The 144,179-nt window shown below is 40.4% G+C and overlaps 1 protein-coding gene and 1 pseudogene across 2 annotated transcripts; both read right to left on the bottom strand.

Moving 5' to 3' along the window:
- Positions 1 to 51,962: 51,962 nt before the first annotated feature.
- Positions 51,963 to 55,271, bottom strand: LOC308240184 (protein S100-A10-like; annotated as a pseudogene). The gene is made up of 2 exons: positions 55,217 to 55,271; positions 51,963 to 52,399 (listed from the first exon to the last, which is right to left on the bottom strand). The product of its transcript is annotated as a protein S100-A10-like (transcript).
- Positions 55,272 to 72,191: 16,920 nt separating this feature from the next.
- On the bottom strand, positions 72,192 to 128,549 carry FAM199X (family with sequence similarity 199, X-linked). The gene is made up of 6 exons (XM_080652800.1): positions 128,045 to 128,549; positions 116,523 to 116,742; positions 78,805 to 78,954; positions 78,300 to 78,461; positions 76,386 to 76,646; positions 72,192 to 74,964 (listed from the first exon to the last, which is right to left on the bottom strand). Exons 1-6 carry the CDS (start codon positions 128,239 to 128,241, stop codon positions 74,794 to 74,796), a joined length of 1,161 nt encoding a protein of 386 aa, XP_080508926.1. The 5' UTR covers positions 128,242 to 128,549; the 3' UTR covers positions 72,192 to 74,793.
- Positions 128,550 to 144,179: the final 15,630 nt, after the last annotated feature.

The raw sequence follows: 144,179 nt of genomic DNA, 5'->3' as shown, positions 1-144,179 counted from the left end.
AGAAAAATATATTCATATTTATAATGAGAGAGAGAATAATAAAGTATAATGAGATAAAATGCTAAGTTTGGAGAATCTGGATGATGAGTATATGAAAATTGTAATATCTTTGCAATTTTTCTGTAAACCTGAAATTATTCCAAAATAAAAAAGTTGAAAATATCTGTAGTCATCCATCTTTGTCGCTCTAGTCTGTTTTAGATGGAAAATCCACACACAAATCATCTTATTTTCCTGGCAGAGGTATCTTCAATTAATTCGTGGAGCATATGATCATATTTAAATCTAAGAAATAATTTAAATCCACTTTAATTTCAAAAGTAGATCTGTGAGGACTAGGTGATGCAGGGACTCCAAAATAAATCTGGCAGGATTATTCCAGTAATGCTACACCATTCAACTTGAGAATTGGTACCCTAAAGGGAAGGTTGCCATCTCTGCCGGGTGCCTACCAACTTGCCAAGCACCAGTGCCTATTCAGAGATGTTTGTCCACAGCGCCAACTTCCATTAAAAGCCATTGACGCAGTATTCCGTTTGACCACCTGAGGGCGTGCTAAAATTACTTTCGCTAACTCGGGGATTTCGAGGCACTGGGAAGGGAAGTGTGTGGGAGGTATGAGTCCCAGCTGTCTTCAGGTGCCTGTACAGACTCCTGGTGAGCGGAAAAGGGAGGGAGTTGTAATTTCAACCTTAGGAAAACTGTGTTCTCTTCAGAGTTCGACTTCATTGTCTTCTGCCTGCATTCCCGTTTCTCTTCTCTAGATATCCGGAGCCCTCTTGGTCTCTTTAATCCTCCAACAGTTTTGCCCCAAACTCATCTACACTCGGGTGTAAGACTAATAATAATGACAATCATTATAGCAGAGGTCTCAACTGATAATGATAATCATGTTAGTAGAATGTGGCCCCTCTCAAGAGAGATTTAGAAGTTGACAGGAATCCATGCGTTAAACTATAGGATTAGGCTCAGATTAGAAATTCAGGCCTCAAAACTAGTGAAGGAGAATGTGGGAGCACATAGGAGCCTTTATTACTCTCCTAAAATCATACTTTGATGCTTAAAGGGAGCCTGGTTGTGATCCAGCTAGGCAAGGAAACAGGGTGCTTAGGATTTGTGGGGGGTTGGAGGGGGACGTTTGCTTTTCAGGGCTGAAAATTGGACTGTAGAGGGGTGCTGGCTGGAAGGCAGAAAGGTAGATAAAGTGAAGAACTGTCACCACTAGGGAATCTTTGCTTTACAGTTGTATTATTCAACCTTTAAGAAAAGGTTGAGTAATACAACTGTAAAGCAAAGATTGCAGATCCTTTTGTAGTTGCCCCTTTTCTACCCCAAAAAAGCAGAACTCTCCTTTATTTTGAAGCAGAGAAGAAAGTTGGGTGTGATACAGCAATGTACATGGTTAAGACTTCTGGGGGAATTGATGGTGTCATGAGACTAAATCTATTAAAGGGACCATTTCCTAGCACAATGTTGCCCACCATATATCTTAAGAGAAATTTATCAATACAAATCTGTAATCACCAATTAAAAACTTATAAACATTCATTTATTCATTCAGTAATTATAGACCTGGACTTTAGATGCCTTTTAAGAAGTTTGATTTTAATCCAGTCTGTTTTACCCCAATTATCTCTCAATAAACTTCTGGAAATATCCATCAAATTTTGAGCCCCAGGCTGATCTGCCTCTGCCACAACTTCCCTGCCCAGACTGAGTTGCCACCCTACCTCAATCTGTTAAGATTGGCCTCCAGTAAAGCAAACAAATGTCTATGTTCACCCAAAATTGTGAACCTATATGGTGAGATGTTCTGGACCACCAATTCCTGAAAAGCAGTAGGTGTGCCTCTTTCATTAAAGAGCCTGTACCTTGTTATCATTGGTCTCCCTGTGCTCCACATGTCTGACACTGTGTATTTTGAATAAGTAAATATTTAATACATTTTTGTGAGTTTGTGGTGTTTTTAAAGGATTTATGAAGTAAAACACCACCCAAAGCTGGCAAATGTCTATCAGATACTCAACTCTGTAATTTCAAATTATTCTTTAAGTTCCAGTTAAAATCACTTTCCAAAAAATACAGGGAGGCAAATAGCTAAAATACTGCCAAAGTCAACCTTTGGGAATGTACTTGCTTCTGTACTATAATTTTCTATATTATATAACTGACACCTTCCAATATATATATATATAAAAGGCTAATATGCAAAGTGTCCACTCAGGAGTTTGACCCAGAGACTGGGAGTGAAATCGTTCACTATGACATGCGCTGACCAGGGGCCAATGCAGAATGAAGAAAGGCCCCGGCTGGCAGCCGGCAGCTGGGGAAGGAAGGCCCTGGTCAGCAGCCAGAAGGCCCTGATCAGCCATGATTGCTGGCCAGGCCTAGGAACCCTACCCATGCACAAATTTCATGCACTGGGCCTCTAGTTAATTTATAATTAATAACATCAAGTATGCCCTTAAAATATATAGTATGAATATTCTTTTATGTCTAAAAGCAGTGGAATGTTAAAAAGGAAAACACTTACAACTTGCCTCAGGAGACCTGGATGTAGATTATCACAGTGTTTATGGTGATGCCAAGTGATGAGATCCCTGTGCTTTTTCTCACCCTTTCCCTCCAATCTGCCAGGAGGACACCGCTTACTCTGTAAAGCTTTTCCTTTTTACAGACCTTTCCCTGGTGTTAATATGTTTTTCCAGTATTTTCCTATGCCAGTCTCCCTGCTGTACCACTACAGACTTCAGAAAAGACCTTACATCACCTTCCCCCCCCACCCCCGCCCCCAACACACATACCAGTCACATTTGTCTGTTTACACATCTGTCTCCTCTGCCAAAGATCAGACAGTACTGGGTTTTGTAGCTGCTCTTCCTAGCTCAGCACCTGGTACCCCATAAGCCTTTGGTATAGGTCCATATATTTGTATGTCTTCATAATTGTGCATTTTATTCTGCCACTTGTCTGCTCCTTTCATTCCAGCCTTGTGATTGATTGATTCGGCAGCTGTAGCTAAAGCAGGCCAATTTTAGGACAGAAGCGGGATTGTCCAGCAGAGGGAGCCCTAAAGCCCTGGTCTGTGCTTGGGTGTCAAGGAATTCAACTCTCAAACTGCAGTTTGGGCTTCACCTTTCCCAATGCCAGCTTCCCTCTACTCAGGAAAACACATCTACTATCAAGCCCTGCACAACTCAATGTCTGGACATAAATGGACAAGGGCAAGCCACAGGGATCCTTCCAGAAAGAGATATGTTCTGTTTGTAATCTAAGATAACTGAAACAGCAAGTGGGTATCAGCACCAGAAATGAGCACTAAACAAAGCACCAAAACCCCAAGAAGAATAAAAATTCTTGTTTTTGTTGTTCTTATAGATAACATGATATGAGCACTGACTAGGTGTCAGGCTCTATGCTAAATGCTTGACCTATGATTTAATCATCAAAACAACCCTCTGAGGTAGAGGCCATTATCATCCCCATTTTGCTAATAAGAAACCGGAAGCTCTAAGAGTTTAATGGAACTTGCATGTTCATTTCGATATTAAGTAATGAAGCCAGGATTCAAAATCTGTTTTGTATAATGTGAGCCCCAACATGTATATAATGTATCATAATTCAAGGGAGAAATTGAGATGAGGAAATGTGGTTAAATGGGAAACAAGAACATGAGTTGGTAACTGAACAGTTGATTTTTAGAAAGTTATACAATAAACATCTCAAAATCATCTCTCATACCACTCTTTGGGAAACACTGGGTTTTTTTTAAAAAAAAAAAAAGGCATTGTCTCCAGAAGGCCACTGGTTGAACTGAAAATATATAAACTTAACATCCTTAATAATGTAGTGCTGTATGTTTACTGCACTAATGGGTTTTCATGAATAGAGTTTTGAGAGGACAGTACACAGGACAGGTATCAAAGACCAAGGGGAGCCTTTAATATGTCATAGGGGGAAAGTGCCCTGTGTGAAGTATTTGTAACAAAATCATTGCTAAGTGGCTAAATCCAGGCTCCTATCTCCTGATACCTGATTCTGTTCACAGGTCCCAAGCTCAGCTGGCCCACAGGGAAAGGTGTCACTCTTGGGTGTAACTCTTAGTACATGAATGCTGGTATTTCACTATTGCTTTATGATACTGTTTCATCTTTAAGGGTATCCATATTGCTGTATGTCTCACTCCAAGAAGGTCTGATTCCCATTCACAATCAACTTCTTGTAGAGGAAAAAGCAAACAAGGAGGACCCCGTATGTGCCCAAGAATAGTTCTCATGGAGAGGATGTGCAAGATTTGCACACCCACTCCTGAAGACATGGAAACCAAGCAAAGTGGAAAGTTGCCAGTCAAAACCTTTGCCAGCCCAAGTGAAGTCACAAATGTTTATGCAGATGGTATAACTTTCTGTCTCAAAGTGACTTGATATGTGTCATAGGGGCATAAATTTCTCCCAAATGTACTCTTCCTGAGAGAACCTGAAAAAAAAGCTTCACAGCAAACTGTGCCTAGGAATGCATATTATTGGGGGCCCTGTGCCTGTCATAGGGAAAAAGAATGTAACTTCAACCTTAGACTCTCAGGCCAACCTCACTGCTGCTGCTTGGAAAGCCAGCCTTGGTGTAAGTATAATTAGTACATCAAACGCATGATCACATGGATATTAGTGAGTACACGGCTACATTTAAAAGGTGATTCCATTTGTATGCACCAATAATGAACTCTCAGAAAGAGAAATTGAGAAAACAATCCCATTTACAATTGCATCAAAAAATAAAATACCTATGAATAAATTTAACCAAGGAGTTAAAAGATCCCAACTCAGAAAATTATAAGACATTGAATAAAATAATTGAAGAAGATACAAATTTTTTAAAAAGCATATTCCATACAACCTTCCAAAGCTCAACCAGGAGGAATCAAAAAATCTGAATAAGCCGATAACAATGGAAGAAATTGAAGCAGTAATCAAAAAACTTGCAACAAACAGCAGGAGAAACCAAGATGACAGCATAGGTAAACACCTAAACTGCTGCCTAGCACAATTTCAAAACTACAACTAAAAGACAAAACGGACATCATCCAGAACCACAGGAAGGCTGGCTGAGTGGAAATTCTACAACTAGAAGGAAAGAGAAAAGCACACTGAGACTCAGAGGAGCTGCAGGAGGCAGAGGTACTGAGACACGCACGGAGAGGACTGACAACTGAGTGCACAGCTGGCTTTCTCAAGCAGGAGGGAGACACAAGCTCCCAACTGCACTGAACTCCAGTTCCGGGCGACACACTGGGGACCCAGACCCATTCGGGGAGAAACTGGACTGTCTGGCAGCGGGCGGAACTCGAGGGCAGCTTTCTCTCAGAGGTGCTTGCAGTGATTACCACGGGACACTAAGACACAGGGGCCTATTAGGGCATGGCTGTTGGGAAACCAATGCTGTCTGCTCCGCCCTGAGACTCCGCCCCATCCAAGCTGAGTACAGAGGCTTTTGCAAGTCTTGTCTCATAAGGGTGTCTCCAGCACAGAAGTTCTCCCAGCACAGACACAGCTGATCATCACAGACAATTGGCCTGGAGGTCAATTCCTTCCAGTGATACCAACAACAATCAAGGCTTAACTACAGCAGGACTGTGCACACAGCCCACAAAGGGGTGCACCAAGAGTGTCCACCTCAGGTAACTGGGGAGGCTGAGCCACTGGGCCCTATAAGACACCTAGCACACAAAGCCACTCTATCAACTCAGGGAAGCAGCCAAAATGTGGGACAAAGAAACAGATCACAAATGAAAGAAATGAAGGAAAGCAAATGACTGGATATAGAGTTCAAAACCACAGTTATAAGGTTTTTCAAGAATTTTCTAGAAAAGGCTGATAAATTTAGTGAGACCCTCGAGGATATGAAAAAGGACCAACTAGAAATTAAGCATACACTGACTGAAATAAAAAATATTATACAGAGATCTAACAGCAGACTAGAGGATCGCAAGAATCAAGTCAAAGATTTGAAATACAAAGAAGCAAAAAACACTCATCCAGAGAAGCAAAAAGAAAAAATAATCCAAAAATATGAAGATAGTGTAAAGAGCCTCTGGGACAACTTCAAGCATACCAACATCAGAATTATGGGGGTGCCAGAAGAAGAGAGAGAGCAAGAGACTGAAAACCTATTTGAAGAAATAATGACCGAAAACTTCCCCCACCTGGTGAAAGAAATAGACTTACAAGTCCAGGAAGCGCACAGAACCCCAAACAAAAGGAATCCAAAGAGGACCACACCAAGACACATCATAATTAAAATGCCAAGAGCAAAAGACAGAGAGAGAATATTAAAAGTAACAAGAGAAAAACAGTTAGTTACCTACAAGGGAGCACCCATATGACTGTCAGCTGATTTCTCAACAGAAACTATGCAGGCCAGATGGGAGTGGCAAGAAATATTCAAAGTGATGAATAGCAAGAACCTACAACCAAGATTACTCTACCCAGCAAAGCTATCATTCAGAATTGAAGGGCAGATAAAGAGCTTCACAGATAAGAAAAAGTTAAAGGAGTTCATCACCACCAAACCAGTATTATATGAAATGCTGTAAGGTATTCTTTAAGAAGAGGAAGAAGAAGGTAAAGATAGAAATTATGAACAACAAATACATATCTATCAACAAGTGAATCTGAAAATCAAGTGAATAAAAAAATCTGATGAACAGAATAAACTGGTGAATATAATAGAATCAGGGGCATAAAAAGGGAGTGGACTGACAATTCTCGGGGGGAAAGGGGTATGAGGGGTGCGGGAAGAGACTAGACAAAAATCATACTCCTATGGATGAGGACAGTGGGGGGGAGGGGAGGGGCAGAGGGTGGGGTGGGAACCGGGTGGAGGTGAGCTAGGGGGGGAAAAAGAGGAACAATTGTAATAATCTGAACAATAAAGATTTATTAAATTAAAAAAAAAAACTTCCAACAAACAAAAGCCCTGGACCAGATGGCTTCACGGGGGAGTTTTATCAAACATTCAAAGAAGAACTAAAACCTATCTTCCTCTGACTATTCCAAAAAATTCAAGTGGAAGAAGCATTTCCAGGCTCTTTCTACAAAGCCAGCATTACCCTAATCCCAAAACCAGATAAAGACAATACAAAGAAAGAGAATTACAGGCCAATATCCCTCATGAACATAGACACCAAAATCCTCAACAAAATTCTAGCAAATCAAATCCAGCATTACATTAGAAAGATCATACACCATGACCAAGTGGGGTTTATTCTGAGGATGCAAGGATGGTACAATATCCGCAAATCAATAAATGTGATACACCACATAAACTGAGAGATGAAAACCATATAATCATATCTACTGATGCAGAAAAAACATTTGACAAAATCCAACACCCTTCCTTGATAGAAACTCTCAGCAAAGTGGGAATAGAAGGATCATACCTCAACATAATAAAAGCCATATATGACAAATCCACAAGCCAACATCACATTCAATGGGCAAAAACTAAAACCATTTCCCCTAAGAACAGGAACAAGACAGGGATGCCTACTCTCACCACTCCTCTTCAACATAGTACTGGAAGTGCTAGCCATTGTGATCAGACAAGAAGAAGAAATAAAAGGCATTCAAATTGGAAAATAAGAAGTAAAACTGTCCTTATTCACAGATGACATTATACTGTACATAGAAAGCCCCTAAGACTCCATAAAAAAAACTACTAGACCTAATAAATGAATTCAGCAATGTAGCAGGATACAAAATTAACACCCAGAAGTCTATGGATTTTCTATAAATCAATAATGAACTCACAGAAAGAGAAATTAAAAAACCAATCCCATTTACCAGTGCAACAATAATATTAAGATACCTAGGAATAAACTTAACCAAGGAGACAAAGGACTTGTACTCAGAAAATTTCAGGACACTAAAAAAAAAGAGGTAGAGGAAGACAAGAACAAATGGAAGAATATACTGTGTTCATGGATTGGTAGAATCAACATCGTTAAAATGTCTATACTACCCAAAGAAATCTATAAATTCAATGCAATCTCCATTAAAATACCAACTGCATACTTCAAAGACCTATAACAAATTCTCCAAAAATTCATCTGGAATTAAAAAAAGACCCCAAATAGCTGCAGCAATCTTGAGAAAGAAGAACAATGTTGGAGAGATCACAATACCAGATATCAAGCTATACTACAAAGCCACTGTTCTCAAAACTGCCTGGTACTGGCAGAAGAATAGATATACAGACCAGTGGAACAGAACAGAGAACCCAGAAATTGACACAAGCCAGTATGCTCAATTAATATTTAAAACAAAGGAGGCAAGAGAATATAATGGAGACAAGACAGTCTCTTCAATAAATGGTGTTGGGAAAACTGGACAGATACTTGCAAAAAAATGAAACTAGACCACCAACTTACACCATACACAAAAATAAACTCAAAATGGATAAAGGACTTAAACATAAGATGGGAAACCATAAAAATCTTAGAAGAAGCCATAGGCAGCAAAATAGCAGACATTTGTCATAGCAATATCTCTACAGATACAGCTCCTAGGGGTATGGAAACTAAGGAGAAAATAAACAAATGGGACTACATGAAAATAAAAAGCTTCTGCACAGCAAAAGAAACCATCAACAAAACAACAAGAAAGCCCACTGCATGGGAGAACATATTTGCCAATGTTATCTCCGATAAGCGTTTAATCTCCAACATTCACAGGGAACTCATACAATTTAACAAAAGGAAGATAAACAATCCAATAAAAAAAATGGGCAACAGACCTAAATAGACACTTTTCGAAAGAGGACATTCAGAAAGCCAAGAGACATATGAAAACATGCTCAAAGTCACTAGTCATCTGAGAGATGCAAATCAAAACAACAATAAGGTACCATCTCACACCTGGCAGAATGGCTATCATCAAATAATCAACAAATGACAAGTGCTGGAGAGGATGCGGGGAAAAAAGAACCCTCCTTCACTGCTGGTGGGAATGCAGACTGGTGGGAATGCATACTGAGAAAACAGTATGGCATTTCCTCAAAAAATTAAAAATGGAACTGCCATTTGACCCAGTAATACCACTTCTAGGAATATTTCCCAAGAAAACAGCAACACCAATCAGAAAGGATATATGCAGCCTTATGTTCATAGCAGCACAATTTACAATAGCTAAGATTTGGAAACAGCCTAAGTGCCCATCAGCAGATGAGTGGATTAGAAAACTGTGGTACATCACACAATGGAATACTATGCTGCTGTAAAAAGGAAGGAACTCCTACCATTTGCAACAGCATGGATGGAGCTGGAGAGCATTATGGTAAGTGAAATAAGTCAGTCATAGAAAGATAAATATCACATGATCTCACTCATTTGTGGGTTATAATGAACAACATAAACTGATGAACAAAAACAGATCCAGAGACAAAGAAACATCAATCAGATGCTCAAACCTCAGAGGGAAGGTAGGGGAGGGTGGGGATAAGGTGGAGAGATCAACCAAAAGACTTATATGCATGCATATAAGCATAAGCAATGTAAAGAGAAACCAGGGGAGTGAGGGCATGTACAGGAGTGGGGTGGGGGGCAATAGGGGGATAAGGACACATATGTAATACCTTAATAAATAAAAAAAGAAAGAAAAATAAAGAAGGAATTTTTATCATTTGCAACAGCATGGATGGAACTGGAGAGCATTATGCTAAGTGAAATAAGCCAGTCAGTGAATGATAAATACCACATGATCTCACTCATTTGTGGAATATAAAGAACATTATAAATTGTTGAACAAAAATAGATAGAGGCAAAGAAGCATCAAACAGACTGTCAAAGTACAGCGGGAAGGCAGGGGGGGGGGGTTGTGGGGCGTAAGAGATCTACCGAAGGACTTGTATGCATGCATATAAGCACAACCAATAGACACAAGACACTGGGGGTGGGGGGTGAGCGCAATGCCGTGTGGTAGGGGAGGCCGGGAGGAGGTCAATGGGGGGGGGAAAAGGAGACATATACTACTATTTGTAATACCTTAAACAATAAAATAAATTTTAAAAAAGCATATTCCAAGTTCATGAATAGGAAGAATTAGCATCATTAAAATGTTCATACTATCCAAATCAATCTATAAAGTCAATGCAATCCCTATCAAAATACCAATAGTGTTTTTCACAGAACTAGAACAAATAATCCAAAAATATTTAAGGAACCACAAAGGCCCCAAATAGCCACAATAATCTTGAGATAAAGGAACAAAGTTGGATGTATCATGCCACCTGATATCAAATTACACTATAAGGCTATAGTAACCAAATCAGCATAGTACTGGCACAAAACCAGACACATAGATCAATGCAAAAGAATAGAGAGCCCAGAAATAAACCTAAACCTATATAATCAGTCAATCTACAACAAACAAGGTAAGAACAAACAAGGTAATGACAGTCTATTCAATAAATGATGTTTGAAAAATTGGACTGATACAGGCAAAAATGAAATTAGACTACATTCTTATACCGTATACAAGAATAAACTCAAAATGGATTAAAGACTTAAGAGTAAGACTCAAGAACATAAAACTCCTAGCCAAAACCAGTTTGGCTCAGTGGATAGAGCGTCGGTCTGCGGACTGAAGGGTCCCAGGTTCAATTCCGGTTAAGGGCATGTACCTTGGTTGCGGGCACATCCCCAGTAGGAGGTGTGCAGGAGGCAGCTGATCGATGTTTCTCTCTCATCGATGTTTCTAACTCTCTATCCCTTTCCCTTCCTCTCTGTAAAAAATTCAATAAAATATATTTTTTAAAAAAAAGAACATAAAACTCCTAGACGAAAACATAGGCAGTAACATTTCTGACACTTCTCTTAGCAATATTTTTTCTTATTTTTATCCTGGTGCAAAAAACAAAAGAAAAAATAAACAAATGGGACTACAACAAACTAAAAAAGTTTTTGCACAGGAAAAAAACAACCATCAGCAAAATGAAAAGACAACCTACCAAATGGAAGAAGATGTTCACCAATAAGGAGTTAATATCCAAAATTTATAAAGAACTCATACAACACAACACACACACACACACACACACACACACACACACAAATCAATTTAAAAATGGGCAGAGGACCTAAATAGACACTTCTCCAAAGAGGACATACAGATGGCCAATAGATATATGAAAAGATGCTCATCCTCACTAAACATCAGAGAAATGCAAATTAAAACCACAAATGAGATATCATCTCATACCTGTTAGAATGGCTGTCATCAATAAATTAACAAGCAGTAAATATTGGTGAGGATGTGGAGAAAAGGGAACCCTTGTGCAATGTTGATGGGAATGCAAATTTGTACAGCCACTATAGAAAACAATATGGAGGTTCCTCAAAAAATTAAAAATGGAACTACCTTATGACCCAGCAATTCCACTCCTGGGTATAAATCCAAAGAAATCCAAAACACTAATTCAAAAGAATATATGTATCTGAATGTTCATTGCAGCCTTATTTATAACTAGAGGCCCGCTGCATGAATTCGTGCACTGGTGGGGTCCCTTGGCCTGGCCTGCTCCCTCTTGCAATCTGGGACCCCTTGGGGGATGTCAGAGGCCCAGTGCACGGATACGGCCTGATTCCCGCAGGCCAGGCCGAGGGATCCCACTGGTGCATGAATCCAACACTGGGCCTCTAGTATGCATATAAGATATTTGGTTAATCTCTTCCCGCCCTGCCCTCTCCTTCCTTCCCCCTGGGATTCATCAGTCTGTTCCATGTTCCCATGTCTGCTCCCTGGTGGTCAGTGTGTGTCACAGCTACTGGTCAAAGGGTCTAATGGTTGCTTAGGCCAGTGGTTGGCAAACTGTGGCTCTCGAGCCACATGTGGCTTTTTGGCCCCTTGAGTGTGGCTCTTCCACAAAATACTACAGTCTGGGCGAGTCTATTTTGAAGAAGTGGCGTTAGAAGAAGTTTAAGTTTAAAAAATTTGGCTCTCAAAAGAAATTTCAATTGTTGTACTGTTGATATTTGGCTCTGTTGACTAATGAGTTTGCTGACCACTGGCTTAGGCTTTTACATATATAGATAGCCAAGATATGTAAGCAGCCCAAGTGTCCATTAGTAGATGAGTGAATGAAAAAGCAGTGGTACATAGTATATACAATGGAATATTACTCAGCCATAAAAAAGAATGAAATCTTATCATTTGTGACAGCGTTCATAGATCTAGAGGCTATTATGGTTAGTGAAATAAGTCAGACAAAGACAAATACTATGTGATTTCACTTATATTTGGAATCTAAAGAACAAAATAAATGAACAAACAAAATAGAAACAGACTCATAGATATAGAGAACAAACTGAGAATTGCCAGATGAGAGGGGGTTGAGGACTGGGAAAAAATGGTGAAGGGATTAAGAAATATAAATTGACAGTTACAAAACAAACATGTAGATGTAAAGTATATCATAGGGAATATAGTCAACAATACTGTAAGCTATGCACTGTGCTAGATGGGTACTAGGATTACTGGGGGATCATTTCATAAATTATATAATTGTCTAACCACTATGTTGTACACCTGAAACTAACATAATATTGAATACCAACTGTAATTGAAAAAATAATAAAAAGATGTACAGCTGGTGTTGCTCAGTGGTTGAGCGTCAACCTATGAACCAGGTCACAGTTCAATTCCAGGTCAAGGCACATGCCCGGATTGTGGGCTTAATCCTCAGTAGGGGCGTGCTGGCGGCAGCCGATCAATAATTCTCTCTCATCATTGATGTTTCTATCTCTCCCTCTCCTTTCCTCTCTGAAATCAATAAAAATATATTTTAAAAAATAAACAAATAAAGCAGAAATAAAAGCAACAATAACAAAAAATCAATAAAATAAAATAATCCCACCTCAGTAATCCAAAATAAAAAGATATGCAGAAACATTTTTAAAAGATTATTCCATTTGAAATCAATTTAAAGGAAAACATTTAGTAAGTGATGGTATTGATGTTATTTAAAATGGCAAAAAACTGGCCCTCATGTGACCAGTATTTGAGGACCCCACACTTCCAGAGGAGTACCACAACAGTGGAAATCCCAGTCACCATGGCAGGCCTACCGGGGACGGGGGAGTCTCTGGGGCAGACCATTGTTCCCTCACCCTTGACTTCCTAGGAGTTGGTCTAGCCTGCCTGTAATGAATAAATGTGCACACACATTCTGAAGCCAGGAAGAGGGAAAGGTGGCTCACGCTTATTTGGGGACTAGGTACACATTCTCCCTGCTCTGTAGAAACCTGAGCAGGGCTTCGGGGCTGAGTCTCCCATCAGCCCAGAGATAGGGTGATGGATTTCAATAAAGCATTGAAGCAAGTCTTAATCTTTTTTTCTTTTCCACTTTCCCCTTTTTTACCCATCCAGTAAAAAACCCCAACCTTGTTGAGAGAACCAGATAATTTATTTGAATTAGCACTAGGGGATTCCTGGGTCACAGAGCACAAATACTTAAAATGAATGAATTGCCTAGTTAGCTTAGGAAACATTTTCTGTAATGGAATGGGTAAAACTTATGAATGTGAAGAACAGATGCTTCTTTCTAACTGCCTAATACGAGAGACTCAGAGTGGTAATAAGGAGGCAGTGGTAATAACAGGAATTACAGCATGGAGATGGAGGCTGACCCTTCCCATTGGTGTCAACAGGTATAATGAATGTGTTCCAAGAAACACTGCCAGAATACATGAAGCTTTCATCTTATCATAGTATGCCTGAAAGGTCCCCTCCCACCACTAGAGAAGTCCCCTAGAGTTGGAAGCATTATAATAGTGCCAGCTGAACAAATGTACACTCAAAATATACCAGAAAACATATTTTAAAAGTCCCAAACCTGTAATTCACTGTGCCTGCGACAAACCATCCATAGACTTCAGCTCCTGGCTCTGGCTCCTCTTTAGCAGAACCCTGTACCCAACTCATTGGAATAGAAGTATAATTCCCAAATCTTTCCCTTAGGGGTAAAAAAGAACACTGCTAAAATAATTTACAGTTCCCATTTCCACCCTCCTTCCCCCAAAATGCCACCGTTGCCAAAAGTATAAATGGAACTCTGGTTCAGGCATTTCTAATTCTTCTCCCAAGAATTAAAGCACATAAAAAGTAAATTCAGCGGATAGAGTGTTAGCCTGCAGACTGAAGGGTCCCAGGTTCAATTCTGGCCAAGGGCACATGCCTGGGTTGCGGGGTCAATCCCCAGTAGGGGGCTTGTATGAGCCAATCAATGATTCTCTCTCATCATTGATGTTTCTATCTCTCTCTCCCTCTCCCTTCCTCTCTGAAATCAATAAAGAAATATATTTTTTTAAAAAAAGTAAATTCTTCAACACTAGATTTTAAAAGGGGTCCACATACATTTTTAGTTCATTATCTACACACCTTCTTCATTTGCATCAGCAATCATATAATTACTGCCCAACTCTCAAGAAGCCAGGTTGCATATCCCTTGACCTTTACACCTCCACCTATGAGCTAAGCAATGGGGCCAGTGACCCTTTGCAAATTATTGGAACCCTGAAAGTTGTTCCCACCCTTGAGTGCTAAGGTTATCCAGTTTTCATTTACATGATAAAAAGGGTAAGTCTGAGTACAGATAATAATATCCAGAGCACTAATTTTCCCCTTAGCTTTTGACTCTATATTCAACATCTGGAAGGCCCACCTGCACCCAAATTCACAACATCCACAAATGAATTCATCCCCTTTCCACAGAACTCAGTCCTTCCATATTTTATTTCTCTTTGTAAGTAGTGTCATCTTCTAGCTCAAGCCGGAAACCCAGAAATTATTCTTGACACTTCCTTCCTCGCTAATCTCTACATTCACTCCATCAGTAAATTCAATTACTTCTACCTAAAAGATAGACTTCAAAAAGAGTTTTTTCTCTCCACCTCCATTATCATCATTAGGAGGCAGTAGCCTCCTAATTTATCTCCCTGCCTCTACAGGTTCCACCTTCAAGAATTCTTTCTTCATACATTAACCAGTAGAATTTTCATATAACATGCATCAAATCATGTTACTATCCTATTTCAAATACTCCAATGAGAGACATAGTGTTCATGAATTTGAAGATTCAATATGGTAAAGATGTCAATTTTCCCCAAATTGACATAGAGCTTTAATGCAATCCTTATCAAAGTCTCTGGAAATTTTTGTAAATATAGACAAGATTATTCTAAAATTTACATGGAAATGCAAAGGAGCTAGACTAGGACAAACAATTTTGCATAATAAAATAGGAACCATCATGCCACATGATTTAAAGATATAACTACGGTAATCAAGATCATGTGATTTTAGCAGAGGGACAAACACGTAGATAAGAGAAACAGAATAGAGACTCTAGATATAGACCCACACAAATATGCTCAACAGAGTTTTGAAAAAGGCACCAAAATTCAAATGGTGCTACAGCAATTGGACATTCACAGGCAAAAGGATGAACCTCAACTGAAAACTCACACCTTATATAAAAATCAACTCAAAATAATCACAGTCTTAAATGTATATTAAAAAAAACTATAAAGATTTTAGAAAAAAACTAGGAGAAAGTATTCAGAATCTGGGACTAAGCAGAGTTCTTAAATATAAGGTGACCCATAGGGGAAAAATTGATGAATTGGGCCTAATCAAAATTAAAAACTTTTCATTGGTTAAGGGTATAAAACTTACAAAGTTCCAATTATAAAGGTACAAACTACCAATTATAAGATAAACTAGAGGCCCAGCACACGAAATTCGTGCACAGGTATGGTCCCTAGGCCTGGCCTGTGATCAGGGCCACCTTCCCCAGCTGCCTGCAGCCAGCCCCAACCCTCGCCACCACCCACCCCCAGTTCCCCATTCACCATCAGGTGATCGGTGCCTGACAGCTGGGGGAAGGGACCAAGAGGTTGAGAGGTCGGCTGTTCCTGCCTGCTTAGCCGGCCCCGCCCACCCCCGTTGCAGCTGGCCATCAGGCGATTGGAGCCTGCTGGCTGGGGAAAGGGATCAAAAGGTGGTGAGTGCACCTCATAGTGACTGGTCCAGCAGTTGTTCTGGTCATTCTGCTATTTTGGTCAATTTGCCTATTACCCTTTTATTATATAGGATAAGTATTGATACGCAATGTACAACATAATGACTACAGTTAACACTGCTGTATAGTATGTTTGAAAATTGCTAAGAAAATATATCCTAAAATTTCTCATCACAAAGGAAAATTTTTGTAATTATATAAGGAGATGGATGTTAAACATTTTGTCATCATTTCACAATATATGTAGGTAATTATGCTGTATACCTTAAACTTATACAGGACTGTATATAAATTATATCTTAATAAAACTATAAAAAATAAACAATTTTTTAAACTTCTGCTCTTTCAAACACTTTATTAAGAGGAAGAAAAGATAAGCTACAGACAAGAGACAAGAAGAAAATATTTACAAACCAAATAACTGACAAAGAATCTAGAATATATTTTTAATTCCACATATAATAAAAAACAAAGTATTTGTCCTGCTCTATCTGACTTATTTCACTTAGCATAATACCCTCTAGGTCCATCCATGTTGTTACAAATGGCAAGATTTCATTTTTTATTGCTGAATAATATTCCACTGTATACTTAATTTTTTAAAAAAAGGGATCTATAATATATAAAGAACTATCAAAAAACTCAACAGGAAAAACAAAAACTCCATTTAGAATATGAACAAAAACATTCACAGACATGCATCAAAGAGGATACATACAGAGTGTCCCCAAAAAATGTATATACACTTTACAGCTGATAGCTCAAGTGATGTTTCTTTCTTTTCAGATTTAACCCGTTGGAATTAATAATTATTCAAAGTGTGTATACATTTTTGAGACACCCTGTAGATATCAAATAAGCACATGAAAAGATGTTCAACATCATCATCCATTAGAAAAATGCAAATTTTCTTAATGAGATATCACTGTATACCTATCAAAAAAAAAAGTGAAGACATCAAATGTTGGTGCAGATGCAAAGAAACTCTAATAATGCTATTGGTAAGAATGTAAAATTGTATAGCCATCCCAAAAAATAGTTTGGCAGTTTATTTTAAAACTAAACATAGCCCTGGTCAGGTAGCTCAGTTGGTTGGAGCATCCTCTTGTAGACCAAAAGGAGGTTGCAGGTTCAATTCCCATACCTAGGTTGCGGTTTCGATCCCCAGACGGGGCATGTGCAGGAGGCAACTGATTGACATTTCTCTCTCTCTCTCTCTCTCTCTCTCTCTCTCTCTCTCTCTCTCTCATCAATAAAAGCATATCCTCTGGCAAAGATTAAAAAAACAAAAACACTAAACACACAACAACATAAGATCCAGAAATCACATACTTGGTTTATAGCAAAGAAATAAAACTAATGTTCACACAAAAACCTGTACATGAGTGTTCACAGCAGCTTTTTTTTTTTCATAATAATAAAAAACTAGAAGCAACCCAAAAATCTGTAACAGGTGAGTGGTTAACAACACTACTAAGGAATAAAAAGGAATAAACTATTGATATACACAACAACCTGAAATAGATCTCAAGGAAATTATATTGAATGAATAAAAGACGCCTGTGCCAAATGTTATATATGTATGATTCCATTCACATAACTTTCTTAAGTGACAAAATTATAGTGAGAGAAACATGGATGTGAGAGAGAAACAACTATCTGCTGCTTCCCACATGCACCCTGAACCCGCAACCTGGACATGTGCCCTGACCAGGAATCAAACAGGTGACCTTTCAGTGCATTCAACCAATTGAGCCACACTGACCAGGGAAAAATATATGATATTTTAATATAAAGTGGAACAAGGCAAATGCCAGAAGAGAGGAGAGCAAAGTAATCTTATGGAAGTTCAAAGGAGGGTTAAGTCACATTCAGGACAAATCTGGAAACATGAAGGAGGTGAAATTTAAGATAATGTGAAATATTGTTATGAGTTGTTTTTTACTTTTAAAAATAAATACCTTTCCCTTCTAATTACAAAGGCAATGAAAGATTGTTGTGATAAATTTGGAAAGTAGCCCTGACCGGTTTGGCTCAGTGGATAGAGTGTCGGTCTGCAGACTCAAGGGTCCCAGGTTCGATTCCGGTCAAGGGCATGTACCTTGGTTGCAGGCACATCCCCAGTGGGGGACATGCAGGAGGCAGCTGATTGATGTTTCTCATTGATGTTTCTAACTCTCTCTCCCTCTCCCTTCCTCTCTGTAAAAAATCAATAAAATATATTTTAAAAAAATTTGGAAAGTAAAAAAAGCCAAAACTAATATAAAATAAAATAAGCTCACCCATAACTTTGTCTATCCTCCAGAGATAATAATGATTACTTTAATTTTTTCTATATTTTTACAAGTACTACATTCCATTTAACTATCTGATACTTTATTCTACTAGTCTATTATTATGCCACAAGTATTTCCTATCTTTAAAAAAATTTAGGAGAAACCAAGATGGCGGCATAGGTAAACACCTAAACTGCTGCCTCGCACAACAATTTCAAAACTACAACTAAAAGACAGAACGGACACCATCCAGAACCACAGGAAAGCTGGCTGAGTGAAAATTCTACAACTAGAAGGAAAGAGGAAAGCTCACAGAGAATTGGAGGTACGGCAAAGGGGCTTTGTGCGCGCAGAGAGGAAGGGCGGCTGAAAGCCTGGCTGACTTTCTCTGGCGGAAGGGGGAAGAAAGCTTCCGACCGCACTGAACCCCAGTTCTGACAGCACTGAACCCCAGTTCCGGGCGAACCCCTGGGGACCCACGCTCTTACGGGGGGAGTCTGGACTCTCGGGCGGAGACTCGGGAGCCGGGGAAGGCGGAGGACTGAAAGTGCCCGCGCGCGCGCGCCAGTGCGCACAAAGGCTGCAGAAGTTGCCACAGGCTTTCCCTAGTGGAAGGGCGTCAGAGGATTCTGACTGCACTGAGCCCCAATTCTGACTGCAGTGAACCCCAGTTCCAGGCAAGCCCCTGGGGACCCACGCTCTTGTGGGGGAGTCTAGACTCTCGGGCGGAGACTCGGGAGCCGGGGAAGGCGGAGGACTGAAAGCGCGTGTGCGCGTGCCAGTGCGCACAAAGGCTGCGGAGGTTGCCACAGGCTTTCCCTAGTGAAAGGGAGTCAGAGGCTCCTGACGGCACTGAGCCCCAGTTCTGACAGCAGTGAACCCCAGTTCCAGGCGAGTCCCTGGGGACCCACGCTCTTGTGGGGGGAGTCTGGACTCTCGGGCGGAGACTCGGGAGCCGGGGAAGGCGGAGGACTGAAAGCGCACATGCGCGCAAGGGCAAGGCTGACAGGAAGCCAAGACTGAGACTCCACCCCATCCAAGCTGAGCACAGAGGCTATTGCAATTTGGCAAGTCTAATCCTATAAGGCTGTCTCCAGCACCGAACTTCTCCCAGCATAGACACAGCTGATCCTTACAGCCAACTGGCCCGGAGGTCAATTCTTCCCAGTGATACCAACAACAATAAAGACTTAATTACAACAAGGCTGTACACACAGTCCACAAAGGGGTGCACCAAGAGTGTCCACCTCAGGTTAACTGGGGAAGCAGACCCACTGGGCCATATTGGAAACCTAGCACAAATATCTACCTTACCAACTCAGGGAATCAGTGAAAATGCGGGGTCAAAGAATCAGATCACAAACGAAAGAAAAGGAGGAAAACAAACGACTGGATATAGAATTCAAAACCACGGTTATAAGACTTTTTAAGAATATCCTAGAAAAGGCCGATAAATATAACGAGACCCTCGAAGATATGAAAAAGGACCAACTAGAAATTAAACATACACTGACTGAAATAAAAAATATTATACAGAGACCCAGAAACAGAATAGAGGAACCCAAGAATCAAGTCAAAGAATTGAAATACAAAGAAGCAAAAAACACTCAACCGAAAAAGCAAAAAGCAAAAAAAAAAATCCAAAAAGTTGAAGATAATGTAAGAAGACTCTGGGACAACTTCAAGCGTACCAACATCAGAATTATGGGGGTGCCAGAAGAAGAGAGAGAGCAAGATACTAAAAACCTATTTGAAGAAATAATGACCAAAAACTTCCCCCACCTGGTGAAAGAAATAGACTTACAAGTCCAGGAAGCCCACAGAACCCCAAACAAAAGGAATCCAAAGAGGACAACACCAAGACACATCATAATTAAAATGCCAAGAGCAAAAGACAAAGAGAGAATATTAAAAGCAGCAAGAGAAAAACAGTTAATTACCTACAAGGGAGCACCCATACGACTGTCAGCTGACTTCTCAACAGAAACTATGCAGGCCAGACGGGAGTGGCAATAAATTTTCAATGTGATGAATAGCAAGAACCTACAACCAAGATTACTCTACCCAGCAAAGCTATCATTCAGAATTGAAGGGCAGATAAAGAGCTTCACAGATAAAAAAAAGCTGAAGGAGTTCATCACCACCAAACCAGTATTATATGAAATGCTGAAAGGTATTCTTAAAGAAGAGGAAGAAGAAAAAAGTAAAGAGAAAAATTATGAACAACAAATACATATCTATCAACAAGCGAACCTAAAAATCAAGTGAATTAAAAACCTGAGGAACAGAATAATCTGGTGACTATAATAGAATCAGGGGCATAGAAAGGGAGTGGACTGATAATTCTCAGGGGGAAAGGGGTATGGGGGGTTCATGAAGAGAATGGACAAAAATCATACACCTATGGATGAGGACAGTGGGGGGGGAGGTAAGGGCAGAAGGTGGGGTGGGAAATGGGTGGAGGGGAGCTATGGGGGGAAAAAGGAGAAATAATTGTAATAATCTGAATAAAGATTTATTTAAAAAAAAAATTTAAAGCTTTGCAAATGACTCCCTAATACTAGTCTGTCATTTGTTCATCCATTCTCCCATTCAATCATTCTACCAATACTTATTGCCAACCATATACACTATTGTGTTTCAGTGTCAAGCAAAGTGCCTGACATTTGGATGCTCAATAAATATTTGTTGAATGAATGAATGAATGAATGAATGAATGAATAGGTTTCAGGCACTATGCTAGATCTGTAACAATTTTCTTGACTACTTTCTCTAATGTTAAACATAAGATTCCGCCCCCCTCTATTTTACAATCAGTGCATTTGTGTGCATTAATTATTTGTAGGAATAATTTCAATGGGTAGAGTTCAGAGATGGGGAGAGAGTCTAGGTAGATATCACAAAATGAAGATGAGACAGAAAGAGCATATTTGTGGGCCAGCAAATAGTTCAGTTTGGCTGGAGACGAGCTATGGAAGACATGGGAACCAGGGCTGAACAGTGATAATAATTTTTCACATTTGTACAGCAGTTCCTAATTTAAAGAATGCTTTCATGAACATTAGTTTATGTAATTCTTTCAGCATTATTATTTCCAATTTATAAATGAGAAAACTGAGAATTAGAGAGATTAAGTTCCACAAGTTTGCACAGCTAGTAAGTTCTGAAAATAAAATTGGGTTTTGAAATATATGTTTAGGAGTTTGGGTTTTATTTTCAGAGCAATGGGAAGTCATTGAAAGGTTGTAGTAGTAGTAGTAGTAGCAGCAGCAGCAGCAGTAGTAGTAATAGTAGTTGTCATACTAGCAGTAGTAGTAATTAGTATAACTTTTTATTCTGAAATAGTTTGACGAACTTAGGGTTTCTCAACCTTGGCACTATTATTATTTTGAACGGAATAAGTCTTTGTTGTGGGGGTTGGGGGCTGTCCTTTGCATTGTAGGATGCTTATCAGCTTCCCTGATCTCTACCCACTACATGCCAGTAGGACCACCTCCCCTCAGTTTTCACAGTTAAAGATATCTCCAGACATTGCCAAATGTCCTCTTGGGTGGGGGCAAAATCACCAATAGTTGTCAAACACTGCATTAAGAAATTAATTGAGTTAGTGTGTGTGTGTGTGTGTGTGTGTGTGTGTGTGTGTGTGTGTGTGTGTGTAGTTCTATGACATTTTATCACTGGTATAGATCCATGTAACCATTGTGACAATCCAGATACAAAGCTGTTCTGTCACCCCAAAGAAACTGGTATTACCCTTTCATAATACCTAATTCCTGGCACCCACTGATCGATTATCCCTTCCTCTCTCTCTAAATCAATACAAACATATTTTTAAAAATATCATATATTTTCTTTCTCTCCATGTCTTGTTCACCTCTGTTGCTCTTGTATGCATTACTTGACAATGAGTTAAACACCCTCATACACTCACATACACAGAGATAGTATGAAAGAAAAAGATAACAGTGAAGAAGGATAAAGAGCTTTAGTCAGTATGGCTCAGTGGGTAGAATGTTGGCCCATGATCTGAAGGGTCTCGGGTTCAATTCCAGTCAAGGGCATGTACCTTGGTTGCAGGCTCAATCCCTGGCCCTGGTCAGGGTGCATGCGGGAGGCAACCAATTGATGTGTCTCTCTCACATCAATATTTCTCTCTCTGTCTCTCCCCCTCCCTTCCACTTTCTCTAAAAATCAATGTAAAAATACCCTCGGGTAAGGATTAACAAAACAAAACAAAACAGAAGGATAAAGGGACAGGATGGAAGAGCCTTCTCTAAAGAGACAAGAGTTCTGAAGGCCTCCTCAGACAGTGCTCTAGACAGAGAGGAGAGTGTGGTGCAGACTAGTTTCTCAAACCACATCTAAAACCATCAAGTAAGTCCCAGACCCTTCCTAGGAAGAACTTTTTCACCTCAGGGTTTGTCCCTTGGGAATGCCAGATGTGCTGAGAGGCAAATGAGAGGATGGAGACAACATTGGACAGGCTAAGCTAGTAAAAGTCTGCTGAGTCTTGGCCTTGGGCAAGACAAGCCACCCCTACTCACATTCTTCATATTTAACAACCAATCAACAAAATCTTACTGAATTCCCACTATGTACTCAGCACTGATTAGGGGAACACTAAGAAGTGTGTTAAATGTAAGGATTTTATAATCTAATTGAGAAATCGAAACACATCCATACACCTGCATACCAACACATTTGTGCATTCGTATCTGCATAAATTAACGTTAACTCACACTCAGGTAGTGTGTAATGAGAATCAACTGAATACTTCAGAATGCAAGTGCTGTAAGAGCTTGGAAGACAATGAGAATAGTACAGGCTGGGTAGGATGGGAAGACACCCTACAAATGGTGGGAATTGAACTAGAACTTGAAATAGATGGAAGTCAATGGTAATGGGCATATTGCAATATTTTTTCATCCTAAGGTAGACCAAAAGAAAATTACTTTCCCAGATCATAGCAGGTATCAAAAAGGTCATAAAAGGTTTCATTCTGTAGGAGCCCAGGCTTGAGCACAGGCTGCCCTATATAGATTAAAGAAATCCTTAGGGGTTGTGTTGGATTCCTGCATCTTCACTTGTAGCTATTAACAACAGTCATGCTATAAGTTTTCTGGTCACGATGTGCAAAGACATTAGGCAGAATCGAAAGAAAAAATCATGGAATTTTATCCTTGACTTCTGGTTATGCAATGAGGCCCAGACTCTGGATGGGATTTTGTATACAAATGATTTACTCTCATGGAATAAACATGAAGGGTCTGTGGTGTTATAAGATAGGATAAGAAATGCAAAAAATCAGTCACTTTTATTGACACATAAAATCACCAGCAGTTGCAGATATCTATAAGCCGTCTTTCCTTCCCTCCTGTCCTCTCTAAATGCTAGAACTAGATATGCAAGTAGCCTCTCACTATGTCAGTGAAGACACAGTCTCAAGAGCCTGTGCTCCTCCCAAAGGTAAGTATGAGAAGCCACCATATGCCCCTTACATCTCTAAGAAGTAATGCCTATTTTTTTAAAAAAGCCAAAGTTTTAAGTTCTGACATGAATCAATAATTTATTAATGATATTTAATAAAAATAGACATCTCTTCACTGGTGTTTCGTCAAAAGCCAGATCACTCTTCATATCAGTCTTAATGACCAGAAAGCCCCCCTACTCCTTTCTCACCACTGGCAACACCTGGGACAAGTGACCCTTACTTGCAGTAGAAACAATCTATAAGAATGACTATGCACCCCTATGTTCATAGCAGTGCAATTTGCAATAGCTAAAACTTAGAAACAGCCTAAGTCAGTGGTCGGCAACTGCGGCTCGCGAGCCGCGGGTTGCCGCTCTGTTGACTAATGAGTTGCCGACCACTGGCCTAAGTGCCCATCAGTAGATGAGTGGATAAAAAAACAAAACAAAACATGGTACATTTACACAATGGAATACTACATGGCAATAAAAAAGAAATAACTCTTACTATTTGCAATAGCATGGATGGACCTGGAGAGTATTATGCTGAGTGAAATAAGTCAGGCAGAGAAAGATAAGTATCACATGATCTCACTCATACGTGGACTCTAATGAACCAAATAAACTGATAATCAAAAATAGACCCAGAGTCATAGAGGCATGAACAGACTATTGAACCTCAGAGGGAAGACAGGGGAGGGTGGGTGGGAAGAGATCAACCAATGAACTTATACGCATATATGCATAATCAGTGAACACAGACAATGGGGTGGTGAGGGCGGGGGGTGCGGGTTGGAGAAAGGCTGGAAGAGGTTAATGAGAGAAAAAGGAGGACCTAAGTAATACTTCTAACAATAAAGATTAAAAAAACAAAACAAACAAAAGCATCATATTAAAAAATACTAAATAAATAAATAAGAATGAAACGTCCATAATATTACAGCTCTCTTGACTCCAAAGATCCTTAAAAACCATCTGAAGATTGCCTCAGTTTATAAATTATTAGCTCCTTCACAAAAGGATCATTGCCTTACAGGACTCCTCAGGTCTAAGCCTACATCAGCCAGTTGGCCTTCAGCAAGGAGAAGGAACGTAAGTAAGTGTGCCATCTTGGTCCGGCAGTTCCAAAGCCACAACTAGGGTACTCTGAGCCACTGTGTGAAACATCAACTCCAGATTATCCTGGCACTTAGCTCCTGGAAGCTGGTACCTAATGCCTCTAAGTAAGTGGAATGAAGTACTGATTTATGCCACAACATGGATGAACTTAGACAACATTATGCAAAGTGAAAGAAGCCAGATACACACACAAAAAAAACACATATTGTATAATTCCATTTATATGACATGTCCAGAATAGACAAATCTATAGAGAGAGAAAGTAGATTCAATGAGAAGGGAGTACTTAATGGGTAAAAGTTACCTTTTTTAAATGATGAAAATGTTCAGGAACTAGATAGTGGGGATGATTGCATAGCATTGTACTAAATGCCACTGAATTATACACATTAAATGGTTATTATGGTAAATTTTACATTATGTGTATTTTGCCACAATAAAAAAGAAAAACAATGCATTAATCTTTTAGTTCCATTTCTAGAAAGCCTTTGTTTCTTATTGATATTTAGTTATTTATCCCTTGTGTTTTGTATATCCTCTTATTTATTTAAACATGTTAAACACGTTTTTAAATAGTTTGCATCTGATAATAAGTCTGTAGAGATCTACAGATTTATTTTTTGTTTGTGCTAATGTGGCTTTTAAATTGATAGGACTTTAACTGTGAGACCCCTCCAGAAAGGAAAGGATGAGATTTGCTTTTGCCACAAGTCTGGGTTTGCTACCAGGACTGAATTGGACTATGCTGATAGTGTTCATTTGAACTCCAAAGCCACATGAGGGCAGGTTTGTTATTGTAAAGAAGGGACACTATTAAGAAAGTGAAAACTGGGGAGGCAGGGAAGGGTGGGTGGGAAGAGATCAACCAATGAACTTGTATGCATATATGCATAATCCCTGGACACAGACAATGGGGTGGTGAGGACCTGTGGTTGGTGGGGGGGAACGGGAGCGGGCTGGAAGAGATTAATGGGGGGAAAAGGAGGACCTATGTAACACTTTCAATAATAAAGATTAGAAGAAAAAAAAGTGAAAAGAAAACTTACAGAATGGAAGGGACTATTTGTAAATCATAAAGAGTCTAGTATCCAGAATATAAAAAGAACTCTTACAACTTTATAACAAAAAACAAACACCCAGAAGAGAAAAAGATGGCGGCTGGCAGGACGGAGGTGAGGGAGAGGGAGTGAGTGAGGGTATGAAAGGAGAGTGTGTGGATGTGTGTGGTGTGTGTGTGAGTGAGTGAGGGAAAGTTAAATCTCACAGGAGCAGCAGGGGCTGGCAGACAGGCTCTCCTTGACAAGGAGAGACTACCACCACTGCGGGCACTCCCCAGACTGCAGGACTCCAACACGGAGCCCACGCCATCTTGAAGGGGAGAACGGCCTTTCTTAGGAACTCATCAACACCACCAACCAGACAAGCTTTGGAACTGCCCCGTGACCCAGCAGCCACTCCAGCCAAAATCCTGCTACCCCAGCGGCAGACCCACGGACCCTGGGACCTCCACCTCCAAAGGTGCACCTAGAGGTGCACCGCTTGGCAGCAGTAAGTGCAACCTCCCCCTCCCCAGCAGCAGAACTCAGATTCACGAGTATCCGGATTCGTGCGTTTCCAGCCTCGAAGGGCACTCCACTCCTTAGGCAGCTTTTGGGAGCCACTGAGAGCCCCCGAGGGTGTGATTCTGCACAGACAAAGGTGCACAGCCCCACAGTAGAAATTCTGAATTCCCTCTTCCTGGATAACTGCCCACATTCACCCCAGCGGCTCAACCGCAGTGCCAGGACCCCTCAGAGTGCATCAGAACTCTGCCCCCCAGCAAGCGCACCTCCACAGAGGCGAAGTTCCAACAGGCAGGCACCCTGAACCCATCTACCCACAGGGCACTAATGGGAGCCACCATGAGCTCTCCCTGGGTGCAATTTTGAACAAGCGGGGGTGCACTGCCCCTCAGCAGTAGAAGTTTTGAATTCACTCATCCTGCATACAGGCCCATAGGCACCTCAATTGTGTGGCTACACTGCCAGGGCCCTTCAGAGTCCTTCAGTGTGCCTCGCTGGCAAACGTACCATACCATGGATGCTCCTGTGAGCCACCACTGGGAGTAAGCGCCTATCCACCACAGGTGCAACAGCAAAAGCTGGGTCTGCCCACCCCACGACTGCAGAACTCTGGGCACCACAGTCACGCCTTTCCAGAGAGCAGGCCCCCTGAGCCCTATCACCCCAACAGACGGTTCCTGTGTGCCACTGTGAGTCCCTGCTGGGCACACGTGATTTCAATTAAGGGTGCAAGACAGAAAAAATTGGGACACTCCCCTCCACGCGGCTGACTTCTAGACACCGCAGTTGTGCCTCTCAAGCTTGCAGGCCTACATCAAGAGAACCCAAATAGCTCAAGTAGGGAGCTACACTAGATTAACAAGCCCTGGAGAACTGAGAGATTATGCCAGTAGCACCATCTGCAAAAGAACCTGGGTAGCAAAGCAATTGGATCTACAATTAAAACATTACAGGAAAACATGGGAAGACAAAAAAAAAAACATCCACAAAGGAAAGAAAAAGAGGGACCACCAGAAAGGGAGTTAAATGAATTCGAGGCTAGCAGCTTATCAGAGATAGAATTCAGAGTAATGGTTATAAGGATGTTTAAACGGATGGATGACAAATACACACAACTCAATGACAAATACACACAACTCAATGAGAACTATAAGGAGCTGAATGAGAATGTCACCAACATGAAAAGAAACCAAGAGGAGATGAAGTACGACCTAGCTGCAATAAAGAACACAATGGAAGGCCTAAACAGTAGACTAGAAGAGGATGAGGACCACATCAGCGAATTAGAAGACAAGGTAGGAAAAAACACACAAACACAGCAGCAACTGGAAAGAAGACTTAAAAAGCAAGAGGAGAGCCTAAGGGAGCTGTGGGACAACACAAAACAAAACAATATTAGAATAATAGGGATACCAGAAGGAGAGGAAGAGAAGCAAGGAATAGAAAACCTGTTTGAAGAAATAATGACAGAAAACTTCCCTGATATTGGCAAGAAAAAAACTATGCAAGTCCAAGAAGTACATAGAGTTCCCAAACAAGTTGAACCCCAAAAGACCGACACCAAGACACATCATAATTAGATTGGCGAACACCAATAACAGAGTAAGAATCTTAAAGGCTGCCAGAGAGAGACAGAAAGTTACTTACAAGGGGTCTCCTATCAGAATATCAACTGATTTCTCAACAGAAAAACAGCAGGCCAGAAGGGAATGGAATGAAATTTACAAAGTGATGCAAAGCAAGGGACTGAATCCAAGAATACTATACCCGGCAAGGCTATCATTCAAAATTGAAGGTGGATTCAGGAGCTTCACAGACAAAAAAGGGCTAAGAGAGTTTATCACTACCAAGCCAGCAATGCAAGAAATGCTAAAGGGACTGCTGTAAAAAGAAGAAAGAGAAAGGCAAGAAGAAACACAAACACTAAGGAAAAATATGACAACAAACATGTACTTGTCAATAATAACATTGAACGTAAATGGATTAAATGCACCAATCAAAGACATAGAGTAGCTGAATTGAAAAGAAAACATGGCCCATATATTTGCTATCTACAAGAGACACACCTCAGAGCAAAGGATTCACACAGACTGAGAGCAAAAGGATGGAAAAACATTTTTCAGGCAAATGGAAATGAGACAAAAGCTGGGGTTGCGATACTTATCTCTGATAAAATAGACCTCAAAGTAAAGGCCATAACAAGAAATAAGGAAGGCAACTACATAATACTAAAGGGAGCAATTCAACAAGAAGATATAACTCTGGTAAACATATTTGCACCCAATGCAGGAGCACCCAAATACATAAAAGATCTCCTGGAAGATATCAAGGGAGAGATCGACAACAATACCATCATAGTAGGACACTTTAATACACCACTGACATCACTGGATAAATCCTCTAGACAAAAAATCAGCAAAGAAAGAGCAATTCTAAATGACACACTAGATCAGATGGACGTAATTGACATCTTCAGAGCATTTCACCCCAAAGCCACGGAATATACGTTCTTCTCAAGTGCACATGGGACATTTTCAAAAATAGACCACATATTGGGTCACAAGCAAAGTCTCCCCAAATTCAAAAAGATTGAAATCATATCAAGCATTTTCTCAGACCACAATAACATAATATTAGAAATAAACTACAATAAAAACATTCCAAAAAATTCAAACACTTGGAAGCTGAATAGCATGCTGCTAAACAATGATTGGGTTATCAATGAGATCAAAGAAGAAATTAAAAACATCCTGGAGACTAATGACAATAAAAATACAACATTGCAAATCCTGTGGGACACAATGAAAGTAGTCCTGAGAAGGAAGTTTATAGCTCTACAGGCTTACCTCAAAAAAAAAAAAAAAAGAAAAAATGGTAATAAATCATCTAACTTAACAACTCAAAGAATTAGAAAGAGAGCAACAAGAAAATCCCAGTGTAAGCAGAAGGAAAGAAATAATAAAGATCAGAGCAGAAATGAATGACATAGAGACCAAAAAAAAAACAATACAAAAGATCAATGAAACCAAGAGGTGGTTCTTCAAAAGGATAAACAAGATTGATGAACCTCTAGCCAGGCTCACCAAGAAGCAAAGAGAGAGGACCCAAATAAACAAAATCAGAAATGAAAGCGGTGAAATAACAACAGACCCCACAGAAATACAAAGGATTGTTAAAAAAATACTATGAACAACTCTATTCTAACAAACTAGACAACCTGGAGGAAATGGACACATTCCTAGAAAAATACAACCTTCCAAAACTTACTCAGAAAGATTCTAAAAATATCAATAGGCTGATAACTATGGAAGAAATTTAAGCAGTCATAAAAAAAGCTTCCAGCAAACAATAGCCTGTGGCCAGACGGCTTCACAGGGGAGTTTTACCAAACATTCAAGGAAGAAATAAAACCTATCCTCCTCAGACTATTCCAGAAAATTCAAGAGGAAGGAATACTTCCAAGGTCCTTCTATGAAGCCAGCATCACCCTAATACCAAAACCAGATAAATATAACACAATGAAAGAGAATTACAGGCCAATATCCATCATGAACATAGATGCCAAAATCCTCAACAAAATTCTAGCAAATCGGATCCAGCAGTACATCAGAAAGATCATGCACCATGACCAAGTAGGATTTATCCCAGGAATGCAAGGATGGTACAATATTCACAAATCAATAAACGTGATACATCACATAAACAAATTGAGAGATAAAGATCATATAGTCATATATGATGCAGAAAAAGCATTTGACAAAATTCAACACCCTTTCTTGATTAAAAATGCTCAGCAAGGTGGTAATAGAAGGCTCATACCTCATAATAAAAGCCATATATGACAAACCTACAGCCAACATCATACTCAATGGGCAAAAACTAAAACCATTTCCCCTAAGAACAGGAACAAGACAGGGATGCCCACTCTCACCACTCCTGTTCAACATAGTACTGGAAGTACTAGCCATTGCGATCAGACAAGAAGAAGAAATAAAAGGTATCCAAATTGGAAAAGAAGAAGTAAAACTGTCCTTATTTGCAGATGACATGATACTGTACATAGAAAACCCTAAAGACTCCATCAAAAATTATTAGAGTTAATAAATGAATTGGGCAATGTAGCAGGATACAAAATTAATGCCAAAAAATCTATGGCATTTCTATACACCAATAACGAACTTACAGAAAGAGAGATTAAAAAAGCAATCCCATTTACCATAACACCAAAAAAATTAAGATACCTAGGAATAAACTTAACTAAGGAGGTAAAAGACCTATACGTGGAAAACTACACGACACTGAAAAAAGAGATAGAGAAAGACATAAACAGATGGAAGAACATACCATGTTCATGGATTGGTAGAATCAACATCATCAAATTGTCCATACTACCCAAAGCAATCTATAAATTCAATGCACTTCCCATTAAAATACCAATGGCATATTTCACAGACCTAGAACGAACCTTCAAAAAATTCATCTGGAATAAAAAAAGACCCCAAATAGCTGCAGCAATCCTGAGAAAGAAGAACAAAGTAGGGGGGATCTCAATACCAGTTATCAAGCTGTATTTCAAAGCCACTGTCCTTAAAACAGCCTGGTATTGGCACAAGAACAGACATATAGACCAATGGAATAGAATAGAGAACCCAGAAATTGACCCAAACCACGATGCCCAATTAATATTTGACAAAGGAGGCATGAACATACATTGGAATCAAGACAGTCTCTTCAACAAATGGTGTTGGGAAAATTGGACAGATACATGCAAAACAAAACAAAACAAAAAAAAAACTAGATCACCAACTTTCACCATACACAAAAGTAAACTAAAATGGATAAAGGACTTAAACATAAGACGGGAAACCATAAAAATACTAGAGGAATCCACAGGCAGAAAAATCTCAGACATATGCCGAAGGAACTTCTTCACTAATACTGCTCCTAGGGCAATGGAATCTAAAGAGAAATTAAACAAATGGGACTACACCAAAATAAAAAGCTTTTGCACAGCAAAGGAAACCATCAATAAAACAACAAGAAAGCCCACTGCATGGGAGAACATATTTGCCAATGATATCAACCATAAGGGTTTAATCTCCAACATTGACAGAGAACTCATACAACTTAACAAAAGGAAGATAAACAACCCAATCAAAAAATGGGCAACTGATCTAAATAGACACTTTTCAAAAGAAGACAAAAGGAAGGCCAAGAGACATATGAAAACCTGCTCAAAGTCACTAATCATCAGAGAGATGCAAATCAAAACAACAATGCGGTAACATTTTACACCTGTCAGAATGGTTATCATCAACAAAGCAACAAACGACAAGTGTTGGCGAGGATGCGGAGAAAAAGGAACTCTTTTGCACTGCTGGTGGGAATGCAGACTGGTGCAGCCACTGTGGAGAACAGTATGGAGTTTCCTCAAGAAACTGAAAATGGAACTCCCATTTGACCCAGTTATCCCACTTCTAGGAATATATCCCAAGAAACTAGAAACTAGAATCAGAAAGGATATATGCACCCCTATGTTCATAGCAGCACAATTCACCATAGCTAAGATTTGGAAACAGCCTAAGTGCCCATCAGCAGATGAGTGGATTAAAAAACTGTGGTACATCTACACAATGGAATATTACACTGCGGTAAAAAAGGAGTTCCTACCATTTGCAACAACATGGATGGAGATGGAGAGCATTATGCTAAGTGTAATAAGCCAGGCAGAGAAAGATAAATATCACATGATCTCACTCATTTGTGGAATATAATGAACGGCATAGACTGATGAACAAGAACAGATCCAGAGGCTGAGAAATGTCAATCAGAACCTCAAACCTCAGGGAAGGAGGGTGTCAGTGGGGGTAATGGGGAGAGATCAACCAAGGGACTTACGTGCATGCATATGAGCCTAATCAATGGACGCAGACAACAGGGGGGTGGGTCATGAGTGGGGGTTGGGGGGTAGTGGTGGAATAAGGACACATATGTAAAAAAATAATAATAAAAATAATAAAAAAATAAAAATTAAAAAAATAGAAAAGAAATTTTGAAGTAACCAGAACCCCAAGAACGCCCAAGAAAATCTTTCTTGCCATGCTAGCAGTCATCAGCTGTATGGTAATATCACCTGGGGAAAATGGGGAAGTATAATGGACTTATGTTCCTGACCCTTCATAGGTAAGAGCCCTTAGGTGGGCTGATTCCCCGCCTAATGTATTCACCAATAATACCAAAGACCTTGGTCATCCAGGAGGACCATGGGTGGGGCAAGAAAGTATAATTACACAGGTGTCGCCACCAAGCTTCCCTTTTGTGTGACACAAAATCAAACCACTGCTCCTTTGTGTGTAAAATTAAAGAGAGGTTTCTGGCTTTCGTGAACACCAAAGGAAGGGAGTATCACTACTTGCTCCTGGGAGAGGTGCAGAAAATGTAACTAAGACCTTGTCTATACAAAAAGAAATTGTCAGTCAGTTTGATATTGAATTGCCATGGCCTAGAGCAAAGAATATCCTTACATGATATTATTCTACAATGTCATTATAATTTTTCCCAGATTTGTGTTACCCCCATTACCTATAATAGTATCTCGCACTCTTGGGAATCAATAAAAAATCATCTTTTTGGTGCTTGGAGACAAAGGTAACACATCTCTTGATATTTTAGAATTACAACAGCATAATGTACAATTATCCCAAACAAACTTACAAACTAATTCTTTGAATGTCTGGCAGCAATTTAAAAAGGACATGAAAGGATTTAATCCCTTCCACTGTGTAGAGGGCCCCCTGGGAAGGCACCTGAGCATTCTATATTGGCCCCTCTTGCCCTTTTGGCCAAGAGGGACCCTCTTCTCACAATCCAATTGCCCACAGCTGTTGCCTGTGCTTTCTGTTCATGCTGAGGTTGAAACCTCGTGGTGGCTGGTACCATGGATCTGTCTCTCGTCCAGTGGGGTGAGCTGGGCCCTCCCTGGAGAAGAAACCTGGGTTCCCCAAGATATGTGATTAGTGCCGGGGCCCCTCCAGCAGGCGAGGGGATCCCAAGGCAGGTGCTGGGCATGGAGGCCACGGGGGCATAGGCTACCAAGGAGACAGAACTGAACCTCACATCACCCTGCTTGGCCCCAGAGGATGGCTGGTTAGCCAGAGACGGGTAAGATTCCTCAGGAAAGGAACAACCTAAGACAGGCACAGTCGCAGAGGGGCCAGCAGGAGAGAACTTGGGGGTCAACAGAGGTGGGGCACAGACCCTCACCCCCCAACTTTGCCGAGGCCTGAACCCTCACCCCTTCTGAGGGAGGCTCCTGCCCCCATGGCTGCTTCGCTTCCCATGCCCAGCTCAAATCGGGACCCAGGTAACAGACAGAGACTTGGCCGACAGCAGCTGCCCTCTCACTGCAACAAGACTTGTTTGAGTTGTCTTGTACCCATGGTGTGGGGAAGTGGGTTTTTGATATCTAAATCCAACCTAGCACCAGGAATGCTCAGGGCCTACTCAAGAAGGCAAATAATCCTTTCCACTAATATTTACAGGGTAAAATAAGATTGTTGGTAGAGTATTAAATTTGAAAGTAAAATAGTAGTCAAGTTCTCAGACTAATTTAAATTGGCTAAGTGAAATAAGTGAATATTCTAGAAAAAGTAATGGTACTGGACAAAAAGCTGTTCCTAAAATGTTAACTAAAATTTTTATTGGTAGTTCATCTCATGGTAAAATTGCATAACATGTAATGAACCTAAAGCAGTCATATTTTAGTGCAAAAAATTAAAATTTAAAAGCTATCAAGACTACATTATAAAATTTCCAAAAGCCTCCTAATATTTAAATCTAAAAAGGGGGCATAGTAGAAGAATATCATGTAAGGAAAACTATCCTGTAAATAAATTACATCTAGAAAATTTTTACTTTAGGAAATTAACTTTCACTTGTAATGTTAACAGCAAGACACGCATGAATAATGCACATGGTGTCAAAACAAGCCAAAGGAAAATCGTTTGGGCAAAAAATGAAAAAGGATCCAAAGTCAAATTTATAGAAAAGATTCCTTTATTAACTTTTGGTCGAGAATATGTTTGTATATTTTCAGAAAACCACTCCAAGACCATGTGGATTCCTGCCACAGAGAGGAATTGACAGGACTGCTCCAGCCATGAAGACAGAAGAGAAACAGTCCAGAGATGGAAGACGCTGACGACGCCTTGCCACACTAGCAGTCAGCAGCTGTGCGTCACTGCAGGTTGCCCAGGACCAAACCAGAGAGGGTCGGACCTGCATTACCACCATTTGTCCACCATCCAGAACTGAAATATCATTGCTGACATGTACACATAAGGAACTGTTTGACATTGAAATTGGGACGCAAAAGAACTGTTGGCCCAGAAAGAAACTCACTACAGACTGATTCATTTGCCTCTCAGCATAACCATTATTGCTTGTCTCATTTTCAGTTCTTATAAGTGTATTTCTAGTATCACATGATCTCACTCATCTAGGGGAAATGGTGAACAACATAAACTGATGAACAAAAACAGACCGGGAGACAGGGAAGCATCGGTCAGACTGTCAAACCTCAGAGGGAAGGTAGGGGAGGGTGGGCATAAGGGGGAGAGATCAACCAAAGGACTTGTATGCATGCATATAAGCCTAACCAGTGGTCACAGACAACAGGGGGGTGGGGGCATGCGTGGAGAGGGCTTTGGGATGGGAATGGGGGGATGAGGACAAATATGTGATACCTTAATCAATAAAGAAATTTAAAAAAAAACACCCAATTAATAACTGGGCAAAATATTTGAACAGACATTTCTCAAAAAATATACAAATGGTCAACAAACAAATTAAAAGATATTCAATATCAATGGTCATTAGAAAAATGCAAATCAATACCACAATGATACCACTTGACACTTACCAAGATGGCTATAATTTTTTTTAAAATATAGAAAATAAGTGTTGGCAAGAATGTAGATAAATTGGAATCCTCATACATTGCTGGTAGGAATGTAAAATGATATATATATCTGCTGTGGAAAACAGTTTGGTGGTTCCACAAAAAGTTAAACATAGAATTAGCAAATGATCCAGTAACTCCATTCCTAATATATACCCCAAAGAATTAAAAACATATTCAAACAAAATTTTTGAATGTTCATAGCAATCTAAACAGGACTATACACCATCACCAAACAGTGTAAATGACTAAAATGTCCATCATCTGATGAATGGATAAACAAAACATGGTATACCTGTACAATGGAATATTATTCAGCCATAAAAAGGAATGAGATACTGGTAGAACATGGATGAACCTCAAAACCAGAATGCTAAGTGAAAGAAATCAGACACAAGTGGCCACATGTTGCATGATTCCATTTGTATGAAATATCCAGAATATGTAATTCCACAGAGATAGAAAGTACTTTAGTGTTTACCAGGGGCTGCAAGGAGTGAGGGGGACTAGGAAAAGACTGCTAATGGGTACAGACTTTCTTTATATGATGATGAAAATGTTCTGGAATTAGGTAATAGTGATGGCTGCACAACATTGTGAATATACTAGAACTGAAAGGATAGTATATTTAATTTTTAAAAATCATAATAAGCTACCATTATTGAGCATGTTCTCTCAACAAAGCATCATTCTAGAAATATTCAAATCCTAGGCCCAACACTTACTAGCTGGGTACCTTTAGGCAAGTTACTTAACCTCTCTGTGACTCAATAAGATCATCCATAAAATGAGGATAATAGCAGTATCTACCTCCATAGGGCTGTTATCAGAATTAAATGTGTCAATATATAGAAAGTACTATGAACAATATTTGACACATAGTAAGAATTAGCTAAGTGTTAGCTATAGTAATAATTTCAATTAATCTTCACAACAACCCCATGAAGTAGTTAGTAATAGTTATTCCCATTTTACAAATGAGAAAACTAAGGCTCAGGGAGAATAAACAACTCACCAGATTAGCCAGCTAGCAAGGATTCAGTCACCAGCAGTATGGCTTCAGAGTCCCTGCTCTCAACTATTGCCATGCTCTACCTCACATAAATCTGGTATATCATTTATCAAACCCTTGGATTCATAGCTATTTTTGTCTAGGATGAGGTTCAGTTAGGTATTTAAGGTTTTCAAAAAGTGAATCAATTCAAGTAAATATGTTAAGTAAACACTACCATGGCTGGTACCCAGGTTTGGCAAACCTTGCGAGGGAGACATGACTGACTGAGGCTTACAAAACAGTACAGTAAATAAACCATGGAAATTTAAGATGTGACAGAACACACCTGAGCTGTTACCAACGTACTAGCTGGCCACTGCACACCATGCTTAAAACCTGTATGATTATCTTATGTAATATCTCAGCCCAGGCCAAAATTGTTCACCAGGTAGCTAGCCAAAAAGAGAGGGAAGCCTGTAGAATTCAGCAAGAGCCATCCTGCGGAAATATCTTGATTAAAGTCAGAGAGGTGCTGTGGGGTTGACATCTTTTTGAAAGTGAATTGGTTGCAATGGTAAATGGGATTGTTTTTTTAGTTTCCCTTTCTGAGAGTTCATTATTGGTGTATAAAAATGCCATGGGCCTGGAGGTAGGGGGGGTGGAGGGGGTCAATATGAGAGAAAAGGGGAACATCTGTAATATTTTCAACAATAAAGATAACTTTAAAATAAAAAATAAAGTGAATTGGCCATCCAACCATCTATTAGCTAGTTTCCTACCCACTGCCCTCTGGGCTTCTCCATCAGGCACAGTAGTCACAGTAACTACGACTTTTAGGACCCCATGAAAATTTGTTAATTTCTTTTGAAATCAAAAGAAAAAGTTAATATAATGAAGTCCAGATTATATTTATACCAACACAGTTGTAAAATATAATTTTAAAAAATTATGACCATGGGCAGGCAAGTTGCCAGACTTTCCTAGGGCTCAGTTTTGTGTGTGTGTGTGTGTGTGTGTGTGTGTGTGTAAAAGCGGGGGGGGGGGATGAGAATTATGGTGGTTTAATAGACAAAGGTAAGAGAAATTATTTACAGTGCTAAGCAGAGGGCCCATTATTAGAAGTTATTCTTATAATATGAAGGGCATTAACACGTCCTGGGGCACTGCTAAACATTTCTTTGTGGAAGAACCTTAGGAACCTTCAATGGTAGCCTGGCTCTTATTTTATTTGACGCATTAGTGGGGGAAAACAGCTCAGGAAAATAATTCTACAAAAAGGGAGGGGGAGGGGAAGAGGTGGTAGTGGGGAAGGCGAAAACTCTTCCCAGGTCTACTTTACTGGCCCAGGAATAAGGCTAGCTTTAGGTGCTTGCAGAGCACCGTGCAGTAAGGAGCGCAGCAATCTAGCTCAGCAAATGTTACATGCGCCAGGATAAAAGAAGGGGCCCCGTGCAGCATGCATTCTTGGATGTACTAAGCATTTGGCAGATTTCTACATTTGCATTCTGTCATGGGTTCATTACTAAAAACCTGAAGTCCTTGGAGCTTCCTTGGGAGGTACGTGGGGTTTCCTGCAGCATGCATCTGCTCCTCCAAGCCCACCCCCTGTGCCATCAGCCTCCAAGCTAATCATTTCGTCTTAACCAGTAGCTCAATATGCGGGTTGGGCGCGGTTTTTCAGCGGAGACAGTCCTATGCATTGCTCACCAGCTTCTAGGAGGGGAGAGTCGCGCTTAGAGCCCAGTGCAAAATTCACTAACAACTTCACTTCAGCGTACTTGGCTGAGGGCTTCACGCTTTCTCAATCTAACCTCTTTTCCTCTAGGAAAGCGAGGGAGTACCGCGCCGTTCGTAGGCTACACCGCTCGGAGGGTTGGGCGGAGGAATATTTACTAAACACTTCTCCAAGAGCTCCAAAAACTAATGCGAATTTTTGCCCTCCTCCCGCCCCACAACACGGCTTTCACAGTCCAGCAAGCCCATTCCTCCGATCAAACACTTGGTCTGAGTTGGGAGTAGTCAGTTAAGCTGCAAATTGGAGTCACCATTCCTCACTCAAGTACACCAGCACCACTCTTGTACACTCTCGCCGCCCTATTTTACTTAAACACCCGGTCTGCAAGGGCTACCCTCTCTGTTTCCACAATCACCGAGAGAGGTAGGGCGCACTCTAATAGAGGGAGTCTAGACGGCGAGAGCGCGTAAACTTTGAACTTTCGGAAGGCAACAACATACCCTTTTAAAAGGCGTGCCAACTCACAACTAGACGCTAGCTTCATTCTGGACTCAAGATCGCCAGAAGCACCAACGCAGACTCTGCAGAAGCTTGAGACTACATCGACAGTACTCTAGACATGAAATCTTATTTAGGGAGCAGCTACTATGACTCCGGCTACCGCAACCTAGGAGCTGACGAGGAACTGCGTAGTGAGTGCCTAGACGGGAAAACCGTTCTGTAAACTCGAGGTGACGGATTTCCCTGGGCGGGACGTGGGCAGGGTGCAGCGAGGTGGTCGCCACTACTCCTCCACAGCGGCATCTTGCCGCCTCTAGCCCACCACCGTGGGCGCCAACACCCTGGTCACTCCCTTTTGCTTACACCCTTCCTCAGATGTGCCGCCTACCATAACAGGGGGAGACCAGGAGGGTACACGGTCCGAACCTGAGCTTGGAGCCGCAGCACAGAACTACCTTGGCGGGGGAGAGGCCGCGTTCTTGAACAACGAAGTCCGTCGGGGCGGCGATGGGGGCGGCGGTGAGGGCGTCGGCGGCGGAGGCAGGGGCTTCGCAGGCGGAGGCCAGGAATTGCAGGAGCAGCAGCAAATGGAGCCTGCTCCCCGGGTCGAGGCTGGTCCACAAGTCGCGGGGAGGAATCCGCGGCGCTACCGAACCGTGTTCACCGCGTTGCAGCTGCGAGAGCTGGAGAACTTATTCCGTCACTGTCAGTACCCCGACATTTTCGCACGGTAAGTGGCTTGTGCGGGAGGCACTGTTCTCCAAAGGGGAGCTTGGGCTCATACTGGGGCGCTTTAGGCTCTTTCTCAGGACCCTCTTCCACCTCTTCTGAACCAAAAGCCACTTAAGGGGCTCATGGGTGCTGGGGTCTGCCCTTGCTTTCTGGAGTTGGTGCATTGTCTACAGCGCTTTCGGGGTTGTGGAAACTGGAGCCGTACTTGAGCGAAAGGAGTAAGGCAGAATCTAATTAATCCTGCTTTTATTTAAAATTTTGGTATTTTGCTTATCATTGTTCTTTGCATAATTTTTATAATTTGAATATTGCATGAAAGTATTTATCGTCATAACTTTTGTTTTTTTGCATCCTTAAATTTTGTTACATGAGAGCGCGCCACTGCCTCACCCCAGCCAGTAACGGCCCCGCCACGTGGAGCGCTGTTTCCAGGTGGCAGAGTTTTAATGGGAAAATGATGATGATAGATAGATAGATAGATAGATAGATAGATAGATAGATGATAGATAATAGATGAATGAAAAGTTAAAAATAAAATAAAAAGCTAACTACTCCTTCGCTCCGCTTCGCCTTCCTTTAAGCCCTTGTGGTCCAGACCACGGTAGTGTACGAAGGGGCAGTCCTATTCTGGCCCTGCAGGAATGTGTGACCTGGAAGAGATAGTGTGAAGTTTAGGGGCGCCCTTTCTGGTTCCGCTGTATTCAGCCTTCGCCCGCTGAAGAGCAAAATAGAATTTCTCTTGATGCTCCCAGGAAGTGGTTTGAAGTTTCCCCTTGAGAGTTTAGGCTCCCTTTTACAATAAACAAATAATCTGGTTAAAAACGCCACTTTGAAGGTGTTTTGGCATTTTTATTTTTACCGAGGGACCTCCCAAGAGAAGATTTCCAGGGTTGTTTTTTGCTGTTCCACAAACAGAAAAATTGATTGAGTCATATTTAACTAACAAACACACTATTATATTCCCTTTTCCTATCTTATTTAACAGACAAATTGTCCATGGGAAAACTCTCCTTAAAGCAAGCCTCAAGCTGCGTTAGAGACAACTGCACTGGGCGGTGGGGATAGAAATAATATACATGATATATTTTATTTTACCCACAACTCCAAATACTGAACATTTGCAAATTTCCCCCCTCAGACAGCAGATTGCGGGACGCCTGAATTTGACTGCAACCAGAGTGCAGGTCAGTCAATCTTAAAAAAAAAACAGTTGGCAGTGCAGCCATTCTAAAACATGCTTTAGGTTTTGTCCTGTACATTAATTCTCAAGTTGGTGTGTTTTGTTGTCTTTTCTATTTTAGCAAATAAGTTCTGAACATTGGGCGCTTTGAGGACTAAAAATGGAATAAGTAAACTCGAACTTATGAAAATTGCTCATTACCAGAGAAAATAATTTCCTAAAGGGAGAGAAATAACACCTCTCTCTCTCTCTCTCTCTCTCTCTCTCTCTCTCTCTCTCTCTCTCTCTCTCTCTCTCTCTCTCTCTCTCTCTCTCTCTCTCTCTCTCTCTCTCTCTCTCTCTCCTCTCTCTCTCTCCACACGCGCGCGCGCGCGCGCACACACACACACACACACACACACACTTTTCTCCCCAATAAATAAAGTTCACCTTCTAACACTGGAATCCTTTAGGAATGATGTTAGCCCTCCCTAAAGAAATATTTCTGTGTAGAATCATATTGGGCTTAGTCCCACCTGGGAAATATTCAAATTAATGCGTTGAAGAGCTAGGTTATAAGAAGTTTTAACTGTAATAAATTATTTAAAATATTTAAAACCAGCCTAGCCGGTTTAGCTCAGTGGATAGAGCATTGGCCTTCCTGGTCCTGGCTCCTGTAGGAGGCAACCAATCAACGCGTTTCTCTCACATTGACGTTTCTCTCTGTTTTTCCCTCTCTCTTCCACTCTTCCTAAAAACCAATGGAAAAATATCCTTGAGTGAGGAATAACAAAAATATATATATATTTAAAACCAGGCTAAAATGAGTGGATTTATCAACACTTAGACATTGGCATGAGGCAGTAATTCTCACACAGAACAGATTACATGAGTAACTAATGTATATTTAAACTGAGATTGGGGGGAGGGTGTGTAGCTTAAAAGTACAAGTGCCTAGTCCTCCTGCCATTGTTTTTAAGTGTTTTTGCAAAACAGTGTAAAGAGAGTCAGCCTTAAATTTTAATTTTTTGGAGGACTTTAATGTTAGCCTGAAAACATTGCCAAAATATAGTAATTATGTTGGTAATGGGAAAAGGCTTGCAAGCTTTAGAAAATTATCTTTAAAAATAAAACAAAAACGAAATAATTTTTAATTTTTATGTATACATGTACATATTTTATTATGTATTATATTGTGTATATGTATACAGTTAGAGGATAGCTATAAATATTTTGTAAAAGTGAGAAGCTCTTTATATTAAAAAGTATTCAATTTAATAATTTCCTTTTATTTGAATTCAAAACAAGAAAAATTGTTGTGAAATAGAAAGAATTGTTGAATTTTAAATAAATGTGTCTTTACCACAAGACATATAATAAAATATTCCTTTAAGAACTGAGAAAAGAAAGGGGAGGAAGGGTAGGAGGGAGGAAAGGAAAGAGAGAGAATGAGAATTAAGTGGTTGGAAATTTTTAAAAGTTACATGTTATAGTTTTCAGCTAGTAGAATTAATTCTTGCTAAGAAAGATGAGAGTATTAACATTTATGCATTTTCTCCTATCACTTCTTTTGTTTCCTGATTTTTAAAAGTTACACTATGATTATTTTTAATTTTCCAGGTTTATAACATTCACATTTAGTAATAGAAATATGTTTCTCATAATTTTTTTGTTCTTGTAATTTTTTCTTTCAATTTTATCTTGTACTAGTTTCAGGTGTACAGCTTAGTGGTTAGACAATTATATACTTTACAAAGGGTTCCCCCCTGACATTTCCAGTACCCCAACTGGCACCATACATAATTATCACAATATTATTGACTATATTTTCTATACTTTACTTACATCTCCATGACTACTTTGTGAATATCAATTTCTTGTTCTTAGTCCCTTCACCTTTTTCACCCACTCCCCCAAGCCCCCTCCCCTCTGGCAACCCCGAGTTTGCTCTCAGTGTCTATGAGTCTGTTTCAGTTTTGTTGAGAAAGAACAATTTTGAATAAAGTTCCAGTGGCCTAAGAAGGAGTGAAAAGGTAGAGAAGAATTGTATACAGATGCTACACAAATTCAAGTTTATGAAACTACCAAATGCAGAAGTAAGAAAGTTTTTAACATATAAGATATATTTTCCTTTTTGGTGGTAGTATTTTGAAAAGGTAGATGTGGGTTTTCTGGAATTGTATTGGTTGTAGGGTGCTCTCACTTCAGTCCAGATTCTTACCTGTATTAATTTAAAATATTTTTTCATTTATTCAGGCAGTGATTACTAATGTGTAGGTCATGGGATCAAAAAAAGCGACTATTAGAGGTCAGAGAAAACCATGGTTACATCAAAAAAGTTTTTGTCATATATATATATACACACACACACACACACACACACACACACACACACACACATATATATATATATATATATATATATATACAAAAATGTATACACTCTAACAGCTGATAATTTTGAAAATGAAACTGAAACGTATTTTAATAAACACTGCCTTTATAATTATTCAGTGTGTGTATACATTTTTTGGGACAATATATATATATATATATATATATATATATATATGATGGCTTAGTACCTTGTGCATGCATGAGTGCAGTGATGGAAACATGCTGCACATCTGTCAGTGATGTACAGAAAAGCAGCCCAGCAAATCAGGCCCCACCGAGTGCTGGCATCCTAGTACCACAGGCTGGACTATCACTCAGGCTTTCAGGTAGGAAGGATGAATCCTCCACTTCCTCAGGTAAAGTGAACTCAGAGGAAAAGAAAAACAAGGTTTGCTGAGTTGCTTTTCTCCCTCCCTGTGTTCACATAGTCCTCTCAATGGATTTCTGAAGAGAAAATGATCCAGGAAACACAAATAAGGGGGAAAAAAGCTATGTTTTTCTCATAGAATTCCAAACTCTGTGACATGAATTTTCCTCAAGAAACTTAATAGACACTGTCCTGCCCCCTTTTATTCAAATATAGTAGACCTGTTTTATGAAACCAATATTGGGAATATGGACCTAATAGAGCCCATACCAGAATTTGCCAGATGTGGGCTTTGGTTATGTTTACAAAGGTTTGACAACAGGTACTTTTGAATCATTTCAAAGTGAACACTATCACACTGGCCTTCTTCAGACTATACATTCATGCAACAAAGGGACTCCAAACCCTAAGGTGGGAGATAGAAAAGGTGGCATTAGGTGGAGAGGAGAAGCCCTTTGTCTCACTTAAATTTTGCAGCTTGGGATCTTCCAAAATAATTAAATGCACTGGAAACCCCATCAACTAGTATTCTAAAAGAACAGTAAAGTCAATTGTCAGCTTTTGGTCTGTTTATTTATTAATAGTTGGCTAGCACTTAGGGAGGAGCATCTTGTGACCTCTAACCCCACATTGTTGATGAATATCTTCCTAAAATGCATAATTGGACCTTCCTTCTGTAAGAAGGAGTGATGGGAATCAGGATGCCCTGGTTAAGAAATAGAACTGGCAGAGCCTAAGGCACCCCACCAGTCTGGGTAACAGCAGCCCCTGCCCATCTAAGATCCTGAAACTATACCTAGAGCTGAATGAGCTGACCTTGGCGTGAGCTTAGGAGTGATTGGAGGATACGGCAGATTGTAGTATACAAAATTGGCAGTGGTGACAATGGGATGCCCAATCTCTTATCTGAGGAAAGGGATTTTGAGTTTAGTGAATTTGGATTCAGTTAAGCTAAACTTTTCCTTAACAATAATGGCTAAAATATCAAGTCAGTGTTCAGCAACTCTCAAGTCCCAACAAGACAAGCCACAAAGTCCCTAGGACCCCATGATCAAGACTCCCTTACATACCACCTATTTAATTCTTAAGAGGTGTCAGAAAGAATGATCCCTTAAACATCATTGAAGGAAGACTTCTGTCTAAAAGGGCAATGTGCTACTAGGGATTAGTTACTTCAGACTGAAGATGGACTTTTTGAATAAGGAGTGGTTCCCCTCAGTATGACTTTAATCAGCATGACACCTTTATGTCATGCTGAGCTTCACCCTCCTCTACTTCAACCAGGGTGACACTATCCCTGGTGAGAAGAGGGTGGAGGCAGCTGGACAGCTGATGGTCCAATGTTTCTTTACCCTATTACCAAACAGCATTAATAGCAGAACCCTGGTGCAATTCATCAGTTAGATCTGTATCAAAGACCTAGAAAAAAACCCACTAAGGAATACTAAAAAGAAGAGAGACAAATACTAAAGAGAAGAGAGACAAAGCAATGTGCCAAGCTTTGGACCAGGCAAGACTCATTAAGAGTTAGCTGAAGCAGAAGGTGTGCTCTTTTTGTCCCTGAGCTATTTTAGCAATAAAGAAATCGCTTCTCCTGATGCAGTGTAAAATCTCAATGGCAGAGTTGCATGTTGTGTGTTTTCTATTATGATATTAACTGTTCAATATACTAAATCAATCCCTTTTTCCCCTCTGACTCAAGGTTTGGTTTCAGAATCGAAGGACCAAGTGGAGAAGAGAACACAGGGAAATGATGTACAGAAATATGGTCCCCGTCGCCATGGCCCCCCCTGGGGGTGCAATCTATGATGGGCCCTATGCGGCCATCCCTGTTTTGGAACCTGCATTGAGATGTGTTCCTCTGGTGCAGTGTCCAATTATGCAACCTGGGCCACCCCTGCTACCTAGGCCACCCCTGATACCTGGGCCACCCCTTCCACATGGGCCACCCCTGCCACGTGGGCCACCCCTGATACCTGGACCACCCCTGATACCTGGGCCACTACTGATACCTGGGCCACCCATGATACCTGGGCCACCCCTGCCACATGGGCCACCCATGATGCCTGTGTTACCCCCACAACCTGTGCCTCCCATTGCTCTTGCTCCAGTAGGTATGGCATGGGCCCCTGTTGGTGGTGGTAATTTCCCAGGTCCCATTCACTGAAGTATGACCTTTAAGACAGTTTTCCAAAGTATTTTTCTGGCCGTTATAAACTGCATAGCACATCAAAAGTAATTTGTTAAATGAACTTAGTAAATGAAAATTTCAGTGCCTATTGTTATTGTAAGGTACATTGCATTTTCAATAAAAACACAAGTTAAAAATATATTGGTTGTGAGTGACAAGTTGGATAAGTATAGTATGCATGGAAATAGCTAAGGGAATGCCATTCAAGCAGAAGGAGGCCTCCTTTCATGTCATACATAGCCTTGAGTCACCATCAATAGGCCATGCACATCACAAAGTTCTCCAAGTAACCATAGCGGGTTTACACTGACCACAGATTTTACTTCCACATCTCCTCTTCCCAACATCTTCATTCCCACCCTGCCCCATTGGGAGCACATACATGTGCAAGATGAGGATGGGTGAGTCTCCAGTGAGAAAACTATTTCCAGGCAAGGCCATGTTCCTTTCATGCCAGGGATTCAACAGCCATGGACTCTAAGGGAAACTTCCTAAGAGTCTACTCACGAGACTTTAAGGGAAAGTGGTGATCAAACATACATCCATACTCTCCAAATTCTGTTCACTGCACTCCATGTTGTAGAGGTGCTAGAATAGGAACCATTCTGATTCAGAGACTACATTAAGATGATAAAATGGCTCTTTGTTTTCATACCCCCAGGCCAACCGAACCTATTATTATAGCATCCCCAGCGCAGAGGTGAACAGTCACACCATCAAGTGTATTTGGCACCTTCAACATCCAAGAGATGGCCCCCTGAACTGTTCCAGAATAAGCAGTTATTGAACAGAAGCAGACCTTTGTTTTCATGCTGTCTTCCTGTAAAACTGCTAGGAGAGAAAGAAAAACAAACCAGCAGGTGGGAAAAGGGGTCCAGGCCTACTATTTTTAAAACATTATTTTCAGTAGAACTTTGGCTTTTGCTCAATCTCTAGCAATACAGTAATTTTATGAACATAGTCATGCTAGGAAATGACTGCGATGTCTTCAGATAAGGGTGTCACAGTAACACTGGAATTTCGTCTCCCAGGAGGTGGGCTGGGGAGAGGGGAGGTAACAAAGAAGTTTCACAGCAGTTATATGTTCCTAGCTTGAAGGGAGGCTCAATTTTCTTATAAAAGTATGTTTTTTGCAGTGTTGTCCAATAATTTTTCACTCCTTTTTGCACTTCACACATATGGGTGCAAACGTCAGCGAAGCAGTGTGTAATTTTTGCAGCGAGGAGGTCATTGCTATCCCAGAGGCCCCAGCCCCTATCAGGAGTGAGGAACATCCAGGAAGGCATATGTGAATGCCAATGCCATCCTCACCGGGTGATTTTAAAACCCAGCCATTCTTGCCCAGCCAGTGTGGCTTGGTTGGTTGAGCATCAATGCGCCAAAAGGTTGCTCGTTTGATTCCAGGTCAGGGAGGGCAAAGGTTGCAGGTTTGATCCCCAGTAGGGGCACAGATTCTCTCTCTCTCTCTGAAAAAAATATATCTAGCCATTCTTATGTCCCAATGTTGACCCCTTTCCTTCTCCTTTCCTTCTTGTTAAATACCAGGTTCCTCAATGCTTGAAGTCCTCTTAGAACTACGGAGTCTGTACAAATAAAAGCTCCAGGACCCCATCCAGCCTTGCCATCCTGATACTCAAAATCAAACACTACCTAGTGCACAAATCCTGCAATGAACTCTCATAACCAGTTTGACACATATAAACAGAACATTTGTTTTTTCATCTCTGGCTGCCTGGAAGAAGCAAATAAGTAAATATTTCCCATAAGTGGATGGGTTCTTCATAAGACATACATACTATTTCAAAAATAATACCTACTTTTCCAGATACCAGATGATTTAAGGAAAGGTGGTAGAATGGGGCAGAGGAAAATATGCAAAACATTTTTGCATAAAGGTTCCACTCAGTCTAAGTTTTAAAAAGGAGAGGTGTTCTAAAATAATCCCACAAATAATATCCCTCTTAAAGTGCATTCCAAATATTCCTAAGTCATGGATCAGAAATTAATTATTGTAATTTAAGGATATCATTTTGATTTATTTAAGTTTGTTAGAAACTGGCTATCAGCAAAAACACAATATCAGGAGTAGTACAGGAGCTTCGGCATTTCACAGTAATCATTCTGGATATGCTCTTTCTAAAGTTGTTTCACATTGAAGAACACATGACAGGGAGCTTTCACAATAGTAACTTTCATGGTCAAATTAAGCAGAGAAGCTATGAAGTCTTTGGGGGAAAATAAAGCTTTTTTGATTAAAACTAGATTGTGTAAACTGGATCTTGTTTCAAAGAAATCTAATCAGCACTTTGGGGATCTAACCTAGAAGTGCCTGAGAATTAATTTGCAGTTATTTGGGCTACAAATATTTAGAGGGGAAAGAGCAAGGAAAGAAGGAACTAGAAATGATTCTTTAACTGAGAATACAAGTGTCTCCCTTGAATAGGTGTGAAAATTGACTTTTTAAACAAAGAGTTACTGTAAATGTATAAAAAAGAGGGGAATGGAGTTCAATCTGATTTGTTTTCAAAAGGACAATCAGACATTTGCCTGAATTCTGATCATGGAGTGTTATACCTAAAACTGGGCATGATCTGAGCATGGACATACTATTTTCCCACCCAGTTATTTGGTGCTGGTGTGACTCTAGGAAATGCTAAAAACCTGAAAATAAAATAATGGTGTAAAATAATAGAGTGCTTCCCTGAATTTCTTGATTGGTAAATCCAACTTTGTCTAACTTGAATCCCACAGGCCAGGGCCTCCTGCTGATGAAGGTGTGGAGGGAGGGGTAGCATAAAGTGGTACCTGCCTGGGGTTCTCAAATCTTGAATGGACGCTCTCTAGAGGCAAATGATATGATAACATAACCCTCATCACGTACCCTTCTTCCTAAAAATGCTGCTTGAATTTATTTTTATTTGAGGTCTTCCTAATGCTCCTTTCCAATTAGTCAAGGAAATAGGATGTCCCAAAGAGAATGAACCATGTCTCAGCTCTTTTTCCTAGCAGACACTTTCTCATTTTCCTTTGAGGAACTTTCATACAAGATCACCTTAATTTGACAAAATGAGACAAACATATATGAGTCTTGCAGTAAAAGAATAGCGATGACAGAAAACTAGTCCCATCCTTTCATGCCACTCTTCCAAGCAAAGTGCCATTCTTCTGGGAACACTCAGCTCAGAGGAAGAGACCCTGGTATTCTTTCTGAACTGGAGGAGGCTTTCATGGTCATCCAGCCCACTCCCTTCATTTTACACAGGCTCAGAGTCGGGAGTGGCCTGCTGGAGGTAGCATACAGATTTTATCCTGGAGAAGGCCAGCCTCTGTGTGGCCATGCCCTCTATTGGCCCAGGATTTCCTAGCTAGGGGTAGCACACACCAGCCAAGGCTCAACTCTTCAATGATTATCACCTCCATCTACCCAGAATACTTTCCTTCAAGGGGTTACAATCCCAAGGCTCCTCCCCAAGCCTCGGCACTGGGCCATTTTACCTCTAGGAAAAGTAAGCAATTTCCCCTGAAGGCATGCAGTGTCCACACTTTTTAAAAAATATATATGTTTTATTGATTTCAGAGAGGAAGGGAGAAGGAGAGAGAGATAGAAACATCAATGATGAGAGAGAATAATTGATCGGCTGCCTTCTGCATGCCTCCTACTGGGGATCGAGCCTGCAACCTGGGCATGTGCCCTTGACCGGAATCAAACCCAGGACCCTTCAGTCCACAGGCCGACGCTCTATCCACTGAGCAAAACTGGCTAGGGCCTGATGTACACTCTTCAGTGCTGAACAGCAGGGGCTTGAGAGAGTGATCAAATGATCAAGGCTAAGTGTGCTTCCACTACCATAACCTTCATCTCTCCTAATACCCTTGCAAAGCTGTGCTTGCCAACTGGTAGCACAACACATAAGCAACAGCCAACCCTGGGCTTGTGTTGAATTAACTTTTTGGTAAATTAGGCTAATAGTTTAGAAACTGACATTATGCAATTAGTATTCATTTTGAAATGTGTTTATGCTTTGGTTTGATCAATGTCACTCCCTCTTTTCATATGTCACTGCAACACTATGGGACAGGGACTCATGGTGCAACAGTTTAAATTTAATTTTCAAATGCACCCCAATGGTCTGTATGCCTCCCCATGCAAAGTGTAGATTTTAAGGGGACTGTATGGATTCCCAACATTTACATGCAAATATTTTTAGACTCTAGGAATATTAAAGCCTCCTTCTGAAAGCACACTCTGCTGTTCTTCACAAACAAGGGGACACAAGTGATTGAAGAGGCAGCACACAGGCATGGGCAGCATAATTGATACACCTGGAGCCTTCTGACCCACAGCCCCCCAGACAAAACTAGGGTCTCTATGAGAACTACAAAGTTGGAACACGATTTTCTATTCTTGGTCCAAGAATCTTGGTTTAGGAAAAAAAACAAAAGTCAGGATAGAACCGAAGGAATAATCTCTAACTTGTTCCCCTTGAACAAGAGAGACAAAGAGATGAACCAAAAGATGTTTGGAAATGAAGAGCGGGAAAGGAGGCTATGGCAACATAGGGGAAGAAAGACATCCATGTCCATGGTAGGTCCCGAGATATTGCTGGGTGTGTGTGTTGGGGGTGGTGCAGGTATCAAGCTGGATAGTGAGTGGGTGTTGGCAATTAGATAGTGTCCCTGGGAGATAGACATTGGGGCACAAGGAGGTGGCCCTGGTCAGCTGAGCTTTACAAAAAAAAGAAAAGAAAAAAAGTCAGGTTAATATCCAATCAGTCCTTAAGGTCTCTTTTAAAAAAATATTTTTATTAATTTCAGAGAGGAAAGGAGAGGGAGAGAGAGAGATAGAAACATCAATGATGAGAGAAAATCATTGATCGACTTCCTCCTGCATGTCCCCCACTGGGGATGGAGCCACAACCTGGGCATGTGCCCTGACCCAGAATTGAACCGTGACCTCCTAGGTCAATGCTCAGCCACTGAGTTACGCTGGCCGGGCCCTAACGTCTTCTTTTATAGTCCCCATCACAAGGTAAAGTAATGAGTCTGCTGTTTCTTTTCCTCTCACATCTACTTTAACTCAACTGGTCACCTTATGGAGTCTCACCAGGATTGAAATATTCATGAGGAATGAGGTAAAGTCAAGACAGAGAGGAGGTCTTACCATGTGATTGTCCTGGCAGGGGTCTCCAGCCCCAGCACCTCAAAAACCATCCAAGGTGCCCCGGCCAATGTGGCTCAGTTGGTTGGAACATCATCCCATACACCAAAAGGTGAGGGATTTGATTCTTAGTTGGGTTTCAGGTTCGATCCAGGCGCATGCAAGAGGCAACAGGTCAATTTTTCTCTGTCTTCTTCCCTCCTCTCTATTTTATACAAGAAAATAAAGTGAATCCATTTCTTCATTTTAACCAGAAGGAATTTCTAAGGATGTCCAATGAATTCCATGGCCCACCCACCATTTCAAAACTTCAACTCCAACAGGGAATCAGACAGAAATATTGCAGGGTGCTAAATTGGTTCTTCTGCGGTTTATTTAACACAGAGGCTTAAACTTCAGGCATCCCCATGGCCAAATCTGTTTTGCCATCAGTTGAACATTTTCTATAGCCTCTTAACTCGTCTTATCACTTTGTTTAAGAGAATATTCAATCCATTAATTTCAAATAGAAAGTAAGGAGACTGGTTACCAGCTGTGATCCTAGTAAACGTGTGGAACATGAAGAGATGAGGGCTTCATCACAAGTCATGAGGCTGCTATCCAAGTGTAACAAGCAAAGCCAAGGCCAGAAATCAAGGTCCATTCACCTCACCCTACTCCATATCATTTCCTCCTCTGGGAACTCTGAGAAAGCTTCAATCCACGGGCAAAATTCAAATGAAATATTTTTAACGGAATTTGTTTATAGAGGGCAAGAGGATGCAAGCACTATGAAAAGCAAAAGCTTATCTAGCTTTAATTGGCTTTTTACTTGGGATGGGATTTTATTTGTACACTAGAGGCCCAGTGCACGAAAAGTGTGCACTGCAGGGGGGAGGTCCCTCAGTCCGGCCTGCACCCTCTCCCAGTCTGGACCCCTGGCTCCTTACTGCCCGCCTGCTCGCTGCTCCTTACCACTCGGCTTGTTACTCCTTAGCGCTACTGCTGCTGTGGAGGCGGGAGAGGCTCCCACCACCACCTCTGCGCTCACCAGCCATGAGCCCGGATTCTGGCTGAGCAGCACTCCCACTGTGGGAGCACACTGACCACCAGGAGGAAGCTCCTGAGTTAAGCATCTGCCCCCTGGTGGTCAGTGCGCATCATAGTGACTGGTTGTTCTGCCGGTCAGTCTATTTGCATATTAGGCTTTTATTGTATAGGATTTTCTAAGGGTCCCAATCTGCTTATGAAATTTTTATATAGATAAGAAGCTGTGGGGCAGAGATTTCTTAATCACCCATTGGGAGAACTCTTATCAGGGCAGGAGCAACTGCTCAGTGCTGCCCACTTCTTTCCCTTCTGCTCTATATGTACTACAAAATAGATATTGCATGTGATGGTGAGACCAGCAATTAGCAAAAAGAAGCTCTGGAAGCCCATTCTTCCCTCTAGTCAATGGCCCAGGTCCTTCATTATTTTGTTTACAGCCAGAGAGTCTTTTTGATTTTCTGAAAATCCAGGAACCTCCTTTTCCATGAGTACTCTCAGGTTCTCCTTTGTTAAGTAGCCTTTAGCCCTGGCAAACTTGTGAAACATGAACATTGAGGTTTCCATGGTGTGTTCCATTTGAGATGGCAGGCATTGTGGTGAGGTCTTAGTCAGAGGTATGGCAGGATCACTGGCCTGGCTGGGATATGTGGCCAGTGAGGAGAGTGCCCTCCAGTGGATGCCTTAGTAGAGGGGTAGGGAGGAGTCAAATGGTATTTTTAATAACTCTATTAATAGCCCCCGACAACATTTCAGGGGCCTCTGCACAAGTTAGCTTGTTCTCCCATATAACTGATAAGCCTAATAATATTATACACCAATATCTCAAAGTCACATTTGCAGGAAAAAAGCAAATTGCCAGGAAAGCCTTTTTTCCTGTCTCCTTTTTTAAAGCCCTTTTTTATTTTAATTTGTTTCTGTTGTTTTCATTGTGTTGGGCTTTGTATAATCATTTAGAGAAAGTCCTATGGGTCAGCACAAATTCAGTTTAATTGCCTACATCTTTTTCAGCTACTGTCCTAGCAATAATTTGATCTCCAGAATGATGACTCTGAGACACTACAGCCTCACAGTGGGTCCCCAGAACATGTTATGCTCATTCCTGACCCTACAACTTTGCATATGCTGTTCCTATGCCCCTTTTTCATCTAACTGAATCATTCAGGGCTTGCCTGCTTCTATTTTGCCCCTTCTTCCTCCTTCCACCACTTGTCCCTTTCTCAATCCTGCCTACCCAGTTGTTGCATCCCCTCCCTGAATCCCTATAGGTCTGAGGTATGGACCACTCATTTGACAAGAACCTCCGTAACTTATGGCATCCCATGGAAACTTAACTCTTTCGTAGATGCAATTTTTGTATTTCCTAACTGCACAGAAAGCACATGAAATTCCCAATTGTCTCCTATTTCCTTGTTCCCCCGTTGCAGCAAAAATGATGTTTTACATTGAACAATCTATACTAATAAAAGGGTAATATGCTAATTAGACCAGGATACCTTCCGGGAGACCTTCCAGACGTCCTTCCGGACAAAGCCATGGTGGCAGAGCCGAGGCAGAGACAGTTAGGGGCGATCAGGCCAGAAGGGGAGGGCAGTTGGGGGCATGCAGGCTGGCACGGGAGGGCAGTTGGGCATGATCTGGCCAGCAGGCAGAGTGGTTAGGGGCAATCAGGCAAGCAGGCAGGTGAGCGGTTAGGAGCCAGTGGTCCTGGATTGCGAGAGGGATGTCCAACTGCCAGTTTAGGCCTGATCCCATGGGATCAGGCCTAAACTGGCAGTTGGACATCCCCCGAGGAGTCCCAAGTTGGAGAGGGGCAGGCCGGGCTGAGGGACACCCCCCTGTGCACGAATTTCACGCACCGGATCCCTAGTAAATAATAAACAGTGATAATGGAAACAGCTATGATTTTTTGAGGGCTTACGATGTACCAAATACTGTGCTGAGCAATATGCATGAACTACAATTATCAATATTTTGCAGATGAGGAAACTATAATAGAATTCAAGCAAAAGTCTTTGTCACTTTGGTATACACATAATCATTGCATCAAACATTGAATTCAGTTTGTGGGACTCTAAATTGGAGAGCAAAATGGAATGATGAATGCTTTCACAATGTTTTCAATAGAAAAGATGGAAATGCACAAAAACATGAGTTTCTTGTTAAATTTCAATTTATCAGAAAGTTCCATTACAAAGAATAACCATATTTGTTAGGAATATAAAGTATAGCATGGAGAATCTAGTCAATAAATGTCATAGTGGCTGTGTGTGGAGCCAGGTGGGTGCTTGAGGTATCAGGAAACACTCTGTGAGGTGCCTGATTGGCCACTATGCTGTGCATCTGAGACTGATATAGAATGGTGTTGAATGTAAATTATAATTGAAAAATAATTTTACAAATCAAAATAATTCAAAATAAAATAAGAAAAAAATTACCTCAAGTGGTTCAAAACCTAAATAGCCTCTGCCCCCTAGGAGCCTGCTATGGAGCAGAGGACTCAAATGCTCTCTCCAACTCATTCACTGTACTCTGCATTATTGGCACTCTCTATAGGTAGACAAATAGAGAGATGATAGATAGATGATGATGATGAAGATAGATAGATAGATAGATAGATAGATAGATAGATAGATAGATAGATTTATTGCACACACACAATATCTTTAGCTTGAAAATATTATCCTGGAATGCTCACATCAGCCCATATCATTCTGTGCTTCTTTTGCACATTAAAAGGTCCCTGCCAACTGTGAATTTGCTCCCAGTGAGGTCAAATGAGAAAAAATTGTCCACTTATAACAGAGGTTTTCCAGTGCAAAATTTCAATTGGCTAACCCATAATTTTGGGAAATATTTTGTAAATCTAGTGGTCTAATATTATCAAACTCCTTCCTATAAAAAGCAAGAACAATTCATCTTCAGAGAAGAAAGCCTGGTCAGCCAGGTGTTAGAGAGACCAACAAAGCCAGCACCCAAGTAGGGTGTCAGGGCTCACAAGTCTGTATTAACTAAGAAGTATTCAAGAAGAAAATCAAATTTTAAAAATACACAATACAATACACAGAACTGTACAGAAGAAACCTGTATAATTTTATTAACCAATGTCACTCCCAATAAATTCAATAAAACTTTTTAAAGGAAAAAATCCTTTCAAAAACAGGCTAAAAACTTTAGTGGCGTAATTGGAAAAGGGCCTACAAATTTAAATGTACATGGACTATACAAAAGTCCCCACCCAATACTCCTCCCCCAGACCCACTCCCCAAACCCTGCCTCCCTATACTGGGTGCCAGTCAAGTCCTCCCATAGAAGGTCTCAGCTTTTAAGGAGGGGTGGTGAATGGAAACCAGTGCCCCTGTATCACCAGACACACAGTGATTTAATTCCAGCGAAAAGGGATCAGTGTAACCACTGAGCAAGTGAAAATTATTTCTTCCTCTGGGCTGAGTTGAGCGTGCAAAACAGCCATCCCTCTGGGGTTGCCCGAGCCAGCCTACCTTCTGCGCACTGTCCTTCGCCCACTTTTCTTTTAAGAAGCGCCAGCACTCCCATGAAACCATATTAAGAGGAGTACCAAACCACTAGGAGTTGGGGGGAAGGAGGTCATGATGGGTTGGGGGTTGCTCTCTCTGGGACTAAAGCGCTCACCCACCAACCTTGGGGTGTGTACACGAAACATTTTTGCAAAGTTGGCTTTTATAGGTAATCAATATGAAAATGGACAGCCTGGTTTCACGAAAGTAAGCGGTATGCTTCCCCACTGAAAACGTTCTTACATTCTAATTGGAAATTTCCCCCAACTACCATGCCAAGTCACAAAACCTCTCTGACTATATTTAGCTCTTGAATTTCACCCTATTACCAATTGTCTCTGCACAGATAATATCCAGTAGTGTGGCCAGTTTATTTCATTTAACATTATTTCATCAATATTTTTTCACATTTGCTCATATTCTTCATATTGATCATTTTAATGCTTGTGTTCAATTAATACTGTAATTTGCTTAGTTTTTTCCTGGTAGATAATGAGCAATCAACAGCTATTTGTTAAACACCTTTGTGTGCATTGATGGAGCTAGATAGATGAGATAGAGATAGAGATAGAGATAGAGATAGAGATAGAGATAGAGATAGAGATAGAGATAGAGAGAGAGAGAGAGAGAGAGAGAGAGAGAGATAGAGAGATAGAGATAGAGATAGAGATAGAGATAGAGATAGAGATAGAGATAGAGATAGAGATAGAGATAGAGATAGAGATAGAGAGGTATAGATATACTAGTAGATATAGATATAGATATCATTTTCTTCTTTGAAATTATTTTCTCAGACTAAATTTCTGGGCCTGGAATATATTACTCATAGGGTAAGAATATTTTCATTGCTCTAAATGACATATTACTGGGGAAGGCAGTGTAGAATTTTGGTAAAGAACACAGGGATTAAACTTCAACAAGTTACAATAGGCTGGACTAGTTAAGCCAAATCTGAGTCACTTTTGCCTCAGTGAAATGGGGGAAAAATAATCCTCCTGCACAGAAATGTTATAAGGTTGCCTCAGTTATGAAATGGGGAAAATAGTCCTCCTGCACAGTAACTGTTGGCTATTATTGTTATTATGATCACCACTCTCAACATATATAATTCCCCACAGCCTCATGAATATTGGGTGTTATCTTTTAAAACATTTTTGGTTGATTAAATAGGTATAAAGTGATACTTTTTTGTATTTGTACTTCCTTGTCTCATAATGAGGTTTATATATTTTTCAAGTATTTGTTTATTCTATGTATTTCATGTTCTGCAAATTGTCAGTCCTCTTTTCCACAATTGGTATTATACTTTATCAAATAATTGTGCTTATTATCAGTTGTCTATTCCATTCTTTAGATTTGATTTTACCTAATTTTAACTCAGTTAAAACCCCAGCTGAGATCAATTGTGTCCTATAGTAGGAGATGGATAGTTCTTTCTTTATATTTAAAATTATTTTTCAATTGCAGTTAACATTCAATTTGTATTTGTTTCAGGTGTACACCATAGTAGTTTGACAATCATATACTTCCCCCAATATTTCCAGTACCCACCTGGCACCATATGTAGTTAAGATACTAGGGGCCTGGTGCATGACATTTGTGCACTGGGAGGGGGTCCCCTCAGCCCAGCCTGTGCCCTCTCACCATCTGGGACCCCTCGGGGGATGTCCATCCCCCGAGGGGTCCTTAGCGCTGCCGGTGGGAGAGGCTTCTGCCACCGCCCCTGTGCTGGCCTGCTGGCCAGCTGTGCGGGCCAGCTGTGCGCACTGACCAACAGGGGCAGCTCCTGCGTTGAGCGTCTGCCCCCTGGTGGTCAGTGCGCATCATAGTGACCAGCCATTGCACTGTTTGGTCAATTTGCATATTAGCCTTTTATCATATAGGATTATGAACTGTATTTCCTATGCTATATTTTACATCCTGTGACTATTCTTTTTTTTAAAAAAAATTAGTTTCAGAGAGGAAGAGGGGGAGAGAGAGAGATAGAAACATCAATGATGAGAGAGGATCATTGATCAACTGCCTTCTGCATGCCCCCACAACAGGGGCATGTGCCCTGACCTGGAATCAAACTGTGACCTCCTGGTTCATAGGTCAACATGCAACCACTGAACCACTTTGGCCAGGCCCTCACTATTCTGTAACTACCAATCTGTACTTCTCAATCCCTTCACCTTTTTCACCCAGTCCCCCAAGCCTCCTCACCTCTGGCAATCATGAGTCTGTTATCTAAATCTATGAGTCCATTTCTGTTGTTTGTGTGTGTTTTTTTATTTATTTATTTATTTTTTAAACATATTTTATTGATATTTCACAGAGAGGAAGGGAGAGGGATAGAGAGCCAGAAACATTGATGAGAGAGAAACATCGATCAGCTGCCTCCTGCACACCCCCCACTGGGGATGTGCCCGCAACCAATGCACATGCCCTTGACCGGAATCGAACCCGGGACCCTTCAGTCCACAGGCCGACGCTCTATCCACTGAGCCAAACCGGTTTCGGCTGTGTGTGTTTTTTTAATCTTTATTGTTGAAAGTATTACAGATGTCCCCTTTTTTCCCCATTGACCCCATCTAGCCCACACCCCCAACCACCCATCCCCGCCCTTCTCCCTGACACAGGCCTTCGCCACATTATTGTCTGTGTCCATGAGTTATGCATATATGCATACAAGTTCTTTGGTTAATCTTTTCCCACCCACCCACCCACCCCCGCCTTCCCTCTGAGATTCTACAGTCTGTTTCATGCTTCTATGTCTCTGGTTCTATTTGTTTTGTTTGTTCGTTTATAACGTTCTTTAGATTCCACATATAAGTGAAATCATATGGTATTTGTCTTTCCCTGACTGACTTATTTCACTTAGCATAATAGTCTCTAGGTATATCCATGCTGCTGTAAATGGTAAGATTTAGTTCTTTTTTATAGGATGGGTAGAAGGGGAGGAAATGGAAAAGCAAAAATTAAAGACTTGCTTTATTATTTTTTTAATAAATCTTTATTGTTCAGATTATTACAGGTGTTCCTCTTTTTTCCCCCATAGCTCCCCTCCACCTGATTCCCCACCCCACCCCATGCCCTTACCCCCTGCCACTGTCTTCATCCATAGGTGTAAGATTTTTGTCCAATCTCTTCCTGCACCCCTCACACCCCCTTCCCCCTGAGAATTGTCAATCCACTCCCTTTCTATGTCCCTGATTCTATTATATTCACCAGTCCATTCTGTTCTTCAGATTTTTTATTCACTTGATTTTTAGATTCACTTGTTGGTAGATGTGTATTTGATGTCATTTTGTTGTTCATAATTTTTATCTTTACCTTTTTCTTCTTCTTCCTCTTCTTAAAGAATACCCTTCAGCATTTCATGTAATCCTGGTTTGGTGGTGATGAACTCCTTTAGCTTTTTCTTGTCTGTGAAGCTCTTTATCTGACCTTCAACTCTGAATGATAGCTTTGCTGGGTAGAATAATCTTGGTTGTAGGTTCTTGTTGTTCATCACTTTGAATATTTCTTGCCACTCCTTTCTGGCCTGCATACTTTCTGCCGAGAAATCAGCTGACAGTCGTATGGGTACTCCCTTGTAGGTAACTAACCGTTTTTCTCTTGCTGCTTTCAAGATTCTGTCTTTGTCTTTTGCCCTTGGCATTTTAATTATGATGTGTCTTGGTGTGGTCCTCTTTGGATTCCTCTTGTATGGGGTTCTGTGCCCTTCCTGAACTTGTAAGTCTATTTCTTTCACCAGGTAGGGAAAGTTTTCTGTCATTATTTCTTCTAATAGGTTTTCAATATTTTGCTCTCTCTCTTCTTCTGGCACCCCAAAAATTTGGATGTTGGTACGCTTGAAGTTGTCCCAGAGGCTCCTTACACTATCTTCATATTTGTGGATTCTTTTTTCTTTTTGTTTTTCTGGTTGGGTGTTTTTTGTTTCCTCATATTTCAGATCTTTGGTTTGATTCTTGGGGTACGTTGATCTACAGTTGAGTTTCTGTATATTCTTTATTTTAGGCAGTGTCTGCTTAATTTCTGACTGGTCCTTTTCCATTTTTTTTTTTTTTTGGCATTCTCATTAAGATCCTTAAAGGTCTCACTAAGTTCCTCAGCAGTTTTTAGAAGATTCTTGAGTAACCTTATAAATGTGGTTCTGAACTCTATGTCATCCAGTAGTTTGCTTTCCTCCATTTCTTTCATTCGTGACATGTTTCTTTGTCTCCACAGTTTGCTGCTTCCCTGTGTTGATGGAGTGGCTTTGTGTGGTAGGTGACCTATAGGGGCCAGTAGCTCAGCCTCCCCAATCACCTGAGGTGGATGCTCTTGGTACACCCCTTTGTGGGCTGAGTGCAAAGTCTTGGTGTAGTTAAGCCTTGATTGCTGTTGGTACACTGGGAGGAATTGACCTCCAGGCCAATTGGCTGTGAGGACCCGCTGTGTCTATAATGGAAGAACTGCTGCACTGGACACTCGCTTATGGTGCAGGACTTGTTTCAGTGGGGCTTTGGTGCTCACTGAGTCTGCCTCTTGAATGTGTCACTTATGGATGGGAGGAGTTGAAATCTGGTGTCTCACACTGACCACTAGGTACACTGGCTTCTGGATCTCCAATGGGGTGCAGGTCGGCTACTGTCTGAGGCCACCCAGCAGGAGCTATAGCAAGAACTACAGTTTTCTCCTCTTTGCTTGGGGTTTGGAGGTTTTGGAGCTGTCTGATCCGGGCTGCAAGTTTGCTAGGTTAAGTTGTGATAGGGCAGGCCATTCATATGCTAAAGCTGCTGCTTGGAGCTTGGGTGGGTTTATAGGTTGTGCAGGGTGGGGTCTCAGGGCGTCACTAGGCTAGGGCGTGGCAAACAGCGATGACTGCCAGTTAGCTGGCTCTGTGTCTCCAACCGCGTCCCCACGTCCCGTGCCCCAGCACAGTAAACAATTATTCCTGCGCACAGCCCTGCAAACAAGCCACCCTCACTTTCCGACCCGATGGCAGACAGTCCAGCTTCTCCCCGTAGGAGTTTCGGTCCCCCACATCTCCCCAGAAACTGGAGTTCAGAGTAATTGGGAGCTTGTCTCCCTTCGGGTTGAAAAAAGCAGTGCTCCCAGTCGCCCACCGCCAGCCCGATTCGTGTGCCTCCGTACCTCAGCTTTTCAGCGCTTGTGCACGTCTCAATGCTCTTTTCTCTTTCCTTCTAGTTGTAGAACTTCCACTCAGCCAGCTTTCCCATGGTTCTGGGTGATAGACGTCTTGTCTTTTAGTTGTAGTTTTGAAACTGTTGTACGAGGCAGCAGTTTAGGTGTTTACCTATGCTGCCATCTTGGATCCTCTCAACCCCTAATCTTTTTATATAAAATTCAAGTCACCAGAATGACCAGAACAACCAGAATGACTGGTTGCTATGACATGCACTGGGGTCGGCCAACTGGCCTGATCAGGGGCAGGGCCAGCCAGCCAACCTCCTGTGGCCCCTCTCACAGCTAGGCCGGCCCCCGATTGGCCCCCCCACCCCCATCAGGGGTAGGGCCAGCCAACCTCCTGTGCCCCCACCCTCTTGCTGGCCCAGCCCCAATCAGGCTGGCAAACCCCACCCATGCATGAATTTGTGTGCTGGGCCACTAGTTGACATATAAAAATAAATACTTATTATTCTGTCCCAATGAGATTTTGTGCTTGGTTGTTATCCATCAATACTTGATTGATACTGGAGGGAAGGAAAATAGGTGACATTCCTAATTATGAATGGCAACATCTATATAGAACTGATGATAGCAATTTTTGCCTCCTACCTCCCCTCTGCCTCCTAAAATAAAACAAGAATATACTCTCTACCCCTAGAGACACCTCTAACAGATGCCTAAGTACCTTTTAAATTATCTCATCTCAAACTTATTATTATACTGCTATTATGTCCTTTTAAGAAGTACCTGAAAATTAAAAGTAATTCTATAATATATATTTTAAGTCATCTGAATATATAATAGTAATTTATTTACTTTTTATAATCCTATCACTATTAGTACTTAATTATGTTTTCCTTCTGTCCATCCACCCTTATGACTTACCACTCCCACCCTACCAAAAAAAAAAAAAAAAACTGGATAAGAAAACTATAGTACATTTTCCTCCTTTGCTCTTACCACTAAGAGCTCTGGGACATTTCTACCAATGAAGAAAAATACAAAACTATTAAAGAATTTTAAAGTTTTTTTATTATTATTATTAGACTAGAGGCCCAGTGCATGAAATTCATGCATGGGTGCAGTCCCTAGGCCTGGCTGGCGATTGAAGTGTGAGTGTTTGATGTGGAAGGGCAGGTCCCAGCTGATCTCTGGGCCCTGGGCAGCACCTGGGCCCCTGGGCCCCTGTGTGCCCCCCTCCACCTGAGTCACAGTGCCCAAGTCTCCATGCGGTGATGCGGTGAGTGCGGCTGGATGCCGCAGGCCAGGGCGCAGCATGGGCCTCTGGGCCGCCCAGTAGTGCCACACAGAAGCCGGGCGGGCAGTGTGCTCTCTCCCAGCTGGCCTCACAGACCGGCTCCTGCATGAACCGACCTCAGGAGCCCGACTGGCCCCTGTGGTCCCGGCGGCTGTGGCCAGGCTCACCAGGAAGAGGCTGCATGGGTGTGGGGCAGGCTCTTTGGAGACTCCTGGCACCTGAGTGTGGGGGCTTCCCCATCATGCAAGCCCTGGCATCCTGGGGGAGGGTAGCAGGGGGAGTGAGACTGAGCTCAGTGGACACCCCACATTCTCACTGCACCTCTGTCCCCATCACCCCCATCCCCAGGTAGCCAGCGAGAGGTCGCAGCACGTCACCAATGCCCACCATGTTCCGTGCTGCCCCCTGGTGGTCATCACACATCATAGTGAGTGGTCAAACTCTTGGTCGACTGCCCAAGGAGATAATTTGCATATTAGGCTTTTATTATATAGGATAATACTGGGTATTTACAGCAACACATTGCCAAATATCCTCCTTTGCCAATGCATTAAATAAATGGGAGACCTTGGGAGAGGAATGGAAAATAATAAGAAAAGCAAACCTGGTAATTTAAAAAAATAAGTTCACCAATGGAGTCTTTTTCAGTGGGAGGAGCTACTCTAAAACTCTCCTCACTGGTAGCTTTACTCATTAGTCTAAAATTCAAGTCCAATCAACCATGGAAAAGAAGAGCCATTTAACAGAGCGAGCAAACTGACATTGGCTACTGTATAGCAGGACACATACTACATAATTAAGTACACTTTCCATGAGCAGCTGATCCAGTATGTCTAACACCTTATCACTTGGCTAAGAGCTGGATGTCACCTCAAGCAAAGGATAAATCAAATAAATTGTGATGTTATCTCCCTAAATACTTAGATGGTAAATGGGCATGGTACCTAGAATTCAGTAACAGTTAGGAGGAATTTACTGAAATAATTTCTTTTGGTCTCGAAGATCACCTGTCTCCTGTAGCACAGACAAATAAAGCTGAGTCTAACAGAAAATAGGCATGACAATCTCACTCTTTACATAGAGTTAACAAAATTGAAATACAATAGACACATATTATAAGATTTATAGCAAACAGTTCCCCAAAACACTTGTTTTTATACTGTCTCAAATCAGTTTAGTTTTTCAGTTTCTATTAGTACCAAAAAATAGTTTTTAAAAATAAAAAACAACAATAAAACAAATATTAAAATATTTAACTTTTGAGATAATCTCAACAAATAAATGAGGACCAAAGCTAAGCCATTATCTCTGGTTGAGACTATCCAGTGCAAACTTTTGGGTTCCTCCATGAGTTGCTGAAACACAAAGTTTAAGCATTCAAAAATCAGTATAATCACCATATTAACATCTAAAAAAGAAAAACCATTTCATCATTTCAATCAATGCAGAAAAGGCATTTCACAAAATCCAACCTCTATTTCTAACTTAAAAAAAAACCCTCTTAGCAATAGACATAAATTTCCTTAATCTGTTAAAGGAAAACTATGAAAAATATACAGGTAATATTGTAATGGTAATACAGTGAGTGTCTTCCACTTTAGAATGAGAACAAGGCAAGGAGGAAGTTGAGAGACTTGAAACTACATCTCAATTTTTTCTGTGAAGGAGGTAACAGTCTCTACCTATGTATGCCCAGTTTTCTCAGTCTATCACTCTCATATTATTCATAGATTTTGCAATAATCCACTAAGCAACACTGTGCCAAGCACTATACAGTACATAAGGATTTCTGCTCTGGTGAGGCAATAGTTTTCAAACTTTTGTATGCATCCAAATTACCTGGGAGCCTGTTGAAATGCATATTCCTAGGCCCTACCTCCAAACAATTCTAATTCAGTAGGTCTGCAGTGAGGCCTGGGAGTTGGAGAATCCATTTAAAAAATACACTTTCCCTCAGTCCGTGATACTGATGCAGGTGGTTTATGGACTCCATTGGATAAATACTGTAGGAAGGGTTATAAGACATTGTGAATATTGCAGCCTAATTTTGTCCTAAGGTCATTAAATAATAACCCTGTTTCCTAGTGCTCCAGCTACAGGGTCATCTGTTTATAGCATCCTAGGCCTCAAAGACACATTCTTCTTCAAACTTTCTCTGCACCTGCCTCCCATGACACCATTCTATTCTAGGCTTCCTCCCTTTTCTCAGGCTGCCCACTTGACAGTTTGGATAAGGACTGGCTCTGTATTGAGACATGTGGAATTCCCAAATGAAGAGGTATTTTGTGGGCCACTCCCTGCTGAAATCATATTTGCTTGTGCTTCTCCACCTTCCTGGCCTGTACCTTCTCTGAAGGAGCCAGATAGAGCAGTGCCTGCTATTGGGATCATCTTTCTTTTTTAGCAGGGCTATCTATGTAGAAAACCGTGAGTTGCATGATTTTCTGTAGATGTTATATGTAATGAAGACCATTTAAGTCAAAGACAATTGTATGCACTGAAAAGATACACTAGTAAACTGGACTAAATTATAACTGTTTTCTATCCACATTGATTTGCTTTGTACATACCCAAGTGCAGTTGAAAGAGCAGCATGGCGTCTGATAGGCCCTGTAAAGTGGCACTTGCTGTAATTAAAATTGAGCACTATTATCATTTACAGATTTATTCTGTTGAGAATCAATAAGATTGCTGGCTTCTGCCTGCCAGCCTAATCACCCCCTAACAGCTCCGCTGCCAGCCTGATCACCCCCAAGGCTTTTATTAGTATAGATATGACCCTTCACAGAAAATTTCACTAACCTTGCTTTACAATAAGGGCTTGACAATTGAATCATGGGGCCAGACACCAAGATTTCCTTTCTTTGAATAGTGGAGGGAATAATTATCTTGTCTTTAAGTTGCCCTGAACATCAAATGAGATAATGACTTAGAAAAGTATAAAAGCACCATATAAAGACAACTGTCTGTTTCATGTACTGAAAAGACAATAAAGTGGTAAAATGAAAAACACTATTTTTATTCTCCCCCTTCCCTTCCTTTACAGCCTTTATTTAAACTGTGAAATTTATAAAAATTTCACTCCTATTTTCATTTCTTTATATTCAATTTTATTTTGTATTACTTTCAGGTTTTATATTAGTTACAGAATAGTGGTTAGACAATCATATACTTTACAAAGTGTTCCCTGATATTTCCAGTACCCAGTAACCTAGCATCATACCATCATTACAACACTATTGACTATATTCCCTTATTTAAGTGACAATAGGTTTACAGGTTCCTTCCAATCTTTCGTGTTGCTCGCCCTTCCTTTTCTTTCTCACTTCTTCCCTCATTTTCTTTATATAGTATTTCAATCGACCCTCAAAGCTCAGCGAAGGCACTGGGACACGCTTAATCCATTTTACAGACTAGGAAACTGAGGCCAATTCCAGTTGACTGTGGAACTTGACTCAGCGTGCAGGGAGCCCTCACACCCGTGCTCTCCGCCCTTCCTAAGGGGCAGCCGCGGGGCAAACAGAAAAAACCTCCCCGTCAGGCTTCCGAGCCTCATTCTCAAGTACCTCTTCATTGTGGATGCTCTACATTATTTCCTCTTCCCCGCCCTCCCCGCCCCCATTCTTTACTGACCCCCCTTCTGGGAAGCAGGTGGTAGGCTTTGCAGTCACCGTGCAGGCCTGTGCCGCACTGGGGCACAGCCAGGCGGGAACTGGGGGTGGGGCAGGCGCAGGCTTGCTTTTGGGCCACAGCGGGAGCAGGAGTCACAGCCTCTCAAGTATGCAAGCCACCAGGGCCGGTTAGCGCTGGGAGCTTCGCCGAACTGCCGCAGTGGGGTACCTGGCAGTGCGGTGACCCTCTGAGGTGGCGCCGCCCCTTAACCCCCGCCTCAGGGCTGCAGGTCCACGCCCCTCCGCCCCGGTGCGCTTCCATGCAGGCAGTCATCACCTCTTGTTTCCCGCCAGGCCGACCTGCGTCTTGGAGCCACTGCAGAACCTTGCTCTCCGCGGGTGAGGCAGATCCCCGCCTGCCGGCCCTCTGCCCTGGCCCGAGCCCCCTCCAGTGCACCCCACCTCGGCACCGCTCTGCGCCTCTTGGGCCGCCCGCCTCCTGGCAAGCCGCTTTGCCTAAGCTGCGGTGCTCACCCGGGAGCTGTCCCTCAGGCAGGCCAAGAATGACAAAGCCCAAAGGGAGTGAGTCTTGAACCCCCACATCCCATTCTCTGGATTTCCTCCCACAACTCCTGTTTCATGTCTTGAACGGGCACCGGGTTCTGGCACCCTGCGGCTCAGCCACATGACCTCTGGGCGGTCTGGTAGAGTCAGTCTCCGCGAACCTGTGGATCTGTGGCCAGAGGCCCGGCCTGGGTCTCAGCAACCTCATGCCTGCTGGAAAGGGCTGTTGGAGGACCAGAGCCCGTCCATCATTAGCTCCCCAACTCCAGAGGAGGCACCACAGGCTCATGTCCCCCGGCTGCCGCAGCCCGCCCACCCAAGCCTGCTGTACACACAGCCTGCTAAACTGGTCGTTATGTTATGGAGTAACAGATAATTAGCATATTTCTCTATTATTATACAGGATTATTGAGATGTTTTTATTCTTTCATGCTGTTTTTGAAACCAGGTGTTTTTAAATTTACAGAACATCTCAATTTGGACTAACTACATTTCAATTGCTCAATAGGCCCACGTGGCTAGTGGCTACCACATTGTACATGGAAGTTCAAGAATCTTACTGCAGGGGCTCAAATTCCCATTCTGTAGCTGTTAGCTATGTGTTCTGAACTAATTGCTTAACCTCTCTATGCCTCTATGCAAGCATCTGTAAAATGGGAACAATATAGTACTTACCTCATAGGGTTGTAGTGAAAATAGATGAGAAAATATGAGTAATGAGCTTTACATGCAGCTTAGCACACAAGAAACAGTGCCATTACTAGTGGCACCTTTGTAGTTACTGCAGGGTCCAGAGAGCATCCAAGGTTGCCAAGTAATGCATGTTTATTGAATTGATCTAAATTCTGCTCAGAGTTCCTCAAACAGTGGAAGGATTCAAAGGTATTGCTTAAAAATTAACATGAAAGTATAAAGTGTATTAAAGTGAAAAATCACAATGAAATATATTTGTATTTTTAATGTATTTAGTTTTCAGCCTCTCAGATTCTCACCACTTCGCCCTGGCCCCAGGAAAAGGACTTCCTGTTATTCAGATAACTGGCTCTCAACCCTGGCTGCATATTGGAATAATATGGGGAGTTTTAAACTCTGCTACCTGGGTTCACTCTCCAACAATTCTGATTTTTTTGGTCCTGGGTGAGGCTTGTCCATTGTTAGTTTTAAAAGTGTCTAGGTGACATGTAGCCAAGGTGATCCAGATCACCTTACTTTGAGCCATATTTCTGAGTGCTCCATAGACCACCTACATCAGAAATATTTGAGGCACTTGTTTAAAGGGCAGATTCCTAGACTCCACTGCAAGTGTCAGTCAACAATATCTGGGAACCACCAGCTTACCTTTATAACACGTTTCTCAGATGACTTTGCCTTTCTGGCATTCTTGCCACTTTCCCTCTACACACTGCTCCCAGCCATTGTGTCATGGAACACTTCCAACTGCACATGCTCAGTTAGAGGGTGGTCTATTGTCCTTAGTTTTTGGATAGAAAAGACCCTTTTCCTATTCAGTGAGGTGTCCTCATGTCCACCCAACCCCCTTCCTTACAAATGTGGTTTCTATGTGGTTAAAATTTGAATTCACTGCTCTGACCCCTCAGATGCCTGGTTCTTCCTTATCTCCAATCTTATAGCAACAGGAGGGCTGACATCTGTTAGACATGGAGAGCATGAAATCAGGGAAGGCGTCACAAAGGAAGCTGCATTTGAAATGGGCATCATGCGATAGGACAGGATTTCCTCAGGCAGAGATGGCAGAAAAAGGCAACAGTATGAGCAAAAATGTAACTTACTATGAGAGGTTCAAAGCGTGGGCTTTGGAATGAGAGGGACATAGGTTTACTCTCCAGTCCTGCCCCTTTTTAGTTCCATCCATGATTCCACCCCTCTCGCCCAGCACCCCTCTAGTCTTTTCTGCTGTATAATACTACTGTACTTTAACAGTTATACCTGCTCAGGTAGGTGGAAAGGCTTTTCATATATTACTTTGTTACTTTTTTCTTACTTTCTTGGCATTAAAAACAGCTCTCCTTTAATGAAACACATCTTCGTTCCCTCTTTTGTGAAACACTGAAAACCAATGCCAAAGAATGTAAGCTGTGTGATGGCAAAGACTGTGCCTGTTTATTTACTGTGTATCCCCTCGTACTTAACACAGCGTGCCTCGCATAAAGTAGGCATCCAACAAATAATGTTGAATGAAGAAGCAGCATCTCAGTTTTCTTTTGCTTGATGAGAATGATATAACAGGAAGTCATTTCATGGTATATTTTGTAAATAATGTATTACTTATCTATTGCTGCATGACAATTTATGCCAAACTTTAGCAGCTTAAACAATACACATTGATTATCTCAGTTTCTGTGGTTCAGGAATCTGTACATGACTTACATGGGTGCTTGAGCTAACAGAAGTAAATCACTAGGTCCAGCCTACGCCAAAGGAAGAGGACTAAACAAAGGCTTGAATCACCACAATCCTTGAGGGTCACATCAGAAGGTGAATACTATAAATATAGTATTGAGTTGGTTTGAGTGTGGGGTAAAAAAAGAAATTAATAGAAGATGAAAGTGGGAAGTAGATTGGGGCCCATCAGAGCATCGAGGCTCTTGTGTTATAGATTGTCTGGACTTTGTTCTAACCCTCACTACTCAAAATGTCGTTCATGGATGAGCAGCATTCATAACACTTAAATAGCTACTAAAACTACAGAATATTAGACTGTGACCCCTGACCTACTGAATTAAAATCTGCATTATAACAAAGTCACTATATAAACCATCTTTGATGATGGAGGTATGATGATGTGTCTCTATAGTAGTAGCCTCTTGCTGTATGTGGCTATTTGGTACATGAAGTGCTGTTAACGGGACCAAAAAACTAAATTTTAAATTTTAATTTATTTAAATAGCCACATGTAGCTAGTAATTACCATAATGGACAACACAGCTCTAAAATACCTAAAAAAACAAAACAAAACAAAACAAAAAAAACCCACACACGTTTCAAGTAATATCTAACATTTATTAAACACTGAAGATTATGGAAAAGCATGAATAAGAATGGCTTTATTACACAAGCTTAATTAACTCACCTTGGACTAATAAATGAAAGAATTTAATATCACAAAAGGAGTTTTGAGACTGAGGTTGATTTCAACCTCTAAAATTAAAAACAAAAGAAAAAGCAGCTAAAACATTTTCTGAAGGAGCGAGCAACCAGACCTCCCTCTAGTGGCAAGAGAGAAAGTTGCTGCTGAAAAGCCGAATTGCTTCTGTATCTATATATAAAACTGCTCACAGCCATTTCTTTTATATAATTATAACTTTAAAAGATTCTAGATCAATATATAAGGAAAATAGACCTGGTTTTTTGTAAATAAAAGTTAGACCTAATTTTCACTTAATATGAATGCTAATCTCTAGAAATCTGATCTCTCCAGAAGAAAATAATTTGCCAATGAAATTTGAGAAATTGAGGCTTTTACAAAACAAAAGTTTATGAAGCCTTAACCAAACTGTGAGCAAAAGAAATTGAGAGCAATTCTTCTCTCTTGATAAGTGTTCTGAAATGGAATATAACAAGGAGTGGATTCAGCAGCATGGGATTTGTAAAAACTCATGGTACATTAAAAATTAACATATTACAAGAGTTCTTAATAACCAAAACAACTCTTTTCATTCTGATATTGTTTCAAAAGACAATTCTGTCACATTTCCAGTTTTAATTACAACCATACATACTCATTTAAATACTGAACTACTACTTTCAAGTACAAGAAGGAACTCAAAATTGAAATGACCTGTGTTACACCTATTGTTTTTCCCTCACAGCTTCAGGGAAAAATTTTATGTCCACTGTAATAAGTACAGAATGTACAGAAGACAGTTATATACAAAAGTGCATGAATATAGTAATAAATTTAGCAGAAACACAGGAAAAAAATCCTGGTTAACAATCTGATATATTACAGCATTTAGGACTACTTGAAGAGTCTCCAAACGAGTCAACTTCCTACTTGCTTTGGTTATGATATTGATGCTTTAGAACTAACCTTTGAAAACAAAAAAGGGAAAATTTTAACTATCTGTAAAATGCTTTACATATACTTGTGTTTATCCTTAATAGCTTTTGACAACAGTCTTATTAAACTCCCAACACAAAGATTCAAAATGCATAATACCTATATCTAAATTAGAGTACTTAAAAAGGAAATTAAATTGATCCACTACAGCAGTGGTCGGCAAACTCATTAGTCAACAGAGCAGCAAACCGCGGCTCGCGAGCTGCAGTTTGCCGACCACTGCACTACAGGAACAGACCTGGTCTGCTCTATTCCCAAAAGCCTGAGCTAGATAATGTACCCCCAAAGTTTCAACTTAAATCCAACTGGTCAACTACCATTAAAGAGAAGCAGCTCCACAAAACAAGCCATGGTTTCAGGCCACTGTTCCTTAGAACAAATCAGAATATGTAAATATTAACTTGTCATTTATACAGATTAAGTCTACAACTACCTTTATATAGTCAAAATGCCTATGTATAATTAGAGCAATTCTCCTCTTTTCCACTCGCATCCCTTACCACAAAAAAAGAACACATATTTCCATAGATTCCATTGACGAAAGATGCAACATCAAAACTTGACAATAAAGAAAAAGTACTAAAAAGCATTAAAATCTGAGAAGACCAAACCAGTTTTTCTGAGTTCAATATGAATGTCAATTAAAAATTAATTTACCATAATGTGAACAAGGTTAAAACAATAATAACCTTAATTTAAAATATAATTGTGAGGGGGGCTGAAAATTTTAATATTATAAAAATATGAAAATAAAACGTTAGTGAATCAACTCAGATATTCGGCTATACCATGCAACTTCCTTACTCTTAATACCCAGCTAATTAGAGGAATTTGAGTTCCTTCTATGCCTTTTGGAATAAGTAAATTATGCTCCAGATACTATGCTGACAGAGATGCCTACGTCTAAATACCTCTCAGATGCTTCTTACCCATTTAACATAATTTCATTATAAAGACAAAATTTATCTTACTTTGTCAGACTTAAATCCAAAATTACCACAGTCCATGTATATACAAATACTTATTTTCTAACTAATAGTCATTTTAAGGATTAAATTTACCTCTAAGTTTAGACATGTTGAATGTCAGTGTGCTTACCATTGATACTATTATTTGAATGCAACTTAGAATTTTCCTAATAACCCTCTAAAACTATAAACTAACTTTAAATAACTCCCAATTCCAAACAAACATTTTTCTTAGAGACAGGAGTGCTAAAAGGTGATTTGTTAAAGGGGAGAGAGTGTTCCGGCTATTACAAATAAATGCAGAGAATCCCTAAAGTTAACAAAAGAATAAACTTGCTATATAATCTCTGTTCTAGAAGTACTTTTGCATTAAAATTTATCTTTCCAGATACTAAAGAATTATCTGGTTTTAAAAAGTATTCTGGCTTATGACATTCTTCAGGGGGTGGGGTGGGGTGAATAAAAGAATATATTAAGCTATGCTTTAGATAACTTTCAATGTTCTTCAATGACCTAGATGGGCCAAAACAAAGTTAGGCAAATTAAATTTAAAATCTGAAGTTTTTTTTATACACTTTATTACCAATTGATTGGTTCAATTTAATGGCTTTGCTTGCTGATATCCAACAGCATGGGCATTTTATAAAATTAATTACAACATTTAGATTATTTCTTAGTTTGGAAAAGCTTGATATTGACAAAAAAGTAGAGTTCACCTTTAAGGCACATGAGGCTATATAGAGTGAGCCACGAACAAAAATCTCTGCTAGAGAATCTGGAAACAAGACTTCCATATTTGTTAGTTACCAATAACTAACATTTTTAGCCTAAATATTAACACATTTGATAAATTTCACAATTTTTAAAGCTTATCAGAATTTGGATATCTTTATACTATAGGTTCTTTGAATTTTTCCTTTATGAGGGGATTTAGCACTTTTAAAAACTATAAAATGAGATGTCCACCAAATCTATAAATGATGTCAGTTTCTGTGATTAATTCATCAGCAATATTAACTTAATAATAAGGACTGAGGAAATGGACAAAACCACCACAGCTTAAAAAATGAGACAAGTCTTATGAAAGCAAAAAGGTATTATTTTCATCTAAGTTCTTGTTGGGACAGAATGAACTAGCCCTTTACACTCTGCTATGTCTTAAACTACACCACCTTACTTTAATTCTGTTGAAAAACTGTAGAAAATGACATGACATTTAGTTTAACTCAAGATTCATACTTTAAAAAGCTGTGGTGGGGACTGACAGACTTCTATGATAACTCTTTTTTTCCATTTTATTGAGATATAATTGATATACATACAAGATTGCTAATAAAATGTTTCTGGGAAATCTGAGGGGACTTTATCATGTTCTCCATTAACAAGGCTTAGTTAGGGCTTACAAAAAAAAAGAGTTGGGTTTCTTTTGAGTTGAACTCACAGATATACCAGACTGAATAAATTGTTACTTATTCTAAGAAAGAAGTAATTCAAACTTATATTATCTACATAAGGCATTAAAACAGAACAAGAATATAGCATGTTAACAAAGACTTTTTGTCTTATTCTCCTGGTTTTTTTTGAAGGGGGATGGAGAACACTGTAATCTCCCTCTTTAATCATAAGCAAACCCAAGTTGTACTTTTTTCCTTCATTCAGAGGAAGTATTTCAATCTCCTCCAAACCAACTTTATGAGTTATCTTTAATTTACAGTAGCGCAAAGAGAGTTCATCCAGATTTACACAAAATTTCATGGCACACTTTACCATAAACTCTCAAACCTTTATATACTTTTAAAATTGGCTTTGTGGTGCTTTGGTAAACTTGTTTAATAGTGACCTACGTTAAATCTGAGGTAATAAGACTATGTGATTGTTGGGAGAGTAGAGGAATTGGTCTTATTACATCACAACCCTATTTAGGATTTTCTTTTACTGGTCACTGTCAAGTAAACTGTTTCGAAGTATTTAACAAATAAATTCTGCTCTGTGGTCTCCAAAAAGGGCCTGTTTTCCTTGAAGAGTAGATAAAGAGAACAATCATTCTCTGGAATTTGCTTTTGCTAAGAGCAAATGGAGAATTCAGCTGTATTTATTCTTCTCTCCATTTACTCTCCCTATACTTGAAAAGGAAAACACAAGGAGGTTGGCCCTTCCACCTTCCTCAGAGTATTCTTGGGTCTATCCTCAAGCTCTCGTTGGGCCCTCTAAGCTGGTTAGGAGCACCAAAGAGGAGGTAAGAGGAAAGTCAGAAAGACTATTCCAACTGATAAAAATATATACATATACACTTTTTAAATTTTAGTAACATTTTAAGGTATGAATTTAATGGTCTTCAAAATATTACAGGCCTCAGCAAAGCTGCAATATATCAATTTTTACCCTCAGTTTCAATTCTTTAACCTTCAAGGAACCAAAATGAAATCAAATTTTCAAAACACATGACTGTAAGCAAAGGTTATGCCTTTATATTTAGATTAAGAATTTTAAATTAAGAAATTAAGTCATTAATCTTTATCTTAACAAGTTACTTGGTATAATTAATAAGTTAAAAAAAGTAGAAATTCCCATCAACCTCTGACTCTAGTTTTACAGATATTGACTGCAACTCCTATAGTATCACAATTACCTTTCAAAAGTTATCTATAATAAAATAAAAATTATGAAGGTCAGAAAGCAGCTTGATTGTCAGTAGTATCAGTTTCCAACTTCTTTAATCCATATGAATGATTAAAGATGTGTGGTAGAAGAAAAGGAGTCACACTACTGCGAATGTTCATAACAAACTCTCCATAAAAGCATTAAAGAAACTCTATGATTTCATATTTAAAATTAGTTCTATTTTAACCGCCAACAAGCTAAGGTTTTTTTTTTTTTCTATTATCGCACTGCTCTATGCATTTTAAAGATTTATAGGGAAGGTTATCAGAACTGTAAGGGTTTCCTTTAGTTAATTTTGAACATTAACCTGTTCACATGCCAGAAGCTGTTGTACCAAATATTTAAAAATAAGGGCTGTGCTGGAAAAAAAAATGACCCACAAAAAGAACTTAAGAGATATTTTCTGCCTTTAAGACAGTTTCACAGCCTAAAACTTTAGAAAGCAGTAAAAGAGTAGAATGGGTTATTTTGTTCAATTGCTTTCTCATTTGAATATTAATGAACACAGCATCAAGTCTAAAATTCAGATGTTAGTAACACTATTTCCTCAGTAGTCATCACTTACAAAAAGGATTCTAAATGTACATAAAGTGAAAAGAAAAAACAAACCTAACAGGAAAGATAGTAGGGCCTGGTTTTACACTTTTGAGTTAATAATGAATGAAAACAGATAGAAGTAAACCTAATGAAGGCACTATTGTATATAGCAATCCACACTCCATCCCCAAAACCTCAAAAAAAGACTTCCACAAGAAATTGAGAATTATGCTATGGCCCTTTAGAAAAAGTATAAGGAAACTGAATTATGATCTCTACACATATACATATACGGACATAATAAACTACTTGTCAGCAGTACCTTGAAATCTTCTAACCTTTAAAATTACTAATATTTGAACAAGCCTACTTAACCATTCTAAAGTTTAAATAGTCAAAACAACATTTACTAAATCAGTGGTTCTTAAAATTAGCATGCAGGATAGAATAACCTGGTGCCTGTTACAATACAATGCTGGGTCTCTCCCCCAGGGTTTCTGATTCGCTAGGTCTGGGGTGGGGCCCCATAGTATGCATTTCTAACAACTTCTCAAGTGATGCTGAAGACATGATCCAGGGACCACCTGCTGAGAACCACTGGCCAAAATTATTAATGGTACATCAGCACAGCCCTAACCAAAAGCTTGGTCAAGATGCATGTAAACAAATATTGCTTGGAAAGAATGTTGATAACTTCACCCTTATTACATCAAAACATCTACATCTGCTTCGTGGTCTTCCTCAGTCACTTTCAAGGACAGCACTTCTTCGTTAAGAAAGAGCCCACTGAGCCGCTCCTTCCGAGCCTGCCTCTGCTCTTTTAGCTGCCTCTTGCGTAAGGCCTTCTGCTGCAACTTCCGCTGCTTGGATCGCTTCTGTCAAAATAAAATTTTCTAAATCAGTAAAGTTTAGTTCTGGCATATCCACTTCAAAGTATTTTATGGATCAAATTCTTTATTCTCAGAATTTCTATAGATGTTCAAATTCCTCTGTAGTATGATCCTGGTTCCAGTAAGTGAGCCACTGGCTTAAACTTGAAAATGCTTCTTCAAGAGTCTATTTTTATGTATTTGACCAGTGAACCTTCTGATAAGGAGGGGATGAAGCTTGATCATTTTAACTAGTTATGGATAACCAATCATTTCAAAGATTTAGAAATCAAATTAAGGTACACTGGTGTCAGTGCAGAGTGAACACATAGTGAACAATACTGAACACATGTAGAGATGTAAAGAACATCTCTAATGCTAATGCTTTTAAGGTGTCTTTCATCCAAAAGCACTAGCAATTTTACCGTGACTGGAAAAGAATCAAGTATTTTCCATATTAGGCAAATACCATCTTAAAAGTCCATTAGAAACCCAATGGATACTCTATTCCTTGTCACTGGAGAACTAATGTTAAAAAGGAATGACCACATATCCAGAGGAATCCCTTGGCAACCAACGAATCTGGCTGTTTCTGTTACTTCGGTAAAAGTCAGAGAAGGAATAACTGTGTATCTTCTAGTCACCACTGGGTTCCCAAAGAGTTACAAAGATTCCCTTATCATCCTTAAGGTGGCTCCAGACTGTCACCACTGCAAGAGCTGAACTCCCCTGCTAAGCATCACAGAACCACACATATACTTATATCTCCTATTTTGTATATGCCCAATAATATTACACAGATTTTTTTTCAACTGTGAAAACAGTAGAAAGAAATTAGAGAAAGCATTATTACATTTTTATAAAAGGGCTAAGATTAAACATTTAAGACTAAAACATTAAAAAAACATTTAACATACACAAAAGACAGAATATTCTTGGGAGCTAATAGACAGTAACATCAGTGCTATAGGGAGACCCACTCAGTAGTGAGTTATAGTCAATATTGCAATCCTGAGATTCACTTATTGTTTCTATCAATTTATCTTACTTAAAAGAGACATAAAAATCAGATAAATTTGAGTGTTATGGCTGCGCGTCACAACAGTATTTCAAAGGACTCAACCTAGAGGGCTTTGTTCAATTGAACCAGCTGCTTGCCAACCCCACCTCCTCATGCAATCACTGCAGATTTGGGGAAGAATACAAATAGAAAGCCTTGGTATGATTATTTGATAGAACCAAACATTGTACAAAAAACAGATCTGCATATACATAATAAATAAAAGAATGTAAGACCAAAAAAAATTAAAACCACAACCCCCAGGCATCTAGATAGCAGGATACGTTTAACTCTTCAAGAAATTTATATGAGGGAGTACTAATATTAATATTGAAAAATAAAATTTTGTATTAATTAGATGTTTTACTTTTGAATCACGAATCCGCTCTGCTGCACTTGCAGACAAGTTGCTGTCACTGTGTGCTCGACTCATGTTGGCACTGGAGTTTGAAGCAGAGTTTCCAACACTGGACCCGCTGCTGCTTGCAGAACTGACCATGCTGGCACTGCTGCTGCTGGCACTGGCACCGCTCACTCCACTGGTGCTTGCACAACTAAAGTTGCTTCTCTTCCAGGCCTCTCTTACAGGCCGTTGGCGAGGGCTATGTTCCTTGATATAGTTTCTGACCTTGGAACACACCAATAAAAACTAGTTAGTGTAGTTACTTGACGTTCTACCCTCAAAACACTTGAGAAAAGAAGTTGTACTTAAGTTAAAAGACTGTCAAAAGTGTTACAGATATACATAGGTAGAATATACGGACAAAAAGAAACCTTTTGACAATGTTCAAAATTCTAGAATACATATTATGGAGTTAGATTTTCAAAGCACATAAAATAAAGCGTGTCCCAAAAAAATGTATACACACTTTGAATGATTATAAAGTCGTTTATTAACATACAGTTAATTTTCAAAATTTAAAAGAATCTACAGAAAAGTCTGTATACATTTTTGAGACACCCTATATACGTAATCAATAAATGGAAGGCTACTGGCATCCAGAATTTAGTATCATAACACTCAAGAGACAGAAACTAACAGTAAAATAAAATAGATGATATATTTTTAAATGTTATTATTGATTTTTTTTTTAGAGAGGGAGGAAGGGATAGGGATTGAGAAATGGAAACATTGATGAGAGAGTAACATCATTGATAGGCTGCCTCCTGCATGCCCCTACTGGGGATAGAGCCCATAACCAGGGCATGTGGTCTGACCTGGAATCTACCTGGTGACTTCTTGGTTCCTGGGTCAATGCTCAACCACTGAGCAACACCCACAGGGCAGATGAGATTTTTTTAAAAGATTGCCACTAAAGATGATTTAAGTAAATTGCTAAGTATATATAATATTAGGGTGTTTCATAAATCTTAGCTAGGGGCACACAGTAGGTGCCTTCAAATGCAAGGCATCAATTTACCATACTAATGAAAAAGGGGACTGAATATAGAAAATTATAATGTTTGTTGAGAGAAATGTTTCATAAATAATGATGTGAAAAAAGTAGAACATAAGTATTCATTTAGCTATGTGCCAGCGAAAAAGAGCAGTAAAGACTGTACTTAGAGATACCAGAAATGTGTATTTCAAAATAGCATAAGGGAAAATTAATTATGTTTTACCCTAGCCAAGCTCAATTATTCCATAAGACTACTCAAATCCTTCAGTTCAGATGTTCATTCATGTATATCTCCCAATAATCATTATTTTCATTCTATCAATCAGTCATTTGTAAGCTGAGTTAGAATAAATCTATACTTTAGTGTAACCACCCCTCATGTGGTGAAATTAAGTTTCAAAGCCTACACTATTAAAAAGCAGGTTCTAGATCCACACAATCCCAGAAAGGTCCTGCCAGGTGAGATGCACCTAAAACCTCTTAAAACCACCTGTTCTCATCCTGGCCAGTGTAGCTCAGTTGGTTGGGTGTTGTCCTGTACACCGAAAGGTTGCTGGTTCGATTCCCAGTCAAGGCACATGCCTGAGTTGTAGGCTTGAACCCTGGTAGGGGCTATACAGGAGACAGCTGATCGATGTTTCACTTTCACATCAATATTTCTCTCTCTCTATCTCCCTTCCTCTCTCTCTGAAAAACAATAAAAAAATCTTTAAAAAAAACACGTGTTCTCAAATATTTCCATAATTTTTATAATATTACATTTCATAGCAGTGATTTTTTTACCTTAATTATCTATGTATTTACATATGATTATTCAAGTATACATGTTACAAAACAATGGTATTTTCAATAGCTGAACAATCTTTACTTTCTTTACATACCTGCTTCAGTTTTTCATCTGTGAGACAGTTAAGTTCAATAATAAACTCACTGTCTGTAGGGGAGATTTGAGCAGAAGGATCAATTATTTTAATAATATCAAGTTGCTCCCGAAGACCCATCTCAGTACTGACTTTACGACTCAGATACTCAATATATTCCACCTATGTAATGAAAAATTATAATAAACAAGATCAATGTCAAAACCTGATTGTCTAGTACAGTGGTCGGCAAACTGCGGCTCGTGAGCCACAAGCGGCTCATGAGCCGTGGTTTGCTGCTCTGTTGACTAATGAGTTTGCCGACCACTGGTCTAGTATGTCATTTATTATGTGTTTTAAATATCAAAGCACTTAATGTTATATTTGTTCCCTAGAAAACAGTTATAGCTCAAATTCAGATTTACTATGCAATCCATATTTACCCTGTGACTTTAAACAGGCAATAAATTGATATTCACATAGTCTCCACATACATGCTTTTAATTAAGAATGCCAAAATCTCTACCTGCTCATCATTTGTCATTGCACTCCAAGGAAGTTCATCTAAATTCCTGTGCTTGTTTTTCTTTTTAGGAAGCAGGCAAGGTGAACTTGGAATACTGGGTATGACATCAGAAAGTACATCACTCCCACTGGCAATGTCACTGCCCGGTAACTTTATAAAAATAAGAAGAAGGGGGTAGGGAAAGGAAAATATTTTAAAAATGCATTTTAAATACCACAACATATTTTATCTTTATTAAAAATTACTTTAATCAAAGAGTCATGACAAATACAGAATCAGAAGACATTAATTCTGATTCACTCCTATTTTAGACAGTGCAGCAACATCAATATACTCTTTGTATATACTAGTAGTCACTTACTCAATGAGAGATATTTTCCAAAAGTTTAAAATCATAATCAAGACCTGTTAGAGTGCTAACTTAAGAGTCAATCATCATTAAGGTTTTTAATTCAGAATGCGAATGTAGGCTAGGGTCCACACAGCATAATGAAAAAGGAGCACTGGTCTCCATATCTCAGGAGACCTGAGTGATCTGCCATTGAATAGCTCTTTGCCAGACACTGTGCTAGACATAGTGCCTATATAAAGACAAATAAATCATGGTCCTTGTCCTCAAGTCTGTACTAATAACCTCAAAACAATTAAAATGATTTAAAATATGCCCTTAATATAAAGCAAAACACTTTAAAAACCAGAAGTATTATAAAAGAAAAATTAGGGGGGAAAAAAGGTCAGAGATGATGTGTAGGTAAAGGAGAAATGCGAGCAAGCCTAATACACAGAAAATCAAATCAATTTAAAGTGAGATGAACAGCAAAAATAAGTGCTATAATTTTGTATTGCCTGTTAAAAGCCAGTTAAAATGAATTTTAAAAGCTTTATCCTATAAAGAGTTAATGTGCAAATTAACCCTCATGCTGTCACAAGATGGCTGCGCCCACAGTGGAGGCGGGGTTCCCATAACAAGCGATCAGCAGGGACCTGAGGCCGCGTGGCGCTCGGCCAGGGGACCTGAGGCTGCATCCCCCGCCCGGTGGGGCTTGACGGGGGACCTGAGACCACGCACCCTGCCTGGCGGGACTTGATGGGGTACCTCAGGCCACGCACCCCGCCCAGTGGGGCTTGACGGGGGACCTCAGGTTGCACCCCCTGCTCTGGCGCCAGGCTGGGGGACCTCTAGCAGTGCCTCCCGCCCCGCCACCAGGCTGGGGAACCTGAGGCCATGTCCACCGCCCCAGCGCCAGGGGACGTGAGGCTAGGCTGGGGACCTGAGGCTGTGCTCCCCGCCCTGCGGGTCTTGACTCGGGTGGGGCTGGCCGGGGCTGGGTCTCGCGCAATTTCGAGGTATGCGCGGTGGGCGGGAACTTGACTCTAGGTCCCGCGGCATGCCCCATACTCTAACAGGAGGGAGATTTTCATATACATTTTACTAATTTTCTTTCATCTCTGACACTTCTATTATGGAGAAAGGGCAAATAGCAATATTAAAATATTTCCTCTAATTAACTCCCTTTTAATGTGCACGAATTTCATGCACCAGGCCAACATTAGTTGATTTATAACTAATATACAAAGAACTGTAACATATTTAATTTATACAACTTGATGAGTTTGGACATATGCATATACCCTGGAACCATCACACAATCAAGGTAATAAACATATATCCATTACCTCCAAAACTAAGCAAGGATTTAATTTTAAATAAATGTGTTTAAGTCATTCATCAAAAAGATAAAATATTGGCCAAAACCGGTTTGGCTCAGTGGATAGAGCGTCAGCCTGCGGACTGAAAGGTCCCAGGTTCGATTCCGGTCAAGGGCATGTACCTTGGTTGCGGGCACGTCCCCAGTAGGGGGTGTGCAGGAGGCAGCTGATCAATGTTTCTCTCTCATCAATGTTTCTAGCTCTCTATCCCTCTCCCTTCCTCTCTGTAAAAAATCAATAAAATATAAAAAAAAAAGATAAAATATTTTTTTCTACAAGGAGTACATAACTTTCGAAGATAATGCTCCTGTTTTTACAAGATACAAAACAGAACCTTCTTGTTATTGTCTGGTTCTATAGACTTTGCAATTATATCTGAACTCTGGATGAATACCAACCAGGTTTTTGAAGTTACCAAAAGAAAAAAGCTATTCTTGACATGAAATTACTGTAATCACATGCATTTGGTTTCCTATTGTACCCAAATCACTATAATAGGTACAGGGGATTCAAAGGAATGTAAGCCATGATCCTTACACAAGAACCTTATGTTTGTGAACATAATACAATAACATAAACACACAATTATACACACAAGTATACAACATAGCAAATTATGAATGTTAGGTTTGAGATGACAGGTCACCAATGGAAAGATCTAGGAGTGAGTTGAAGTTGCAGGATTAGAGAGAGCTACAAGGGGCTTAAGCACTGGGGAGTCAATCACATAGAAGAGGGGAATGAAGCCACAGAAATAGGGTTGATCACTATGCACAGTGACCTCGATTTTTATAAGGAAAATGTGGCTACTACTCTTAGAAAAACGACATTTTCACTTTGACAGTCACTGATAATCAAAGTGCATAAGTAACTTCCAACAATTAGTATGATGTCCTTTAAAATCTCATTAACAACACTGCTTGAATTGCTCAGTCTTAGCCCTAATGATATCTATTCACTGTCATACACACAAAGGCCATCTCTTTTTCAGCCTTTAATGTAAAAAAAAAAATGTTTTACTATTATCCCTTTGAAAAACTTCATTAAAGATCTCCCCAGGGTTCCTAAACAAAAATGAGACACTCAGCAGATGAAAGGCTTCCCTACTTCAAGCTCCTTTGATAAATTAAGTAGAGAAAGGAACTCTCAAACTTTAAGAAAAATGTCCATCTAAATCTTTAGCAAATACATGCTAGATGCCAGATTATGTTAAGCACTTAAATCTGTGTCATTAACTCTGTTTATGAGTTTGCTGGGGTTCTTTGGCCATTTTTTAAGAAGTAAAAAGATCCCAAACAAAATTCAATTCCCAGTTCCACTGCTCACTAGCCTCAGTATCTTCCGTATAAGTTATGGTTAATGCCATCTATCTCAAGGACCGTTGAAAGTTTACCCAAACCCTCAGAGAATACCATATACTACTGAAGTGGCCAAATTAAGTTTCACAAGCTAATCTCTCAGAATGGCAGAAGGGGTTAAAGGAAAAGGCATTCAGGTAAGGCGAGTAATTTAGTAAAAACAGATGGAAAAAACATAGGATGAGGTTAAGGACACCAATATGATTAAAACAGAAAATTGTGCTAGGGATTTGATAGTTACTAGAAGAAACAGAAACTTGTATGATATGTGGAAGTAAGCCAACAACACTTCCTAAATAGAAGTAATTTGATGATGGAGGGGGTCAATGGGGGAAAAAGAGGGACATATGTAATACTTTTAACAATAAAGATTTATTTAAAAAAAGAAGTAACTTGATGAAACTGGTCTAGAGGGAAGATGAGTCATAAAGCAATATGGGGATAAAATAAAGTGAGGAAAGACTGTAAATAAGAAGCTCTTATTTGACCTAGGCCTGGACTAACATTAGCAAAAATGAGAACAGAAAATTTCAAATAAAAAATGACTTACAAGACTGTTTACAACTAAATGGACAAGGGTAATAATCAGATGACCAATGTGAGACCAAAAGAGAATTGGCGTACAACCCATACAGGGTGATGTACTTAAACACCTCAATTTTTGGAGCAATACACCTGAAGCAATGTTATAGATCTTCTAGTTTAACAACCTCATTTTACAAATAAGAAAAAGTGATGTTCAGAGTAGGACACAAGTCCATTGCTTTCAAATATGCAAGGATGTCTTGACTTGTAGGTTTTTAGGATGAGAGAAGAATGCAATTTGAGATATGAAGAGTGTGCAGTGATAATGAGAGAATCAAGTACAAGTGTCCTTTGAAATGATAATTGTAATTTTCCACTACACTCTAAAACAGGTCACAAAGCAATCTATTTTTCTCCACAGAAATGCTATAATTGAAAGTTTCATTACTGATCAAGGGCTCAGTATCAGATAATAGGTTAGCATTAAATAATGTCATCCAAGTGGAAATGTGAAGTAATCAATTGGAGATATGAAAGCAGCAGATGTACCTGACAATGAATTGTATGCGCTACTATATATTTATTAGATCAGCAATTTTCCATTTTATACCTGGTAGTACGTTTCAGAATAAAAATGCTTAGTAACTCTCAACCCATATTTTCCATGGACAACAATATCTGATATATTTATATTATAATCAGTAATTGTGACACATAAGAAATCAAACTTCTGCCATTATTTATTGCAGTATGCAGCAAAATTTTTTCAGTAAGCTCATTTCTATAAAAACTGATATGTAATTTCAAATTGCACCTCTAGGTTTCAAGTGTGACAGCTGAATCACTCACTCTTTCTCAAGCTCTAAGACTAATCACATGTCTTTAATAATGAAAGGACTGCAAGCAAACAATCAGCAAAGCAGAATGCTTTGAGGTTATTTCAAATGCTAAGATGCTACTTCATTCTAAGGTTAAAATCATGCCTTATTAAGTAGTTAGCATTATCTTCCCAGAATCTATGAATCATTTATATTTACTTCAGTAGTAACTGAAACATCTGTTAAAAGAAAGATTTAAACAGAGGCAGTTTTTAATCACAACAGAGGCAACACGAAATTTTAAACTACAGTCAACAATTTTTAGTCTATATTAATCCTAACACATAATTTTAATTATCTTCCTGGATAATTTACTGATCATAATTATGATGTCCTACAAAAACAAGAGAACATTTTAAACCTTTCAGCATATTTAAATAGAAAAGATCCATGGCAACAGAGTACCCACACTCCAATTTTGTAAGTGGAAAACACATTACTAAGGCAGGCCTGATTTTTGTTCCAGTGTTCTAATCAGTCATGTACATTAACAGTGAGTGATTGAGGATAGTTCTCCACTCTAACTAACAAAATGAATGAAGAAGTCAGCAATTTAAAAATGCTTACCACTTTGCAACAATATAAGAACTCTAAATAAAGTCACATGAAATAAACAGAAAAATGTTTCTCTGAATTATCAGGACTCTACCTGACTACATTTTATTTAGAATCCTTATAGTCTAATCTATACTAATAAAAGCCAAGGTGGCCCTCATGCCCTCACATCATAAGATGGCCACCCCCACGTTGTCACAAGATGGCCGGCAGGGGAGGGCAGTTGTGGGCAATCGGGCTGGCAGGGGAGGGCAGTTGGGGGAGACCTGGCCAGCAGGGGAGGACATCCCCCAAGGGGTCCCTGATTGGAGAGGGTGCAGTCTGGGCTGAGGGACACCTCCCCACCCCAGTGCACGAATTTAATGCACCAGGTCTCTAGTTTTAAATACAAAGTGTGAGCTAAAAAAATGAAGACTAAAAAGTTACCTACACAAAGACGATCACTTCTATGTTACCTTAAGAAAAAAAAATTAAACACATGTACACGGGGTAATGGCACATCTAATACCAGGAATATTATGTAGTCATTTTAAAAAGTCACTATTAAGATCATGAGAAAGTTCATATGTTAAATGAGAAAATCTTATTACAATATTTTATGCAGACAAAAAGAGAACACTTCCTAACTCATTTTACAAGGCCAACACCATCACAAGAAAACTACAGACCATTATCCCTTATGAATACAGATGTAAAAATCCTCAACAAAATACTAGCAAATAACATCCAGCAGCATGTTAAAGGTTTATAATACCATGACCAATTAGGATTAATTCCAGGAATACAAGTGTGAGTCAACATATAAAAATCACTCAATGTTGTATATCAGATTAATAGAATGAAGGAGAGAAACTGCATGATCATTTCAATAGATGAGCAAAAAAAAAAAGCATTTGACAAAAATCAAATACCCTTTCAGATAAAAACAGTGAACAGGAACAAAAGAGAAATCCCTCAATATGTTAAAGGATATTTATGAAAAATCTATAATTAACATTATACTCAATGGTGAAAAAATGACTGAAAGTTTTTCCCCTAGATTGGAAAAAAGAAAAGGATGCCAGCTTTTGCCACTTCTATTCAACACTATACTAGAGATCTAGCCAGGGCAATTAAGCAAGAGAAAAAAAGCTATCCAGATTGGAAAAGAAGAAGAAAAACGACCTCTATTCAAAGATGACATGATCTAAAATATAGAAAACCCTAAAGAATCCACAGAGAGAAAATAAACAAAGCTAACAAACGAGTTCAGCAAAGTTGCAGGATATAAAATAAAAATACAAAAATCAGTTGTATTTCTATATACTAGAAATGAACAATCTAAAAATTAAATAGAAAAAAATTCCATTTACAACTACATCAAAAGAATGAAATATTTAGGAATAAACTGAATCAAGGAAATACAAGTTTTGGACATGGAAAACTACAAAACAGAATTGTAACAAACTAACGAAGACATAAATAAGACATTCCATCCCATGTCCATAGACAGGAATATTTAATACTATTAAAATGGCAATACTCCCCAAACTGATATACAGATTCAATGCAATGCCTATCAAAATTCTAACTGCCCTTTTTGCAGAAATGGACAACATAACGCTAACATTGATGGGGAATTGCGAAAGGAATCTCCAATAGTCAAAACAATGTTGCTAAAAAAGAACAAAGTGGGAGAACTCACACTTCCTGATTTCAAACCTTATACAAAACCAGGTGATTAAACACAGTGGGATCTTGAGAAAGAAGAAGACAGTTGGAGGTGTCACAATACGTAATATTAAACTATACTACAAGGCCTTGTAATCAAAACAGCCTGGTACTGGCATAATACCAGGCATATATTAGTAGATCAATGGAACAGAACAGAGAGCCCAGAAATAAATCCACACCTTTATAATCAATTAACATTTGACAAAGGTGACAGGAGCATACAATAGAGTAGACAGACTTTTCCCTAAATGGTGTTGGGAAAATTGGACAGGTTACATGCAAAAAATGAAACTAGACCAACGTACACCATATACAATAATAAACTCAAAATGGATAACAGACTTAAATGTACGTCCATAAACCATGAAAATCACAAGCAACAAAATCTCAGACATCTCTTGTAGCAATATCTTTGCCAATACATCTCCAGAGCAAGGGAACAAAGGAAAAAATAAACAAATGGGACTACATCAAAATAAAAAGCTTCTGTACAGCAGAAGAAACCATCAACAAAATAAAAAGGGAACTCACTGTATGGGAGGAACATAAGAGTGTCCTATGGGAAGCTACTGCATGCCAACACTGTCATGAGCATGCACCAAGGAATGCAGGAGGCTGATGGACCTTGAGCATTAGCAGGGCTTACGCTAGGCACCAATTGTTCGTGTTGAGACTGTGGTGGCTCAAAGCAATTTCCTGACCTGATAGCCTCCAAATAAATGTTTACTGGACCTTACTGATCTTTATTGACCTTTGAAACTGTGTATCTGCTACGTGCCTGTCTGAGGGCAAGATGTGTATCTAAAACGGAATAAAAGCGGATTAGGCCAGGACTCAGTGAGTCTCTTCAAGAAAGAGGCTCCATCTAGCCCTCACCCCTTAATAAATCATATTTTTTATTAGAATTTTCATTTGTGCATCAGGCCCTCCTTCAGATCCTGAACCTTGGCATGCAGATCATGGCAACTGGCACCTGAACAGGGACTGAAGGAGAAGATTCACCTGAGCAAAAAACAAAGTGAAAAGGGAAAAGTGGGAACTCACCAGCACACAAAGCCTATGCCAGCTTTGGAGTCCCAGATTGTAAGTGGACAGGGATGTTTCTGGAATCAGTCAGGTTATAATGGGGAAGAATTCGAGTAAAGGGGAAAAACATTATTGTAGACTTTTAGCTTGCATGCTCAAAGATAAAGGAGTTTAAGTATCAGAAAGTATACTCTTTACAGTTTTTGCATATTATCATAGAGTATAATCCTTGGTTCCCTGATACTAGAACATTAGACTTTGATCTCTGGAAACAAGTAGGTAGGAATTTAAGGAAAAATCAGGCTCAAGGGAAACTAGTGCCCTTGTCATCTTTAACTATGTGGGCTCTTGTTCAAGTTGTATATTGCCCACTTCATATTGAAGATCAAAAGCCTACAGAATGCCAGGAGGATTTGCCACCACCTCCACCTCCTCCTGAAATAGAGCCTGTAAAGCCTGTAATACCTAAGGCCCCTGATCCTCCACCTCTGGTGTGGGAAGGCTCATCAACTAGAGAAAATAGTCCGTTTACAAAAGGACTCAATGCTTTGTCTGAAAATTACCATATGATGCCTTGGGACTGGCAGATTTTAGCTAAAATGACTTTAGATGCCAGTCAATGCTATGGAGAGCAGAATATGATAAGACCTGTAAACAAAAGGCTGTGGGTGTTCACTGGGACCCCACCTGGGAGCGCTCTGAGCTGCATTCTGGCTGTAAGTCCAAGGCAATGTAAAACATCTGAAAGATTCACGAACAGAACTCAGATTTATTAAGTCTTGTCTATGTGTTATTTGCGCTTGTCTGTTGATTGTTGTTTTATCTGTCTTTGTTATTTGGTTTAATCTGTTTATTGTTAGTCTATTAAGCATGCCTCTGATTTATCTTTATAGAAAAGAAACAGTACCAGGTGTACCAGTTAATAATGTGAATTTTGTAATCAAAGAAAACACAATGATTTCTAGAGAAACATCAAAAGTGCTTTATTCAAAGTAATGTTCATCGCTAGCTACACATTTCCCCCATCTTTCAGGTAATTTGTGGATACAGTCCCAATAGAACTTTTCTTGTTTTGAGGCAAACCATTCAGAGACCCAATTTTCCACTTCTTTGTACGTTTTGAAGTGCTGCTCAGAAAGTGCGTGTGTCATCGATCGGAACAAGTGGTAATCTTGAAGGAGAAAGGTCTGGTGAATACGGTGGGTGGGTTAATACTTCCCAGGCAAGATCTTTTAACGTGTCTTTAACTGGTTTTGAAGTGTGTGATGGTGCATTATCATGAAGCAAAATTACTTTGCCGTGTCTTCTGGTCCATTCTAGTCATTTTACAGTCAAAGCATGGTTCAAATTGATTATTTGTTGTCGGTAGCGATCAGTATTAACAGTTTCACCTGGTTTTAGAATCTCATAATATACCATACCTTCCTGATCCCACCAAACGCAGAGCACTGTCTTCTTTCTGAAGCGATTTGGCCTTGCAGTCGATGTTGATGGTTGACCTGGATCAACCCATAATTTTGTGCATTTGGGATTCATCGCCAGTCACAATTCAATGCAAAAGATGACTTTCTTTCATACCACTAAAGCAACATTTTACTGTTGACTGTTTGGTTTTCCATTTGTTTTTCGTTCAGTTGATGTGGCACCCATTTTTTTTCCTTTAACATCTTTCCCATTGCTTGTAAATGATCAGAAATTGTTTGCTGAGCAATGTTTAATCTTTCTGCAAAGAAAGAGTTTTTGAGTTTGACACACATCTTCATCCACTCACTAATGCTTGTAATTGTTGACCTTTGAACTTTTTCAGTTGACCTGGACATTCTTTGCCTTTCACATAGAAATCACCACTTTTAAAGTGTTTAAACCAGCATTCACAAGTATCTTGAGATGGAGCATGTTCACCATAAGCTTCCCGAAGTATACAATAACTTTCAGCGGCACTTTTCTTCAAAATAATGAATTAAAACTTCCTGCAAATGCTCTTTTTTTGGCACAAAATTTGACATTTTAAAATGTAAAAACATCTATGATATTAACACCTTCAGCAAATTTGACATATGAAGTTTTAAAGCTTGCTGTCAATACAACAAAATAGCATATATATCAAATCGCATATATATCAACATATGTGTACCTCCATTTATTGAAAAAAAAAATCCGCATTATTAACCGGTACACCTGGTAGGTGGCCAGACTATTACTGAATTTCTCCAGAGCAAACAGGATATGGGAGTGGGGAAAGAGAGCATATGAACGGTATAAGTGGCTGATAGAACAGGTCCTGAAAAGATTCCCCTAGACAAAGGGAGGTAATTAAAAAAGGCCCCAGCCCATTAATTACTAGTTCTCTTGCCCATGGCCTTTATTGTGATCCTGTAAAATGGGCACCCACTCTCGGGAGCAATTCTTAAAAGTCTCATTTTCGCCATGTTTTTGTTTCCCAGTGTGTCATTTGAAATTTAAATAGATGAGCCATTTCTCACAATTTGGGGACATGTCCGGGACTTCTATACCCATGAAGAGAAAAAGCTTAGCTTAAGAGAAGGCATGCCCCACCTGATTTTGTGTGGCCGCTTGGCTTAAGCCCCATCTCTTCACAAATGCTATAGAACAGACCCCAGAAAGTTTTTCCTCTGAAAAATGGTAAAAATGACACAAGGAAAATATACAGGGTGGATTTGGGAAACAAGTTTAATGTTTCCATGATAATGGGCAGTTTTTGAATAATAATGGACCACATTCCAAGGTTTACTCCCAGGTCCCGAGGCACATCTGTTTTTATAAAGAAAAATAAAATAAAATAGTACTTTAAACATTAAAGCCAATGAAAGCCAGCGAGATATCTCTGTTACAGAATTTGCCAAGGAAAATGCCTTAGATAATAACAATTGGCTTTAAAATCTCAAAGTTGTTAAAGCAAAATAAATATAACTAAAATGAAGGATATATGATAAAGCTTTTTCAGTGGTAATTATATATGCGCAAACACAGTTTTCCAAAGTCTTTGATAACTTAAAACTTTGGAGTTTGCTAAATTAAATAATAAAAATTATTAAATATCTAGGTATTTTGAAATGACAGAATACTGAAACATTAATCAATCTGAGTTTGCCTTGTATGAAAAATCTAGAGGATAGATTTGAATCTATTAAATGAATATGTCTTATATTTTATTTGAAATATCTCTTAAAATATGAATATATCACTAATCTGAAAAATGCTAAGTATTTAAATTGCCACCTAAAATTTGAGGCTTCTAAAAGTTAAAAGTTCAAATTAAGTTGGGAGAAATTATATGGTTATAATAACAGAACGCATGAAGTATGAAAACTCATTTTTGAGGGAAATAATTATTGCGTTTTCTCTGAAAAAATTAATAGTTCAAAATATATTATAGTCTTTATGTGTATGTGTATCTGTAACTACATGTGGTAAAATTTCAACCTAGGATATAATATTTTATTGGCCTAGTTTAAAAAGAGGATTAATTCTATAGTCTAAACCAGGGGTGGGCAAACTTTTTGACTCAGGGGCCACAATGGGTTCTTAAACTGGACCGGAGGGCCGGAACAAAAGCATGGATGGAGTGTTTGTGTGAACTAATATAAATTCAAAGTAAAGGAGCGGCGGGGAGAGCAAGAGAACCCTCCGCTCTTTCGGCTCCACGGGCCAGATAGAACAGCCGAACGGGCCGGATCCGGCCCGCAGGCCGTAGTTTGCCCACGGCTGGTTTAAACCAAATTTTTAATATTAAAACCTGTTTAAATTTAATTGATGCCTTTTAGAATAATTACAAAGAGTCTATAATATAATATTTGGGTTATGTATATTTGATAGTCTTTCCAAGTTAAATTTCAAGACTTTAACTGAGAGATAGCTTTGGGACAATTCAAGGGTCCTGGAATGATTCAAGGTTTTATTCTCTTTTCTTAAAAGACATTTTTTTAAACTAAATTAGGCCAATCTAATATTCTTGAAATCATGTAGGAAGCTTTGTCAAATAAAAATTAATAACTGTGTTCTATTTATATACATGTATTTTAAATGCTATAAAGGTTTGAGCCTCTAAGCTTAGCAGGACAAGGTTGCTGAATACTTCTTAAGCAAAACCAGAATATTCAGCAGTGGAATTTCAAGACAGGAGCATACATATTGCCTCAGACCGCCACCCAGCCTGCTCTTCAGATTAGCTGGGGGGGTGAGGTGGCATCTATACTCCATGGGTCAAATGTATAAGTTTGCTTTACTTTGCTTTTTCAATAAAGGTGCCTACTTTAAACACCTAATAAGTTAGCTTTTCACAATATAATCAAGGTCTCATATAAACTCATTTATATAAGAAGCCAATATTTTATGAGCAATTAGTTCTAGTAAAGTTCAAACTAAAATTTGCATATATATGCAAATGAGCACTAGCCAAAAATAATGCTGTTTAGAAATAAATTTAAGCTTTTTAAGAAGGAGAAAAAATATCTTCCATTACTACTTACAAAATAAACTAATAATTATTATTCAAGCATTAAATCTCACCATTAATGAGACACCATAAGTAAAAAGAAAGTTACTTTTACTTGAGATGTATGCATTGCAATATTGGCCAGCATGTTTTTCTCCTACCTGCTGTTCTGGAAGGCAACCAAGTTAGTTGCTCTGTTTAAAAATAAAAGTCTTTAATGTAATGACTTATGGCAAGCCCACAGGAAAAGCAGACTTTAGCAATGTTTACCCAATTAGAAAAGAAAATCCCTAAATAGGGCTTAAAGATTGCTCTGGAAAAGGTATAGAAAGAAATGCCCCTCAAATATCTAGGAACCATAATTGAAAATCAATGTATTAGGCCTCAAAAAATAAAATACAAAAAAAAATTGCCTTAAGACCCTTAATAACTTTCAGAAATTATTGGGGGCATTAATTGGTTAAAACCTTATCTAAAAATCTCTAGGGGAGAAATAAAAAAATTATTCAATACACTTAGGGAACCCTGAGAAAGCTTTTATTGAGTGTATGCAGGGACCTACAGAATCATTTTCTGATTTTGTGGCTCGCCTCACTCGAGCAGTGAGATGGCAAATACAGCATGAAACAGCTATTTGCAACCATCTAGAAAATATAAATGCCAAGCGGTTTGAAGCCATCTAGTAAATCCTATCTTCCCTAAACCAAGAACTTAAGAGTAAATGATTTGCATTTTGCCTCCCTAAACAGAGGGTAAATAACTTATGTCAATGTACTCAGGAAGACTGATAGCAGAAATCCAATTAGTGTCATTTGCGTCCACACCCAAGGAAAAATGAAGTTAGAAAATAAACCGTATTTCAAACTGATTTGAATTGGCAAATGGAAATAAATATTCGGGGAAACTTAGTTATCACCTACTAAAACACAAATTACTACAGTTTTTATATTACACCCCTATTGTTATACCAAAAAATACTAGACCGAAACCTATTGCTGGAGCATTAACTATTTTTACTGATAGTTCATCTAATGGTAAAGCTGCTTATCATGCAATGGATTCAGACCAAGTCATCCAGACTAGTCACACTTCTGTGCAAATAATTGAATTACAAGCTGTCAAGGCTGAACTGCAGGATTTCCAAAAGCCTCTTAATATTATTTCTGATTCTGCCTATGCTGCTAGCCTGGTAAACAGAATTGAAACTACTCAATTAAAATGGCTCAGTGACCAAAATCTATTTATACTATTTTAACAGGTATAGCAAATTGTACAGCAAAGACAATATCCCTTTTATATTACTCACTAGAGGCCCGGTGCATGAAATTCATGCACTGGGGGGGGGGGGTCCCCTCAGCCCAGCCTGCCCCCTCTCACAGACTGGGAGCCCTCAGGGGATGTCCTACTGACAGCTTAGGCCCGCTCCCCTTGGGGAACAGGCCTAAGCCACAGTCTGGCCTCCCTCTGCAGAGGGGCTAGATCAGGGTAAGGCGCCAGCCCCATCACCCCGCTGCTGCTGCCACTGCTGGCTGCCACAGCAGCCAAAGTGTTTTCATCAACACGGACTCCAGTCCCTTCACCATGAAAAAAGGACAACTTTCTTTAGGCATTTTCAAGATGTATCTTTCATAAGATATGACATTTCTTTCTTTTTTTTTTATCCTCACCTGAGGATATGTTTCCATTGATTTTTAGAGAGCTTGGAAGAGTGAGGGAAAGACAGAGAGAAACATCAATGTGAGAGGGACATTTCGATTGGTTGCCTCCTGCATGAGCCCTGACCTGGGCCCCGGCCAGGGAGGAGCCTGCCCTTGATCAGAATTGAACCCGGACACTGCAGTCGGCAGGCTGAGGCTCTATCCACTGAGCCAAACTGGCTAGGGCAGGATATGAAATTTCTTAGCCCCTCCAGCAGCGGACCTTAGTTTTTTCTTCCAGGAGTGTGGTGGAAAAACCCTAGATCACCTTCTTGGATTCTTATTAACCAAGTTACCAAGAACACTGCGAGTGGCGGAGTACAGGAAGCTTAGCCAATGAGCGGTCAGAAAAGGTGTTTCCTCTGTAGCTCATGTGCAGAGGCCCCCCTGAGTTGTGTCTGCTGCTGGGGTGGGGGCGTGCTCTGAGCCACACAGCGGCCACTGGGAGCACGCCCCCAGCCCTGTGTTGTGTCCACTGGGGTGGGGGCGTGCTGACTGCCCAGACACCCTCGCTCCCTCTGCAGCCAGGGCGGGGGACGCTATGGGCCCCGCCATCTTTGTGATGGAGTGATGATTAATTTGCATATTACCCTTTTATTAGATTAGATATCAGGGTTCATACTACCCTGCCTGGTCCTTTAAAAAAGGAAATGAATATGCCAATCAGTTAGTTGCTTTATTACAACAGGCCACAAAATCTCACCAGCTTTTAGATCAGCCTGCCAAAATGTTGTCTAAACAATTCCCAATCACTTGACAGTAGGCAAAATAGATTATCAAGGAATGTCTCACTAGTATGTTACATCTGCTTCAAGGGCCTAATATAGGAATTAACCCTTGCTGATTGATAAGGGACCATATCTGGCAAATGGATGTAACACATTATACTCCTTTTGTATGCCTTGGGGCATTGCATGTCTCTGTAGATACCTCTTCAAAGGTCCTGTGGGCCACTGCATCTACAGGAGAAATGGTGAAATAGGTCATTAATCATTGCCTAGCTGTTTTTGCCATCATGGGAATTCCAAAAATTATTAAAAGTGACTAGTGGCCTGGTGCACGAAATTCGTGCACATTAAAAGGGGATTAATTAGAGGAAATAATTTAATATTGCTATTTGCCCTTTATAATAGAAGTGTCAGAGATGAAAGAAAATTAGTAAAATGTATATGAAAACCTTCCTCCTGTCAGAGTCTGGGGTGCACCACGGGACCCAGAGTCAAGTCCCCGCCCACCCACATGCACCTCAAAATTGCGTGAGACTCAGACCTGGCCGCCCCCCCCCATTGGGCTAGATCCAGACCCGGCCAGTCCCACCCTTGTCAAGCCCTGCTGGGCAGAGGGCATGCCTTGAGGTCCCCCATGAAGCCCTGCCAGGCAGGGGGGGACGCTCAGCCTCAGGTCCCCCGGCCCAGCACCGGGAGGGTCACAGCCTCAGGTCCCCCATCAAGCCCCACCGGCAGGGGGGGCACAGCCTCAAGTCCCCCGTCAAGTCCTGCTGGGTGGGCGACGCGACCTGAGTTCCCCCGACCCAGCACTGGGGGTGCACCTTGAGGTCCCCTGTCAAGCCCTGCTGGGTGGGGGGCACAGCCTGAGGTCCTGTGTCAAGCCCAGTCAGGCAGGGGGTCTCAGCCTCAGGTCCCCTGGCCTGGTGCTGGGGCAGATGGCGCAGCCTGAGGTCCCCCAGCCTGACACCAGGGCGGGGGGCATGGCCTAAGGTCCCCTGTCAAGCCCTGCCAGCTGGGGGGCGCGGACTGAGGTCCCCTGTCAAGCCCCGCCGGGTGGGGGGCGTGGCCTGAGGTCCCCCGGCATGGTGCTGGGGTGGGGGGCACAGCCTGAGGTCCCCTAGCCCAGCACCAGGATAAAGCGCACCTTGAGGTCCCCTGTCAAGCCCTGCCAGGTGGGGGGGGCCCGGCCTGAGGTCCCCTGTCAAGCCCCATGGGGGAGGGGGAGGGCATAGCCTCAGGTCCCTGCTGATTGCTTGTTAAGGCTCCTTATGTGAACTTGGCCGGAACTTGGCATCTTTGTGACGGAGTGATGGTCAATTAGCACATTCCCTCTTTATTAGATAGGATAATGGAGCTGCATACACAAGTTGTCATTTCAAACAATTCTGTAAAATATGGAAAATTCAGCACATTAGGGGAATACCATACAATTCCCAAGAACAGGCAATTATAGAATGCCAACATCAATGGCTAAAATACCAACTTGAAAAACAAAGAGGGGGAATAGTGATGCTGGAGTAATCTCCTGTAGTAGACTACACCAATCCTTAATTACCTTAAATTTTTTCACTTGTAATGCTAATGGCAAGACACCAATGGAATTACAATGGTGTCATAATAAGCCAAAGGAAAAAGGTTTGATCAAATGGAAGGATCCTGAGTCTAGTTTATGGAAAGCTCCCAACCCTTTATTAACCTTTGGTCGAGAGTATGCTTGTGTATTTCCAGAAAACTCCTCCAAGACCATGTGGATTGCTGCAAGAAACATCGGGCTCCAACATGGAGCCGTGGAAGGAACTGACCAAACTAATGAGGACCTTGCACCTGGAGCCTCAACCTGTACCTGTGGCCCCAGACAGATGACTACTCCAGCCACAGATAGCAGTAGCCCCAAGCAACATACTGAAGATAAGGAATGGGAAGAGAATAAGACACATGACAAATAGTCCGAAGATGACCTGGGGGATGTCTGCAGATGCGGAATGTAGAGTCTTGGAAGGACTCGAGCCCTACAGACAACATACACTTTGCAAGAGTTATTGAGAAAACAAAAAGGGGGAGATGTGGAAAGCCACCACATGCCAACACTGTCAAGAGCCTGCACCAAGGAACGCGGGAGGCCGATGGACCTGGAGCATTAGCAGGGCTTACGCTAGGCACCGATTGTTTGTGTTAAGACTGTGGTGGCTCAAAGCAATTTACTGACCTGATAGCCTCTAAGTAAATGTTTCCTGGACCTTACTGATCTTTACTGAACTTTGAGACTGTGTGTCTGCTACGTGCCTGCCTGAGGGCAAGATGTGTATCTAAAACTGAATAAAAGTGGATTAGGCCAGGACTCAGTGTGTCTCTTCAAGAAAGAGGCTCCACCTGGCCCCCGCTCCTTAATAATTCATATTTTTTATTAGAATTTTCATTTGTGCATCGACCCCTCCTTCAGATCCTGAACCTCGCCATGCAGGTCACGGCAGTGACCCAAAAATCTGTATACACACTTTGATAACCGGTAGCTCAATTGATGTTTCTTTCTTTTCAGCCAGAATAAGCTTTGAACAAAGGGAATACATCCTAAAATGTTACTGGAAGTTCAAAAACGCAGTTGAAGTACAAGCACTGCCTTTATATTTATTCAAAGTATGTATACATTTTAATAGCTTATAGTTCACTTAATTTTCACTCCTTTTTAGGTTTGACTCATTTGAAATAATAGGTGAATTCAGACTAAGATTTGAACAAAGAAAATGAAACCCCTAGACCAAGGGTGGGCAAACTTTTTGACTCAAGGGCCACAATAGGTTCTTAAACTGGACTGGAGGGCCGGAACAAAAGCATGGATGGAGTGTTTGTGTGAACTAATATAAATTCAAAGTAAAGGAGCGGAGGGGAGAGCAAGAGAACCCTCTGCTCTTTCGGCTCCGCGGGCCTGATAGAACAGCCGAACGGGCCGGATCCGGCCCGCGGGCCGTAGTTTGCCCACGGCTGCCCTAGACTTTTAAGGGGCGGGGGGTACATAAAAGATAAAGTTTATGGTACAAAACCTGTAACAGTGGAAAAATTGAGGGACAAATACCAAGCGAAATGCTTTGTGATGTTTGCTTCACATTATCAGCAGTGCCTGGACCAGAACAGTCGTCAGTTTGAAAACAGGCATTGACAAAAAAAATTATTCATTTCTGCAGATTCTTTTAAATTTTTAAAATCCACTGTATATTAATAAACACTGACTCTGTAATCAAAATGTGTATACATTTTTTGGGGACACCCTATATTTACCAATGATATATTTTATAAGATGTTAATTTCCAAAATATATAAAGAACTTATTATGCAACTCAACAAAAGGAAGACAAGCAATCCAATTAAAAAATGGGCATAGGACCTAAATAGACCCTTCTCCAAAGAGAATACTGATGGCCAATAGACATATGAAAAATTGCTTAGCGTCAGTAATCATTCGAAGAGATGTAAATTAAAACCATAATGAGATATCACCTCATGCCTGTCTGAATAGTTATCCCATACTAGAGGCCCAGTGTACGAAATCTGTGCCCGGAGGTCCCTCAGCCCAATCTGCACCCTCTACAATCCAGGAGCTCTCAGGGGATGTCCTACTGATGGCTTAGGCCCACTCCCGTGGTTCTCTGCTCTCTGTGGGGCCTGGGAGTTTCGCTGCAGCCATGGAGATGAAGCCCCCATGCCCTGCTGTCCGCTCTCTGCCTACCGCCACCATGAGCCATGCGAAGGAAGCCCCAATGCCCTGCAGTGTGCTCTGTCTGCCAGGCCTGGGGGCTTCGCCAATACCGACACACTAAGGAAGCCCCCATGCCCTGCTGTCCCGGCTCTGTCTGCAGGGCCTGGGGTGTTCCTGACGCCACCTTGCTAAGGAAGCCCCCAAGCCCTGCTGTCTGGGCTCTGTCTGCCATGTCTGGGGACTTCCCCACCACTGCCGCACTAAGGAAGCCCCCAAGCCCTGCTGTCCAGGCTCTGTCTGCCAGGCCTGGGGCTTCCCCGCCATCACCCTGCGAACAAAGCCCCCAAGCCCTGCTGTCTGGGCTCTGTCTGCTGGTCCTGGAGCTTCCCTGCTGCCGCCGCACTAAGGAAGCCCCCAAGCCCTGCTGTCCGGGCTCTGTCTGCCATGTCTGGGGGCGGATCCAGCCTCGCTGCTTGGTCCCTGCAAACCCCTGCGGGGCTGACAGGCCCAGACACTGCAACAGTGGTGGAGCGGGGAGGCTGGATCCGCCCCCTCCGGCAGCAGATCCAGCCTCGCCACTTGGTCCCCGCAAATCCCCGTGGGGCTGACAGGCCCAGACTCACTGTTCCGGCGGACAGGCCTGGACACTCCAGCAGCGGGGCTGAGGGGACTGGGTGCTGCCATCTTGTGGCTATGGGGGCTGCCATTTTGTCACAGAGTGATGGTTAATTTGCATATTACTCTTTTATTACATAGGATAATAAAAGCCTAATATGCTAAGTGTCCATTCGACCAGTCGGCCGTTCAACCAATCAAAGCATAATATGCTAATAGTATGCTAATGCTGCTCAATCGCTCACTATGACATGCACTGACTAACAGGGGGCAGACAGTCGACCAGTCGCTATGATGTGCACTGACCACCAACAATGAAATAGTAGCCTTAAATGACATCTTAAGATTTGATTGATATTTTCAGAGCATTTCACTGGAAAGCCATAGAATATGCATCCCTTTCAGGTGAACATGAAATATTTTTCAGGAAAGACCACATGTTAAGCAACAAAATAAGTTTCAATAAATTTAAGAAGGCTGAAATTATATCAAGCATCTTCTTTGACCACCATGGTGTAAAAACAAAATTCAATTACAAGAAAAAAAATACAAACCTAAAAAACACACAAACACAAAGAGGCTAAATAACATGTTACTAAACAATTAATGGGTCACGATGGGGCATGATGACTCAGGCGGAGGGGGCTGCGTGGGGGCCCAGGAGCCCAGGTCGCAGAGGTCTGCTGGGAACTGTCCTTCCATGCCAGTTGGGAAAAAATGAAAAGATACCTTGAGACAAATGAAAATGAAAATGAAAACACAACCCAAAATGTATAGGATAAGTGAAAGCAGTCCTAAGAGGCAAATTCATAGCATACAAGCCTACCTCAAGAAATAAGAATAATCTCAAATAAACATTTTAAATGTACACCTAAAGGAACTAGAGAAAGAACAACAAAAAGAGCCCAAAGGGAGTAGAAAGAAGGAAATAATAAAGGCCAAAGCAGAAATAAACAGAACAGAGTTAAAAAAAATACAAAAGATCAATGAAAACAAGAGTTGGTTCTTTGAAAAGATAAACAGGAGTAATAAACTTTTAACCAGTAATAAACCTTCATCATGAAAAAGAGATAAGAGTACCAAAATAAATAAAATTAGAATTGCGAGAGAACAACTGACCTCTGCTCTTAATAATACGTGTTGTTGTTTTCTGATATATCTCCTTGGGAAACAAAAGAAAAAATAAACAAATAGGACTATATCAAACTAAAAAAGTTTTTGCACAGGAAAGGAAATCATCAACAAAACAAAAAGACAACCTACTGAATGGAATAAGGTATTTGCCTATAATACATCCAATAAAAGGTTAATATCCAAAATTTATAAAGAACTCATACAACTCAACACCAAAAAATACAAATGATTCAATTAAAAAGTGTGCAGGGGACCTGAAAAGACATTTCTCTAAAGTGACAATACAGATGGCCAATAGATATGAAAAGATGCTGAATGACACTAATCATTAGAAAAATACAAATTAAAAATGTAATGAGCTATCATCTCATACCTGTCAGAAAGGCTATCATAATAAATCAACAAACAATAGTAGTTGATATGGAGAAAAGAGACATGTCCTATTAGGCCCATGGGACCGCTAGAGAATACCAATGTTGCAGCCTTTGGCAGGTTTTCTTATTCTCTGGCATCCATAGATCTTACTAAGGCAGTGGTCGGCAAACTGCGGCTCATGAGCCACATGCGGCTCGCGAGCTGTGGTTTGCTGCTCTGTTGACTAATGAGATTGCCGACCACTGACCTAGACTCTCGATCCCAATAATTACAGCCTGTTGTTGTTCCTTGTGATTAAGCCCCTATCCCAGTGGTCGGCAAACTCATTAGTCAACAGAGCAGCAAACCACGGCTCACGAGCTGCATGTGGCTCGCGAGCCGCAGTTTGCCGAACACTGTACTAAAGCATCTTGGGTAGTCACTTTCCCTCCAGGGAGCACACTCACACCTTTCTTCTTAGACATGCAACTCCTAAACCCTAAGTGTCCCCAGGAGACTTGCAACCCAGAGAGCAATGGGCAGTGGCAGCTCATCCTGTGCTAACCTCAACCTGTCTCAAGGACCCCTTTTCTCTGACTTTCCAGTAAGCCAAAGCAGCACTAGAAAAATACAAATTAAAACATTTCTTCCCTATAACATTTCTAGAGAGCCAAGTAGCCCTGTTGCTTCTTCTATCCTATCCTTGTTTCGCTATCGCCAGCTTTAATAAACGTACTTTAAAAAAAAATCATAGGTAACAAAAAAAACTTCACAAAAGAACAAATGATGCTGGGACAACTAGATATCTACATGCAGAAGAATGAATTTGGACCCATATCTTACACTATATACAAAAAGTAACTCAAAATAGATCAAAGACCTAAATATAAGGACTAAAACTGAGAATGAAATAAATAGGTGAAAATAGATATAACTAATTTTCTAAAAAATGACATCATAAGAACAGTATTAAAAAAAATGTAAATTGCACTTCATTAAAATTAAAAGTTTTTGAGGGTGGGTAGAGGTAAAAGAGGGCAAATGGGTATAAATGGTGGCAGAAAGAGACTTTACTTTGGTGAAGCACACAATGTAGCATGTAGACGATAAGTTACTGAGTTGTACACTTGAAACCTATATGGTTTTATTAGTCAATGTCAAAATTTAAAACTTTTGTGTATCAAAGGACACTTACAAAGTGAATAGACACTAATGAAAAGATGCCACACAGAATGTGAAATATTTTTGCAAGTCATATACAAAATAAGGGTCTAGTAGCCATATCATATAAAGAACTCCCACAATCTATACTAATAAAAACCTAGGTGGCGTCTTGTCCTCACATCATCACAAGATGGCTGCCACAAGATGGCCAGCAGGGGAGGGCAGTTGTGGGCGATCAGGCTGGCAGGGGAATGGTTAGGGTGCAATCAGGCTGGCAGGCAGAAGCCATAAGGGGCAATCAGGCAGGCGAGTGGTTAGGAGCCAGCGGTCCCGGATTGTGAGAGGGATGTCCGGCAGTTGAACATCCCACGAGGGGTCCCAGATTGGAGAGGGTGCAGGCTGGGCAGAGGGACACTCCCCCCCCATAGTGCACGAATTTCGTGCACCAGGCCTCTAATCCTATATAATAAAAGCCTAATATGCAAATTGTCCCCTCAACCAGGAGTTCAACCGCTCGCTATGACGTACGCTGACCACCAGAGGGAGGCGCAGAACATGGTGGACATCTGCGACACGGCGCTGGCAGAGGGCGACAGTGGAGGAACTGCCGACCCCGATGGGCCCCAACGAGAGCGGGACCATGGTGGGAGGTGCAGTAGGTGATCGGGCAGCGCTAGGCCAAAGCGGTTGAGAGCAGGGCCCCATCGCCCTGCAAATGGTGACCAGCGGCAGCGGCGGGAGCCCAATCGCCCTCCTAATTGTCCTGCAGACGTCAACCAGCAGCAGTGGAGGGGGCGTGGCCCTCCGCCCAGCTCCCAGGCACTCAGGGAGCAGGGCAGGGGCACGATGACTCCGGCAGAGGGGGCTGCATGGGGGCCCAGGAGCCCAGGTGCTGCCCAGGTCGCAGAGGTCCACTGGGAACTGTCCTTCCATGCCAGACGCTCATGCTTCAATTGCCAGCAAGGCGTAGGGACTACACCCGTGCACAAATTTCATGCACCAGGCCTCTAATTCAACAAAAGACGAATAATACAATTTATAAATGGAAAGGAGGATCCAAGACGGTGGCCTATGGGATGGCAGGCTGCAAGATAGTGTGTGAGTAAGAGAGCTAAAGGAGAGTGCGTGGACGTGCAGGGAGTGTCTATATTTGTGAGTGAGGGACAGGTATATTCCACAGGACTATTGCGGACTGGTGGACAGGCTCCCTGGCTGGGCAGCCTCTACTACTGCTGAAACCTCTCCCAGAAAGGCCGGCTCAGCTACAGAAACCACACCATCTAAAAGGGGAGAGCAGCTGTGATCGGAAGCCCAGCCTTACCTTATACTGGGGAGACCTAAGATACCTCCTGGGACACTACAACTATAATGCCCAGGGATGACCTGCCTCAGCTGCAAACACACGAACACTGAGAATCCAACATCCCCAGCCGCAGGTGCCAAAAAAGTTTGTCCAGGGGGAGACAAGGTGGCAGCCAAATATGTGGATGGGTCCTGTGCCATCTCACAGAGCAGATAGAAGGAACAGCTGAATTGAATAACATCCACCTGGAATTGGTGAAGTATACACAGCTGGTAAGGCAATCCGTGGAAGGAAAGGTGGAAGGAAAGGTCAGAAATCGCCTAGAGAGAGGCAGCGCAGGAGAGAGTGAGCAATATAACCAGACACCCTGAGAGGAGCTAACATGGGGAGACAAAGGAACAGCCTCCATATGAAAGAAAAGGAGGAAACACTGGAAAAGAAAGTAAATGGAATGGAGGAAAGCAATATGTCAGAGAAAGAATTCAGAGCAATGGTCATAAGGACACTGAAAAGGAGGAAGACAAATTCAACAATATGTGTAAGAACCAAGAGGAAATGAAGAATGACATCACTGCAATAAAGAACACAACAGGTAGCATCAACAGTAGACTAGAAGAAGGGGAGGACCATATCAGTGAGCTAGAAGACAAGGTAGGAAAATATACCCAAGCAGAGCAGCAACTGGAAAAAAAATAAAATACAGGGGGAGAGCCTAAGGGAAATTTGAGACATGAAAGGAAACAACATTCACATAATAGGGGTGCCAGAAGGACAGGAAACTGAGCAAGGATTAGAAAACCTGTTTGAAGAATAATGACAGAAAACTACCATAATATAAGGAAGAAAAAACTCACACAAGTCCAAGAAGCCCAGAGTCCCAATCAAGATGAACCCAAAAAAGCCAACACCAAGACACATCATAATTAAATTGGCAAACACCAAAGACATACAAGAATCTTAAAGGCTGCCAGAGAGACAGAAAGTTACTTACAAGGGATCTCCCATCACACTATCAACTGATTTCCAAACAGAAACACATCAGGCTAGAAGAGAATGGAATGAAATATACAAAGTCATGCAAAGCAAGGGTCTGAATCCAAGAATACTGTACCAAGCAAGGCTATCAATCAAAGTTGGGGGTGAAATCAGGAGCTTCAACAAAAAAGGACTAAGGGAGTTTAATACCACCAAGCCAGCAATGCAAGAAATGCTAAAGGGTCTGCTGTAAAAAGAAGATAAGGAAGGGAAGAAGGAAAACAGGCGTAAAGAATAAAAATGGTGACAACTACCTAACAATAATTTTAAATGTAAATGGTTAAAATGCCCCAATCAAAATACATAGGGTAGCTGAATGGATAAGAAAACTTGACCCATATATCTGCTGTCTACAGGAGACCCACCTGAGAACAAAGGACTCACACAGAATGATAATGAAGGGATAAAAAAAGGTTTTTCAGGCAAATGGAAATGAAAAAAAAAGCAGGGGTAGCAATATTTATATCTGACAAATTAGACCTCAATGTAAAGGCCATAACAAGAGATAGGGAAGGCCACTTTATAATACTAAAGGGAGCAATTCAACAAGAAGATATAACTCTGATAAACATATATGCACCCAATACAGGAGCACCCAAATACATAAAAAATCTTCTGGAAGGTATCAAGGAAGAGATTGACAAAACACAGTCATAGTAAGGGACTTTAATACACCACTAACACCACTGCACAAATCCTCTAAAAAAAAAATCAGTAAAGAAACATCAATCCTAAATGACTCACTAGATCAGATGGAATTAATTGACATCTTCAGAACATTTCACCCCAAAGCCACAGAATATACATTATTCTCAAATGCACACGGTTCATTTTCAAAGGTAGATCACATATTGGGACACAAGCAAAGTCTTTTCAAATTCAAGGAGATAGAAATCATATCAAGCACCTTCTCAGATCACAATGGCATAAAATTAGAAATAAACTACAATAAAAACAATGAAAAAATCAAACACCTGGAGGCTAAATAGCATGCCATTAAACAATGACTGGGGTAAAAAAGAGATCAAAGAAGAAAAAAAAAAACATCCTGGAAAGAAATTACAATGAAAACACAACAATCCAAAATCTAAGGGACACAGTGAAAGCAGTCTTGAGAGGGAAGTTCATAGCTCTACAGGCCTACCTCAAAAAATAAGGAAAAATGGTAATAAATTATCTAACCCTACAACTCAAAGAGTTAGAAAGAGAGCAACAAGAAAAGCCCAGTGTAAGCAGAAGGAAGGAAATAATAAAGATCAGAGCAGAAATAAATGAAATAGAGACTAAAAAAAACAAACAAAAAAAAAGATCAACAAAACCAAGAGCTGGTTCTTTGAAAGCATAAACAAGATTGATGAACCTCTAGCCAGGATCACCAAGAAGCAAAGAGAGAGGACTGAAACAAACACAATAAAAAATGAAAGAGTTGAAGTAACAACTGATCCCACAGAAACACAAATGATTGAGAAAAAATACTATGAACAACTCTATTCCAACAAAATGGACAACCTAGACAAAATAGACATATTCTTAGAAAAATACAAACTCCCAAAACTCAATCAGGAAGAATCTAAAAACCTGAATAGGCTTATAACAACTGAAGAAATTGAAGCAGTGATCAAAAATCTTCCAGCAAACAAAAGCTCTGGTCTGGATGTTTTACAGGGGAGTTCTACCAAGCATTCAAAGAAAAACTAAAACCTATACTCCTCAGACTGTTCCAAAAAAAAATTCAAGAGGAAGGCACACTTCCAAGCTCTTTCTAACAAGCCAGCATTACCCTAATCCCAAAACCAGATAAAGACACCACAAAAAAGAGAACTACAGGCCAATATCCTTGATGAATATTGATGCTAAAATCCTCAACAAAATTCTAGCAAATTGGATTCAGCATTACATTAGAGAGATCATACACCATGACCAAGTGGGATTTTATCTGGGGATGCAAGGATAGTACAATACCCACAAACCAATAATTGTGATACATCAGATAAACAAATTGAGGGACAAAAATCACAGAATCATATAAATCGATGCAGAAAAAGCATTTGACAAAATCCAACATCCTTTCTTGATAAAAATTCTCAGCAAAGTGGGAAAAGAAGGATCATACCTTAACATAATAAAAGCCTTACATGACAAACCTACAGCCAACATCATACTCAATGGGGAAAAACTAAACTCATTTCCCCTAACAATGGGAACTACACAAGGATGCCCACTTTCACCACTCCTATTCGATATAGTACTGGAAGTGCTAGCCAAAAAGATCATACAAGAAGAAGAAATAAAAGGCATTCAAATTGGAAAAGAAGAGGTAAAACTGTCCTAATTCGCAGATGACATGATACTATACATAGAAAACCCTAAAGACTCCATCAAAAAACTACTAGACCGAATAAATTAATTTGGAAATGTAGCAGGATACAAAATTAACACCCATAAATCTATGGCCTTTTTATACACCAATATTGAAGTTACCGAAAGAAAAATTTTAAAAACAATCCCATTTACCACTGCAACAAAAAAAGTAAGATACCTGGGAATAAACTTAACTAAGGAGGTAAAAAAACTATAGTGAGAAAACTACAGGACATTGAAAAAAGAAATAAAGCAAGACATAAACAAATGGAAGAACATACATGTTCATGGATTGGTAGAATCAACATCATCAAAATGTCCGTACTACCCAAAGCAATCTACCGATTCAATGCAATCCCTATTAAAATACCAATGGCATATTTCAAAGATCTGGAAGAACTATCCAAAAATTCATCTGGAATAAAAAAAAGACCCCGAATAGCTGCAGCAATCCTGAGAAAGAAGAACAAAGTTGGAGGGATCACAATACCAGATATCAAGCTGTATTACAAAGCCACAGTTCTCAAAACTGCCTGGGACTGGCACAAGAACAGACATATGGACCAATGGAACAGAACAGAGAACCCAGAAATCGACCCAAACCACTATGCTCAATTAATATTTGACAAAGGAGGCAAGAGCATACAATGGAGTCAAGACAATCTCTTCAATAAATAGTGCTGGGAAATTTGGTCAGATACATGCAAGACAATGAAACTAGATCCCCAACTTACACCATTCACAAAAACAAACTCAAAATGGCTAAAGGACTTGAATGTAAGACAGGAAACCATAAAAATCCTACAAGACTCCATAAGAAGCAAAATTGCAGACATATGTCATAGCAATATCTTTACAGACATAGATCCTAGGGAAAGAGAGACTAAGGAGCAAATAAATATATGGGACTACATCAAAATAAAAAGCTTCTGCACAAAACAGGGAGGAGGCAAGATGGCGACCGGCAGGAAGGTAGGGAGTGTGTGTGAGAGAGTGAGAGAGCGATAGAGGTGTGTGTGGAGGTGTGTGGGTGTGTACGTGAGTGAAATAGGGACAGTTAGACCCTGCAGTTCTTCCAGGGCGCTGCCAATCCGGGCAGTCTTAGAAGGCAAAACCCTGTGACTGCCGCAAACACTCCAGGGAGGACACCGGCGGCACAGAGACCACGCCATCTTGAAGAACAGAACTGCTTGAGACTAGGATCCTAGCCTCACCACCACCCAGTCTGGTCTTGGAAGCAAACAAGGACCCTACAGCCACTCTGGTAGAAGACCTGCCACCACAGCTGCAGACCCAGGGACACCAGGACTCCAGGCACCGGGCTGCAGATTTCTGTGAGTCACAAAGCCAATCCCCCTCCCCCGCCATCCCTGCGGCAGCGACATAGAAACTACCAGACCCCAGCCGCACAATAAGGCTTTCTGCACACACAAAGCAGTGGCGACTCTGCCTGACTTTGAGCCTTGGTGTCAGACATGGGAAGTTTGTTTCCCACGACTCATCTCAGCGCCCAGGCAGGGAGACTGAGTGGAATTCAAGCCTAGCCGCTCATCCCTAGGGAGGTGGTCTTCTGAGACCAGATCCTGCGCCCACGCAGGGCAGGGAGACAGCGCTGAACTTGACTCCGGACTTGTGAACTCGGGGAATTTGTTTCCCGCAACTCATCTCTGCGCCCAGGCAGGGAGACTGAGCAGAATTCGAGCCTAGCCGCTCACCCCAAGGGAGGTGGTCTTCTGCGACCAGATCCTGCGCCCACGCAGGGTAGGGAGACAGCACTGAACTTGAGCCCGGACTTGTGAACTTGGGGAATTTGTTTCCCGCGACTCATCTCCACACCCAGACAGGAAGGCAGTCCTGAATTTGAGCATAGGTGCACGACCTTGGGGAGATTGTCTTCTGTGACCAGATCCTACGCCCACGCAGGGAGACAGCGCTTAATTTGAGCCTGGGGGTGCAAACCTGGGGAGTTTGTTTCCCATGACCAGACCCTGCACCTTAGCAGAGAGGCTGCGGTGAATTTGAACCTAGATGTGCGATCTCGGGGAGTTTGTTCCCCACAACCAGACCCTGCGCCCACACAGGAAGGCAGCGCTGAATTTGAGCCAGGGTACATGGACACAAGGAGTTTGTTTTCCACAGTGCACACCCGCGTGACCAGACCCCACGCCCACACTAAGGGGCAGAGCCACCTGATTTTGACTCAGGGCAAGCACACACAGAAGGCTGTTTACCACAGGGCAGAAGTGGACCTCCTGCCAACACAGTGCGACTGAGCAACCCGGTCTCCCGGGCAGATCAGGGACCGTGAATCTCCACACAAGAGGCAGCATTGATCACCAGTGACTAGACTCCGTTCCCCATTACGTGCGCCTGAGATCCCTGATTCACAGTACATTCACACTAAGAGCCAGTGACTCCAATTCCTGGTGCATGGGCACACAGGGACCTGATTCTCAGTGTGAGGTAGCACCAAGAAACAGGGACTCTGACACTTGATTCTCGGCATGGACACATGGAGCCTCTGACTCCTGACACGCAATAGGGGACTTTGATTTTTGGCACACGCCAGGGGGTTCTCTGTTTCAATATGGTGCAGGCTGGGTCCCTGATTCTAGGTGCACACACGAGGCCACACTAAGCGCCTATGACTCTGACCCAGGGCGAGCATGGTTCCCACCAACACACAGCAACCGCACATCTTGGTATCAGAGCTCTTCAGTGACACTTGGGGGGTGCAAAACTCCCACTGCACATGGTCCAGTCTCCCACAACTCGACATCTGAACCTTCTGGTGATAGTCAGAATGGGGAGACAACGAAGCAATCCCCAGAGGAAAGAAAAGGAGGAATCGCCAGGTAAGGAAATAAGTGAAACGGAAGCATGCAACATGACAGAAAAAGAATTTAGAGTAATGGTCATACAGTTCATACATGGGATGGATGAGAAAATCAACAACCTATGAAAAATCAGGAAGAAATAAAAAATGATATAGCTACAATCAAAAACACCATGGAAGGCTTCAACAGTAGACTAGAAGAAGCAGAGGACCGAATCAGCAAGTTAGAAGATCAGGTACAGAAACAAGCCCAATCTGAACAGCAACTAGAGAAAAAAATTAAAAAGCACGAGGAGAGCCTAAGGGAGCTATGGGACAATGCAAAACGAAATAACATATGTATAATAGGGCTGCTAGAAGGACAAGAAGAGCAGCAAGGATTAGAAAATTTATTTGAAGAAATAATGACAGAAAACTTCCATGATATGGGGAAGAAAAAAGTTACTCAAGTACAGAGTCGCAAGCAAGATGTATCCCAAAAGACACACACCAAAACACGCCATAATTACAATGGCAAATGTTATCAACAAAGAGAGAATCTTAAAGGCTGCAAGAGAGACAGAGCGTTACCTACAAAGGATCCCCCAACAGATTATCAAATGATTTCTCAACAGAAACACATCAAGCTAGAAGGGAATGGAAGGAGATATACAAAGTGATGCAAAGCAAGGGCCTCAATCCAAGAATACTCTATCCAGCAAGACTATCAATCAAAATTGAAGGGGAAATCAGGAGTTTCACAGACAAAAAAAAGGGTAAGGGAGTTTATCACTACCAAACCAGCAATGCCAGAAATGCTAAAGGAGATGCTGTAAAAAGAAAAAACAAAAAGGTAAGAAGGAACACAGCCTCAAAAAATAAAAATGGCTACAATCAAGTACCTTTCAATAATAACTTTAAACGTAAACAGACTAAATGCTCTAATCAAAAGACATCGAGTGGCTGAATGGATAAAAAAACATGACCCATATATATGCTGTCTACAAGAGACCCACCTCAGAACAAGGGACTCACACAGACTTAAAGTGAAGGGTTGGAAAATATCTTTCAGGCAAATGGAAATGAAAAAAAAGTTGGGGTAGCAATACTTATATCTGACAAAATAGACCTCAAAGTGAAGGCCATAACAAGAGATAAGGAAGGCCACTACATAACACTAAAGGGATCGATACAAGAAGAGGATATAACCCTGGTAAACATATATGCACCCAATGCAGGAGCACCCAAATGCATAAAAAATCTCCTAGAAGATATCAGAGAGAGATAGACAACAATACAATCATAGTAGGGGACTTTAATAATCCACTGACATCACTGGATAAATCCTCTAGACAAAAAATCAACAAAGAAACAAAAATCCTAAACGACTCACTAGATCAGATGGACTTAATTGACATCTTCAGAACATTTCATCCCAAAGCTGCAGAATATACGTTCTTCTCAAGTGCACATGGGACATTTTAAAAAATAGACCAAATACTGGGTCACAAGCAAAGTCTACCAAATTCAAGAAGATTGAAATCATACCAACCATCTTCTCAGACCACAATGGCATTAATATTAGAAATAAACTACAATAAAAATAATCCAAAACACTCAAAAACTTGGAAGCTCAATAGCATGTTATTAAATATTGATTGGGTTACCAATGAGATCAAAGAAGAAATTAAAAACATTCTGGAAACTAATGACAATAAAAACACAACAATCCAAAACCTATGGGACACAATGAAAGCAGTCCTGAGAGGGAAGTTTATACCTCTCCAGGCCTCCCTCAAAAAACAAGAAAAAATGGTAATAAATCATCTAATGCTACAACACAAAGAATTAGAAAGAAAGCAACAAGAAAAACCCAGAGTGGGCAGAAGAAGGAGATAATAAAGATTAGAGCAGAAATAAATGACATAGAGACCAAAAAAACAATACAAAATATCAATGAAACCAAGAGCTGGTTCTTTGAAGGGATAAACAAGATTGATGAACCTCTAGCCAGGTTCACCAAAAAGCAAAGAGAGAGGACTAAAATAAAAAAAAAAATCAGAAATGATAGAAGCGAAATAACAACAGACCCCACAGAAATACAAAGGATTGTTAAAAAATATTATGAACAACTTTATTAAAACAAACTGGACAACCTGGAGGAAATGTACATATTCCTAGAAAAATAACAACCTTCCAAAACTCAATCAGGAAGATTCTAAACATCTCAATAGGCCAAGAACTATGGAAGAAATTGAAGCAGTCATCAAAAAGCTTCCAGCAAACAAAAGCCCAGGCCAGACGGCTTCACAGGAGAGTTTTACCAAACATTCAAGGAAGAACTAATACCTATCCTCCTCAGACTATTCCAAAAAATTCAAGAGGAAGAAACACTTCCAAACTCATTCTATGAAGCCAGCATCACCCTAATACCAAAAACCGGATAAAGACAACACAATGAAAGAGAATTACAGGCCAATATCCCTCATGAACATAGATGCCAAAATCCTCAACAAATTCCTAGCAAATTGGATCAAGCAGTACATCAGAAAGATCGTACACCATGACCAAGCAGAATTTATACCAGGGATGCAAGGATGGTACAATATCCACAAATCAATAAACGTGATACATCACATAAACAAATAGAGGGGAAAAAATCACATAGTCATATCAATGTGACTTGACGCAGAAAAAGCATTTGACAAAATCCAACACCTTTTCTTCATAAAAACTCTCAGGAAGGTGGGAATAGAAGGATCATACCTCAACATCATAAAAGCCATATATGATAAACCCACAGCCAGCATCACACTCAATAGACAAAACCTAAAACCATTTCTCCTAAGAACAGGAACAAGACAGGGATGCCTTCTCTGAGAGGATGCCATTCCTGTTCGACATAATACTGGAAGTACTAGCCATTGCTATCAGACAAGAAGAAGGAATAAAAGGCATCCAAATTGGAAAAGAAGTAAAACTGTCCTTATTTGCAGATGACATGATACTGTACATAGAAAACCCTAAAGACTCCATCAAAAAATTATAAGACTTAATAAATGAATTCGGCAAGGTAGCAGGATACAAAATTAACGCCAAGAAATCTATGGCATTTCTATACACCAATAGTGAACTTACAGAAAGAGAGACTAAAAAAGCAATCCCATTTACCAACGTACCAAAACAATTAAGATACCTAGGAATAAACTTAACTAAAGAGGTAAAAAACCTATATGCAAAAAACTACAGGACACTGAAAAAAAGAGATAGAGGAAGACATAAACAGATGGAAGAACATACCATGTTCATGGATTGGTAGAATCAACATCATCAAAATGTCCATTCTACCCAAAGCAATCTATAGATTCAATGCAATCCCCATTAAAATACCAACGGCATATTTCACAGACCTGGAAATAACTCTCCAAAAATTCATCTGGAATAAAAAAAAAAAGACCCTGAATAGCTGTAGCAATCCTGAGAAAGAAGAACAAAGTAGGTGGGATCTCAATACCAGATATCAAGCTGTATTACAAAACCACTGTTCTCAAAACTGCCTGGTACTGGCACAAGAACAGACATATAGATCAATGGAATAGAATAGAGAACAAAGAAATCGACCCAAACCACTATGCCCAATTAATATTCGACAAAGGAGGCATGAACATAAAATGGAGTCAAGACAGTCTCTTCAACAAATGGTGATGGGAAAATTGGACAGATACATGCAAAAAAATGAAACTAGACCACCAACTTACACCATACACAAAAATAAACTCAAAATGGATCAAGGACTTAAACATAAGACCGGAAACCATAAAAATACTAGAGGAATCCACAGGCAGCAAAATCTCAGACATATGCCGAAGGAACTTCTTCACTGATACTGCTCCTAGGGCAATGGAAAATAAAGAGAAAATAAACAAATCGGACTACATCAAAATAAAAAGCTTTTGCACAGCAAAAGAAACCATCAACAAAACAACAAGAAAGCCCACTGCATGGGAGAACATATTGCCAATGCTATTTTAGATAAGGGTTTAATCTCCAAAATTTACAGGGAACTCATACAACTTAACAAAAAGAAGATAATCAACCCAATAAAAATATTTGCAAAGGACCTAAATAGACACTTTTTGAAAGAGGACATACAGAAGGCCGAGAGACATATGAAAGCATGTTCAAAGTCACTAATCATCTGAGAAATGCAAATCAAAACAACAATGAGATACGATCTTACACCTGTCAGAATGGCTATCATCAATAAATCAACAAAGGACAAGTGCTGGTGAGGATGTGGAGAAAAAGGAACCCTCGTGCACTGCTGGTGGGGATGCAAACTGGGGATGCAGACTGCGGAAGACTGTATGGAGTTTCCTCAAAAAGTTAAAAATGGAACTTCCATTTGACCCAGTAATCCCACTTCTAGGACTATATCCCAAGAAACTAGAAACACCAATCAGAAAGTATATATGTACCACTATATGTTCATAGCAGCATAATTTACAATAGCTAAGATTTGGGAACAACCTAAGTGCCCATCAGCCGATGAATGGATTAAAAAACTGTGGTACATCTACACAATGGAATACTATGCCACCATAAAAAAGAAGGAACTTTTACCATTTGGAACAGCATGGATGGAATGGGAGAGCATTATGCTCAGTGAAATAAGCCAGTCAGAAAAAGATAAATATCACATGATCTCACTCATATGTGGCATATAATGATCAACATAATTTGATGAACAAAAATAGATCCAGAGACAAATGGCAGGGGAGGTGAGTGGGGTTAGAGAGCAACCAAAGGACTTGTATGCATGCATATTATCATAACCAATGGAAATAGACACTGGGGCCATGGGGGCTTGCCCAGGGTTGGAATGGCTGGCGGAGGGGGGGGGGGGTCCATCGGAAAAAAAGAGACATATGTAAAACTTTAGACAATAAATAAAAAATAAAAATTTTTTAAAAAAGGACAACAGGTTTGAATAGACATTTTTCCAAAGAAGATATACAAATGGCCAATAAGCATATGAACGGATGCTCAACATCATTAGTCTTAAGGAAATGCAAATCAAAACCACAATGAGATACCACTTTACAAATAGTAGTATGGCTATACACAAAGACAAACAATACCAAGTGCTGTCTCCAAAGATGTGGAGAAATTGGAACTTACATACAGTCATGTCATGTGACACATTGTGTTTCAGTCAGCAACAAACCACATATATGAAGGTGGTCCTATCCTATGTAATAAAAGGGTAAAATGCAAATCGACCGAACAGAGGAATGACTGGTTGCTATGACACTCACTGAGTATCCTTAGTGCTGCTCCAGAGGCAGGAGAGGCTCCTGCCACCACCACTGCGCTTGCCAGCCGTGAGCTTGGCTTCTGGCTGAGCAGCGCTCCCCCTGTGGGAGCACACTGACCACCAGGGGGCAGCTTCTGCATTGAGCATCTGCCCCCTGGTGGTCAGTATGCATCATAGCGACCAGTTGTTCTGCTGTTTGGTTGATTTCCATATATTAGCATTTTATTATATAGAATTTTAGAGTACTTGCTACTTATTAAAAAAACGTTTGTTAAAAAAAAGTTTGCTGTCACCCAGCCCGTGGGGCTCAGTGGTTGAGCGTCAATCTATGAACCAGGAAGTCACGGTTCCATTCCCAGTCAGGGCACATGCCAGGGTTGCGGCCTTGATCCCCAGTGGGGGGCATGCAGGAGGCAGCCATTCGATGATTCTCTCTCATCATTGATATTTCTCTCTCTCTCCCTCTCCCTTCCTCTCTGAAATCAATAAAAATATATACACTGAGTGGCCAGATTATTATGATCTCTGAACGCATAATAATCTGGCCACTCAGTGTGTGTGTGTGTGTACACACACACACACACACACACACACACACACACACACACATACATACATACATATATTAGAAGCCCGGTGCATGAATTCATGCATGGGTGGGGTCCGGCCAGCCTGTCCAGGAGGAGGGGACATGAGCTGTTGGCTGGCCTGCCTGCTGGTTGAACCGCTGGTCGAGGGGATAATTTGCATATTAGCCTTTTATTATATAAGATATACACTGAGTGACCAGATTATTATGGGTTCAGAGATCATAATAATCTGGCCACTCAGTGTATTTTAAAAAAAGGTTTGCTGTCAGTGTGTCATGTTACTCCGGCAGCAGCCTCATACATCTTGTGTCTATCGTGCCTCTTGATTGCATTATTTTGTCTTTGCTGGATTCAATCTTGTGTTGTTTTATAAAGTAACATGCTGTACAGGCTTGTAGCCTAGGAGGAATAGGCTGTCCCACATAGCTTAGGTGTGTAGTAGGCTATACCATCTAGGTTTGTGTAAGTGCACTCTATGATGTCCACACAACAAAGTCACCTAACAATGCATTTCTTAAAATGTATCCTTGTCAAGTGGGGCATGACTGTATTACTGGTGGAAATGTAAAATGGTACAGCCACTTTGGAAAACATTTTGGCAGTTCCTCAAAAAGTTAAACATAGTCATCACATGACTCAGCAATTAGACTCCTAAGTGTATATCCAAGAGAATTAAAAATATACATCCATATAAAAACTCTTATTTGAATGTTCATAGCAGCCCAAATATAAAAACAACTCAAATGTCCATCAGCTGATGAATAAACAAAATGTGGTATATCCATACAATTAATGGAATATTCACCCATAGAAAGAAATTGCTATGGATTAAATGTTTGTGTGCCTCCCCTCAAACTCTATCTTGAAGCCGTAATCACAAATGTGATGCTATTTGAAGGTGGGGCTTTAGGAGGTAACTAGATTTATATAATTCATGAGTGGAGCGTCCATGATGGGAATGGTGACTTTATAAAGGGATAAGAGAGATCACAGCTTACTTACGCTCTCAAACTCTCTTTTCTCTCTCCCTTTACCACATGAAGATACAGAAAAAGGAAGCAATCTGCAAACCAGAAAGAGGGCTCTCACCAGAACCTGATTATGTTGGCATTCTGATCTCAATCTTCTAGCCTCCAGAACTGTAGAAATAAATGTTTGTTGTTTAAGCCACCCAGACTATGGTATTTGTTATAACAACTTGAGCTAAGACAGAAATGAAGTACTGTTACATGCTATAATATGGACAAACCTTGAAAACACAGTAAAAGCATTCAGAAACAAAAGGCTACATATCTGAGTCCATTTATATGAAATATTCAGAAAAGCAAGTCCATAGAGAAAGTAGATTAGTGATTGCTAGGTGATGGGGCCTGGGGGAATTGGGACAATCTCCTAACAGGTATGGATTTCTTTTTGGGGTGATGGAAATGTCCTAGAATTGGTGGTGATGGCTGCAAAACATTGTGAATATATTAAAAATTGCTGAATTACACACTGTAAAATTATTTAAATGGTGAGTTTTATCTCAAATTTTTAAGTTTAAAAAATTATAATTTTTATCCAAATCATACTTGCAACTATATATAAAATAGAAGCCTTTGAAATTATATAAAACATAAAAATACAGTTGTGGATTTTTTCTGTCCTCTTCAAAAACTCTTAAATTTCAATGTAGCATTTTTTATAATAAGAAAGAAACTGAAACCAATCTAAATATCCATTATTAGGAAACTTATTAAATTATGATGCAGCTATCAGAAAGATTGATATATGCTAGTTGAAAAAAGCACAGGATCAAACAGTGGCTGAAGTACAATTTAATGCTATGTAAATGTATCTGCATAAACTCTTAAAAGTGCTAACCACAGCAGAATTGAAATTGGAAACGCTTAAGTTTTAATTTTATGTCATCCTATATTATTTTAATAAAAATTTGTTTTGAGAAAAAGTAATTATTTCATTCCTTTTTGGAGTAACAACTTCAAGTATTTAGATGGCTTTCAAACACATTAAGTATTCAAGTTATCCGTTGAATATAACATTTGCAGTATGTAAGGAAAGCTTCTTTAAATGTTATTGTCTTTTATAATCAGAAAATGGATGTTGCAATAACACAATCTACATTTTCTGATAGATTGTACTCATGATCACAGGCAGCATTTCCAAACAATTTGCCACAAAGCCATTTTACAAGGAGAAAAAAAAAAACACTATCAGGAAAAAAGCAATTCTACATACAAAGAGAATGCAAAATGAGAAATTATATTGATAACATGACTCAAAATTATGTATTTATGATAATAATGGTTTGTGATCTTAGATATATAACCTGACCCTGATTTAAGGATACTATGCCTATAAGGACATAAAAGCTATTATAATGTAAGAAGAGTAAATTTGCTAGATTCATGCATAGAAAGGTACTGATGATACATAATAATGGGAACATTTTACAAGTATTAAATTACTTGAAAATCTACAAAAGGATATTAGCAGCATCAGAAGCCTAAAAGATACATCAGCAAAAATAAAGGATACATATTTCATCTAATTCCTAATGTTGTCAGAGAATTTGTATGATTGGATAAACACTGGAGAAATTTGCTTTGAGGTAGAGATAAAAATATCACAACAGAAATTCATACTTCTACTTAGGAAGTAATGATGGCATTTTAAGGGGGGAAAAAACCTACCTGCCATTCAAACTCACTGTCTGACCAATCCCAGTATGTGCTAATAGAAGAAGAGACATCACTGCAGACACTCCCCTCAGGAAATAAGTCAAAAGAAGTGAAGTCTTGCTCATCTAACAGGGAATAGCAATCATCTTGATCTCCAACAGAAACTGATGAAAACAGCTCCTCACTGCATTCTGAGCTGGCAACACTTGTTCCACAAGAAGTTAAGTTCCACCTTAAAAAAAGGAACAAAAGAAATCACAACAGGAATTACAGAATCTACCCAATTTAAAGATATTAATAATACATTTATGATATTCATGAGGAATGTGGGTATATTTTAGGTATGATAATGATACTGTGATTATTTTCAAAAGAGCCCTTATCTTTTAAGGATACATCTATAATAATAAAAGCATAATATGCAAATGGACTGAATGACCGAACAACCGAACAGCAGAACGACCGACCCTCCGGAAAACCACACTGTGACACCCACTGGCCCCAGGCCAGCCAAGGCAGGTGCGATGAAATTGGTCAAGAGCCCGGCCATCGCCCCATGATTGATCACACGATCGCATTGCAGAGGGAGGCCCAGGCCACTGACCGGCAGGCTGTGGCGGGTGTGCGGGGCCTCCCTCTGTGGGGCGCGATCGATCGCCCCAAAGAGGGAGGCCCAGGCTACGCCGCGGCGGTGCTGCGGTGGTTGGCCGGGGCCTCCCTCTGTGGGGGCGATCCATCACGGAGCCCCGGCTGGGTGGACAGGACCTACTTCTTTGGGGCGATCTATGGTGGAGCCCTATGATCTATCACCCCAAAGAGGGAGGCCCAGGCTACCCGGCAGCGGCGCTGCGGCATGTGGGTGGGCCCTCCGGCTCTGTGGGGGCAATCTATCACGGAACCCCGGCCAGGTGGGCAGGGCCTACCTCTTTGAGGCAATTGATGGCGGGGCTCCCGGACTGTGAGAGGGCACAGGCCAGGCTGAGGGGCCCCCCACCCCCAAGTGCACGAATTTCATGCACTGGGACTCTAGTATTAAAATATTTATGAATGAGATATGTCAGGGATTTGTCTCAACATAATAAGGGGTTGATAAATGAGTAGGGGTACTGATAAAGCGCACTGCCATATGTGAATAACTTACACTGGGTGATGGGTATATTGGGTACATTAGTCTCTCTAACTGTGTATCTGTCTGAAAATTTTTATAATACAATATTTTAAAAGAAAAAATGTATTTAAATTAGGGATAAAGTAAAACCTTCATCCATAAGCAAAACATATAGCATACTGGTTATGAGTAAGCTCTGGAGTCAAACTGAATTCAAATTCTTGCTCTGTCACTTGCCTGCTGTTTGATCTTAAGCAAAACACACCCTCTCCAAGCCTGTGTCCTTATTTTTTAAATGCAGCTATGGTGAAAAATGTATACAAAGTGCTTAGCAGACATAAAAAGTGTTCAATACATGGCAGCTATTATTATCATTAAAGGAAGAGAGTAGCCATTGCAGGGCAGAGAAAAGCACCAACAAAGTATACAGGTAGAAGCTCAAAAGTGTTTCTTATATGCTCGGTCAGCGTGGCTCAGTGGTTTAGCATCAACCTAGGAACCAGGAGGTCACAGTTCAATTCCTGGTCAGGGCACATGCCTGGGTTGCGGGCTCGATCCCCAGTGGGGTGGGCATGCAGGAGGCAGCCAATCCATGATTCTCTCTCATCATTGATGTTTCTCTCTCTCTCCCTCTTCCTTCCTCTCTGAAATCAATAAAAATCTTTTTAAAAAGTATTTCTTATAACCAATAATACCCAGCAATAACTAATCTATATATATAAAAACCTAAGCAACCACCCGACCATCCAACCGGTAGCTATGACACGCAATGACCACCAGGGGGTAGACGCTCCAACCAGTAGCTATGATGTGCCCTGACCACCAGGGGGCAGACGCTCAAAGCAGGAGCTGCCTAGCTGCGGTGACTTGGCAGCTGTGGTTCTCAGGTGATGCACCCAGAACCAGAGAGGAGGGAGCCCGATTCTGGGGTGTGTCACCTGAGAACTGCTCTCTCGCAATCCGGGACCTCTCAGGGGATGTCAGAGATCTGGTTTCGGCCTGATCCCCACAGGCCAGGCCAAGGGACCCCACTGATGTTCTAGTCCATAATATTTTGGTACTTTTTCTGCATGAATATATATATTTTTTTTCACAGAGTCAGCATTCTGCATATATTTTAGTAACCAGCTTTCTTTCATTTAACATTATACAGTGAACATATCCCCATGTATATTACCTGAAAACATTTTAAAGCCTATACAATATCCCATTGATTAAATGTATCATAGTTTATTTAATCTTATTCCTTCAATAATATATACTTAAGCTGTTTCCAATTTTGTGGTATTACAAGTAATACTGAGATAAAACATTTTGTTTATAATTATTTATCCAAATATATAATCTCTCAGGATGGATTACTTGGAAGGAAAGTACTGAGTCACAGAATATAAACACTTTAAAGACCATAGCATACTTAGTTAAATACCTTTCTGAAAGGCTGCACTGATTTATACTCCCCAAAGCAGTATATAAAAGTGGTCATTTCACCACAACTTTAACAGCACTGGAATTTTCATTTCTAAAATTTTTACCTGATGGGAGAAAAACATTTTTATATCAATTTTTAATTCTTTGATTACTGGAAAGATCAAAATTAAAAATATTAGCTATTTTGCTACAGCGTTTTTCTCTGTGTTAATGTTTTCCTTATTGATTTTTTAAAGAGTTCTTTATGCATTAAGGATATTAACATTTCATTTGTAATATTTGCTGCAGGGTTATAATTTCTTTTCTTTTTTTTTTTTGGTCTTGAAATCTACAAATCTGTTTTCTTTTGTAAATTTCCAGTAGCTGTATACTAGTAATGATATAATCTTCATTGCTTTGGCAGTACCCTAGGGAATTAATTCTTAAAATAATGGTTTAGTATATCAGATACTAATAAGGTACTGAAATAATGACTTCTGAAGAAAAGTCTGTTCTTTACTTATAATTAGGTTGTTTCTCATTCATTAAATCCAGTTTTTTTCTTGAATTGTATTTTTCATTTTTTAACTCCTCCCTCTTATTTTGTATGACTAACCTTAATTCCAAAGTTATTAATTTACAAAATTCAGGCAATCCAGCAAATTCTATGGCACCTTTTCCATTGAGCTAAAGGTAAAGTATTTTATATCAGTGAAACAGACACAGAGATATATACACGCTAAACTATTATAGTTCAGTAAATATAAAAGCAGATGTCAACAAACTTTTATAAGTAGGCAAATTATAAAATTCATCTAAGAATCCATGGATATGCCTTCTAATATTGCCTAGTTTCATCACATGCTTGCTAGGTAGGAAGTATCTTTCATTTTTAAAAAAAATCAACAAACCTAGTAGAATTCACCAAATTGCCCAGGTCACACAATAAGGCAATATAAAAGCTGTGAATAACAATCATAAGTTTTGTCCTGGACACAGTTAAACTATATCTAGATTTTGTCCTGGGCAAACTGTTTTTTTCTCTTGTGTCTTCAAATCGCATATTACTTTTTCTGAACCTTTATTCACTCACCCACTCAACAAACATTTAGTCAGTATCTTCTACTGTGCCAAGTACTGTGTTATGTGCTAGGAAAAGCTGTTAGATAATTGTTTTTAATGAAAATCCCTTCCATCTTGAAAAACTTTGGTAAAAATGTGTATTTTCCTCTATGAGCAAAAATAACTTTTAAAAAACCTATTTAATAATGTTATGGTTAGATCACTGACAAGGGAGTCAGGAATTTTGCAGACTTTGTTTATTATTGGTTTTGTGTTCTTACTTTAGGATAAAATCAGTATGTTCCTCAGTTTTCCAGATCCATGACTTTATAACAGATATGAAAGGGTTCTGGGTATTCTTAGCAGCTTTTTCCTTTTCTTTTTTTTTAAATTAACAGTGGCATGAAACCTGGCTCATACTTCATGCAAATCATTTACAAAACAGAAAAATAGTATGTTTTCCTATTAGAGATATTTTAATTCTATTATCTTCTAATAGAATTGAAAATATTATTTTTATTATTAAAGGCAATGTGGATAAAAACAAAGTAGGAAGTATTTTTATCCACTACTTGTAGTAGTGTTAAATTGGCATAATTTTTCTGAAAAGCATTTGGTAGTGTATATATGTCAAGAGCTTTAAAAAAATGTTCATTCCTTTGAGCATGTGTTCATGTGTCTCTTGGCCTTCTGTAGGTCCTCGATTTTAAAAAGTGTCTATTTAGGTCCTCTGCCCATTTTTTGATTGGGTTGTTTATCTTCCTTTTGTTAAGTTGTATGAGTTCCCTGTAAATGTTGGAGATTAAGCCCCTATCGATGATAACATTTGCAAATATGTTCTCCCATGCAGTGGGCTTTCTTGTTGCTTTGTTGATGGTTTCTTTTGCTGTGCAGAAGCCTTTTATTTTGATGTAGTCCCATTTGTTTATTTTCTCCTTAGTTTCCATTTCTCTAGGAGCTGTCTGTAAAGATATTGCTACGACAAATGTCTATTTTGCAGCCTATGGAATCTTCTAAGATTTTTATGGTTTCCCGTCTTACATTAAAGTCCTTTAACCATTTTGAGTTTATTTTTGTGTATGGTGTAAGTTGGTGGTCTAGTTTCATCTTTTTGCATGTATCTGACCAATTTCCCAGCGCCATTTATTGAAGAGACTGTCTTGACTCCATTGTATGCTCTTGCCTCCTTTGTCAAATATTAATTGAGCATAGTGGTTTGGTCCATTTCTGGGTTCTCTGTTCTATTCCATTGGTCTATATGTCTGTTCTTGTGCCAGTACCAGGCAGTTTGGAGTACAGTGGCTTTGTAATATAGCTTGATATCTGGTAATGTGATCCCTCCAACTTTGTTCTTCTTTCTCAGGATTGCTGTGGCTATTCAGGGTCTTTTTTTATTCCAGATGAATTTTTGGAGAGTTTGTTCTAGGTCTGTGAAATATGCTATTGGTATTTTAATGGAGATTGCATTGACTCTATAAATTGCTTTGGGTAGAATGGACATTTTAATGTTTATTCTACCAATCCATGAACATGGTATATTCTTCCATTTGTTTATGTCTTCCTCTATTTCTTTTTTCAATGTCCTGTAGTTTTCCAAGTACAGGTCTTTTACCTCCTTAGTTAAGTTTATTCCCAGGTATCTTAATTTTTTTGGTGCAATGGTAAATGGGATTTTTTTTTTTTTTTTAGTTTCTCTTTCTGTGAGTTCATTATCCTATATAATAAAAGCATAATACGCAAATTGACCAAACGGGGGACGTGTACTGACTACCAGGGGAAAGACGCTCAATGCAGGAGCTGCCCTTGGGTGGTCAGTGTGCTCCCACAGGGAGAGCACCGCTCAGCCAGAAGCTGGGCTCATGGCTAGTGAGCACAGCGGCGGTGGCGGGAGCCTCTCCCACCTCCGCTGCAGGCCGGGGATAAGAACCGAGGGTTCCCAGACTTCAAGAGAGCCCCAGACTGCGAGAGGGATGTCTAAGCCTGCTGGCGGACATCTCCTGAGGGGTCCCAGACTGTGAGAGGGCACAAGCCAGGCTGAGGGACACTTCCCCCCACCCAGTGCATGAATCTCGTGCACCAGGCCTCTTGTTGGTGTATAAAAAAGCCATAAATTTCTGGGTATTAATTTTGTATCCTGCTACATTGCTGAATTCATTTACTAGTATTAAATCTAGTAGTTATTTGATGCTCAAAGTCACTAATCATCCAAGAGATGCAAATCAAAACAACAATGAGGTACCATCTCACACCTGTCAGAATGACTATCATCAAATCAATAAAGAAGTGCTGGAGAGGATGTGGATAAAAAGAAATCCCTCGTTCACTGCTGGTGGGAATGCAGAATGGTGCAGCCACTGTGGAAAACAGTATGGAGTTTCCTCAAAAAGTTAAAAATGCAACTCCCATTCGACCCAGTAATCCCACTTCTAGGAATATATCCCAAGAAATCAGAAACACCAATCAGAAAGGATATGTGCACCCCTATGTTCATAGCAGTACAATTTACAATAGCTAAGATTTGGAAACAGCCTAAGTGTTCATCAGCAGATGAGTGGATTAAAAAAACTGTGGTACATCTACACAATGGAATACTACGCTGCTATAAAAAAGAAGGAACTTTTACCATTTGCAACAGCATGTATGGATCTGGAGAGCATTATGCTAAGTGAAATAAGCCAGTCAGAGAAAAATAAATATGACATGATCTCACTCATTTGTGGAATATGATGAACAATATAGACTGATGAACAAAAATGGATCCAGAGACAGAGAAGCACCAAAGGTACTATCCAACCTCAGAGGGAAGGCAGGGGAGGGTGTGAGGGGGGAGTGTGGGGTGCGGGGGAGAGGGATAAAAGAGATCAACCAAAGGACTAGTATGCATGCATATTAGCATAACCAATGGACAAGGATACTGGGGTGGTGGGGGCTTGTCCTGGAGGGTGGGAGTGGCCGGGGAGGGCTTGATGGGGGAAAAAGGAGACATATGTAATACTTTAAACAATAAGAAAAGAAACTAATAAAAAAAGAAAAAACTGTTCATTCCTTTTCACTCAGTAATCTAGGAATCTATCCCCTTCCCCAAATAGAAATTTGGAAACAAGATGTATGTGCAAACATGTCTAAACAGTATTATAATAGCCAAAAAAGGGAAAATAAATTACTCCAAGCATGGGGAACAATTAAATAAGTGTTTTTCTAACCATTAGAAATCTTATTTTCTGACTATTTACTGAAAAGGAAAACACTCGCAATATAAGTGCAAATAACCTGGTCACAAATTATATATTTGGCCTGATCCTGATTTTTAAAAATTATATGTGTACATAAAAAGAACATTAAAAGTAACATCAAAATGTTAACAGTTATCTTTAGTGAAAGGTATCACAAATGGTAGTTTTGTATATGCCCACAATTTTGTATCACGAGCTTTCATAATAAACATTTGTGTGATTCTTTTAGACTGTTCTGTCAGTTTCAAATGTGTAACAAATGATGACTGTATGCATGCACTCAGCAGTGAACCATTCAAATTTATAAAGCCTTTACATCTTATTCTACTAAGAGAAAGCTACCTAAAACTGAAAGCCTATCTATAACCATAAAATTATTCACAAAAGAGACTTTCTCCACACTGTAATAGAAAAATGTGGAAAAGAATCCCAATAAAATGGGGTTTAACTCAACAACTAGGTTAGCTGCCCAAATTTTAATTTAAAAAATGATAACGCCAAGAAAATTTATCTGCAAGGTTTTTTCACTAAGAATACACAACCGACTTTCAATGGCATTTTGGTAAAATTCAGAAAAGCAGGTGAACCATATATATATTCTTCTACACTCTTTCTTAGGTAGACCTAATCATTACCTCTCAGGATGAAAATCCAGCCAATGAGCACTGTGGAATAAGTCCTACTGTGAGACGTGATGAAAGTCATTCCAAATTTATGCCATTCATTCCCAGGGTACAATCCCATAATATAATGAGTATTCATCACTGACTCCATGCCAGAATCCCGACCAACCCTGACCTGGGCTATTCCTCTGGAGCTCCAAGTCACAAGTTAGAGAAGATGGTACAACCCCCCTAACTCTCCTCTAAGTGACCTCAATTGCCTTGGGATCATTACACATCCCTCCTACCCCCTCTACAGTCTTGAAAATAAAAACATTCCAGGTCATTTTTAGGGCTATTTCTTCCATTTTGGCTTCTGAATTCATCTCGTCCGTCTCCTGCCATACCACCCTCTTTTTTCTTTTCAATTTCTCTTTCCTATGAGCTGCTCCTAAGGAGCTAAAATCTCTACTCCTGGACAAGAAAAACTAAACAAAGCCAAAAAAATTCTTCACTTTATTCTTTCAAATATTACCAAATCTCCTCTCCTTCCTTTCCCTACATTTATTGAAAAGTTTCATCTTCTGTCTCAACCTTTGTAACCCATAGTTCCACTTGTGTCACGCTACTGGAATTTCTATTCTGATTGTTCTCAAATCTACATTTCTGGCCTGGATAGTTCTCTAAAGCCTTAGACCCATTTTTAACTTGTCCCAAGTCCCCAAATCAAATTCCTCTTGCCTCTCTCTGTTCATGGAATGTGTTTCTCCCACCTGCAACTCATAGCTCTTCTGCACCTCTATTTCTATATTGAGATAGGAAAACTATGGGCGATACAAAAAGTGCATAGTAGTCTTGGGGTTTTTCTGGTTACTGTGATTGAAAACAAGGCTCTAAAATCACATAACTGATAACTGCTTTATGCAATAGTTCATTTCCTATCCTGCCAATAACATGTGAGGCACTGTCCTCCCACACGCTTTTCATAAATTCTCAATGTCAAAGTACTAATGTACTCCTGAAAGAGGAAAAAAATAATACATCGAGTAGTTCATATTAAGCCCCTTTATCTCACAATTTAATTATAGGACCTACCAATAACATAATTTTTTTCAGTTTGCTAAATGACATCCTTTTTGATGGTAGAGGTTGTGGTGGACAACTGCTAAGACAAAATCCACAACTACATCGAAAAATGCTGTCCCCAAAACCAAAAACATGTCTTTAACACTACATATATATTCCATATCGACATTTCAATTTAAAAATATTTATCGCCCTAACTGGTTTGGCTCAGTGGATAGAGTGTCAGCCTGCGGAATGAAGGGTCCCAGGTTCGAAGGAAGGGCATGTAAGTTGGTTGCGGGCACATTCCCAGTAGGGGGCGTGCAGGAGGCAGCTGATCAATGTTTCTCTCTTATTGATGTTTCTAACTCTCTATCCCTGTCCCTTCCTCTCTGTAAAAAAATCAATAAAATATATTAAAAATAAATAAATAAAATATTTGTTTATTGAAATTTATTTTATTCTCCCAAAATTCCAGACAAACCTTACTTAGTCATAAAATCCTAACATACTACTAGAAAAGTGTGAATTCTTAGGAAAACGACTGTGTTCATGTATTACTTTCCACTAAACTTATACCAGTGACACACCAACCTAAATAACAGGTGACTCTAACCTGAACACTACGAACATTCAACCTTAGGGATCATAAGTAATGGTGCCCAGAATCCAATAAATGAACAGATGTAGAAATGTCATCATCCTAAGGCCCTTATCAACAACATTATTTAAACACTCTCCAATTTTCTTATCAGGCAACAAGAAGCAAAATAAAGGTAAATTAAGTGTCTACCCCCTGACATGCTTTCTACTTTCAATTAATTTTTTTTATAATAACTAAACCCAAAGCAGAATATCTATACTCAACTATACAGATATGTTTTTTGGATTGTTGCTCAAATTGGTGAATGATGTGATGTGAATTAAAAATGTGACACATAAAACTTCAAAATAAAAGAACTCCCTAAACTTTACCCATATATATGATTTAGCTGTTGGCTTCTCCCTGAAAAGAAATGACTGGAAGCATATAGTCCTCTCAAACACCATCATGGGGAGGAGTAAGAAGGCAGAACATTCCAGAGGAGAAAAGATTTAAAAAGTAAGGTAGCCCAAGGAAGAAACAACATCTGCTGTAAGAATTGCTAATTCTGCTTTCCATAATCTCTGCTGAAAAGAATACAGAGAAAGATACATTAGATCTCCTACTGCCATTCCAAGCCTTGCAAAAAGTGGGGGAGGAGGGAGGTTTTTAAAAAGCAGGCAGTAACTAGGAAAAAAAAATGCTTTACTTGGAAAAAGTAGGGCTGAACAGGAACTTCCCCCTCAATCTTCACTGCCCCATTCTGCAAAACAACCTTGCTTTTACCATGGTCTCTAAGAAAAGGGATAGAAAAACACAAGGAAAAAATGGGGAGGAGAAAGCTGTAGGGAATGTACTGTTCTCCTTGCTTCACTCCCCCATCACCCCAGTCCATTTTGGCAGTGCTTGCCCTCAGCCTCTGTCCCTACACTCCCTTGTCCTCATTATCAGAGCAAGATAATTCTGAAATCATTTCACTTTTCCGTGTATTTAACTTGATCCAATGTTGCAAAATGCAAGTATGTCCAAAAGTATTATTTCACACTATTTTCCAATGCCAAAAATCCTAAGCACACTAGATTTCAATAATATGTGACATTAATGTTAAAGTTACTGTATGGGTTAATAGGCTTTAGTGAGTTAGTCTAAGAAAGTATAACAACCATTTATTACACTGGAGCCATTAACTCTGTTCCAAGTTTTAGCACTGGCTCCAAAAGTGTCCCTGGTTTTGCCTAACTCAGTTTTATGACCTTGAACTCAGTCTTTTCTCTCTCGGCCTCGGTTTACCAGCATTTCCTTTTCAAGTATGTTGTACTGATGTTCTGGATGATTGCTTAACTATAGCACCTTGCTTCCAGATGATATAACTTTCTTTTAGGTAAGAGTCATGTTTTATACCAGTACATTCCTTGTATCTGGTAGAAGCTCAGTAAATCTCTAGACTTATTTAAGAGATGGCCGGGAACATACAAAAGACATTAAAATGTGAAAGGATTTGTTCATGCTCATATTATAAACTGCATCAGAAATCAGAACTAGACTCCTTAATTCAACTCCAGTATTTTCTATAGCTGAACTCCTCTCCTCCTTTTTCTCCCCACACACTCCCAGGCCTTTGTATATATATCTCAAACATCCACCTATATCAAAGGTTGGGGCTACGTGTAAAACATCTTCAAATCCCCCACATTCCGTATAACACTTAAATGCTTGCTTGAGAGAATTCTCCAAAGTACTCCTTTCTAATAAAATTAGTTAAAGGACGCACCCCTGAATAAATTTGTATTAAGCAAGCCTATCCAAAGCCTCGTTCCATCCTTCCACAAGGGGAGCAAATCAAGGCGTGTGCTACATGAAGAAATCTTCCAGATTTAAGCTTATACATTTTGGAAGGCCCGAAAGCGCGAAGGCAACGAGTTCGTAAAGGAGAGGAAAAAAAAAAAACTGTCTGGTTTCCTAGAGCTTCACTAAAAAATGGGAGGGGAGGTGGAAATACAGTTGTGAGACAGGTTAAAAATTGGGGAAAATAAGATAGCTTTAAAAGTGCCACCTTTCAAAAGATCCGGGGATTAATTTTGAGCCATCTGAAACCCATTTGTCAGAAATGGAAGGGGTTAAACGTTTGCGGGTGAAAGAAAACAGGGGAGCAGCTAAAAATCAAACGTGGGGGTCTGGGATTCGCAGGGGACAGATGGGGGAGGGAGAGAGGAGGAGAAGTAGCTATGATCAGAAGATGAATGGGGAGAGAGTAAAATGCCGACCAAGGAAAATCGGGAGGGCAGGGGTGAAAAGAGGGAGGGGAAGCGAGAAGGGGCCCAGGAATGCACGCTAATCGAAGAGAAAGATGGGGGAGGGGCGGATGTAAGCGCAGACCCTGGGCGGAGCGTGAGGCTCAGGGGCGACCCAGAGGTCCCAGACTTGAAGCAGGGATGTGGGCAATCAACCCTGTCCCGAGCTGTGGTTCATACCTGTTAGTGTGGAAGCGGTGGAGCGGGTCGGTACGATGGCAAGAAGAGAGCTGGCAGCCGAAGTCACTGATGTCCAGGCAGCCTGGCTCCTCGCTCGGGCAGGTGCCCACCCCGCGAGGGGGTCCCAGAAGCGGGAAGGGTTCCTCGGGGGTCAGAAACTTCTCGTACGAAGTGGTGGCCGACGTCTCGTCGGACATGGCTGGAGATGGCCGAGCTCGGGCTACCTTTCTGGTCCCGGGCTGCTCCCAGGTCCGCCCCTGCCCCCACTCTAAACTGTCCGCTTTCGCCGCTGCGCCTGGGTGTGCCCGCCGCAGTTCACCTGCAGGCTGAACGCCCGCCGCTGCCCCGGGAGTGCGGCGCTGCGCGAAGAGGCTGCTCCAGGGCACAACCCTCTGGCCCCCGAATCGGTTCCCCTGTGGCTTCCGCAGCCGACTCAGTAGCCGGCGCTGCTGCTATCCAGCCCAGTCTCGTCAGCGCAGCGCCGCCGCTGCCGCCAGGCCCGCCCACTGCGCTCGCCGCCCCAGTCCGCCCAGCGCCGGCCCGGACTGGAAGGGCAGCCGGAAGCCGCTCCCCGCGCCCCCTGCTGGAGCGGAGGAGGAACTGAACCTCCGCAAGCCTCACCGCAGCCGCAGTCGCAGCTGCACTGCCCACCCCGCCCTCTGTGGCCAATCAGGGATTCCAGGCGCTAAAAGGCCCAGCAGTTCAGGCCAACCCCCTCCTCGGCTTGGCACCCGCAGCCACAGGCCTTCGAAAAGGTACTTGGCCAAGGTAACACTGTGGTTGTGTGAGAAAGAATCCTGATGCCCTGGTTCCCAGCATACTCGATCACCCTGTCCCAATTCAACAGTATTTATTGAGCTCCTGCAGATGTGTGCCCAGCACTGTGCAATGTGCTTTAGGGAAAATGAGCTAAGCAGAGAAAAATCGTCCCTGCCTATATTTTCACCAAACCCTGAGAATTACAGGCAACGGCCTCCAGAGTACTCAGAGCTGCTGAACACGTAGAGCTCTTTTGTGTTCTGTGCTGTGGCTGGCATTATGTATTCAGCTTGGAATGCCCTGCCATTTCTCCCTTGTTAATCCTTAAAGCCCCAGCTAAATTGTTACCTCCTCTGTGAAGTCTTCCCTGACTCTCAAAGGAGACAGGTATTCCTGCAAATGCTCCCCTAGAAAGGGTGCTTAACTTGTTAAATTCAAATCAATTTACTAAGTGTCACATACTATTCTTTCTTCCTTTTATCTGTATTCTAGACAAGGGGCTCCAGATCTTAGGTGAATACATTTTTTAAAATATTCAGAGGAAAACACAAGATTGCTAATTTCTTATTTGCCAACTGAACGCAATTTTCAAAATTATCTACTATTTTGTAAAAAGAAGTGTGTTTCCATAAAAAATTATGTGAACCCTGAGATCTAAGAATGGTTCCTGTTGGTGAACTGGGCTAAGATTTTTTTTTTTTTTTAAAGCAGAGCCTCGCAGCCATTTCTGCACAGGGGCCTCCCACTCAGATTGCACTTCACAGAGAAGCCTCTCGGCATCCCTAAACTGCCTGCCTGCACTTTGTTTCTGCCAGCTAAACTAGTCCTTATAAAGGAAATCCTGGAATCCTATTTCAACCAATAGGACTGAGGCTTTCCCCATCCAATCCGAGCTTTGCAGCTTGACCAATCAGAGAAGCTCTATTCTGACCAATCAGGGACCAGAGGTGGGGACTTCTGTCTATATAAACCCGCTCCCCTGAGGATCGTAGAGCAGTTGTCAGTAAACTGCAGCTCCCTAGCCACATGCCGCTCTGTTGACTAATGAGTTTGCCGACCACTGCCTTAGGGAAAAACACTTAAAAAACATTTTAATGATGTACTAATGTCTTTAACCTGAAGTCAAAACTTCTCGGTAAGGGTAATGGACCTAGAGTGCTTTCCCCTGAAGACTAAAGATTGTGATTGAATGGCTGAAGCTGAAGCACTCCAGCCTTCTCCCCGGCTCACACCCACCTGGAGAGACCTGTCTAGCTTTAGAGGCTGTGCTGTTTTCATAGCAGCCTCGGTGTAACATTATGGAGGTGTTCTACTGCAGTGCTGTTTCACAGCCATGCTATGTTACTGTCAAGCTGTTCACACTAAATCAAGTTTCCTTCCCCACCACACCCCAAATTGGGGATTCTTGTTGGCATTTGAAATGGCACCAGAGGCCACCCATTTACAGTAAGGGCACACATAATCTCTCAATAAATCATCAGACATACTTAATCTCGGGAAGGCCGATCATTTCTTCTGATTGTACAGCTTCCCATGCAAATCATCAACCTAACAGAATAAACACAGTTTCTAATACCTCTCTCTCTTTTTTAATCTTTATTGTTGAAAGTATTTCAGATGTCCTCTTTTTCCCCCATTGACCTCTTCCAGCTGGCCCCCTTCCCCAGGCCTTCACCATGGGTTATTCATATATGCAAACAAGTTCCTTGGTTGATCTCTTCCCATCCACCCACCCTCCCCTGCTTCCTGCCAAGATTCCACAGTGTGTTTGATACTTCTATATCTCTGGATCTATTTTTGTTCATCAGTTTGTGTTGTTCATTATATATCACATATAAGTGAGATCATGTGCTACTTATCTTCCTCTGCCTGGCTTATTTCACTTAGCATACTGCTCTCAAGGTCCATCCATGCTGTTGCAAATGGTAAGAGTTCTTTCTTTTTTATAGCTGTGAAGTATTCTGTTGTGTAAATGTACAACAGTTTTTTTATCCACTCGTCTGCTGATGGGCACTTAGGCTGTTTCCAAATCTTAGCTATTATAAATTTCGCTGCTATGAACATAGGGGTACACATAAAATTTCTGGTTGGTGTTTCTGATTTCTTAGGACATATTCCTAGAAGCGGGATCACTGGGTCAAATGGAAGTTCTACTTTTAATTTTTTGAGGAAACTCCACACTGTTTTCCACAAAGGCTGCACCAGTCTGCATTCCCACCAGCAGTGTACTAGGGTTCCCTCTTCTCCACATCCACTAACACTTGTCATTTGTTGATTTGTTGATGATAGCCATTCTGACAGGTGTGAGGTGGTATCTCATTTTTCTTTTTATTTATATCTCTTGGATGATTAGTGACTGAGCATTTTTTCATATGCCTCTTGGCCTTCTGTATGTCCACTTTGGAGAAGTGTCTATTTAGGTCCTTTGTCCATTTTTAATTGGATTGTTTGTTTTCTTTTTAAGTTGTACAAGTTCCCTATATATTCTGGAAATTAATCCCTTATCAGATGTATTATTGGCAAATATGTTCTCCCATGCAGTGGGCTCTCTTGTTATTTTGTTGGTGGTTTCTTTTGCAGTGCAGAAGGTTTTTATTTTCATGTAGTCCCATTTGTTTATTTCCTCTTTAGTTTCCATTGTCCTAGGGCCTAGGAGATGTATTGGTAAACATGTTGCTACAAGAGATGTCTGAGATTTTTCTGCCTATAGTTTCTTCTAGATTTTTATGGTTTCCCATCTTACGTTTAAGTCCTTTATCCATTTTGAGTTTATTTTTGTGTATGGTGTAAGTTGGTCTAGTTTCATTTTTTGCATGTATCTGTCCAATTTTCCCAACCATTTATTAAAGAGACTGTCTTGACTCCATTGTATGCTCTTGCTTCTTTTGTCAAATATTAATTGAACGTAATGGTTTGGGTCAATTTCTGGGTACTCTGTTCTGTTTAGTACCTCTCTTTTTATAAGGTGAAAGGAAAAGGCTCTCCGGGCCCTCTGGAAAATCTCAAAAATAGCTTTAGGTAGCAAAGATATCCTAAACATCATTTCATTTTACATTTAGGGTTCAATCTTAGGACGGAAAAAATAACAAATTGTCAGGATATGTGAACACTTAAAACAGGACAGTTGGTGATGAGAAACTCGCTATTTACAGAAAGAAACAACACATTTAAAAATAAAAAGGTAACGTGATGATCAAGAACCATTGCTCTTTGGTAAGTGGAGGAGTTTTGCGTTGTTGTGTTTTTTTTTTAAATTAAGAATATAATAAAGTCAACATAAAGCACAGAAAATTATTGTGATAAAACATGGAATCTTTTTTTTTTTTATCTAGGCAGATTACACAGATTAACCCTTCATATTGCAGGTAAAGGAAATAAACAGCAAACCATTGAGTGTCTTGTACTGTTCTAGGCCCTGGAAATACAAAATGAATGTGACATATGCTAAACATTCCAGGAATTAATAGTCTTGGTAAAGAAACAGATAAAACAAAGTGGGTTGAGGGGCGGGGTAGGCATTGTTGTTTGAATATCACATACCCTTTCTTCCAGTTATTTCTAAGTAACAAAACCTTATTTTCTGTGGGGAGGTAGCTATGTACCCAGATGAAAAAATTAATTTCCCAGCCTTCCTTTCAGATAAGGGTGCCCTTGTGACTAAATATAAGACAATGCAATCAGAAAAAGACAAGTATCCCATGATCGCACTCATGTGGAATCTCATTAACAAAATAAACTGGTGAACAGAGTGGATCCAGAGACATGGAAGCATGGAACAGAGTGTGGAATCTTGGAGAGAAGGCGGTGGAGGGTGGGTGGGTGGGAGGTAATCAACCAAAGACCTTGTATGCATATATGCATATCCCATGGATGCAGACAGTGGGGTGGTGAGGGCTTGGAGTGGGGGGTGAGGGTGGGCTGGAGGGGGTTGATGAGGAAGAAGGGCGACATCCTATATAATAAAAGTCTAATATGCACATCGACAGAATGGCGGAACAACCGGCAGATGCTCAACAGAGAAGCTGCCCCCTGGTGGTCAGTGCACTCCCACAGGGGGAGCGCTGCTCAGCCAGAAGCCCTCTGCCGCAGGCGGGCAGTAAGGAGGTAAAATTTACATATTGCCCTCATATAATTTCTTCTTATTTCTGAAAAGAAAATAAGGTATATGTTCCCCTGTTTAATTTTATCTATCCTAATGTTTAAGTACTTTAAAATTTTAAATGAATAGATTATTCACCATTCTTCAATTGTTCTTACCAAACCTTCATTTAACCATTGTTACAGATAAGTTAGGAAAGTCATTTCTCCTCTTCAGTATACATGTGTGTTAAGCAAATACATATAGTATTCTTTCCTATGCTATACTGACAGTCTTGAATGCAACTAAATTACCGCTCAAGAACTATAAATACTGTGATTTATTTGACTAATGTTAAAAGGTTTTTTTCAGAAATAACCAACATATCTCACATATATAGAAACATTTAATTAATGATATTTTCTTATGAAATAGAGAATGTTTATTTTATTTACATTGGGAAAATCAAAAGCCATCAATTAATAGACCCTCTATAATCTGATTTTTTGGAGGGATGATATGATCAATATATTCTGCTAAATAACACAGTTTTTAAAGAATTAAAATAATAAATTATGATATATAAATAATTATTTGTAAATAAGTAAAAATAATGAATCATTACAAAAGGAATGTATTCAAATACCATACTCAAAAATTGGTTTTCAGATATGTTTGGGTCCTATGTTTGAAGAATGAGGGAAGCAGGATAGGGCAGGGGGAAAAACACTAAGCTAGTTGGAGACCAGCTTTAGCCTGACCCAAGGAGTGCTAGAGTAGGACTTGCACGACAGAATTGGTCCACTGAGGCAAGGTGGCTGTCATTATGTACCCTCATCATCAGTCAGGCATCTATTGCAGGTTGCAGGGAGTGTGGGGAGTGGGAATGTTGTAGAGAACTAAAGCTCTTATTCTGTAGAGTGCAATTCTCCAGAGAAGAAGGTATCTGTAGTTTGCCGCTAGCATTCCCATCTGTTGAGGGGTGGGTCTATCTGCCTTGTAAAGGAGGCCTAAACGGGGCACAGCAATGTATGTACACTACAGTAGAGAAGCACTATTAAGGGCATTAGGACCCCAGATCAGCCATTAAGAAACCAAAGCATACTATAGAAAGCACTGCAGAACTTGAACACTTAAACTATGTGTGATTTGTTTTCTTAACATATGTTATAAAAGCAACTAGGGATGTTGGGAACACATCTCCCTTTCTAATATTGGATTTAGGAATATATTCTTTCCTCGTCTACTTTTTTTGCTAAGTATTAGCAGCTGGTGGTGGCTTCCATTACTTTTGCCCATCAGTGAAAGAACCAGGTTGGTTGGGAGAATTTAAGACAGATCCAGTCTTTGGAATGGTGATAAGGGGCTTAGGGTGAAAGGAGCTGTAAAAGCAGGATCTTTTGTTTGTGTCTGAGCTCTGCACCCAAACCTCCCCTTCCCTTGTTTATTTCTACTGGCTGTAAAGTCACCCATGTCTTCTGTTTCTCCTCTGCCAACACTTTTGCTCTGCACAAGGATTTTTATCTTTCCTGGCCTCTGGAGCTAAACTTCTCACAGATACCATTATGTTGAAATTTCTAAGTTTGACAGCTAGAAATACAGGGAAATTAAGTAAAAAGTCTTCTTATGCTTATCTTTCCTTTTTCTTTTTTAGCTTATGCACTTTAAGTAAGATCAAGCCCAGACATGTATGCTATTGTTGGGTGTTGAGGGAGGGGGGTACAAGATGTTGATTCTTCTGCAATTCAAGCCCAGAGGTGTGCAGGATAGTGTATTCTGAAGTGCAAAGAGGGAGTGAAAACAATCAGGGAACCACAAAAGTGATACAGGGGTGGAAACGAAGCAGTGCTTGGTTTACCGTCACCAGTTTTCTCCTGAAAACACCATTGGGGACTGCCTGAGGATAAATTGGGAAGTGGCAGTATGTGGTTGTGCAGCAAGAATAACAAGACCCTGGGTACTGTAGGCTCTGAGGGAAAGGAAGCTATTCTTTTTTATTTTAACCTTTGAAAGAGGAGATTTCCTTTGCTCTTGGGCTGAGGTAGAAATACCTGATTCTATGGACTGCTAATGTGGAAATTACTACCATTTTGACTGGAGTTGGGATAGTATATTAAAGAGTCTCTTGGTGCTATTATAAAACAAGCAAAAAAAATTTTAGCAAAATCTTTGATAATATACAAACTCTGCAGAATGATGGGGTGAGGTGAGGCCCCTGCTCCTTTATCTCTGGTGGCCTTAGGCAATATAGGCAGCAATGGGGCCTGTGTAGCACAGTGGGGCACAATAAAGGAGCTGGTTATTATGATTGCTATTTTACTCATCTCCATTGCTGCCAGCCTTCAAGGGAGAGAGACCCTTACTTTATTGCCTGCTGCCCTTCTGATTCTGAAGAGAACCCCGCTTTCCTGCATGGATAATGAGGCAACTCTTAGAGAAAAAGCACAATGGAAAAGAATTGATGTCTGTTTTCTCAGTGATATTTGAGAAGGGCCAAGACATAGCTGCATTTAAGTCTTGGCTCTATTTGTTACTAGCTCTGTAACCATGAGCAAGTTATTGAGTTAACTGCTATCTCACTGATCTGAATTTTCTTAGATGCTGTAGAAAAACAAAGAGGAAAGGAGGGAAGGGAAGGATAATACTTGTAATTACCACCAGTAATTGTGAAGATAAAACAACAACTACAAAAAAATAGGTTTAGAGCACTTGATGTATTATCTCTATATCTATCTAGTTCTATGTGTTTAGAACTACTGGTCTAAACACAACTTAACATAGTACCTGGTTCATAGGTGCTCAAATGGTAACCATTATTATCATTTCTTATTTATTATCTAAAAGGTCTTAGCTGAGAAGACAGCTCCATCAAAGTCAATAATTATAATTTGTTTCAACATACTGCTTAACTCTGTGACTACTGCTTAACTCTGTGACAAGCCATGTCCTAGGTACTTCTCACATGTAAACTTAAAAGCACACTGCATTTCAGGGAAAGGCCACTGACTGAGCTGCCATCCTCCAGCACCCTGTATCTGTTGGCTGAGCTGACACAAAAGAGTAACTTGGATTATATTTCAACCATTAGGACTGAGATCTGCCCTGTCCAATCAAAACTGTGCAGCTATATCATCATTTGCATCTGTACTGAAAAATCAGAGCAGCTCAATAACAACCAATCACAATGGGAAAACCAACCAAACAGGACAGTGCTATTCAGGTTAATCAGGCTGTGCAGACTTGGATTCTTTATTTGCATAGAAATGAACGGGTCAGGAACCAATTGAGGAACTTTGCAGCTGAAGAAGCCAAGGAATCACATGCGTAAATCACTTGCCTAAGATTTCACAATTGGATAGTGGTAGAGATTCAAACCCAGAAAGTCAGGTTTACAAAGTCTGTGCTCTTAACCATTGATATATGCGGTTAAATAGACGAGAACCAAACGGTGATGGGAATGGAGGGTAAAAGAGGCACAGGTACAAGGTGAACAGTCAGAAACTGCAAATTTAGAGTTTGGTTTGATCTGAAAGTTTAAAGGCATCATTATGAACTGTTCATGTTAATGTACGTAACAAATTAAGCTCCTATTTAAAAATGATTAGTCAACGTACAAGGCACTTGAGAAAAGGTTCAATAGGTGGCCATGGTTAAGAAGATAGGCACGGTCTTTTGTGTCTTTTAACAGATGAGTGACCTGGATCTTTGAACCAAGCAGTCTGCATGCAAGGTCGATGGGCGTGAAGGGGTTAATACCGGGTGATCAAGAGCTGAGGCGAAGAGGATTGTGGGAGCTACGTTGTACGCGGACGCCTGGGAACTACCGGTGTGCATCTCCATTATGACCGACCCTAAGTGAGATCCACCGGCAGGCTAGGGTCTGGCCACTGCCGCCGCAATTGCTCTCCGGGAACGCAAGACAGGAGCCGTGGGTAGCCGCTGAGAGGGAAGTCGAGGCGGAAGTTTGTAGCAGCACTTCTTTGAACGCATAAGCTCGTCTTTCCTCCAGCGGAGCAGGGAGAGGGGAACGGAAGTAAGAGGGGGTGAAGAGTACCGGGAACTGACAGACTGACGGACCTAGGGGCGAGAGTTGATGACGTTGATGACGGGATGGGGAATATAACTATGTTGTGTAGGTATTGTTGACATCTGTGACTTTTCTGCTTGATGGGGGATGCAGCGAACAGATGAATGAAGAGTAAAGTCAGGGGAGTGAAAATATGTTGTCGGTTGGGCAGCAGCTCATATGAATCATACTGTATGGGATGATTTTATTGGGCCCTTAGTTTAAGATTCTTTTAATTATTTTTTTTAAATTGCACATAGTGGGGTGACACTGATTAACAAAATTACGCAGGTTTCGGGTACACAATTCAGCAACACATCATCTGTACACTGTATTGTGTGTTTACCACCCCAAGTCAAGTCTCGTTCATCACCATTTATACCCCCTACCTTCTTGCACCTTCCCCGCTCCCTCCCCCCCACCCCGGGCAATCACCACACTGTTGTCCTGTCCACGAGTTGTTGTTGTTTTTCTCAATCTCTCCACCACCACCCCCTCTGATGGGTTGATTGATTCCCTTGAACAAATTACCAAATAACTACTCTGTGCTGGGTACTGAAATAGAGGCTGTAGATGAGAAATGAAATTAACCTTTATCCTTGACATTTACAGCCTGTTACTTACTATATGCATTTGGAGACAGGCAGTTACAATGCAAGGAGATAGAGATAATACATCAAGTGTCATTAACAAACGTACCAGGGACCACCAAAGTCACCTGAATGTGTAATCTGGGATGGTCTTTGACAGGGTGATTTGACATATATTTTGAAGATAAAATAAGCAGGGCAAAACTATGTGCAATTTTCTCCCAGGTATGTTCCCTCCCTGCTTAGCTCAGGTGCAGTTAACTGGAGAACTGAGTAGCCCAGACTAGTTTATTCCTGGTGATAGTATTTGTTCACCACAGTGGCACCTCCAGGACCGCTGCTAAAGAGTCAGACTTGCCCATCCAGGGTGGCTCAGTGGTTGAGCATTTACTTACGTACCAGGAGGTCATGGTTCAATTCCCAGTCAGGGCACATGCCCAGGTTGCGGGTTCGATCCCCAGTGGGAGGCATGCAGGAGGCAGCCAATCAATGATTCTCTCTCATCATTGATGTTTCTATCTCTCTCTCTCCCTCTCCCTTCCTCTCTGAAATATATATAATTTTAAAAAAGAGTCAGACTTATCTGAGAGCAAGGCCTTCCCTTGCGCATGGAGCCCACAAGCTCTATGGAGTAGGACACAAGGACTCTTTGGCTTAAGCATTTGAAACACTTCTGTGCCACTATTTCGTTTTACAGAAAACTAAATTCACAGAAGGGAATTGTGTACCCACCTGGAATTCTAAGCAATATTTTCAAGCATCTGAATCACCAAACCTGCTGCTTTGTTTACCAGAGAAACAACAGTGTAGCAGACAGTCTTAAGTCAGTGGTTCTCAAATTTTCCTGGGCATCACAATCAGCTGGATGGCTCGTTTAAAAACATTGCTGGGCCTTACTCACAAAGTTGCTGATTCAACGGGTGTGTTGTAGGCCCCGGATTTACATTTCAAACAGGTTCTCAGTTGATGCTGATACCACTGGGTCTGGAACCACACTTAAGAGAACTACTGGTCTAAACACAACTGACATTAGTAAACTAGAAAGGACATCTTTAAGGAAGACTAGGCAAACTCTTAAAGGTTAGCCATACCTGAATTAAGTCACAGTAGATATGAAATAAAATGGCTTTGTGTATGTTGTTTTTTATATGTTTTGAATGGATGAGCAAGCATGAAACTTTCCGAACTAAAAAAAAGGCAAGGTTTGCCTCACTTTTTTCTTCACTCATAGGTTTCTGAGTTTCTCCTACCATAAATTGTTTAACAAACAAATAACCTATTTTCTTTTCAGATGTCTTGCTGAGTTATATACAAGTAGCTAGTTGTTTGTAGTGGAACTCATACCCCATTTGTGTCATTACCAAAAAGGAGGTGTACCTCATTTCTGGTAATAAATTGTTTGAACTTTAAAAATGTAAAACAGTTATGAAAATCTATTTGACACAGAAAAATTAGTATAAGAAGTTAGAATTGAGAAAGTGTGGTGAGTAGTTAGTTTTTTTTCCACCTCCAATAAAAACCCTCCTTCTCAGAAGAAATAATTGTGTTTTTTTTTACTTTAGAGCACAGAGGAAAACAGAAATCTTACTGTGCCAAGGTTTAACTCAGAACCTTCCTTTAGGGATTAGCCTGAACAGTCTCCTGGAAAGTGGCAGTCCACAGTTCTACCTACCCTCCAAAGCCTTCCACGAACCCAAAAAAGACAAGGATACATTTTCAGAAATGTTACTAATCATTGTAGACCCCTGTCAATGTTGGATTTCAAATATTTCCCCAGGCAAGTTACAAAACAAAATAAATAAAACCCATAAAAACAAATATGCAGATATTAAAACACACAAAAAAGTCCAAACAAACTGGTCTGGGTCTATTTTGAGCCTTTTTAGGGACCAATAAGATGCTAGGATGACCAGTGCCCTAGATGTTTCAGAAATCTAAAGATCTGTCAGACCAACATTCCAAGGGAGTTAGCAGGACACTATAGGGGAGGAAAACATTTTTCTTGATACTCTTAGGGTCCCAGACTTGGGTGTGAAAATTAAAGTGACAAAGACAGATTAACAGGAGAGAAACAAACAAATGTATTGAATGTTTTATGTGACATAGGAGCCTTCATAAAGAAATAAAAACTCAAAGAAACAGACCTGAGTATTTTATGCTAGGTTTGATGGAGAGTGGACAGTCATGGGAGGAATAGGAGAGGTTAAGGAGTATGAGGCAAGTATAGTAAACTGGAAAAAACTTAGCAAGGCCTGTTTGTTAGGATTCTTATAGGTGTCCCTTTGTCTACAGAGATAAAGATGCTCCTTTCTTCTAGGTATAGGGAGGGCACCTATCATACGAAGTTTTTATTATCTGTTTCAAGGGAGAATGAGGGCAGGTGGTCTTCCTGCTCCTGCCATTTTCTCAAACTTCCTCAGCTTAAAATATTCAGTATGTCAAGGTTTAATATTTTGGGATAGCATGTCCTGAACCCCATCGACACTCCCACACATGACACTTGAATATTAATCAAATTTTGCAAATTGGTGAGCCTCTGACTTAAATACTTGGGTCCTGATTCCTCCCCTCCACACCAGTCTTCATCTCTACCTAATCTGTACCTAGTCTTACAAGCAGGATAATTTTATATGAAATGTGAGGAGATAAAAGGAAAGAAAACCAATATTTGAACTATGCATCACTAAGTGATTTCTAAGTACGGTGGGAATGATTTAATTTTCTTGCGTGACCACACAATAACTCACAGACCCTGAGAGCAAACAGGTGGATGCTAAAGAGAATTTTGGGCCATATGTGTCAGAGCAACGAACACATTATCACGCCAGAATTCAAATGCAGACAGGATTGTTTCCAATCCACAGTTCCTGCTTGCGACAGCTGATTCCCTAAACAGCTTTAAATCAGTATGTGGCTCTAACTTGAAGTAGAGTGAGGTTTCAGGTCTGGCAGCTAACCACAAGGCTATGAGAGGTCATTGTTTTATTTGACTCAGTTTTTCTGAGGATGAGAGTCCTTGCATCAAGTGAGTGAGAACTGTAAAGGAGAGGGAAAGTGAGTAATTATCATAATTAATGTCACTTTTTTTTTCTTTGCAAAATAATATTAGAGAAAAATGAAGAACTCTCTAGGAGGAGGAGACAGAAATATATTCTAGAATCTGGTATCTGCAACTGATGAGCCAATTTCCAGGTGCATAACTATTGCTCTTCCCACAGCAGAAGCTTAAGTGCCTATATACATGCATCCAGATTACCCTTGGGTCCTGTGACCATGTTGGAGACAGGGCAGCTATTGCCGCTATTATTACAGTAACCTGTCTGCACTTAATAAGGTGATAAGGAAACCTAGAAGACCTAATCTTGCATAAATATGTGTATGTATATATGTGTGTATATATGTTTAACAATAGGGGTACTTTAATAGCTTCTGGAGGTCTAAGGAATTCATGTAGTTGTCTTTCAAAACTGCATTATGAAAGAGCCAAACACAAACTCTGACCGGAAGCTGGAGTTCGGGAGATCAGAACTGACCTCAGCAGAAATGTGTTCTCTGATTTCAAGTTCCTTGGAGGAGTTGTCAATGCCCTCTAACCAAAGACCACTAGGCATATGCCTGTGGTTTAACAAGTAGGGGAACTGGGGGGGGGGAGCATCTCAAAGGTGTTAGAAATGATTTATTATAGGATTGAGACTTATATTAGGTGATTTGGGGGAGGGTTTAAAGAAGCAAGGCTTTGCTCTGGATTGGATTCTGTTAGGAAATAACAATATACATAGGGGGTAATTCTATGATTGGGTATCTTAAGGAATCTTATCTAGAAGGAAGATAGACTAGAAGAGGGCTAATTGGTAAAGTAGCAGCAGTATCTATTAGCCAGGATAGGAGGGTGGTTGGTTATTTTTGTGGTTTGGTCAAAGTTTATCTTTTGTCTCTTGTCAGATATGACTGTGCAGTGGTATTGCTTTTGTCTTGGTCACTGTGGTCACATAGTGGCTTTGTCTGATGTTGATGGTCTGTGAAATTGTTTATGTTCGTCAGGAGAACACCAAGGCCTAACTGTGAGGACCAGACAAGCTCCCATATGTCAGTGGATGCTTTTCCCTTAGAGTGATTAATGCTGGGTCCAGTAGCCCATAGGAGACCAAATTCCCTTTCTGCCAGAAGCCATATATGTAGCAGAGAAATAGTGAGATGTGCTAAACAGGAAATATTGGGGGCTGGATGTGGATGAAATCATCTGGTTACTCTCTAACAGAATTTAGGAATCTCAGTAAAACTAGTGTTCTCCTGGGATTGTTTTTCATTTTAAAAATCAGATTAGAGTATCCTTAAGCTAAGAGAAGTAGATGGGAGAATGTAGCAGATTGTATTTTTCGAAGATGGCCACAACAGTATCTTTCAGCCCACACTCTCCTCTATCATGTGACCTTGTCACCCTTCCACTGGGGAGTAAGGTTGATGTCCCCTCTGCTTTGAATCTGAGAAGATTTTAGTTGTATTAAAATCTTGGGAGAAATGAGACTCTGACTTCTGAGGCTACACCATAAGAGGCAGTGCAGCTTCTGCCTTATCTGCAGGGACATAGACCTTTAAATTCTGGAGCTACCATATAAGAAGTCCAACTACCCTGAAGCTGCTATTTGAGAAATCCCAGGTCCTCTGGACAGCAGCCTCAGATGACATTCCAGCTAATAGCCAGCATCAACCAGGAGACCTGTGAATGAAGACACCTCTAGATCAGCGGTCGCCAACCTTTCAGACCTCACGGACCACCAGTGTTCTGCGGACCACTGGTTGGCGACCACTGCTCTAGATGATTAAAGCCCCACCTGTTGAATCTTCCCAGCTGAGGCCCCAGACATCATGGAGCAGACAGACACAAGCCATCCCTGCTATACCCTGTCTGAGTTCCTGAAGCACATAACCTGAGAGCAAAATAAAATGACTGTTTTATGCTACTGAGTTTTGGACTGGTTTATTACAAAGCAATAGTAACCCAAACAGAGGTAGGAAGTTCGGTTAACACAAAAGGAATGGAGTAACAAGAACAGAAAGACAAGTAGTTGGTAAAGGAAAAACAGGCTAGTGACAAAGCATTTAGCTTTGCTGCTGCTGGGCTCTTTGGTGCGAGAAACTGCAATGTGGCAGAAGTAGAAGAGGAAAGAGTGGAAAGAGAAGTCACCTAGTATGCTATATGGAACTTTTGCATGTAATTGCACTTTCTTTATAAATAAGATCTTGAACTACTTAATTATTTCTTTAACTGAACATCTTGATTAAAACTGACAGGAGTGTGGGTTTTTTTCCTAAGGAAGAAGTAGTCATATTAACACTGGCAAATTAATCAGTGAATAGAAAAATTTAATATTCTAGTTGCCAGTGGTAACAATCCTTTGAGGAAATCCTGCTAATCATTTCCAGTAAATTATCTTGAGTTATTTATAAAAAGTAATTTCTACTTTACTGTGGTTATATGAAGGCTTGCCTCAGTATGCCTTATTTAAGGTGTTTACATAAGATACTGATGGTGTTAAGTGTTGAAACTATCTGTGAAGACTTGTTAGCTCTTCAATCTTCCTTGGTAACAGTACTTAGTAACCAGAGAGTTAGAGATGTTTATTCTCCTCTATTTCATCATATGAGGTTGAAGGAAAACACAATATTATTTCCAATGATGTGTTGGAAATAGGAATTTCATCCTTTTTAATTGATTTTTAGAGAGAGAAGAAAGGGGAGGGAGGGAGGGAGGAAGGGAGAGAGAGAGAGAGAGAGAGAGAGAGAGAGAGAGAGAGAGAGAGAGAGAGAGAGAGAGATGAGAGATGAGAGTGAAACATCTATCTGTTGTCTCCTGCATGCTCCCTGACCGGGGATCGAGCCCTGACCAGGGATCGAGCCCACAACCTGGGCATGTGACCTGACCAGGAATTGAAGCGGTGACCTGAGCCACACTGGCCAGAGCACAGTCTCCTTTATCACAGATTGATGTTCTCTACCAGATAAACTAGAAAAAGGAGAGGAAGAAGAAAAAGAAAGAGCAGGTGAAAGTAGTATGCTTCATGAGGACAAAACATTTTATCTGTTTGGTTCGCTGCTATATCCCCAGTGCCTAGAACAGTGCCTGGCACATAGTAAGGACTCAATAAATAATTATTGAAATGATAAGTGATGGGTTTAAATAGCCATTTATGTACAAGGATGGTAACAACAACCTTTAGGAGTGTGTATATTGTTTATTACAAGTTCTTATTTCATGCATTGCCTCCATGCATGAAAGGAGAAAGCCAGAAAACCCTGGCTTTTTCTGTGCTTGTATTTTTCCACTGCTCTCTTGTACCACTTTCCTTTCCTTGGTAGCAGTTCTGAGGACTGTGAGGCAGCTCCCACTGAACTCTTGCATTAGTGTTCTGATAAGAGAAAAATGTGATGTGCTGGGCACGAAATGTCTTTGTTTTATGTAAAAACTTTCTTGGGAAAGTGTTTTATTAAAATAAGTTGAGGTCATTACTAAAGCGGCTTTTTATTGCTCTCCAGCATCCCACAGGACACTGCCTGGGCTCTAAGTTTGCCCAAGAGGCCCTGCTGTCTTGGTGCAGTTGACGCCAGGTAATGGAGGCCATGGATGTGGCTGAAAAAACAAGA

This window comes from Plecotus auritus, assembly GCF_963455305.1.
Source record: "Plecotus auritus genome assembly, chromosome: X".
In the NCBI taxonomy this organism is placed as follows: domain Eukaryota; kingdom Metazoa; phylum Chordata; class Mammalia; order Chiroptera; family Vespertilionidae; genus Plecotus; species Plecotus auritus.
Note: the sequence above shows the minus strand (reverse complement) of the source record. Positions and strands in the feature narration are given on the sequence as shown.

Excerpts from the sequence above, each read along its gene's own strand:
- FAM199X (XM_080652800.1), bottom strand. The coding sequence starts at position 128,241 with ATGTCCGACGAGACGTCGGCCACCACTTCGTACGAGAAGTTTCTGACC. Across the intron at positions 78,955-116,522 it reads ACAGTGAGTTTGAATGGCAG|TTACCGGGCAGTGACATTGC; the intron begins GTAGGTTTTTTC and ends ATTTTTATAAAG. Across the intron at positions 76,647-78,299 it reads CAGATGAAAAACTGAAGCAG|GTCAGAAACTATATCAAGGA; the intron begins GTATGTAAAGAA and ends GTGTGTTCCAAG.